Source organism: Sarcophilus harrisii, chromosome 1, assembly GCF_902635505.1.
Source record: "Sarcophilus harrisii chromosome 1, mSarHar1.11, whole genome shotgun sequence".
Taxonomy (NCBI): domain Eukaryota; kingdom Metazoa; phylum Chordata; class Mammalia; order Dasyuromorphia; family Dasyuridae; genus Sarcophilus; species Sarcophilus harrisii.
Window position 1 is genome coordinate 255287483 of NC_045426.1, and position 144179 is coordinate 255431661.

A 144179-nucleotide genomic window follows, 5' to 3' on the forward strand; every position below is an offset into this window, starting at 1 on the left:
CTTCAGAAATAGTAATGATGGTATCAAGGGAGCTATGCTGCCCTTGTGTATCTAGTTTAGAAATCCAGTTTTTCCTATTACTATTTCCATATTTTTCATGGGAACTTGTCTTTGTAGGAGACCTTGCTATGGTACTTGGGAATATTAAAAATAAGAACAAATGGCTTAGGATGGATACAACTATTTCTTCTGGGTGAATATATTTCTAGGTAAGAAGACATAACCTGTTAACATTTAAAATCCTTTCCAAAATTCGACCTTTCCCATTATGACATTTCCTGGGATTTCAGGAGGAAATTTGAGACATTCAATTTCTTTATGGTTCAATAGATAGAAAAGAATAATCAGTGAGACTAGACACTTGGGTTCAAATTCTGGTTCTACTTGTTAGTTATGTAATGAAGAGTAATTTAATCTCAAAGAATACCATTGTCCTTACTTTAAAATGAGAAGGGAGGAAATCTGATTGATGATTTAGATCCACCTAAACCCTATAAGTCTGAGTGGCACAATGGTTTAATGGATAGTCCCTTAGAATTGTAATCTGAAGACTTGACTTTGACTCTTATTTCTGTTACTTAGCTTTATAGCCATGGCTAAGCCACTTAACCCGAGTCTGTTTCCTCATCTGTGAAGTAGAGAGAATACCTGTAGTATCTACCTCATGAGTTTGCTGTGAGGCTCAAATGAGATAGTCTAGTATATTTTGCAAAACTTATAACACTATAAAAATGTCAATTTTTTAAAAATGTCAACTACTATGAACTCTAGAGAACCTAGAACAAGCTGAATATCTTTACCAAAAAAAAAATCTCTTTCACAAATAGTTGGCATGGTTTCATCAAAAACTGGTCATGCCAGAATAACCTCATTTCCTTTTTTGATAGGGTTACTAGACTGGTATATCAGAAGAATTCTATAGATATAGCATTATCCCTAGATATTAGCCTCAGTTTTTGTAGTAGCAAAGAATGGAAACAAAGTAGATCCTCATGCAAAGGAGGAAAAACTAACCAACTATGGTACATGGATATAATGGAGTATTTACTTTGCTGTAAGAAGCAATATAAATGAGAGAAGCATAGGAAGATTTACATGAACGATTAAACACTGAAATAAACAGAACCAGGAAAACAACATATGACTACAGCTTGTAAGAGGAGAGAACATAAGCACAGAACTATATATTATGAAGTAGTAATGACCAAGCCTGTGCCCAAAGAGACATAAGAATATACCTTCTACTGTTCTTTGCATGAGTAGGGAACTATGCATGTGGAACATCTCAGCTTTTATTCAAGATGTTGGTTAGTTTTGTTGAACTAGTTGCCCTCCCTTCCATATTATTCTTTTTTTCCTCAAATTTATTTTATTTAAATAAACAAAATAAGCAAAAAGAAAAACAGAAAAGCAAAACAAAGCAAAGTGAAACAAAACAAAAGAGAACATTATCATGTGCCCAGCAGAACATCAGGGAGGATTCAAAATATATGACAACAAATACCAATTTAATAAAGTATATATGTATGTATATACATATATATTGGAAGAAATTATATTCATGAGTGTCCATCTGTACTTCCTTGTAAATTGTTCTTTTATTCTCTGCTCTGCACCTTATTTACTTTATTCTTTTTTTAAAATTCCCACCCCCAAGCAGGCTACAATTAAGAAAGCATCTATCTATATCTAGCTATATCTATATGTACATATGTATATGTATCTATATATATACATATAGATATAGCTAGATACAGATATAGATATGTAGATCTATATGGATTATAGAAATACACACATACATAGGCACACACATATCTCTCTTTTATCCCAACCTCAAGCAAACTACAGTTAAGAAAAGATATATTTATGTATACATATTTTGATATATACATACATACACACACATACCCCAGATACATACGTGTCTTTCCTATACCTGCTCTTTCATTAGATTCTGTTCAAAATTTGACTATTAATCATCCCCCACCTAGGGACCCCTCCCTTGTCTTCTTCCCTCACCCTTTGCTTCCCAACCACCCATCCCTCCCTGATTATTTCTTTATAGATTTTGGAGGGTGCTATCCCCTTCAAGGTATAGATGTAGTGTTGCTTATTGCACCCTACAGAATCTACACAAACTTGTAGATTTTCAGGATTTCTATCAACCAACCTCAAACTTAAGAGAAAATTTAACATATAAGAGCCAATTATCAAAAAGCAGTTTTAAGGAGCTCAACATGGATACATTTGTTTAAAAATGGACAAATTGTTGTTTTGTTTTTTTTTAACATGGGAAATGTATACTTTGTGTTTAAGATTTACATCAACATTTATAGATTAAATAAAAAAGATTTACATCAACATTTACAAGTAGGGCAAGCTCAAAAGAAAGACTGGCAGAGTAAAGGTAATAAAATAGTAATCATCTTATACAAATGAGGTGCATCAGAAGAATAGACACAGGCATTAAAAAGGGAGGAGAGCTTGTAGTTCTGAAAACCTACTCGCAATGGGAATGGGTTCAATAGGCAACCTCCCATATGGCTTCTGAGAAAAGGGGATGGTAGTAATGTATTGTGAAGCATAGGTGATAAATAATGTTATCAATTCAAATTTATTTGAAAACTTTTAAAAAAGAATGAATATGATGAATACATGGAGAAGACAAAATGATGAAAAGTAAAGGAAGCAGACAATAAGCACAATGATTGCGATTTAAATGCAAAGAACAAAAACAAATATTTGAAATAAAAATGCTCTGAAATTACAATGCTGAAACTCGGCATCAGTGAATGAATGAATGATAAAGCATTTATTTATTACTTGCTGAATACCAAGCAGAGGGCCTACAAAAATAGATATCAATATGGTTTTTGCTATCAAGGAGTTCACCCTCTGTTTGGAGGATAGTTGTTGAATGCATAATTCTTAATCATCTCCTGAATCACACAGCTGAACACAGAGTAGGTGCACCACAGTGACTTATTTATCCGGTGCTAGTTTCATCTTCTATTTGTCAAGCATCCCTAGGTACGGCAAATTGCACGTCTGAAGTTCTCAAAAGCCGATGGGAAATCCTTCTTCTCTGAATATTAGATGATAGACAAAAAGCAGGAAGCCGTGACTTTAGAGCGATGGAGAAAAGAAAAATTTAGATGAAATAGCGTCTGCCTCCAGGGAGTGTTTAGGCTAGTAGGGGGGTGAGACTCCAAAATTAATAACGGTGACTCAAACGCATCAGAAGGTATCCGTGTTGGGTGGGGGCAGGTGGTGCCTGAAATGGGATTTGGATGGTGTGGGATAGAGGAAAAGAGGAAGGAGAAGGAAAAAGGAAAAAGTAGTTAATCTACTTTTTTTTTTTTTAAACAACACGTTCTTCTTCCTTTCTCCTCCCTCCGCCATCATCCCAAAACCACGAGCGGGGACGGTGGGTGTGGAAAGGTATACACTGGGGTATCTTGCTTAAGTGCACGTGTCTCGAGAAGATTCAAACGGGAGTTGGGGGGGTGTCTAAAGTGAGACGGTCGCTAAGCGATGACGCACTTGTTAAGGGTCACACGACTATTGCGAGCTTAACGCTGGATTCGAACTCGGAACTTCCAGACTTTGACTCCACCTCGCACTATAGAAGAGAGCTATTGTTCTAGTCACCGCAGCTCTCTCTGGCATCCTTGCCGACCCCGCTACGAGGCCGCGGCTCCCAGACGGGCACTTCGCCCATTCGCGGTTACTCTGCCCACGTTCTAGGTGCAACCGGGAGCCCAACACGTGGGGCTGCAAAAATGGAGGAAGCCCCCACTCGCTGTTGCAGGGGAAGGGGCGAAGGCAACATGGCGGCGAACAAGACCGCTCCCGGACTCCGCCTTGGGGAGCGACGTCAGCGACGCCCTGTGCGTCTCCGCCTCACGTTCGGGCACGCAAGCTCGCACGCCCTGGCTGGGCGGGGGTGAAAAACGGAACGGTCGCGGGAGCGCGCCGTGGGGGAGGGAGAAAAAGACCGCCGCCGTGGGCGCGCGCGTCGAGGGGAGGAAGAAGGGAGGGAAGAAGGGGAGGAGGAGGAGAGGCGCGGCGGCGGCGGCGGTAGCAGCGGCGGCGGCGGCGGCGGGAGCGCGCGCGGCTCCGAGAGACGGCGGCGGCGGCGGCGAGGGCGGCGCTCGCTCGCTCGGCGGCTGGTCTCGGACTCCGAGGAGGCGGAGGCGGAGGCGGAGGAGGCGGTGGCTCTCGACTGGGGGGGGGGGGGGGGGGGGGGGGGGGGGGGAAATTCGCTCCTCTCCGGGCTTGATCGTGGGGCCCGCCCCCTTTCCCCCCACCCACCCTGCCCCGGCGTTTGGAGTTTGTGGCCCGGAGGCTCGGACCCGGGGATCGGCGACGAACCCTTAACCTTGAGGAGAAAGAGGAGGAAGAAGGCAGGGGCCGGGGCCGAGGCGGGGGGCGGACTCGGACGGGCTGTGGCGGATCCTCTCCCCCTCACCCGGTCGTAGGCAGGAGATGTCGAACCCCGGGACTCGGAGAAACGGCTCCAGCATCAAGATCCGGCTGACAGGTACCGAGGCGCGGGGGGTGGCAGAGAAGGAGGGAATTGGGGAGGGGGAGGCGAAGCGCCCCCGGTGCTGCTGAGCCCACGGGGCGAAGGTGGGCGGGGGGGGGGGGCATCACTCACCGGACCCCCAGCCCTAGGCCTCTGCGGCTCGTGCACTGCGTGCGCTCTCCTACCCCGGGGTACAGTTACTCGCTTCGCGCTCTGCCCCCCCCCCCGGACTCTTCCTTTGCATCCCCCTCCCCATATTCCTGCGCCCCGGGGTAGCCTGCTCTGTGGCTCCCCTTCCTTCTCCTCTCCCCTCCCCCAGCCTCGGGTCTGGCAGCTGCACAAGTCCCGGCTCCTCGATTCACTCTCATTTCTTCAATGAAATTTCCATGTTTCCCCGTCAGCTCCGTAGTGATCCCCATAGGGGTGAATGGGGAAGCCCTGGGGTGCGCATGCGCTATTGCGGGGAGGGGGCGGGGTGGTGCCGGCAGTGGGGTGGAAGGGGAGGGGGGGTGTGGTGTGGACGGTGTCTGCTGCTGGAAACTGTCTCTCCCTGGCAGGCTCCAGACATCCTGTGTCCAGTGTCCAGTCCCAGCATCCTTCTTCCCCCACCTCCACCGCCACCAACTCCTTCTCCCCCTTTCTCTCTGCCTTCCCTCCCCCGCACTCCCCTCTCCACACACTGCAGGCCCCGGGATTTGCGTGTTGAGATTTGTGCTTAACACGGAATCGTTACTCTGCAAATATATTTCTGCCAGGGGACTTTCCAAGCAAGAAAATTTCCAGCCAAAAGTTTTGTCCGATCCCTATCAGGAAAGAGTTTCCCTTCATTTTTCTTCTGCTCTTTGGCACTCGCAAGAGAAGTCCTCAAATCTGTATTTGTTCAATTCCTGTCAAAGGAGTTTGAAAGAGAAAGAGAGAGGGAGAGGAAATTGAGCCCTAAGGACAAACGCATAGCATGGTTAGGACATTTAAAAGCAGTTGTTTCCCCCCAAAAAAATCTGTAGGTGATTTTTTTTTTAAAAAACCATATGTTCTCTTTAAAAACCCACTGTTGCCTGTTGTAGGATCTGTTTCCTGTTTAAATAAAAGGACTTGTGAGTTCTGTTTACAAAGCTGACAGAATAATGAATTATTAATGATTCAGGCCCAGACTGGGGTTTTGTAAGGCAACAGGTGTATCCTTAAGGATCTTTGTTCTTGGAGGAGCCATTATGTTGTATTCGGGCTTAGATGTAAAGCATTTCTCACTATTTTTAAGTTGAGTTGTTTTTATGGGTGCATAAAATGCCATGTTTTTGACATTATAATACTTGTAAAGTGTAATTACAAGACAACCTTAATTTGCTTCCCAATTACAATGCAATCTATAATAGACATCAAATCAGTTACTCTTTTTACTGTTAACTGCATGTGTGTATTTTGTTAGAAATGCAGCATGGTCAGAATGTTTTGTTTCTGAAATATTTTACTTATTTTGCATTAGTTAGTTGTGTTTTTGTGAATTGTAGTTGATGGTCTTTGATCTGTACTTCTCTTCCCCACCCCCCAAGTAAAAGAGAACCAGGTTTGTCATTCTCTTCTCCTTTCCTCTCCTTCCCCCCCACCCCCATACTAGTCTGTTCAGGATTTTAAACGTGATAGCTGCAGAAATACTTTTAAGAGCTTATGGATGGCATTTGATATTAAAGGATTAAATGATCAGTATTCTTTCCAAAGTGCTTTCCCCCTCCTCCCTCCCAGCCCAAATTGCTGAATACCTAATGGATTTGAGTCAATCTGTGAATGTAATTGTTCTCGAAAAGGAATTGAGAGCTTAGTAATAGTTGTGTAACAGACATGATGGTAGTTGTTGAACATTAACTCTTGTGAAAAAATTGGAACTAAATAATTTGAAAATAAAATTGGTTTTAGGCTATTTTTAAAGTTGAGAAGTTTGAAGTTTTTTCACTTCTGGTTTATTGTGCATCTTCACATAGTAAATGTTTTTGATAAAGTTCGCTAAGTTACTGTGATATTAAAAAATTCAGACTTTTAGAGAGGTGTTTTGGTTAGTAATTAATATGCAGTATAATTAAATATAAAGATGAAGACATTAGGGTTGGGAAAGATATTCAGAACTTTTGGCTGCAGAATTTTATGTTCTAGTGGAAAGTATTTTGAACCAGAAGTGAATGAAAGCTAAATTCTAATCCCAGGTACCCCCTTTGTGACCTCTTTGGGCTTCATTTTCTTCAATTTTGAAATAAGGAGAAATTATAATAGAGTGGGACTTTTTAACTTTTTTTTTTCATTGACCCTTTATCAGTCTGGTGAAAACAAAATAAACTGCATATTATTTCAGATGAAAACAGTTATATTGAAATAGTTATCAAATTTTTTTTTTAAAAAAGTGTTTATGGACTGCACATTTAAAAAGCCCTAGATTTAATCTAATATTCAAGGTAGTTTTCTGGCCCTAATAGTCACATTGTTGCCTATTCTAAGTTACTGAGGTATATGCGGTTTTGATTATTAAATTCCATGCTCTGTAGTTAAGTTTTAAAGAGAAAACTACAAGATGACTTATGGGATACTATGTATTCAGAAATTTGGGCATAAAGTAAGATATTTTGAATTCGATTTAGGATTAAATGTAATTTAGTCTAGGACAATTTATACTCATTTTTGCCATGATGATGAAATTTCTCACTTGTATTTTTGAAAACAATTCTGTAAATCCATTTTGTGTTGAAGTTGCTTTCAAAGAAAAAATTTTAAATGTTTCCTGAATATTAGTAGACATCTTAATCCTTTATTATTTAAATAAAAATTTGAAATAAATGCTGCCATAATTATATTAATTTGAAATAGTTTATAATGGCTTCAACAGTTAATTGAATATAATGCAAAATACTTGAATAATTGTGTATTTTTACTTTTCTCCAATTAAATTATGATCTCCTTGTAGACAGGAATTGGTTTTTTTGCCCTTTTTTTGTATCCCCAAGCTTTGCACATATTAGGCACTTCATAAATGCTTGTGGAAATATTTTCCACAAAAGCAAACAAATGTTCCAGAAACAGTTTGATTTTTAAATAAAAGCAGTTTTTGAAAACTTTTGTTCTTATGTGGTATATAAATGAATACCAGAGATTTTGTTTTGTCCATTTTAGGTAAAAGTGAAATTTTTGTGAGTTTGAGTGCTGAGAAACCTTCCTTTGAAAGGACAGCTTTTTCTTATCGTTACCAGTCAGTCAAAATCCTGGATCTATTGTTTCTTTTGTTGTCTTTAAAATTCTGGTTCTAAACTTTCTATATTAGAGGTAGATAAGAAATTCGAGGTACAAGAAAGTGGATAGTATTCTGATTCGCCCTGACATTATAAAGTATGGAGAGTTAATTCTGTTTTAAATTTTTTTCATATTTGAAGTTATGGTGTTGTAGTTGTTGGTTTCCCATTAATGTGGCTTTTAGATATATGCTTGCAGTAATGACTACTGTTAAAGTTTTTTTGATCAATAGCAGATAACAGTAAACTGGATTTCTTAGATAGAGGTACATGACTACCACCATCTCACTTCTGTAGGAAAGATACATGAATTTGTTTTTAGCAAATTTAGTACATTAAATGATTAAACCTATTTCTTTGTGATATAGATAACAAAATTTACCACATTGTTTTTTGCTCAGTTAGGAATACACAAATTATGAAATTCAAATTGATTTCCCTGTTTCTAGTTCATCTTCTTTCTGTCTAGCTTTTAAATTGGTAACCATCTGGTCATGTTACCCCATTACTCAGATATCTTTGTTGGGCAAGTCTCTATGTCTCTAGGATAAAATAAATTAACATTTAAAGTACTGCACAGTATGACTCCCACTTGCTTCCTACCCATTATGTATGTACTCTGTCCTAATAAGACAGATAATGGCCTACCCCTAGGTGTTCCTGTTATAAGGCATCACATCCTATCTACAGTGCACCCTTGCCCCCATTGTGCTTCTTGAAGGACCCAGCATTCCTCAAGGCATATCTCTAGTGCCACGTCTTAGAGGTTGAGACCTCATCCCTTCACCTAGTTAGTATGCTCTCTTTGAAATGATTATATATTTACTTACTTTGAGGAAGTTCATGCTTGATCCCCATTCCAGGAGAAGGAAAGCTCCTTGAGGACAAAGTATCATTTCTTGTCTTTGTAGTGCCTAGCACACAAAACCTTCTGCTCTTAGGCCTTTAAATGTTTGTTGAATTGAATTGAAATTTTTTAGCAAATTCCCAAAGGCTGGAGTATAGATTGATCTTGGGACTGCTGTAAAACATTGTGCAGTGTTCTTGATTGTTCACATTTGGTAGACCTAGACCCCTCTGACAAACTCAAATATGGCTGTGGTCCAGAATTGCATGGGATGTTTTAGTATGAATAAAGGATTTTACTGGGTGAAAACATCCATATCAATGAGATCACACATCCTTCTGAGGAATTTAGTATTATATCAGTAATTCTATCAGTTTTATTGATTCCTCTTGTTTTCTTAAAGTTGGCTAAGCCAGTTTTTCCCATTGAATCCTCATGGAATGAAAATGGGATGATTTCCAAGTGTTTGTAAATGGTTTTGCTATTAGCTGATTTAGAAATTCAAAACCCGTCCATTTTTAATAATCTTAAACCATCATTTTTCATATTAACTTTGGCTTATGTCCTTAAAACTTTTCTTCAGGTCTATTTATATCTCAAACACCACAACTCCCAATTCTGAAACATCTCAATTTTATTTTGCTTTTCTATCCTGGGTTGCTTTTTTCCTGCAAATCTTCATATTTTGAATATTCTCCCTCTTCTAGTCAAAAGTTTTGAAACAACCTGGTAGAAACAGTGGATTAGATGGTGATAAATGAGTCTTAGTTATTTATAAAAGTAACATTTCCTTTTGCAGAAAAAAAGGTCGGTGCCATAAGATTTCAACTCAGCTCATTCAATTTGGATTAATTATTATTCTTGTTGTTCAGTTGTGTCTTGACTCTTCAAGACTCCATGGACCATAACACATTAGGCCCTTTTATCCTCCATTATCTTTCAAAATCTGTCCAAGTTCATGTTCGTTGTTTCCATGAGGCTATCTATCCATCTCAATCTCTGTTGTTTCCCCCCCCCCCTTTTTTTTCTTTTTTTTTTTGCCTTCAATCTTTTCCGAACAAGGTCCCATTTTGCCAGGCTGTTTGAATGAAGGGTATTTGTTAAAATTAAAATGGCTGTTTCACTCTTACTTGTGGGAAAGAAAAAAAAGTTTTCCCTTAATCTAAAAAATAACATTTTGATTCATTTGTGATTCCATTTTTACCTTTTCAAATTTCTACATGAAAAAAACTTAAATGAATTTCAGGATATTCTAGTTGAATACAATAGTTATAATACTAAAGCTAGATTAGTTTAAGAAAAAATATTTTAAAATTCACACTGATGAATAAATCAATTATTTTTCACCAGAAAGTTTAAAAAATTTGTTTGTTGTTTTTTAGTGATTTTTTTTTTCCCCCCCCAAACAAAAGCCTCCAATTTAAATTGACTTATTGGTCTGGATTCTGTGGCTCCTGTACGCAGAAATACTTAGGCTGCCATTTACTTAGAAGTGTAAAAATATTTCATATCAGCAGAATAAGATTTTAAAACCGATGAGCAAAAATGTTCAAACATTCCTGCACAGGCAGGAATTTCTTACTGTGCCTGCACATGCAGTGTATATAATGCCATTGATGTGTTTAGACTTAAGTGGAATGTTGGTTCCATATTTGTGGATAAGACAGCCCTTTTTATTGTTTCAGAATAAGACTAAAATCATGTACAGCCAGTGAGTATGGTGATGCATATCACTCTTATCAATTCCAGCTGTGTTCATGTCTATCACAGTTGAAAGGAATTCTAATTGGCTAAGGAATGTCTGTAACATCATGGATCATTGAATCAACCTTGTAGTTTGCTTTCAAGAGAATTTGGAAATAATATTGTAAAGCTGGATATTCAGAGTAGTAATGCACTTTTTTCTTATATATCAGAAACCGAATGAGTAATCTAAAGAAGAAAATGCTTAATGGTGACTTCAGCACTGTACTTTGAAATTCAGAAGTCTGAATTTTATTTCTTGTTCTATTTTACAGAAAATATTTGAGCAAATTTTGATCTTTTAAGCCCCAGTTTTCCTATGTTAATGCAATAATAATACTTCTTACTTAATCTTATAAGGTTTTCTAAGGGGAATAATTAGAAATTATTTAAAACTAGTCAAAATTGGTCTTCTCATCTCACTCCCCATCCCCCTTCCTTCAACTGAAAACACAAGTAAAACAAAACCCATTAGAAACACATATCAATCAAAACAAATTTCTATGCAAAAATTTTTTTTATCTCATTATGAATCCTTATCTTTCAAGAGCGGGTATAGCATATTTCATCATTAGATCCCTGGAATATACTGGTCATTATGCTGATAAGAGTTTAGAACAATAGTATTCCATTGCATTTATATACTATAACTTGGTATATTCCCAATTTATGGGCACTCCCTCAGAGTCCCATCTTTTGCCACCTCAAAAAGAGTTATAAATATTTATTTTATTGAGGACTAATCTTTGATCTGACCTCCCTCTAATTCCCCCTCCCGGATTCTCCCATTTTTGTTTATTTCTTTGTTAAGTAAAAGTATTTTTGTGCCTAACTCTATGTGTATGTACTCTTCCTTTTGACCACATGGTATCTACTTGGGTACCCTAATTATGTGAGATAATTTCCATAATCCCCTTTACCTTCCTCTCCCCCCTGCCCTGCATCCCCATTCCCAATTCCTCTTTTCCTCTCAGTTCTTTTCTTTAGATCATCAAGAGATGAAACACTTCCTGGCCTTGTCTAATTGAACTTCTATGAATCTTGATGATGATAAGATTGAAAAGGGGACACATGTATCATCTCTTCATATTTGAATGTAAGCAGTTTTTCCTTGTTTCATTGTTCATTCATGTTTACCTTTTTATGTTTCAATTAACTCCCATATTTGAACTTCAAAGTTTCTCCTGAGCTCTGGTCTTTTCATCAGGAATGCTTGGAAATTAACTTATTAAAGGTCCCTTTTTTTTAATCCTATAGCGTTATATTCTGTTTTGCTGGGTAAGTTATCTTTGGCCTTTTGCCTTCCAGAATATCATATTCCAAATTCTCTGTTTCTTTGTAGTGATGACTGCTAAATTGTATATGATGGTCTTTACTTGAATTCTTTCCTAGTGGTTGCTTATAGTATTTTTTCTTTAACCTAGAACTTCTGAATTTTGACTGTGATGTTCCTGGAAGTTTCAGTTGGGAGTTTCTTTCAGGAAGTGACCAGTGGATTCTTTCTATCTCTGTTTTGGCCTCTGGTTCTAAGAGATTTGGGCAATTTTTAAAGATTTATTGAAATATAGTATCTGGACTCTTTGGGTCATGGAGTTCAGATAGAAGAGTGAGTCTTAATTTTTTTTTTTTTCTCCTGGATCTGTTTGCTATGAGATCCCCCTAGATTTTCTTATTTTTTTCCTCCTAGATTTTAAATTTTATTTCAATATTTCTCATGAAATTATTAGCTTGTTTTTGATCTATTCTAATTTTCAGGAAGTTTGATGCTTGGATGAGATTTTGACTTTTTGTGCCAAGCTGTTCATTCCTCTTCAAATTCTTTCTTTAGTACTACTCATCTGTTTCCCAGTTTTTTCCTCAGGCACTCTTATTCCATTTATAAAAACATTGTAAAACTTTTAAAACTCTTGTTTTATCTCTTTTAGGAATTTTAGTTCAATTAAAATAAGCTTTGTTTATCTCTAAGGCACTGCTAGTAAATGTTTTGATATCTATCTTTATAAAAGTTCATTATGGTGGGAACTTGGTGTTAGGACTGCACTCTCAAATTTCTGGGGATAAGGGTTGGCTGGTATTGTTTGTTGAGATAGAGTGGAAATCTGCAAGCTTTCAATGTTCCCAAAGTTAGTTCGATTGCTTTCTCCCTGGTCTGAACTCTGCAAGTTCTAGACCTCGGTTTGGATCTGTGCAAAAAATAGTCTGCTGCTGAACTTAGCCTGTATCAGTTACCTGCAGAGTTTTGTTGGTTCATAGTGGCTGAATTCTGTACTCCCTTTTGGTCTGGGATGCCTAATTTGGTTATTCATTCCTTTGCAAGTTGGATTAACTACTTTTGCTTTCTACTTGGAATCATAGCCATACTAATGCTGTTGTTTCACTATATACTATGAGTCTTTTTAGACAAGAACTCCACTTCACCAAATAGGTCCTCTCTGAATTGATAACCAGGAATTGGGTGTTGGGTGACAAAGCTGCCAGTTTGTACCTTTTGTACCTGTTCTCATCTCATTTAATGACGTGATATAAATCTTGAGTTCTTTTCTCACTTTGGTGCACAGCCTCTCCCTGGACACTGAAGTGCTTCCCACAGTTTTCCTGCTTGGTCCCATTCACATCTTCCTATATTAAGCTCTGCTGGACAAATGACTCACTGTGACTTTTGCTGGTCTGGTGCATTTACTCTTCTTTTTAAAAAGATTTTATTGATAACTTCTATTTCCTTCATTGTCATAGTTATCCCATGCAAGTCATTTGTCCCACTCTCCCTCCCAGAGAGCCATTGTATACCCAGTGTTTCTTTTAGAGGAGAAAATAATTGGCCTAAATGATTAATACATCAAAAAAAGTCCAAAATGACATGATAAGCACACTTTTGATCTCTTCCCTCCACAAATAGGTAGACTGGGAGTATCCTCTTGCATCTTCTCACTTGAGCCCTATTTGAACCTTTCTTAGCTCTCTACCCATGTCATTCTGCATTAGTTTTATAAAGATCTCTCCATGCTTCTCTGTATTTTTCATACATATTTCTTATAGCACAGTAATACTCCATCCCATTCATGTGTAATAATGCTTTCAAGTATTTCCCATTTGAATGGACATCTACTCTTATTTCCAGTTCTTAGCTATCATGAAAAGAATTTGCCAAAAATATTTTGATATATGTACGTATTTTTCACCCATTTCCTTGGAATATAAGCTCAATGATAGAATCTGTGGACCAAAGGATATGGACATTTCAGACACATAATTTGTATAATTCCAAATTGCTTTCCAAAAAGATTTATGCCATTTCATACTCTACCAACAGTACATTAATGTGCCCATGATTCCACAATTACTCCCACCCTTCACCACCATTCACCCTTCACATACACACACATACACACAAACTTTTCTCTTTTATCGTTTTTTTGCTAGTCTTCAGGCTATGAGGCAAAACTTCATTTTAGTGATCTGGAACCCTGGAATACTCCTTCATGTGGTTGTGAATATTCTGCACTTCTTCCTTGAGAACTGTTAATTCATATCCTTTCACCATTTGTTTATTGGGGAATGGTTGTTAACCATATATGTGTATGTGTATACACACAGAGACAGATATAAATTTATTTATATAATCTTGGTTCTCAAACCCTTATCATAAATTTGATAGATTTTTTCACCCATTCAAACATTTCTCTTTTTATCCTAGATCTATGATTTGTCTCTGCAGAAGTTTTTCCATTTTAAGTAATCAAAGTTATCTATATTATCTTTTCTAATTGCCTCCATCTCTTGTCCTTATAGGTGTGAGACATGTATATGATCTGTTATCCTTCTAATTTTTAAATATTGTAATCTTTAATATTAAGATCTTATATCCATTTAAAATATGTTGTGCATTATGGCATAAAATATTCTTCTAAGCTCTATTTCTTCCAGACTGCTATCCAGCTTTCCCAGCAGTTACCACCAATAAGGAATTTCTTCCTGGCCAATTCAAGTGTAAAAGACAGATTATTGAATTTCATTGTCTCTTATTCTCCCTTGTTCACTGTGTTCCATTGATCTCTCTCCATTTTTCAGTCAATATCAGATGGTTTTGATGACTATTGTTCTGCAATATAGTTTTAGTCTGGAAGTGCTATTCCATACTCTTTGTCTCTACCTCTTCTCATCATTTCCCTTGATATATTCTAGATCACTTGTTTTTTCAATTGAATTTTGCTATTATTTTATCAAGTTCTATAAAATATCCCCTTGGCAGTTTGATTAGTATATATTAAAAGTATAAATGAATTTTGCTAATGTCATTTTTATTATATTGGCACAGCCTAGATATGAACATTGAATATTCACTCCAGCTATTTAAATTATTCCCCTTTCTGGTGCATTTTCTAGATCTCTTTGAAGGAGTTTATGGAATAGAACTCACTGCACTGCTTTTAATCATTCCCCCTTCTTTGTTCTGCTTCCTGATTAGTTTTTTCTTTTTTATTATTATTAAAGCTTTTTATTTACAAAACATATGCATGGGAATTTTTCAACATTCAAAACCTTCTGTTCCAAATTTTCCTCTCCTAGATGGCAGGTAGTCCAATACTTGTTAGATATGTTAAAATATATGTTAAATCCAACATATGTATACATATTTATACAGTTATCTTGCTGTAAAAGAAAAATCGGATCAAGAAGGGGAAAAAAAAAAAACCTGAGAAAGAAAACAAAATGCAAGCAAACAACAGAGTGAAAATGCTATGTTGTGGTCCACACTCAGTTCCCATAGGCCTATCACTCTGAGTGTAGATGGCTCTCTTCATCACTGAATAATTGGAACTGTTTGAATCATCTCATTGTTAAAGAGAGCCCCGTCCATTCTGATTAGTTTTTTTTAAAGTATGTTGAGCTTTTGGGGGAAAGATACGTTGCAAATAGCTATTTTATTTATCTTATTTTCTGTTACTAATTCTATCATTAAAAAATAAACATAAAAAATATTATATTTAGTTCAAGAGTAAAATAGATTAGTTCTAGACTATTATTATGATAAATATTTTCTGTTCAGTTGTATTTACTCTGTATATAGAAAGTTATAAAAATACCGTATTGGGCATCTTATTAAGTTAGTTCTTATATTGATAAATGAGGCTTTTAGATGTTTAAGGGAAGGGGCAAAATATAGTAAAAAAATTTTTTTAATTTTACAAACAATTTTGGATTTAATTGCTTTGGTTTTGGTTTTTCCCACCAGGAAGCATATGTATCCTCCGAAAGAAGTAAGATACCTGTTGATGTAATGAAACATTAATGCACTATAACAAACAATATGATGAATTCACAGAACCAGGTGAAGATTTATATGAATTAATCCAAAGTTGAGTATGCAGAACCAAGAAAAATAATAGGCTAAAACAGTGTAAATAGAAAGAACAAAGCAATAGAAATGGACTCTTATGAAATGGTAATGTCCAGGATGGGCAAGCTAGCTTGTACAGTGAATATAGAATATTGGATTTGAGGTAAGAAAGACCTGCCTCTGACATATACTAGTTTTGTGACTGGGCAAATCATTTAAATGGTCACATCCTCAGTTCCCTTGTCTGTTTAATGGGAATAATAATAGCACCTGCCCACCTGGATTGTTGGGAGGCTCAAATGAGATACCTAAAACATTTGCAAACTTTAAATGTTAGTTATTATTATTTATTATTAGCCCAGAGGAAATATATTATATCTCCTGCCTTTTGTGGAAATGAAGAGACTGTGAGTATAGAATACTGCACTTTAAATATTAGACTTTTTGATATCTTGGTTAGTTTTACTAGATTATTGCCTTTTTCCCCCCTTTTTAGTCTTCATTGAAAGAGATGGCTTTCTGGAGTGGGAGAAGGATATATTGGAAAATGTAGGTGATATAAAAACAACAAAAAAGGCAAATTAATTATTTTAAAAAATCATCCTGCTTCTTTCTAGTTTCAAAACTTGTCTGCCCTAGATTGAATTTATTTAATAAACTAGGCACAGGATTTGGATTAGGAAATTTTTAGTTAAAGTTCTGGTTTGTATGATTTATTTGGAATTTACTTTGGGGGACATCTCAGAACTTTGTGCAAATTTCCTCATTTCTAATTAAAATTCTAAGAAAAACTGTTGCTTTTTTAAAAAGTTATTGAGTAGCACCAGCCCTGAACTCAGGAGGACCTGATTTCAAATCTGGCCTCAGACACTTAACACTTCCTAGCTGTGTGACCCTGGGTAAGTTACTTAACCCCAATTGCCTTAGCAAAGAAAAAGTTATTGAGTATTTCTCATTTATTCAAAGAGATTGTTTTATCTGCCTCTCAATATGATTTAAAGCTTGATCAATTTTAGTGGAATATTTGCATGTTTTTTGATACTGCAGCTTCCTGAAGAAGTGCTTTTTATTTTGCATTACATTTTTTCTCTTTCCTATTTTGGAGTCTAATTCCAAAGTCATACTGGGTTATGTTTCCAAATCTAAGATGTGCAGTCTCATATTTGGTCTCCTTTTAAGTAAAAATCAGTATCTCACAGAAAGACTTTTCTCTGGTCTATTTTTAGATAATAAAACTTGTTGGTCTATTTTATTCTTAACACAAAGTACCAAAAAGTGGTGATTAGTATTTTAGGAGGTTGGGGGGATGGGAGGGATGAAAGAAGGGCTTATAACTATTGGTCTAAATGAATTAAAGTTTCCTATGCATAGTCACAAAAGTATTGAGGCTTATGTAATTCAGTTATAATACTTTCCTATCTCAGAAGGGTTTTAGTCCTAAGAAACCTTAGAGTTATTTAATTAATTTTCATTTTACACATAAGGAAAATGAATCTCAGGGGAGGAAAGTGACTTGTCCAAAGTCATAAAGTGAGTAATTAGTAGGATTTGGACCCAACCAAGTTCTCTGACCCCAGACTCTGGTTTTTTTGGGTTTTTTTTTGGGGGGGGGGGAGGGAAAGGGGAGGGCAATTGTGATTAAGGAACTTGCTGAGGGTCACCCAGCTAGGTGTAATGTTAAGGATCTGAGGTCGGATTTGAACTCAGGACCCTCCTGACTCCACGGTCAGTGCTTTATATACTGTACCTAAGCTTCCCCTTTTAATTGTTATTTATTTGTTTCAATGGCCCCAGACTCCATAATCATTCCAAAGCTCCATGTTGCTTCCAGTTATTTCAAAGAATCTTTGATTTCATTAATTATGTGGGCATGCCCTTAAACTGAAGTCGATTTCAATATTATTCATCCTAGTTGTTGATTTTATGAGTTGTGACAGAAAAATTCATTACCTAGTTGCCAAACTCAAATTATGCTGTGTTTCTGCAAAATGAACCAAATTCTCTGTTGGTTAACAAGTCTAAGGCCATGCCCATAAGCAGAAAATTTCATGTCAGAGATACTTGATTACTCTTAGATATCAGAATAGGACTTTAAGGAAAGAATGCATTTATATATGCTTAGAATAAGCAAGATTTTTAAGTGACTAAGTTTTGCTTAAAGTGCATTTATTTTACTGTTGTCAGTTTGTGACTAGAGTTTCTTTGATTCCCAAATTAGAGAAATTGCTATTTTTTGTATGTGTGTGGTACATTTTACTATGATTTGATTTTTAGTGTTACCCTAATAGTAGTTTTAATTTGAATTATTTAATTCAACAAAAGTTTGATAAAACCTACTCTGTGCAATGCTAGTTTGGAAACCTAAAATTCTTTTTCCTGCCACCTTGGATTAAACTAATAATTGTCAAGAGTTTCTGTTGTATTCCAATCTATTGTGCTAGACTTTATATTTACTAAGATGATAAATAACAGGTTCATTACCCTGAAAGAGTTTACGGTAAAATAAAGGATATAAAACATTTGCATAAATAAATATGATGTGAGGTAGAATTATGTAAGAGGAAAGGCACAAATCATACAAAATACTATAAGAAAATTTGAGGAAGGACTATTTTCTTTGGTGAAATCAGGTGAAGGCTTCATTCAGGAGGTTGCATCATAACTAAGCTTTGAAAGGACAGAAGATTTCAATTCATAGAAGTAAAGGAAAGATGTAGATGGAATGTGTTCCAGGCTTAGGGAGTGTTTTCCACAAAGAGAAGAGAAGAAGGTAAGGAGAAAATCAAGGAATTGCTTAATTATGACTCTGGTTTGCTTTGACCCTAAAGTTGATGAAGGAGAGCAATTTGAAATGAAGTTGGAAAGGTAGTTTGAAACCAGATTGTGGAAGGCTGTGTGGGACTTAGAAGTTTGTGTTTTATCTTTGTGAATGTTCCTTAAGAGAGTAATTTGGTCAGAATTCTACACGTAGAAGACTGTTTTGGCAACTGAATACAGAATAGATTGTTAAATTGTTATGGGCATCTAGGCAAAGAGGTGTTGAAGTGGTATCAGTGTGAGGATGGGAGTTGTTGAGGGGAAAGTTGTAGAAGTTCTGTCATCAACAGGAATAAAGAAATTCTGAAGCAAATTAGGTATTGGAGGAAATGATGGTATTTCTTTTTTATTGTATTTTTGCCATTGTTTTGCATGTTTAATTTGTTATTCTCTCATTACCATCTATACATGAGACACTGTCATTGGCAGGGATACCCAGCACTTGAAACAACGTTTCCATCTGTCAGAGCCCTTTCTGTTAAGTGTCACCCTTTAGAAAAAATAATGTACCTGGAATATCTTGCTTAATCTTTGATATTTTACCTCCAAAAAGAAAAGTACATATTAAAAAAATTTAGGAAGAGGGGGGGAAATGTAAAAAAATTACTTGGAATAAAATAAATCTTCTAAGCTGTGGCCCTCTGGTACCATTTTATAATCTGTGGCATGTCAGTAGGTAAAAAAAGAACAAATAGAATAAATTCATAACAAAATTAATCAAAAAATAATTTCTCCATTTATATCCCTGTGAAGGCAAAACCATTATGATTATTGTATTTAACCCTCTCAAGCAGTGGTTTTTTTCATTTGCTCTCTCTGGATAAATAGCTTGTTTTATATACCTAGTTATTTGCAATCTTCCCCCCATCAGAATGTGAACTCCATGAAATGGACCATTTTTGCTTTTCTTTGTATATCTAGTATTTGGCACAGCAGCCTTTTCTGGATCATAATAAGTCCTTAAGAAATATTTTTTGAGCGTTTTGAAGTCTGTTTCTTAGTGGCTCTTGTTTATAGACTAGTTTTCCCAAGCATCAGTGGAATTGCCATCAATTGAGGTATTTAAAATAATCAGTGCTTTTTTTACTCATAGTAGTGAGCATGTAAGTGGACAGACCTTTTTTTTGTTTGTTTGTTTGTTCCTAGTTAAAATATAGAGGGGAGCAGCTAGAATTTTTTAAAAATTGATTTCTTTAATGTATCTGAGATTATTTGTGTTGTTGATGTTAAAAAAAAAAAAAAAGCTGACATTTTTATCTTTAAAAATTCCAATACAAGCTTTAAGTTTGAAGTCTCTGGATATAAAATAATGGTACTTTATAATAAAATATTGTTGAAGAACACGTCCAGTACAGTTATTTGATGTATAGCTTTCCTTTCAACAATGTAAAGCCAAAATACACTTTTTAAAAGAGGTTATGAATTTGAGAGCAGCAGTAGGAATATTAACACTATATGGAATCTTCCTGATATGTTTCATAGTTGACTTGTGTTATAAAACGTTTCTGAATTTTTATGCAGTACAATAAGAAAACTGACATTTTTAATACTTTTAAAAGAGAAAAGAGTGTGCCTATCCAATAGTAGGATACTATGCATTAACGTCTGTAGCATAGAATGTCATCTCTGTAACCTCTCTCTACCTAGCAAATTCTACAGAGAATTCAGTTAGCCAAGCTGGAATTTGAACCTGTGCTTTTTAGGAATAGTGAGTTATCCAAAAGCCCTAAGTTATTCCTTTCTGGCTGCCCCTGGATAGAAAGTCATAGAAGCTGTTTTAGGCCCCCAAACTAATGCCATCTGTCTTTGGTTTCAATATAACATACTGTTTCTAAAGTTCTTTTTCATGCTTGTATTTTGTTCAGTCGCTGATCTTGTTCTGTGTAGGAGACTGCTTTGTTTTATTAACAGATTTTTGGAGTTTTAGGATAGGCCTGCCAGTTCTGTCTCATTTGTTGTCAGTGATTTTGAACATTAGGAAATTTTCCCCAAAGCATTAGTAATGATCAAATGAAACTCTTTTGGAGAAAACACTTAGCATTGTTTTGCCAGGATCGTAAGATCTATGGAAGAAAACAGACTTGCAAAAATGGTTTACTATAACAACAAATTCAGTTTGGAAAGCATATTAATTCCTAGAAGAAATTCATGCTAGTTGGTTTTCCACTAAAATTCAAATGTACCAAGTATGTTATAGTAGTGTAGTGCTTGAGATAGTCACAGGCCTTCAAGTGCTAACTTGATTTAGAAAAAAATAGCTATCATTTATTGATCCTGAAACCAGTGGCAAAATCCTAATGGCCACAATCCAGTCTTAAGAAAGAATGCATTTTTTTTAGGAGCGTGATATTTCCACCCACTTGTTTACTCATAAAAAACTTAAAGGTTGTGAGTAATTTGGGCCTGTTTTGTAATGTTAATCTTATATTGAATGAATATAGTTCTTAGTGTTGGATGTTTTGTTTTGTTTTTTTGCATTATTTATGTGTTGCCTCCCTAGCTAAAATATCAGCAAAATCCTGCTGTCTGTTTAAAATTACCACATTAGAGGAGTGCGAGTACTTTTTGAGGTAGATTATTGAACTTTTAAGAATAGTTGGGTGAAATTGAATGCTGGGACTCTTGGTTGCTTTGATAATATTAAATAATGTACTAGTGTTACATGATCTGATAGCTTCTCCCCTTCCCCAAGTATGTTATAAAATGAATGTACTGAGAAAAGTATTGATAGGATATTATTGTACAGGTTATTTTATAGACTTTAATATTATCCAATAAGTGTGTGGAAGTTACAAATATTGATAGTGATAATAAGGAGCTGTGTTCTAGTCTTATTGCATATTTTAATATTCTATAAAAGGAGCTTTTTTACATACGTAGTGAGACTTTGTTTACTATATTTTCTTCTGGAATGTATAGGTCAAATCAAGCTACAAATTTTTTTTCTATTCCAGAAAAAACCTGAGGAGTGATTCCTAAGTTATAACAACAACAACAACAACAAAAAAAAATCCCCAAAAGAAAGGAGAGAATGTCTAATATATAATCTCTAACATTTTGTTCTTTCTAATCAGCAGGATTAAGGATCTAGTTTTCCTAATAATTCATTGGAGCATAAATTGGGAGCAAGAAGGGGCTTTTGAAGTCATCTTGTCCAGCCTCTGCATTTTCTAAGTGTGGAAATTAAAATGAGATGGAGTCTCTTGTTGTTGGAAGGTCACTTCAGCAGTCTGTGGCCTAGTTGGGAATCAAACCCTGCTCCTTCTTTCTATAACTAATATTCTTTCCACTGAAGTTGGGACATTTTACAACAAAATTTCACTAAATTGAAATGTCTGTGGCTTTGAATGAATTTAGTTGACAGTACTTGATATTTTGTTAAAGAATTAGAGGGTATATCCAATTGACTTAGGAATAGTATTTGTTTTGAATTTTTGCTCAACAAGATTTTAATTTAGCTTATTTGATAAAGAGTTGTAAGTAATGTTTTGAAAGAATATGCCCATTGAAAATTTAAAAGAAAAATGAAAATCTCATAATTTAATGAGATCTGTTTGTTTAATGTTTATACCAGTATTTCCGCTGGAATTTGAATGATTTTTACCTAATAAGTAAGTTTTAAGGAACATGAAATCAAGCTAAACCTTTTTTTTTTTTTAATGAGTTCTAACCTGTTATAAGTTAAAGAGATTCCAGATTTAAAACAAACAAACAAACAAACCTTTATGCCATCTTGAATATTTTTTTAATTTCTCTGATTTATTGCCACTAATCTAATTGCGGATGCTTTCAAAAGACACAAAGTATTTGGTGTAGTCCAAATAACTGCCATTTTGCCCTTCACGCTGATTCTTGTTTGCCCCAGAACCCACACTTTGAGGTTTCCTTTACATAGTGAGAGTGTGTGTGTGTGTGTGTGTGTGCGTGCGTGCACTTGCATGCCACATGCAAACATGCAGGCTAACTAGATTTGGGAATTGAAAAGTACAGCAGGAAGTTGTGGCCTTGAGGGAAAGAATGGGAGAAAAAGAGAAGTAAAGATTGTGGGAGTTTCTGTCTATCCTTTCAGTCTCTCCCTTTCACCATTCCTATTCTGTCCTAAAGCTATATAAGAGAGTTCTGGCATGGAATCTTGGCCACATTTTGGTACTAGAAGAGTAATTAGGCTATAGGCAAACAAAAATGTAAAGTAATCTTTCTTTTGCTCTTGCTGTAGAAAGTAGTCTACAATACAATTTTTTGAACTGTTCTCCCAGAAGCAAAATCTCTTGTCTTGGAATTAGAATGTCATTGTCCTTACAATGGATCTTTTTAAAATGGGAGTAATGATAACCATGTATATGCAGTATATTATGGTTCACATTACACTTTCCTTGCAACAATGTAGTGAGACACATCCAAGTATTATTATCTCCATTGTATACCTGAGAAAATTGAAGTTTGGAGAGCTTAAAATTTATGTTAAGAGCTCAGGACTTGAATTAACATGTTCTCTAAGTCCAGTGTTCTTTGTAGTACATGAAACCTAATCATTTTTGCATTCTCTGTCCCACAGGATTAGTGTGAGGATCAAATAATATTTTTGAAAATACTGTATAACTATAAGCTGCTATTGCAATTTTGCAAATAAAATTATAGGCATATTTGTGATTTTTTTCATCTATATTAAATTTTCTGTGATAGTAATCTTTTTGAGGCAAGTTCTTTTCTTATCTCCTAGTTATCCTCTTATTTTCATTTTGTACATTTCTTAAGGGCATTCAAGGATAATTAGAAAGTGAAAGTGAACTATTTGAAAGTGAACAAATTTAAATTTGAAAGTGAACAAGAGACTCCATCTCACTTTAATTTCCACACTTAGGAAAAGAGAATATTTGTGGATATAACTCAATGCTCTCCATCCTAGAATCAGGACCCTTTTATTTACTTATTTTGGTTATTCACTTTCACCTAGCAAGAGTCACTGACTTTATTATTTGCCTTAGATAAAGGATTAAAATTTCACCTTTTTGATCAAGGTTTCCCAAATACATAAAACATACATAAACTTCAAAACTTCCATGTTTTTGTGATTTTATTAGTGTTGATCCTTCCGCTGTTGCACATTAGTACCTTCTTATTCTTCTTGATTCTTGTTCATGTCTTTCTATAAATTCTCAAGAGAGGAGCCACAGAACACAGCAGAAACCTTTCTCAGGATACAAATATATTACTTAGTCTTTTATCCCTGACTATATTTGACTGACCCATCTTCATTTTCATTAATATATATCCATTCTTTTTTTTCTGTTTCCCTTTGATTTACATCAGGTAAAAAAAAATATATATATATATATGTATTTTTATATAGATATAGATATGTCTGTTAGAGAGGCATCATGACATGGTGGATAACAAGGTGTCCTCTTAGGAAGGATTTGGATTAAATTTTTATCTGAAATACATATTGACTGGGAGATTCTTCCCTACTACCTTAACTTCTCAGTGCCCCAGGCAGCCAAGTCTCCAAAATTTCAGTTGATTAGAACTTACTGACTTAAATGGGTAGTGTTGAGTTCCCTACAAAACTAATGATGTCAAAAGTCTAGACTTAAAAAAAAAAAGAATGTAAATGTGTACTTTCATAAAGATTTACAGATTTTTTTTAAGATTCAGAATAATTCTGCTCAGTTATAATTTCATCATCAGAATTAACTACTAGTTAATCATTTTAGAAGAACTTTGTCTTTGGAATTTGCTTCTTCTAGTTTCAAAAGTTTATTAAGTTTTGGAGAAAGACTGTCATGTGCTTCTGCTCAAACTTTTGACTACTACATATTTTATCTATTTGGGAAGTGATTTTTAAATGCATATTGTATTTTAATGATGGTGGTTGCCTTGTAGAGGGGGCACAGTGGGTAGGATGCTAGAAGTCCAAAAAAACTTATTGTGAAAATGATTTGAAATTATGAATTACTAATTAGAATTCTGTTGGTGCTAATCAAGTGACACCTTTTATGGCTAAAACTGTTTCACAAATAAAACTAGCATCTCCTAATTATTTGGAGAATGTGGTATAGTGAAAAGAGCCACCAGACTAGAAATGTGACAACCAACCTGAGTTAAGATATCTGGCTCTTTAACTAGCTATGTACTTACTTAATCCACTTGAACCCGAGTTTCCCATTTGCAAAGTGAAGATACCTGATAATCCTTCTACTACATACCTCAGAGCATTGTTCTGAGAATCAAATGAAATAAAATCTATAAAATGTTTTATATACCATATAAGCTTATAATAGTATTGTTGCTCTTATTATTTTAGTTGTATTAAATGTAATATGTTGTCAGCAGGATTAAGTCATCCAAATGACTAGATAATCCCCAATAAGGGATAACTCCCACCAACTGTTGGTTTTCCATGAAAATGGTGTTAACTGAGCCTGATACAGATTTATTCTGAGTTCTCACCTTCTGCACACAAACCTTTTATTCATTTCTTACTGACTTAATAACACTTAATAACACCTGTTTCAAACCTTTCCTTTAGTCCCCAACTCTTTTAACGTTTTCTTTTCAGCAAATTCCTTATCCCCATCGAGTTTTTTTTTGGTTTTTTTTTTTACTCAGAGGATATTTCATTTTTATATACTACTTTAAACTTCATACTTATGGCATTGTGTGAAGAAGGTAGTGGAGGATGCCATTATTCCAATTTTACAAATAAAGAAACAGTTGAGATAAGTTCACCAACTTTGCCATAGTTAGAGAAATAAAGAAAGCATGGCATAATGGATGGAATTTGGAGTCTGGAAGACTTGGGCTAAAATCCTGTCTCAGTTGCTCTTACAAGTGACTTCACCTCTCCTGTACCTCAGTTTCCTTCTTATTAAAAAAAAAAAAAGTATTCGACTCAGTGGACTTGTAAGGATCCCTTCAGTTCTGAATTTGTAATCACTGGATTCTAAGTGACGAAGCCAGGATTGGAACCTAAGTTCTCTGGTTTTTAGCTGACCACTCTTTCCCATTCCTCTAAATAAATCTGTTTCTTTATCCATCTCCTCCTTAGATTGTAGTAGTCTTTTTGCCAAGATTGACTCTTCCATTTAGTTTTTTGCTCTCATCCTCTTCTGTCTTCTCTTGCCTTCACCCATATCTTTGATCGCTTCCTATCTATAATCTTAAACTATCAGTCATCCCTTCATATGCATTTCTGATCTTTCCCCTTAGTTTATATACATTCTCAGGACATTGTTATTCTAAAAAACATTTTATTTCTTGACACTATATTAGTAAGGTCAGATTGTTGTCCTATCCTTTTGTCCTTTATTGCCAAATTTATGAATAAAGTAATCTGCACTCTCCACTGCTATTTTTCTAGATGTGTTACTTTGGGGTCAAGGAATTTAGCTCCTCTTTGATTTACTTCATCTATAAAACAAATGGGTTGAGCTAGGTGCAAGTCCCTTGCACTCTAAATTTTATCTTACAATTTGGCTGCATTCTATGTTTCCAGCTTTATCTCACATTATTTCTCTTTATATAGTAGACATTCTAGCCAAATGGAGTTCAATTCCCCCTTTTCATTTTGTCTGCTTTCTTCTCTTGTCCTGTACTCATGCTATTTTTGTGCTTAGATTGGAACTCAACATTTCTGTCTTTCTTTCCCCTCATGTTCTTTTTAACTTTGTTAAACTTTTCCTTCAAGAGAGAAGCTTCCAATTCAACTCAGGTGCCACCTCCTCTATGATTCCCTCTCCCCCAAGTGATTTTTCCATACTTTAAGCTTCCATAGTATTCCATACTTCCAAGCATTTTCCATAGTATTTTATTTTATCCTTTTCTTTTTATTTGCCACATTCTGCTATGTGTCAAATATTTTTGTACAAGTCTTACACTCACATCAAATGCTCTGCCTGCTGCCCAACACAGTAGTCTTTGTGGGGTTTTTTTAAAGTGAATTTTGTAATATCACAATCTAGCTAAACTATTCTTATTATTCACACCACTCCCTACATTCCTGGAGGTATCCCTAGGGTTGCCTTAAAAATGAAACATTCTCAGAGAGTGTTGATTTTGTTTAACTGCATTGTTGGACCTTTTGTAAGGTAATGTCCTCTCAGAGTTTGATTAGCTTTTCCTTGGTTGTGTCACTTTACCAACTAATTTTGTTTTGAATCTGTGATTTGATCTATCATTAGTGTTTTAAGAAATTTCAGTAAAAAATTTTAAACTACCAAAATGCCCATGGAATTGAACTTACAAAAGAAAAAACAACAACCTCTTGGGAAAGGATAAACCAAATATTCTAAGTAGTCTGCGATCTCAAGCATTTCCTGTGTCGAGTGTTTATCAAGTCTGAACCTCACTTCCAAACTAAGCTTGAGAAAATCTGGGAATTATTCCCAGCTGATTGGGGGTGGGGAGAAGAGGCACATTACAGGCATTTAAAATAAGAGACCATATTACTTTTTTTTTCCCTACAAGTAACTATCCAAAATCTATAAGTGTTAATTGCAGAAATAGAGATCTTTGAAATTTAGAATTGATGTGAGAGGGCCAAGGATGACATTAGAATAAGTCAGCATTACTATCACAGTAAATAATAAGTGCATAGAAAAAATAGCATTGTTTCCTTGCTATTCATCAGTGACCTCAAGCCCCACTGTTTTCTACCATGATTTTATTATTTTAAAGTGCTGGGGCTGAGCCTAGATAATCTGGAAAAGGCCCAGGTGCAACAGGAAATAGCTTTGGTGAATAAGTAGATAGTTGTCTACTACCGTATGACTCAGAATTCCAGTTTCATAGAGTGTTTATTTCATAGAGGTTGTTTTATGCCATCTGGTACATATAGGGCAAATCTTTTACTATTTTATTAATAAAGAGGAAAAAAGTCTCATTAATATTATTATTATTTATAATTATATTTATTAATATTAATAAAACCAAAAAAGTTTTCCTTTTAGGGGGAGGGGGTCACTTAATGCCATTTTATCCAGATTCAAGATGTTTATGCTTGTGCCAGAAGAAAAAATATCTTGATATGTTTATATTAACAGAAGTTTTACTTCTATCAAACCTGACACATTTATGTAAGAATCTAGTTTGGTACTGAGCTACTGTGCATGCATGTGATTTCCTTAGTTGAGGTGGCTGGCATTGATGGTGAAAGACTTTATACCTAAATTTAGACTTTGGAGAATTCATGGTACATTTTTTAAAGAAAGACTACAAGAGCTATGCTTGTAAGCTTCCTAGTATACTATTCATTGTTGGTTCAGAAAGAGAAAAAGGACTAGGCTTTCTTAACGCACTTAGCTCTTCCTTTAGCCAGAACCATTGCTGTTATAAGGAAATACCAACTTCTTTAAGAAAGAGTGCTGTAGGTTGGACATGAGGCCCTATGTTTATAATCCCTGTTACCTGAAGAGACTGAGCTTTGGAAGTTCTGTGCTGCTATAGAGTGAAAGCCATTTGGTTGTCTGCATGAAACTTGATGCCTGTGGTGAACCCCAGGAGGGAATGAGGAAACTCAGCTGCCTATGAAGGGATGAGCTGGTCCAGGAACAAGAGGTCAAAATTTTGGTGTGGACCAGCAGTGGGATCAGGCCAATTAGTTGTCTTTTCATTTCCAGCCTGCTCTAGATAGGAAGACCCGGTTACTGCCTCTACCACTTTATCACTCCCGAAAAAAGAAAGAAAATAACTTTTAAGAAACTAAAATGTTGTGGAGTTGGGAAGAGGGTAATATAAGAGTATTAGCTTTTCCTTTTTTAAAAAAAAGATAGTCTGAGTAGAGTGTATATAATAGAGAAAAAGTGGTTTATTTTTAGGTCTAGTGTTTGCCTCTTATATAATGGCATTTTCTCTAGGTTCATGAACCTAGAGGCTAAATCACTAATATTGCAGCCAATAATTTTAATTTGTAAGAAAGGGATTCTCCACCAAGAGAATGGATTAACTTGTGTTTGCTAAACTATAACTAGGATGGCAGAGATTTCCTTTAGGCTGTCAGCTGGTTTTCCTTAAAAACTTTGCTATAGATATACATATCTGTGTTGTGGGTTTTTTAATAGTTTCATAGGGTTTAAAATTAGAAAAAATGTTGGAGACCCATCAAATCCAATACTTTAATTTTGCCTATGAGGAAACTGAAGCTCATAGAAGTGTTTTATCCAAGGTTACATATGTAGGAAGTTGTAGAGCTAGGATTTAAACTCAGAACCTCTGATTTTAATTATTGTATTCTTGCCACTATAGCTTTGGATTTCCCCACATACACACATTTATTATGCCATGTGGCTTTTTGTGACCTTGGACTTAAGCTCTCTGAACCTCAGTTTTTATAATCTATAAAATGAAGGGCCTGGCCTCTACCTCTTCTAGTCTATTGATGGAGTGGAAAGAGTCCTGCATCTGGAGTCATCAGCCAAGGGTTTATATCATGCTTTCTGTGATCTGCCAACTAATTTAACCTCCCTGGGACTCGAGTTTCCTTATCTGTAAAATGAGGGTGGGACCAGATGGCCTTTGAGGTCTCTTCTACTTGTAGATCTATGGTTTTATGATACTGAATTGATTGATCTCTGAGCCTCAGCTTCCTCATTTACAAATTGAAGATAATATTTTTACCATTTAACTGACAGGATTGTTGTGACAGGATTCAGTGTACATTGTGAAGTGCAACTTAAATGTAAGTATTCTTATTATTCTAGAAAATTAGGTGCTTCAGATGCTATATATTACTTTCCAAAATAGGTGTGTACGCACCTCTCAGATTGACTAAGATGACAGGAAAAGATAATGATAAATGTTGGAGCGGATGTGGGAAAACTGGGACACTAATACATTGTTGGTAGAACTGTGAATGGATCCAACCATTCTGGAGAGCAGTTTGGAACTATGCTCAAAAAGTTATCAAACTGCATACCCTTTAACCCAGCAGTGTTATTGCTGGGCTTATAACCCAAAGAGATCTTAAAGAAGAGAAAGGGACCCACATGTGCAAAAATGTATGTGGCAGCCCTTTTTATAGTGGCAAGAAACTGGAAACTGAGTGGATGTCCACCAGTTGGAGAATGGCTAAAGAAGTTATGGTATCTGAATGTTACAGAATATTATCATTCTGTAAGAAATGACCAGCAGGATGATTTGAGAGAGAGAGAGACTTACATGAACTGATGCTAAATGAAATGAGCAGAACGAGGAGATCATGGTACACAGCAACAAGAAGACTATACGATGATCAGTTCTGATACACATGGCTCCTTTCAAAAATGAAGTGATTCAAACCAGTTCCCAATTGTTCAGTGATACCGAGAGAAGCCTGTGGGAACTGAGTGTGAACTACAACATAGCATTTTCACTCTTTTTTGTTGTTGTTTGCTTGCATTTTATTTTGTTTCTTTTTTTGTTTGTTTGTTTTTTTGTTAACTAGTTTGATTTGATTTTTCTTGTGTGGCAGGGCAATTGTATAAATTTGTATGTATATATTAGATTTAACATAATTCTACCATGTTTAACATATATTGGACTACTTGTCATCTAAGGGAGGGTGTGGAAGAAGGGAAGTGGGAAATTGGAACACAAGATTTTGAAAGGGTTAGTGTTAGAAGAATTGTCTACACGTATGTTTTGAAAAATAAAAAGTTTTAATAATTTTTTAAAAGTGTATACTGTTAGTTCCCCTAACAGTGCACAGTATAATTATCTTCCTATTACATCTCTAACATTGACTTATCATTTTTGCCATATTGAAAGAGGTGAGGTAAAAGGATTTGTTTTAATTTATGTTTCTCTTATTATTAGTGATTTGGATTCCATATATGATCTTTACAAGCTTCTCTATATTTGTCACATACATAATTTCTTACAGCACAGTAATAATAGTCTGTTATATCCACCTGTTAAAGTTTGTTTAGCCATTCTAGTTTGTTTCCAATTAATTATTTGCTATCATAGAGTGTACAATTATAAATATGTTAGCATATATGGGCATTTTCTTCTCATTAATGGCTTTCTTGGGGTATAAAACCAGTAATGGAATCTAGAAGTCAAGAGGGTATGGCTATTTCAGACGTTGAGTTTACATAATTACAAATTGCTTTCCAAAATGATTGTACTAATTCATAGTTTGCCACCATTGTATTTGCCTTTTATCCCACTACTCCTCCAGCATGAATTATTGGCATTTTTGGTCCTCTTCACTAATCTGCAAGGTATGTGGTGGTGTTTTGATGTGCATTTCTCTAATTAGTGATCCCGAGTATTTCATGTAATCTGGAGTATTCTTTCATGTAGTTGTGAATACTGTGCAATTTTTCATTTGGGAAGTTTAATCATGACCTTTGACCACATAATTATTGGGTCTTGTATATATTTAGCAATTGTATATTTTAAATAACAAATACTTACCAGAGAAGTCAGAGAGAGTGTTATTTTTTCCCATTTAATGTCTTTCCTTCTTAGCCTAGGTTCATTAATAGGTTCATTTGTCTTTGCAGAAGCTTTTTATTTTTATGTATTCAAAGATAGCTATTTTATCTTTTGTAATTGCTTTATATCTTTTGGTTAAGAGTATATCTCCTACCTAGAGCTGTGAAAAGTAATATGATCTACACAGCTAATTTTTAGTCTAATTTTTAAATTAAGGCCACACATGCATTTAAAATACATTGTAGAATATGGTACAATGAGTTATGGGTCGAATAGAAAATGCTAGTCCATTTTTCTTTTCTAATTTTTTGGGGGGTTAGATTTGTCATATATATAGTTATCATCTTAAACCTATTAATTTACTAGTTGACCTATTTTAAAACTTGACTATATTTTTACCATTCTTCTTCCTAATTCCCCTGTTAATTAAATAGTTGCCAAATAGTATTAGTAGCTCAGTGAGAATAAGCATGGTTCATAGGACATCAAGTTGTTGCCAAATTACATTTCTAATTTTTGGCTTCCACGGTTCAGTTCTATAGTTCTTGGAATTGGGAAGATTTCTGAGTAGTTGCTATTAAATCTATATTTCTGACTCCAAAACCCTTTTCAGTAGTACTGTTCTACTTCAGAAAGTTGTCTGAAGTTCTTAGAAATTTGTCTGTCTTGCCTAGAATAGTCACTATACAAAAGAACCAGACACATTTATGGGGTGAATGAAAGTGGTTGGAGTTAGAATTAGTTGAGAAAGGGATATGTGATTGAAAAGCTTTAAAAAAAAATACTCATCTAAAAAGACTTTCTTAGATGTCATTGTAACATTCAATGAAATAGCATTGTGCTTTTTAAAAAGTGAAGCCCTAATTCTATTTTAAATGGAATGCCTTTAGTGTAAGGGTGTAACAGGGAATGCCTGGCATGAATCAGTGAGTCAACATTTGTTGAGCTTAGGTTTCTTCACAACAAACAATGGCTGCGTGTTCTTTATGTTATGAATAGTAGCATGAGTTTCATTGCAGTTGGTCTTGATTTTCTCCCCATGAACTTGATATTTTGTTTCCTAAGGTTGATTTTTAGACACATCACTATATTTTTAATGAATTTGGGAATATTTGATCGGTATTGCATGTATATTGAATCTCCAAGAAAAATGAGTTGTTCTTCTTAGCAGACAAATTTGGGGTTGACAAAACTCAGAATTCCAGTCAAATTTAAGATGTTTGTTACACATTTCTGTGATAAATGTAAGTGAATGCAAGTACTTTTACTGTTACATAATTTAAGTAGCAAACTTAGTTTTGCCAGCTTAATGGTTCTAAAAGATATTGCCAATATTCATAAGAACAATTGTGAGTTTGCTTTTAGTAATACTCCTTTTCCCTGAAAGTGCTATCTACTGTAATTGGAAATCAGCACCTAGGAGATAATGTAGGATGAGACTATGGTTTCATTATTTCCCAAGAGCAAGAACTTACAGAGCTTTCCCAAATGTCACCATTTACCCCCCTAGGTCTGAGAGACCATCTGATAGGAGGCAAGTTTTTGATTGTTAGACAACTTTTTATTTACCTTGAAAACAAAACAAAACAAAAAACAAGAAGAGTTTATATTTAGATAATGATTTTAGTTTTGCAAAGTGTTTTACGTAAATTGTTATTTTATCCTCAATATAGTGCTGGTTAATTTATTATCTTTATTTTACAGATTAGGAAACTGAGTAAAAGAGTTTAAGTGATTTGCCCAGGATCATGAAGCTAGTCTTTTTTTTTTTTTTTTTTTTAATCGTATTTTATTTTTCCAAATACATGTGAAGGTAGTTTTTAACACTAATTTCAGTACAATTTTGAGTTCCAAATTTTTTTTCCTTCCCTCCAACCCCCTTTCCTTTACAAAACTGCAAACAATCCAATATAGGTTAAGCATGTACAATCCTTATAAATATATTTCCATATTTGCCATGTTGTGCAAGAAGCAATCAGAATAAAAGGACAAAAAAACAAAAGAAAGAAGAGGCAAAAAACCCAAAATAAGGTGAAAATGCTATGTTTCAATCCATGTTTAGTCTCCAAAATTCTCTCTCTGGATACAGATGACATTTTCCATCCCAAGTTTATTGGAATTGTCTTAGATCACTTTATTGCTAAGAAGAACTAAGTCTGTCATAATTGATCATTATATAATTTTACCATTCTCCTCGTTCTACTAGTTTTGCTCACTTCACTCAGCATCAGTTCATGGAAATCTTTCTAGACTTTTCAGAAATCAGCTTTCAACATTTCTTATAGAACAATAATATTGTATTACCTTCATATACCGTAACTTATTCAACCATTCTCAGGTGAGGGGCATCCACTCAGTTTCTAATTCCTTGGCAGTACAAAAAGAGCAGCTACAAACATTTTTGCACATGTGGGTCTTTTTCCCTCTTTTCTGATCTCTTTGGGATACAGGCCCAATAGTGACACTGCTGGATCAAACAGTATGCATAGTCCTTTGGGGCATAGTTCCAAATTACTGTCTAGAATGGTTAAATCATTTCACAACTCTACCAACAATACACTAGTATCCCAGTCTTCTCACATCCATTCCAACATTTATCATTGTTTTTTCCTGTCATTTTAGTCATTCTGAGAGGTATGAAGTGTCACTTTAGTATTGTCTTAATGAGGCTAAGACCAGCACTCTCATTATACTGAAGAGGTTGTGCATCATAACTTTGTGCAGACATGGGTGGGATTAAATGGTCTCTTAAGTCCCTTCCAACTTTAAGATTCTTTGATTAGATTGGGAGTTTTGGGGGAGATTGCTGTGAAGTCTGATGTGTAATAAAAATAAATCTCATTGACCTTTTGGTCATTCATGACCTTTTTTTAACCTTTGAATTCTTCTCAGCTTCTCAGAATACTTCCTTCTCCTTTAGGTTTTTGTGACATTGCTTTCTACTGGTCCTCTCATTTGTCTTACCCATATTTTTTCTCAGCCTTTGCTGGAGGACCTTTTTCTTCTAGGTTTTGACTCCTATCTCTAGGTGAACACTGAGATTGTCCTTAGCCCTCTTCCCTTTTTCCTCTCTACTTGGTGATCTCATTAGCTTCCATGGAATCATTTATTTCAATATAAATAATTCTCATATCTATATATACATATTCAGCCCTTGTCACTCCCCTGATCTGTGATTTTTCTTCTGAGCATTACTGTTCACTTTCTGCACTTCTCACACTATAGATGTCCCCATAGGTACTGCAAAACTCGGCATGTCCAAAACAGAACCCATATTCTCTTCCCTCTTCCCAATTTTCCTGTTACTGATGAGGGTACCACAATTCTCTTTGTCAGCCAGGCTTGAAATCCTATTGTCCTTAACTCTTCAAGTCTCACTCATACCACATATCCAATCTGTTGTCAATTCTTTTCATTTCTACTTTCAAAATACGCCATCCATCTCCTCTCCACTTTCAGCACCACCCTCCTGCAGGGTTCATCACTTTGGGCCTGAACTATTGCAATAGCCTTCTAATAGACCTCCCCACCTCATTCAAAGTGCTTTTTTCCATGCCCATAGGTATGACCATGTCATTTCCTCTTCTCCCCTCTGCTTAGTAAACTCTAATAGTGCCCCACATAAATCTGTTTATGACCTATCCCCTCCTTGCCTTTGCATTTTTGTACATGTTAGTTCCCTCCCTCCAAATGATCTACTATCCAGCTACACTTCTACTTGCTCTTCCTTCCATATGATACTCCATCTTCCATCTCTGCCTTTGCCTGTTTTGGGGTCACTGAATCTGCCAAGATATCTTGGGGTTTACTGGTTAGATTTCTTTAAGGACCTTATCTTAAATCCAAACCACTATGACTGATTGATTGGCCTACAGTAGATAGGCCAAGCCAACTCCTCCTTAGTCATTATTTGAGCCCTAATCAGCTCTGAGTGAATGTGAATAACAGTTGTCTATATTTTGGCCAGAAACCCTGTTGGGTTTCTACCTATCCTACTATCCAAAGTTATTTATTTATTTAGATAATGGTTGTTGGTTTTTGACTAAATGAAAGAGGCCTTTCTCTGCCTCATTTCTCACCTACCCTTAATCACTGAATGGGTGGTTGCCTTAGCTGATACTGAGACCTGTTGAAGACCTTCTCTTAAAAAGGCCAAGATCTCCTGTTGTATTCAGGGCCATCTCCAGTCCTGATTTCTATCTGGCCACTGGATCCAGATGACCCTGGAGGGGAAAGTGAAGCAGGGGACCTTGCCCCACCCTCCCTCACTTAAATTCAGTTCTCTTGCTTGTCTTGACATCACCTCCCTAATATCATGGTCCTCTCAGAAACTCAACTACAAAAACCCTATGCCTAGAATTCTCTTTTTCACTCTGCCTTCTGGCATCCCTGGTCTTCAGACTCAACTCAAATCCCACTTTTGGCAAGAGGCCTTTCTCAGTTCCTCCTGCTGTTTATAATGCCTTCCCTATAATGATAGCTTCCATTTACCTTTATATCTCTTGTATGTACATTCTTGTTTGCATATTAATTGTGCCATTTGAATGTGAGGCCCTCTCGGAGGCAGGGACTGTATTTTTGCCTTTTTTTGTATCCCCAATGTTTAGCCCAGAATCCGATATGTATCCTCAAGCACTTGATGAATACTTGTGAAATGTCTGAAACATTTTAATGTGTCCTCCTAGAAGAGCTCATATAAAGGTACAAAGATGGGTTTTTATACATTTTTCCTTCTTGGTAGCTGAAAGTGTTGATGTAGCCTAGGTTTGATCAGCAGACAGTTTGGTCAGGAAATTGTTTCCTTTAAATCTTCTTGCAGTGGTACAGAAATATGCTTCTAAATAGAAATTGACTACCACATGGTATTCTCATGTAATATGCTTATATTCAGTTTGTAATTGGAATCATTTGGATTTCTCTCTATTTCCCAGTATCTCTCCAACCTTACTTTGACTTGAAAGGAGGGAGACAAAACAAATTCTACTTTTTCAGTTCAGTGATGTTGCTGATAAATGCAATCAAGAATAGCTAACTTATCAAAACAAAGAATCCTTTGATTTTTATTTAATTCATGAGCTTTGTAAGGCTAGAGGCAAGGAAACTGATTTAGGAGAATAGAACTCCCAGAAGACATTTGGATTTTTTGCAGATCACATCCTATGATAGGCTGCCACCTGTCTAATTTGCATAGATGCATTAATCAATTTTCCTACTGTAGTGGCAGCTAGATTCCAGATTCATCCGTCCTTGTGATTCATGTGACCTCATGAACATTGTTTACCAAATTTTAAATAATTTATTACATTTCCTTATTCTTTTCCTACAAGGGATTTTGTGATACAGCATTCTGTACAATTGACTCTCACAAAAGGATCCATTGACAAAAGTGTTTAAATCTCTATAAATTCAGGGTTTTAATAATGTATGTTTCATTTGAAACTACTTAAAATTTACTTTTAAATTATTGCATGTTAGTAGTGAGATTGTCATAGCACACTGATATCTTTGACATTTTTGAATATCAGAGATGTAGTATACTATAACTTGTCATTTGGATCAAAATTTGACACGACTTGAATAGATTTTAACACATGAATAAAATTAGAAGATATTTGGTCATAAGAGGAAAGTCATAATTTCCTTATCCTACTTTGATATAGAACGATATTTGAATTTTTTCCTTTGGGAAAGAATAAATTAAACCCACCTCAGTAATTTCTATTGCCTTTATATTCTACATATTTTTGCACTCATGAAATTGTAGAAACCCAAGATCTTAAATACCGGATGGCTGTCATAGTAGTTATTTTCAGTAGGTTTGGATTATAATGAGGAAATCCATCTTTCTAAGAGCCTCTGTGCTCTGCATTGCAGCTGTCTAGTTTTACTAGCTACCTCCTGCGAGATAGCAAGCCCTATAGGTTGTGAGGTTTGTTTAATCTTTTTCTTTTCCTTCAATATGGAATTTTCAGTGAGACAATGTTGAATTAATGTGAGTGGAATATTATAGAAGGAAATGCTATCTAAAAAGACGCATTCATTTTTATTAAGTTAAATCTATCAAGAGCTATGGCACTATATATGTTAAGATTCCACTTGAAATACTGTATTATGTTTACTGAAATAGACAGTTATGTTAAGAAATGGACAGAATGTTAAGTTTTACTTTATTTTGGCTTGAAAGAATGACAGGAGTAGAGCTACCTTCTGCAAATGTCTTCCTTTTTCATGTGAAATAAAAAAATCCCAATAGTAGTTCACATGAATTTCCTTCTGGAAAACCTCTGTGTATCTCATTAGGTACCTACTGTGTGCCAGATACTATGCTAGTCATTGCTGATAGAAAGAAAAGTAAAAAACTGTGCCTGTTCTTAAAGAGCCCACAGTCTAATGGGGAAGACAGCATTAAAATAATATACAGGATAAATTGTCAGTAATGAACAGAGACAATTAGAATTAAAGAGGATCAGGAAAAGCTCATAAAAAAATAGAATTTTAGCTGGGTGGCTGAGAAGGTAAGCCAGAAAATGAAAAGACAACATTATAGGCATATGGCTGCCAGTGAAAATGTTCTGATTATCTTGTTTGAAGAACAGCAAGGAGAACAATGTCACTAGATGGGAGAGTATGTACAGAGAAGTATGTAAAATGTAAGAAGACTGGTAATATGGAAGAGGAAGACAGGTTATGATAACAGATATTTGAATGGCAAATAGAATATTTTCTATTTGATTCTGGAAGTGCTAGGCTGCTACTGGAATTTATTGAGTAGGTGGATAGGCACAGTTAGATTCGCACTTAATTGAAGATGGACTGTGATAAAGGAAGAGATAGTTGGAACAGTGAGGATCATATGATTTTTTAAATTAAGCATTAGAATTATCAACTTGTTACTTATGTGTTTTCTAGATTAAAAAGATGTATTCTTCCATTTTGAGAGATGTGCACATTTTCAAAATGTAAAATGTTATTTGTGAAGGCTAATTTTTTTTTTATTATAATAACTTTTTATTGACAGAACCCATGCCAGGGTAAATTTTTACATTATCCCTTGCACTCACTTCTGTTCCCGATTTTTCCCCTCTCTCCCTCCACTCCCTCCCCTAGATGGCAAGCAGTCCTGTATATGTTAAATATGTTGCAGTATATCCTAGATACAATATATGTGTGCAGAACCGAACAGTTCTCTTGTTGCACAGGGAGAATTGGATTCAGAAGGTAGAAATAACCCAGGAAGAAAAACAAAAATGCAAACAGTTTACATTCATTTCCCAGTGTTCTTTCTTTGGGTGTAGCTGCTTCTGTCCATCACTGATCAATTGAAACTGAATTAGGTCTCTTTGTCAAAGAAATCCACTTCCATCAGAATACATCTTCATACAGTATCGTTGTTGATGTATATAATGATCTCCTGGTTCTGCTCATTTCACTTAGCATCAGTTCATGTAATTCTCTCCAAGCCTCTCTGTATTCATCCTGCTGGTCATTTCTTACAGAACAATAATATTCCATAACATTCATATACCACAATTTACCCAGCCATTCTCCAATTGATGGGCATCCATTCATTTTCCAGTTTCTAGCCACTGCAAACAGGGCTGCCACAAACATTTTGGCACCTACAGGTTCCTTTCCCTTCTTTGGTATCTCTTTGGGGTATAAGCCCAATAGTAGCACTGCTGGATCAAAGGGTATGCACAGTATGCTAACTTTTGGGGCATAATTCCAGATTGCTCTCCAGGATGGTTGGATTCGTTCAGAACTCCACCAACAATGCATCAGTGTCCCAGTTTTCCCGCATCCCCTCCAACAATCATCATTATTTTTTCCTGTCATTTTAGCCAGTCTGACAGGTGTGTAGTGGTATCTCAGAGTTGTCTTAATTTGCATTTCTCTGATTAATAGTGATTTGGAACACTTTCATATGAGTGGTAATAGTTTCAATTTCATCATCTGAAAATTGTCTGTTCATATCCTTTGACCATTTATCATTGGAGAATGGCTTGATTTCTTATAAATTAGAGTCAATTCTCCATATATTTTGGAAATGAGGCCTTTATCAGAACCTTTAACTGTGAAGATGTTTTCCCATTTTGTTGCTTCCCTTCTAATCTTGTTTGCATTAGTTTTGTTTGTACAAAGGCTTTTTAATTTGATATAATCAGAATTTTCTATTTTGTGATCAGTAATGGTCTCTAGTTCATCTTTGGTCACAAATTTCTTCCTCCTCTACAAGTCTGAGAGATAAACTATCCTATCTATGTTCCTCTAATTTATTTATAATCTCATTCTTTATGCCTAAATCATGGACCCATTTTGATTTTATCTTAGTATACAGTGTTAAGTGTGGGTCCATGCCTAATTTCTGCCATACTAATTTCCAGTTATCCCAGCAGTTTTTGTCAAATAATGAATTCTTATCCCAAAAGTTAGGATCTTTGGGTTAGTCAAACATTAGATTGATTGCTATAGTTGGAAGGCCAATTTTTGAAAAGCTCCACATGTATGTTTTTATTTAAAACACCTCAAGTCACTGGTGAGAACAAGCAATTAACATTTTTTTAGCCATATTCGTTTACTTTGTCTTATCTTAATATTTTGGAGAATGAATTAAAATTAATGTTTACAATAACAATTTAATTTGCAAAATATTATTAATCATTTGCTGTTTCTCCTCCCCTCTCCCCTCCAGATCCCACTTATTAATTGCTTAGTTTTCTGAGATTCTTGCATTGGTTTCAGGAATACAGATACTATATAAGGATGCTGGAAAGTTGGAAGCAGAATCTTGAAACAGTTCTTAGTATAACATTAGACAGCATAGCTAATTGAGAGATACTGACATGATATGGATAAGGTAAGCCTTTTATTGATGGAGAGTTTGAATTTACATTTTTCAGAATTCTCAATGAAGATGAATTTGTTGCTTTAAAGATTTGCTTGTTTGCATTGACTTTGATGAAAAGTTGTTTGAAATCTATAATTTTTAGATTGGTGTTTTTTCCTCCTTATATAAAATCAATCCAAGCTCTATGCTTCAAAATCTTTGTCATCCCTAGTACTATTACCAAATTGTGATTAATCCTGTGATTAAAGAGAGAAGTTGGATCAGTTCACAACTCCACCAACAATGCATTAGTATCCCAGTTTTCCCACATTCCTCCAATATTTATCATTATTTTTTCCTATCTTCTTAGCCAATCTGAGATTGTGGTGAGAACAAGCAATTAACAATTTTTTATCCCTTTTCATTTACTTTGTCTTGTCTTAACATTTTGGAGAATGAATCAAAATTAATGTTTACAATAACAACTTAATTTGCAAAAATACTATTAACCTTTTGCTGTTTCTCCCCCCTTCTAGATCCCACTTATTTAATTGCTTAGTTTGAAGTACTGTGAAATACCACAATCACAATCTTGTGTTGTGGTATTTCAGAGTTGTCCTAATTTATCAATTGGAGAATGGCTTGTATTCTTATAAATTATAGTCAATTCTCTATTTTAGGAATGACACCTTTATCAGAACTTTTGGATATAAAAAATTTTCCCCCAGTTTTCTGCTTCCTTTCTAATCTTGTCTGCATTGGTTTTGTTTGTACAAAACCTTTTTCATTTAATATAATCAAAATTATCCATTTTGCATCTCACAACTTTCTCTAGTTCTTCTTTAGCCATAAATTCCTTCCTCCTCCACAGATCTGAAAAGGAAGACTATCCCTTGTTCTCCTAGTTTGCTTATAGTATCACTCTTTATGTCTAAATCACGAACCCATTTTGACCTTATCTTGGTATATGCTATTATCTGGTAAATTTCGATGGGCAAATTTAAACTCTGTTCTCCCTGATTCCAAGTTTAGTTAGTGTTATAGTTTCTTCCATTTATCTCTAATGGTATGTTTTGTTTTGTTTTGTTTTTCAAGTTGATTCCCCTCCACCTCCATTTCTGCTGCGAACAGAGGACTGTTTCTTCAATTACTTTGCCAGTGGTTCTCCTTCCCTTACCCATAATATATCCTCCTCATCTTTCACAACTCTTCTATTTGTGGTTTTGCTTATTAATTCTTTTTTCTCTCTGGTTATATAATTCTTCCTCCCTTCCCTTTTCCTCTCAATTAAGTAGAGTCCTCCTTCTCTTCTCCTTTTCAGCTAGTCCTGTTCATTAGTTTTTAAAATTACATCTTTTTGTTTCTCCTTTACAAAAAGGATTTTTCTCATTCTCTTCATTATCTATTATTTCTTTTTGTCTATTCTAGACAATATTCTATTCTCTGATTCATTACCATTATATGGTCTCTTTCCTTTCTCTATATTCCTTATGCAATCAAAATTCCCAAGGTAATCCATTCTAGACTCTTCCCATTTGGTGCTTTTTGCTTCTGCCTTACAGAATTTGCCTTGTGAATTCCATTAATGCCTCATTCTCAGAATAATGCTAATGAGAGCAGCAGGACATTTCCCCATTGAAGAGCACCTCTTTATATCTATAACACCCCCCCCCACCTTCCTTCCCCTTCCTCCATTTGCCTCACAATATCCCCAAGTCCATACATTTCCCTTCACTGTCCCCCTCCCCCATTCTAGTTGTCCTCAAGAGCTCCAGTTCCCTTCTCTTGAGGAAAAAAGCCTAGATTTTTCCAGCAGTAAATCCTCCCGGTCACACCTTGCTCAAAATCTCCCTCTTTTTTCAAGACCATCTCCCTTTATTCATAGGGGTATTCATCAGTGGAACCCCATTTTATCATCACACTATGGCCTCCTTCTTTTCCTCCCTCTTCACTCACTCCCATGTAGGCTCTACTATTTCTGAGACACCACATCTTTTCATTGGCAACTGATTTGATCCTGGTGCACCACATACTCCTTTCTGATCCCCTGCACCTCTGGCCCCTTTTATGGACATTCCCTTGTCATGTAGTCCCCCAAAACAAAAACAAAACAAAAAAATTAATGCACCTGTAGGCAGACTGTCACCAGATTCAGTCCATCAGTCCATTATGCCCAGGGACTGAGCTCTTCACTGTTAACTTCCTTCTGCCTTTATGCCTGTCTCCTTGTGGATGTTTAGAAAGAAGTTTTTTACTATTTTCCTTGCTGTCATGCTTTTCTTCTTGCTGTCCTTGGTTGCTATGTAGATTTTTCAAACACTTCTTTATTGTTTTTAATCCATCATTTTTCATTTTTGTTTAAGCTCACGTTTGCAGAGTAGGTCAACCTGGGCTTTATGCTGAGCTGTTATTCTTTGGAGTGTATTATTACATTTCCTCCTATGTTTTCTACTTTATTCTGAATAGTCTTGCATTATTCTCATTTCCTTTACTTAGGTGTTTTTTGTTTTGTTTTGTTTTGTGTTTTTGGCTGAGGCAATTGGGGTTAAGTGACTTGTCTGGGGTCATACAGCTAGGAAGTGTTAAGTGTCTGAGGTCAAATTTGAACTTGGGTCCTCCTGACTTCAGAACTGGTGCTTTATTCACTGCACCATCTTCTGCCCCTGTATGACTTTCTTGAAATATAATCCCAATAATCGAATCTTGGAGCCAAAAAGTATGGATGTTTTAGTCACTTTATTTGCATAATTCTACATTGATTTCCAAAATGGTGGTACCATTTCTCAGTTCCACCAGTAGTGAATTTGTGTGCCTATTATTCCACAACTCCTCTAATTTTGATTTTTGTAAAATTTTTTTGCCATCTTTGCCAATCTGCAGGGGGTGCCGTGAAACCTCAGAGTTGTTTTGATTTATATTTCTTTTCCTTTTCTTTTTTTTAATTTGGAGCATTCTTTCCTGTGGTTGTGAATACTTTGCAGTTTTTCTTTTGAAAACTGTTTGATCATCTCCATTGACCACTTAACTATTGGAAGATGGCTACTGATCATATATGCCACATCTTGGATATCAAACAGTACCAGAAAAATTTGATACAAAGATTTTTTTTCCCATTCAACTACTAACCTTTTTGTCCTAGATGCATTTATTTTGTTTGTGGAGAAACTTTTCAGTTTCATGTAATCAAAGTTAATCTATTTTATCTTTTGTAATTGCCTCTGTTCTTTTATTTGGTTAAGAATATCTCTTACCCACAGCTGGGGGAGAGAGATATAGGCTCTACTTCTCTTTTAATATTTTTATAGCCAGATCTCTAGTATTAAGGTCATTTAGAATATATTGTAGATCATGATATAAGGTGTTACTCTATCTCTGATTTCTGCCAGATTGCTTTCTAGTTTTCCCAGGAGTTTGTAATTAAGTAAAGAGTTTTTTTCCCAGGCATTTGTGTTTTTTTTCCATTTTATCAAACATTGGATTATTGAATTCCATTTTTTCCACATTTCCCCTTGTCTATTCTATTGATCTATTTTTTGTTTAAACCAATACCAGACGGTTTTGATATAATACTACTAATATAGCTTGAGATCTGGAAATCCCATTCCCACCCTTACTCTACTTCATAAATCATTCCCTTTGATAGGTCAGATCTCGTTTCCCCAAATGAACTTTGTTATTATGCTATCAAGTCCTATAAAATATTTCTAAACTATTTGATCAGTATATATCGTTAAAAGTAATCTTGGTAATATCAGTTTTTTTTTTTTATTCTATTGACAAAACTTAGCCATGAGTACTAAATATTCTTCCAACTATTTAAGTTCTTTATTTCTTTAAAGAGCTTTTGTTTTGGTACATTTATTATAAATTTCATAGACCACACCCTTTTGACATGGATTTTCTTCATTACTGAGCTTTGCATGTTATGAATCTAGGCAAAAATTCTGTGTATACACCCAGAAGCAATGTAAAAGGAAAATGAATCAATAAGGGATGAGACTGGAGATATTTGAAAATACCACTTTGTTATTTTTTAACAATGTCTTTTATGTACCCATCTGTCAACCTCAATTTTTTCAAATGAGTTTGTTATCAAGAATTTCTCTTGAATAAGTGTATAATTTCAGGTTTGGGGTAGAAGTATATTATTTGCTTTATTCTTGTAGTAAAGTTAGCTCTTTTCATTACCTTATTTTAAAAAATAACATAGGTTGGATTTTTCTCCCCTTTGAAAAAGTATGGTGGCAATTTTTTGTGTTTATGATAAAAAGCAAAAACAAGTTTGAAGTTGTATTGTAGAAAATCAGTTTCTCCTTTTTTAAGAAAGTAGGCAAGTGGAAAGAAATTTAAAATGCTTCCTTGACTTTTAATTGGGATATTTGAAGCAGTGTTGACAAGAAATAGCAATTGATCATTTAATTATTTTCTTATAAGAAGGCATGTAATTGGCATTTTATTTCTCTTTCTTTCTTCTCTCCCTTTCACTGTCTCTGTCTGTCTTGTCTTGTTTGCTTCTTTCTCCCATTCTCTTTGTTCTTTCTCTTTTCTTTCTTACTGTTTGTGTGTGTGCGCGTGTGCGCATGTGTATTATTCTCATAAATATCTTATATAGATGAAAAAGTAAGCACATAGGCCAATAATTATTAATATATTGTTGGTTGAATTTTTTTTTTTAATAACAAGGTCTGGAATTTTACATACCTTTGGTATCAGTTCCTCTTTTAATTGTCATGAAAACTGATCTCCAATCTCAAAATTGTGTCAGTTCTAGCAGACTTTCTTTTGTATTCTTGCTCTATTTCATTTGTTTTATCCATCTGAATTTTCTGTTTCTACTTCCTCTATAAGACCATCCAAAACTGTGATATTAGAGACTCCACTGTTCTTGATGGTGAAAAAATTTTGCTAAACTAATTCCACATTGTTTGTCCTCTGTTATATAGTGTCGTTTTTAAGTACCTTCAAATATCTTAGCTTGATTGAATCTTTTGCCAAGTCTTTAAACAAACTTTCTCCTTAGTGATTGTTTTATGAATTGATACAGATCCTGCTCTTCTTCCATCCTTCAAAAGAAGTTGTTACTGGCTGCCATATCTCTTCTACTTTGAAAGTGTTTAATAACTAAGGCAATTTTAGGCCCTTCTGGTCTTCCTATTTGTGATTTACTTAGATTGAGCTTCTGTATTAAAATTCTATAGCCTACATTGATGTCATTTTCTCCACCCATATCCTCTCTTTCAGTGTTTGTTTAAATAGGTCAGATTGTGTTTTGATTGCTCACCATATTTTTCTTATTTCCATTATAGCTTTTCATTCCTTTTTTCCTATATAAGCAGTTGATTCCGGAATGACTTGTGTTGTGCATGTGCATGTGCGTGTGCATAGGTGTGTGTTTTGGTATCTGGTACTCTTAAAAATGTTAAGCCACCTCTCGATTCTTTTCTCAAAGAAAACCTTCATGCTGGGGGGAATGTGAGGAATTCCCTGTAATCTACAAATCTTGAATTTCTTTATTTCTGATCCCAACCTATATTTTTCAACATTTTTCACAATTCTTCTCTGTTTCTATATTTGTGTTGAAGTCACCAAGTTGCAAAGTATGTGTTAATTTGGAAGGTCTTGTTGAGCTGTTCATAGAATTTCTCTAGACTTTTTCTTTTGCTATAGATGTAGGTTTCATAGTTTTGAGCTGGAAGGCCATCTTGATCATCTTTCTCTATACAATCCTGCTTCTTATGTATTCTAGTAAAATTCTAGCCCTTTTTTATTTTTCTGTTGCTTCTTGTTCTTCAATCACTATGAATCTAGATTCCAACTTCAAGATGAGGTCATGGGATCAGTCTGAAGTCAAATCTTCACTTATAAACTTTTCTTAATTCAATTTTTAAAAAATGTATTGAATACCCTCGAAGTTCAGGACTTTGTAGGAGGTTCCCCTTTCTGAGTGAAATCTTTCTTAACATCCTTCCCAACTGCTAGAGCTCTTTATTCCTGCTAACTACCTTGTATTTATTTATTCTATATATCTTTATTATACTTTTGTTTATATGTATATATTTGTGCTGTCCTATTCATTTCCTCTCCCCTTATAAACTACTGAAAAAGTCAGAGGACTTTGTTATTTTTAATAGCTTCAGCATCTAGCACTGCTATGTACTGTTATAAGTAGATACTTAGTTAATGTGATTTGATTGATTGATATAAAGAAGCTATCTTCCTCTACCTTCATAGTTTCATTTTTTATCTATAAGCTTGAATATCACTATATTTTACAAATAACTTTTGATTAGTACAGTAAAATTAATCTGCATAGGAGTGAGGGAGGGCAGAGTTCCTTCACTTTTATTTTTTGCTTCTGAATAAGAGAATTTAGTTTTCTGCTTAGATGTTTATGATTTTTCATTTTTGATGAGTAAAATAATTTTATTTACTAAACATTGTAATAATAATAGCCAGCATTTTTATAGTAATTTAAGATTTACAAAACATTTTACAAGTATTACTATCTCATTTTATCCTCACAAAATCCCTGTAAGGAAGGTGCTATTATTATCCTCATTTTACATATGAGGAAACTGAGGCAGACAGAAGTTAAATAACAACCCTTCCAAACTTCAGGCTCAACCTATTATTCATTGTACCACTTAGAGAAATTTGTTTCATTTGTATAGTTCAGACATACTTTGTATTGAATTTTTGATGAAACTCAAAACTTAACCTTTGTGCCTAGACTCTGTTATTTTTAAAACATGAATTCTAAACTATAAAGTACCTTGGTACATTTACTAAATCAATATTTAGTTATTATATTTTAGCTGATCTAATTTTAATCAGTTCATAATTAAGGAATTAAGAGTACATTTGAGTTTTAAGTTAAAAATCATTTCTAAAAGACTGATAAAACTAAGGAAAAATAAATCATAAACGCAACTTGGCTTTGACATAAGATGTTGTTTGCATAAACATTTCAGGAATGATACCACAAAAATTGTTTAGAATTTGGATTAAATTTTTGTAGGGCTCTGATTATTTGGCAGCAATTTAATGTTATTGTTGATTAGTTGCCTTGTTATATTTTAATGAATGCTTCAGATAGATTTTAGAAGACCCTTATAGTATTAACAAAACATAGAAAATCTATTTGCATATAATGCATAGCTTTTCTTTCCCTTTACTCTTGCTTTTCTGCCATTGAGTCTGGAAAATGGAATATCAAAGCCATAGGTACCTTTATTTCAAATGAAGAAAAATAATAAAAGGAAACTGATAGTTTAAACAAAATGTCAGAGTGAAGACATTAACCAACTTCACTGCTAACTAACCTGTTTTCCACAATGTTGCTTAAATTTAAGCAGCTTCTGACAACAGATTTTTGAAGTGGTCATAGAATGGGGGAACAATAAGTAATTTTTATATTTCTTTTGGTTGCATCTTATTTTTTCACTTTTTAATAGATGCAGCTTTTTCACTAGAATCCCTTCCACTTTGTTTTGCTATTATTCATCTTGTCTATTCAAGCTTGTTGGGGGAATATAAAGTTTAAAGTTCTTCTTGTAATTTATATTAAATGACTGCTTTATATGTTAAAATCTAAAGCATTTTATTTGAGTAAATTAGTTGTTGGAAGGGCTGAGAAAAGATTACTTAGGTGCAGTAATAGACACTCTTGGTGGAAATATAAATTGATTCAGTCATTTTGGAGAGCAATTTGGAATTATGCTAAGAAAGTGATTAAAAAGTCCATTCACTTTTGAACTAGATATCCCACTTCGAGGCATATATTACCAGTAAGTCAGAGACAGAAAGCTTCCATTGATATGAGAATAACAAAAAATTAATAGAAGCACTTTTTTTTCCCCTGAAGAATTGGCTGATTGATTGCAGATCATAAGACCAAAATTAGAAAGGTCCTGAGAGTCTAAGCCAGCCCCTTCTTTTATTTTATTCATTCATTTGCTCAATTATATGTTTTTGCAAGATATCTTTCCTTCCTACTCCACTGCCCTCCTCCAAACAGTAAAAACAAAAATTCTGACAAAATCTCAATAGTCTAACAAGACAGATTCCTACATTGGTTATGTCCAAAAATATGTCTTATTCAGGATTTAAAATTTTTTTTTTCAGTTAACAGGCATTTTTTTCTTATTCACTCTCTGAAAAAAATCAAAACTTTTATAACATATGCTTAGTCAAGCAGAACAAATTCTCATATATCCATGTCCAAAAATGTGGATCATTCTGCATATATAGTATGTCTGTCAAGAAATGGATACCATTTATCTTGGTTGATCAGAGCTGTTCATTTTTACAAGATAAGTTCCATTTACATAATATAGAAAAAGAGGATTATAAATGAAACTGCAAATTTCTGTATGTACAGCTTGTTTTTCTTTTTAAGTATATAACAAGTTGATTCTGTAGTTTTCAAATCTGGTCGACTTGTGTGTTACTTTCTGACCTTCCATTCTGTTCTCTGCATTTTAAAGAAAAAAAAAGGGATGCTTCAACAATTCTATTTTTTCCTTTTCCTTTTCTGGTCTCCTATATCAATTGTCTTTTCTTACCTAAATTTCTTGTCCTCTACCCTTCAGTGGAAAAAAAAAGAAAGCCCTTATAACAAGTAGGTATAATCAACCAAGTAAATTGCCACTATATCTGAAAATATGTCTAATTCTGTTATCTTGAGTCCATAATCTCTGTCAGGAGCTGGGTAGCAAACTTCATCATTAGTCATTGATTGTTTGTCTTTCTAGTGATCACAGTTCTTGAATCTGTCAAACCTAGCCATAGACAGGTTAGCAAATTGACTAGCCGAAGGCCACAAAGGTGATAGTGACCGCAGCAAGATTTGAACTCATAACTTAATAACTGGCACTTTCTTTCTGCTACATTGAGTCAGAGGAATATGTATCCAAATTGTGGCACATAAGTATACTGGAATATTATTATTATTTCATAAAAAAGTATTGAAGAATGAAGAATTTGGAAGAGCTTGGGAACAACTATATGAACTCATACAATCTGAAATAAGCTGAACAAAGACAACAACATATACAATAACTACATTGTGAGTGGAATGAACAAAAACAAAATGTGTTGTTATATAATAATTAAACTTGGACCCTGGAGAAAAGTTGAAAAAATGTACTTCCCCTCCCCTCTTTGCCAAAGTATATATAACATATAGTGTGACATTTTGTACATGCTGTTGGACATAGTAAATTTGTTGGTTGGGTTTTTTGATGAACTTTTCTCCTTAAGACTGTGTTACATGACTATTTGGGTAGAAGAAGAATTTCAGAAATTAATATGATGTCAACAGATATCAATAAAAATAAGATTTTTTTTAAAAAAAGATTCAGTTGCTAATGGGTTAATAACTGTGCCAACAAGAGTCTTTCTGCAGACTGGAATGCTCAGAAAAAGAATGATTCCTCTGAGAGGAAAATAGGATACACTTACTCCTGAGAGGAACAGCAGAGCTAGCTTACAAGTATAGCTCAGTTTGACTCAAGATTTTTAGGATTATAGATATAAAGTTGCGAAAGATCTTAGAAGTCATCTAACCTGCTCATTTTATAAATGAGGAAGTGGAGACAGAGAACTTAAATAATATGCTCAGAGGAGGTTGTCTTTTCTGAGCCCTTTCAACAACCACTCTTAATTACTCTAGTCTTAACATAGTCATTTATTAAAGAGTTGTCAAGCAAGTAAGTGTCTGAGGAGGGATTTGAACCAAGGTCTTTTTGATTGATTCCAAATCCCCCAGTCCCTCATTCTATTTACCGGATCAAGCTGCCATCCCATCTAGTCTTCTAGAGGATCAAGTAGCAAGGTGACCAGAGTGTTGGGGAGAGGGTAAGCTCAACTTAGAATAGACTTCTACTAAAAGAGAAGAACTTTGATTTAAGGAGAAGGGACTGGTGTATTTTTATGTGTGTATGGTTAAGTGGTTATCTTACAAAGCTTTGTATTTATAACTCAAGATGATTGGCCTAAAGATGAGATTACTTTTTGAACATTTAGAATTAAGAAGGGAGCCTCCTAAAATCTGCTTATGCCAAAGAGAGAACTAAGATTTAGTTAGCTAGTGCTTTTTAAAACATGGAATTCTTTTCCCCCTTACCTCAACAGTAGTACAGAATATTTCTGAAAGAGATCATTTTAGGAAGACTGATCCAAATGTTTAAAACCTAAGCCTTCAAGATAGGAAAGTGAGAAGAGAAAATAACTCCTTGGCCTTGGTGTGCAAATGAAATTTCTATCTTTATCTACTTGGTGTTCTGTAAATATTTTTAAACTAAATATAAACACAGTAATTTAAAGAGAATGTTTCAGTGTTCGTGTATAGTTCTTTTCTTATTTGTTATAACTAGACAGAATTCAATGGATGTGCTACATGAACTTCCATCAAATCATTTTTGTTTAGAGTTGATTTGGGAGATTCCCCCGCACCCCAGTCTTTGTCCTCAGTGTTTGTCGTTTGCTTTAGAAAAGCTTACTAGTTTTTCTCTCCATTCAGATTTACTGAAAATTCACTTTCTTATAATTTTGGGGTCTGAAATAAGGCTTTTACTTTGAGAAGTATAAAAATAATTTGCTGTTTAAAACTTGTTAGGTGGCTGTAGAATTTGGGGAAGAGGTTTTGTATATTCTTTTAATAATCATCTTTATAATCATGGCACTCTGATAGGAACATTGGAAAAATTATTAGCTAGCATAGTCTCTTCCCTTTAAGAAAAGAATTTGCATATAATAAAAATATTTATATAAAATATTACATGGAAATAAGCACAGGAATTCTTTAATAATATAAAGTTTGTTGAGTTTAAGGAAACAATGGTAGACAGTAATAAAAAGGGATGAGGATTTAGATCTGGATTTGAATCCTCCCTCTACTACCACTTATTTATTGGCTGTGAGCCCTCTGGAAGACCTTTTATTTCTCTCAGCTTAGTTTCCTCTTCTATAAAAGGAGAGGATGGTACTAAATTACTTCTAGGTCTCTAAGTCCTTTAAATCTATAAATGCTGATAACTTGACTTTTTGTATTACAAATTAAATGTCTAAATTGACTACATCCTATTTCTTGTAGGTAATCTGAAAATAGGATTTCTACCTATAGCCTTTTCCAGTAAAGTATCAATTTTGCACTAGTTCTGGGAGGGTAGGGGCAGGTATAAGGAAGGATTGGTATTTTAAGAGATCATTTTATAGAGGAAGTATTGCTGGCCAGCACCTTCTTGAGACTAAAACCATTTTCACCAGAAAAGGATGGATGGAGAGATCTTGCTTATTTCTTATGCCTTTCTTTGCTTGAGTGACCACCTTTTGTCTCTTTCATATAATTTCTTAATGATATTCTTCACTACTGTTCTTTGGAGTTCCTCATTGGTTATATATGTTGCATCCTATTCATATCCACCACACACCTTTGCTGTTGCTTTACTTTAGTCCTTTAGAGACAATAATGTTCTAGGACTCATTGTCAAACTAAATATTTGTATTGAAAAGATGGACCTTTGCTAAGCTTGGGATCAATAAAAATACTTTGTAATTATAAAAAAGCAATTCAGGCTACTCTCTCCTTCCTTTTCAACTCTGGGACATGTTCATTGTCTATCTGTATCATCTGTTATATGCATACGTTTGAACAAACTCTACAGGGTATCCATTCAAATGCTTGTTGAAATCCAGGGTCTAGACATTTTTCATTCATTTGGTTTTTCTGGTGTGGACGAATAGTTCATATTTCTTTGAGCTGTTACAGATTTCTTTCAGAAAATGTCTGCTATAATGTTCAGGTTAGCTTTCTGGGGGACCTCGAGATCAGCCCGAGTCCTTGGTCTTAGTGGAGAAGTGATGAAGGCAAGAGAGCCACCACAAGACTGGTCAAAATGTAATGTCTCATTTCCAGTCCTTCTCAGCCCTTAAATACCCTATTACAATTACATCATTACAGCATACTGATTATGTGTGAACTAGAGAAACATTATACCACCATGCTAAATACTAAGTATATGATACTAGAGAACCATCATCTCATCAATTCCATTGAATTTAACACCTTATTGTTAGTATCCTTGTTTTAAGTATACTTCTCCAAAGTTCTGGGCCTTTACAGTCTGAAGTGTCTTTGGGATTAATGCCGTCTGCAGAATACCTTCTACAAACAGGAGAACCTAAAGTGAAGACCTCCTTGACCTTGATTTTGCTGTATCATCTTCATGGCGACAGATGCTTTTGGGGGAGCAAATTACCTCTCTGTTTTATGTTTCATCTATGCTTATTATCAGAAGGTCATTGGACAGATTTATTTCTGTTGTTACATCTTCTAGGAAATCTTGAATGATCTTGTTATAAATATGAAAGATACCTTATTTATAAAAGAGCCTGCGAGGCAATAGTTAATCAACAAACATTAAGCACAATAACATCTTATATTCTCTACATCTTTCAGTCATTTATGGAATTGTAAAGAGCTAGTATATCATTGACTGTTTTCTGCAGAAGCCTGTTTATACTAATATCTTCACAAGTGCCCTCCATTTGTGTATAGATAAACGTCATAAAGATTTTTTTATAGATAGATAGAAGAGTTAGTTTCTAGGTTGGTAGTAGTTGTTATTTTTCTGGGTCACCTTTTTTTGGAATTAGTAACGTCTGAGATTTTTTTCCCACACCATTGGGATCCACAAGCATCCTATTTTAGTGCTCCTCGTTGTGGAGTCAACATGACTGGATTCTCAGTGTCTTTGTATGTCAGTAGAATGCAAACTCCATCAGGTTTACCATAATGGTAAGTCTTCAAGGAAAACATCCAAACATGAATGAGAAATTAAGGTCTGATACCATCCATAGTAAGTGGTTATTATTTGTTCTTTATTCTCAAAAAGGACCATGATATCTGGGAGGTGATTTGCATAATTAGGGAATTAGATTTAAGTGAGGAAGGCTGTGGAAAGTCACCAGCCTCATTTTCTCCTCCAGAGCCATCTGGGTTCAGTGGCAAGATATAGCTGTATAGCTCAGGATGATTGGAAATGTCTCTGGATGCTGTGGGAGACTTTGGCTTTTTAAAACTAAGTTAGTCTTTAACAAGTCTATGTTCAACTGAGGCAATACCCACATAATCAGTAATGAAGACTAGGTGAGAAAAGAGGCAGAAAAAGGCTTCTTGTACCTATCTAGTCCCAAAAAATATCTATCTGGGAGGAGAAAACCCTTAGGGATTTCTAGCTAAAACAGAAACAGTTGCTATTTACATTTACTCTAAATCATTCAGTGCCCAACTATAATTAATTTATATTGAAACATTGTTGCAGAGTTAAAATCGGGCACTTTACTTTTCCTTGTTTTTCCATTGGATACAGTATATATCTACATAGAAGCATGACATCTGAAAAATCATTGATTTCTCTGTTCCTTAGGACATGCAAAAGGATCTTTCATAAATGATAAAATGTATTCAGTCGTGTGTGTGTGTGTGTGTGTGTGTGTGTGTGTCTGTCTGTCTGTCTACACACGGACACACCCCCTTTCCTCCAAGGGTAGCTCAATATTCACAGACTAAATAACTCCCTGGGGAGTCTAGGTTCTTCATGTAGTTAAAATAGGAACAGAGTCTGTCTTTGGCTCTGTTCTAATAGTTAGAAGAAGCTGTAAGTTTTGGTGTAACTATAAGTAATACATTTACACCACTAAATCACCAACTAGTAATTCCTACGTTGACAAGTATACTTTTAAATTAATAATACTTAGAAGAAACTCTTAAATTTCTCTAGAAACTTCATCTTTGTAGAAAATGCAAACTACTGATCTTGTATATTGTAAATCTATATTGTATATTTGTTGTTGTTAAGTCATTTCAGTCATGTCTGATTCTTTATGACCCCATTTGGGATTATCTTAGCAGAGATGTTAGAGTGGTTTACCATTTTCTTTTGCTTATTTTACAGATGAGAAAACTAAGGCAAAGAGGGTGAAATGACTTGTCCGAGATCATACAGCTAGAATTGAATTTAAGATGATGACGAGTTTTCCTAACTCCGGGCCAGGAAGCTTTATCCAACTACACCTCTAACATGTCATATTATATATATATATATATATATATATTATCTGTATGCATATACATATATATGTGTATGTATGTGTGTGTATATATATATATATAAATATATACACATATATATGTGAATACTATAAGATAAATGGCTGTAGTAGTGAATATAGTATTATAAATACTTGGCTTATATGCATAAAAATGCCTTTTGATGTAGCAATTAAAACATAACATGAACAACATAAGACATCAGTAATACATTGAAATACTTTGAGATAATAGTTTATACCAATTATCTAAATGTACTGATTTTAGGGAAAAGAAAGTATCATTAATTAGTAGTAAATATTTTGTTTTCAGCAATTATAATTCTAGTTACTCTTTTTTTCCCATTACTAGTTTTGTTGTCTCATGAAAGTTTTCCTTTAATAATTTTTATGAAGTATTTAGTCTGATTGTGGTGCTTTTCTTAAGCATAAAACAAAGAATATCCTAACTAAAACTTGAAAACTGCTAACCGTAGTAGAAAGGAACTTTGCCATTTTTAAGAACAATAGGTACAAATTTCAGTCTTCATGACAGTGGAATCAGCATCATTTAGGTTTCCATTTGTAAACATTCTTGCTTTGCCATGTCATTGGCAGTATAGATCTTTACTATTAAAAGGAGACTACTGGTTGGGAACTTGATGTATATTTAGAGATGGAGAAAAATATCGTGGAAGGTTCAGTAATTACCAGCCTGCTTGCAAACTATACTTTTTTGTCCATAATTCTGAAATTTCTCACCTTTTTAGTTGCAAATTTTTCTCATCTTTCATTTTTGTAGATTTTAATTTTTCATGGTTTATCTGATGCTTTTATTAATATGAAGATTTATCACGCTGCACAAGAGAAATCAGATCAAAAGGGGAAAAAATGAGAAAGGAAACAAAAAGCAAATAAACAACAACAAAAAAGGTGAAAATACAAAATTGTGGTCCATATTCAGTCACCACAGTACTCTTTGTGGATGCAGATGGGTCTCTCTATAACAGATGTATTGGAATTGGCCTGAATCACCTCATTGTTGAAAAGACACATGTCCATCAGAGTTGATCATCACATAATCTTGTTGCTATGTACAATGATCTCCTGGTTTTCTAAGTTCACTTCACTCAGCATCAGTTCATATAAGTCTCTCCAAGCCTCTTTTGAAATCATCAGTCTGCTGGTCGTTTCTTAGAGAACAATAATATTCCATAATATTCATACACCACAATTTATTCAGCCATTCTCCAACTGATGGGCATCCACTCAGTTTCCAGTTTCTGGCCACTACAAACAGGGCCGCCACAAACATTTTTGCACATACAGGTCCCTTTCCCTTCTTTAGTATCTCTTTGGGATATAATCTCAATAGTAACACTGCTAGATCAAAGGGTATGCAGTTTGATAACTTTTTGAACATAATTTCAAACTGCTGTCCAGAATAGTTGGATCCATTCACAGTTCCACCAACAATGCATCGGTGTCTCAGTTTTCCCACATCCCCCTCCAACATTTGTCATTATCTTTTCCTACCATCCTAGCCATTCTGAGAGGTGTGTAGTGTGGTATCTCAAAGTTGTCTTAATTTGCATTTCTTTAATCAATAGTGATTTAGAGTACCTTCTCATATGACTACAAATACTGATCACTTCTTCATCTGAAAATTGTCTGGTCATATCTTTTGACTCTTTATTAGTCCAATTTCTTTATTTTACAGATGAGGGAACTGAGACCAGGTGAGTTGCCAATGTTGTAAATGATAGAGCAAGACTTGAACTCATATGCAAAATTCAGTGCCCTTTCCATTGTCTAAGACTCGAAGGAAGTCTGGAGGAAGAGATAAGGGAGAACATTCCTGGCTTGGAAGGTGGCCATTGAAAATACTTTAGAATTGAAAATTTAAGTGTCCTATTCCGGAAACAGTGAGGCTACCATCATTGGATTAAAGAGTATGAGGTGGGGTTTAGGGTACAAGAAAACTGGAGTGAGGGAGAATATGGGCTTTGGGAGACCAGAGAGAAGATTTAAGTTTGATCCTGTAGGTAACAGGGAGCCAGTGGAGTTTATTGAGAAGGGGAGTGAGAGTGGCATGGTAAAAGCTGCTCTTGAGAAGCATTTCTGACCACTGAGGGGAGGATTGATCAGAGTGGGGAAAGACTTGTGGCAGGAAAACCACACCACCAGTCTGTGGCAATGGTCTAGGTATAAGGTGATGAGGGAAAACCTACCTCAGGGCAGCTGAAGTGTCAGAGGAAAGAGAGATGTACAAGTGATGTAAAACCAAAAACCCTGGCATCATGTTTAAGTATAGGATGAAAGAGAAGTCAGGGAATACAGCTGTATGACTAGGAAAAGGGTTATGCACTGGACCAATGGCCTCAAACTTGAATAGAAATGGATCACTGTAGCTGCAGACTGACTTGGAAAACTACAAATTAACATTATCTATGTTATATTATGTTTTTATTTATTTTTATAAGAGTTTGACACCTCTGCCCTGGACATTTATAGGGAAGTTTGGAAGGACAGAGTATTTGGTGGGGGTGGGGTGGGGGGAAGGATAGAGAGATAATGAGTTCAGTTTTAAACATGTTGAATTTTGGATGTATATGGACATTCAGTTTGAGATATCCAGCAGACAGGTGGCGATCCAAGACAAGGTCCTCTAGAAAATAGGTCTGGATGTGTGGATTTAAACATCTTCAGCATAGAGATGATCATTGAATTCATGGGAACTGATGAGATTACCAAGTAAAACATTATAGAGGAAGAAAAGAAAATGTGGGGATATATTTCTAGTAATTACTTCATTTGATGATTCTGATCTTTTTTGGTGATTCAAACCTCCTTTTCAACAGAGTATTGTGTCTTTATTTGTATTGTTATATATGTATTAATTAATATGTAATAGTTTATGTTGTGATTTAAGTCCCCATTATATTGTAAATTTCCCAAAGAACAAGACTGTTAGGAATTTTTTGTCTCTCTGATTGGTCCTATACCAAAATTAAATACTTGATGTTTGTGGGATAAATAAGCCTCACTGGAATGTCATTCAGTAAACCTCTGTTAACTGTTAAAGTGCCAAGCCATGGGAATACAAAAAGAAGACAGTCCCTGTCCTCAAGAAATTCATGGTCTAATGTTAGAGAAAAGTAAATCTTGTACAAACAAGCAATATATACAGGACAAATAAGAAATAATATAAGTCATTGAAATTAATAAGGATTGAGAAAGGATCCTATAAAAGATGGGACTTGTTTGTTTTAGTTGAAATTTGAAGCCAGTGAAGCTGGGAGATAGATATCAAAAGGAAGAACATTTCAGGTACTGGGAAAAGCCAGAAAAAATGCTTAGAGCTGTACCTTGTTCTTGAAATAGCCTGGAGGCCAGGGTGACTGGATGGACGATTATGTGGCCAGGTTGTGAGGGTTGGGCTAGCAGGACTCGTAGTTTGGGGAGTAAAAAGTAATAGAAATGAAGGATGACTGGGCCAACTCCCAAAATGGTATTCCCATTGGTGAGGCCACAGGAACTTATTAATCAGAAAATGGGACAGGCATGCAAAGGATATTCAGGTTTAGAAGGCAAATGAGGCATGGTGTCAAAATCATGATTTTTTTTGAGTAAGAAAATGACATGATGAAAGCTAAAAAGTAATAGAAACCCAACAGTAATGTATAGAATAGATTGAAATAAGGGACAAACCAGAAGCTGGGAAATCAGGTTTGAAGCAATTTCAAATACTTTTGAGTTTTTTGTAAAATTACATGTATTCAGGAGTATTTGTTAAATTATCTTAGACATTCCTTGTTTTTGTATCTGAGATACATTAATCAGTGCTCTCTGCAATAATTTACGAAAATACACAGTTAACTTTGTTTTGTTCTTTGAAGTTTTTTCCTTTTGATAGTTTTATGTAACTTCTATCTTCATTATGCCAGGCTTAATTTTATTTTAGGCTAATTTAACTGGTGGTGGAGTTTTCAAGTAGTTTATGTGGTTTGATTTACAATAATGTCTTTTTGAAATTGCCTCAGAAAAATAGAACCTCTTTCCTACAGAGACAATGTTTGTACTTTGTTTCATTCCTTAATGCTGACTGACTCTTTTTGTTCCATAGGTCTAAAAAGAAAAAATGCAAAATACTGTGAAATGCTAATTACTTAGTCATCTTCAATAGGATTCTTTCTGATATTTTGTACTTGGAGACTTTGGGAAATAGTAGTGATATAGTTGGAAAAAGAATATTTAATGAGATAGTTGGAAAAAGAATATTTAATCACCTCCAGATCCAGAATATTCTTTCAGTGGTACAAACTTAAAGTGTTCTCAAGAATTTTTTGTAAAATCTGACTTTAAATTTTTGTTCATGAAATGTTTTCTTTGCTTTTTTGATATTGATGCTACTATAAAAAATACCAACTATCTAGAGACAAAGTGAGGCAGGATACTATGGACAAAGTGCTGGGCCTAGACTATGGAGAAACTAGTTCACATCTTCAATAGGAGGAATGGGGGGAGAGGGATAGACAAAATGATCTCCAAGGTGACTTTGTCCTAAGCTAGGATTTTTCCAGTTCTAAATCTTTAAAGCTATTGATTATTAAATTGGGTAGGGGGGGAGAGGGGAAAACAGACTATTTGACTTTGACTATGTCCATAATAAAAAAATCTGTCAACTCTCTCCAAATCCTAGGGATTTTAATTGTCTTTTTTTTTTTTTTAATTTTAATTGTCTTTTTCTATCACTTTTTTTTTTTTTTTTTTTTTTTTTGGTATTTTATACTTTTAAAAAGAATGAAATCCTTAAGCAAAACAAAGTTTTATATCAGATAACAAAATAGAGGAAAACTGAACCCTGTCCTAACAGTTTAATTTCCTTCGATTTCTGAATAAAATGAGTGTTTTTTTCCATCTTCTGGATAGTATTAAGAATATTATATTTTTATACACTTAATGCCTTCAGCAACATAGATTTTTTTATGGACTAATTTTTTTTTTTACCTAGAACATAAATAACCCCCAACTTGGAATAATATCATTTTGGAACCATCATGAGTTGCCCAGCGGTGGAAATCCTAAATGGGACATTTACTGGCCAGCTCAGAGGATAGAAAGAAGCAGCAGAATTGATTTCAGTGACTGCACTAAGAAATGAGTTAGGAGTACTTGCTTCAGGCATTAAAATATCCTTCACAAAAGCTATTAAACCATTTGGATGTGATGTGATTTTTTAAAAAAATAAAACAATCTTCTAAGTTCGTTGTTAGCTGCTTTATTTTGTAGACTTTAACACAACAAAACATTGCTTTATCTTTCCTGCCCGATTGTCTTCCCCTCCCCCTTTTGTAGAGTTTAACTCATTAAAATTTTTAGTAAATCCAACTAGTGTAAACATGTATAGATGGGAGGGGATATTTAAATATAAAAACAAGATCAACAAATAGCCAAACAAATTTTATCTAGAAATACCAAGAGTGCATCTTTGTCTTTTAGGGACCAAGACTGCTGAGAAACTGTCTGGGTAGGTATGGATGGGTAGCTGAGATAAATGGAAAATGTAATCCTTATATCTTTTTTAATTTTTTTCTGTTTTCTACCAATAAGTCATGTATTAGCAATAGACACTGTAGAGTTATCTTGGAAGTGTGTGGTTGTATTTTTATTTCAACACTATACAAATTTAGAGACTAATAGCCTTGAAATACTTATGTTTGTATAGATAGCTGATCACTCTGTCCAGTTGTCTTGATGAAGGAGCATAAAAATGAATAGTTGTTTTGATTCATTAAATTGGCTCCTCATCTTGATCTCACTTGCTTAGTAGCCTTAAACTAGTCTTACTTTTTTTCTTTCTGTCCAGTTTTAAACTGTAGAATTTTTTAATAATTTTTAAATCATGCAACCATACAATCATATAACCAAATCCAGCACCTAAGACTTTTATTTTAAGTGCATGATATTTAGTCTGCTTTCCTTCAAAACTCACTCTAATCAGTATTCAATTAGAAAGAATAGCCAGAAATCAGAGATAAGACTTGAAAACTATATGGTATGGACATGCTAGCATAGTCTTATCACACATTTTGGCTAAACTGTACAAACCATACATATGCGTAATATATATAGACCATGTACATAAATTATATAGACCAACCAACCAATTTGGTAATTCTGGAAGCAAACTTAGCTCCCAATGGTTTGGGGAAACTGAAGTCACAAATTGTTTATTAGTTCCCATTGGAAAGTCACCATGAGCTTGTCAGGTAACAAGTCTTAGAAATTGTTTGAGAACACAGTGGCTTTGGAGTTAAGCAGTGCCATATAATGTCACTATGTGGATGAGGGATATATAAGGAGTTATATATAAAAGAAAAATGCAATCCAATTAAAAACACTGTCAGGGGCTGGAATCAAATAATTAAGTAGATACTGATTTTTAAAGAATTTTAATTGCAAAGTGCTCCGAAGTAAAAAGCCCCTTCAAAAAATTTAATTTTTCATACAAAAACATTGGGAAGGAAAATATTCCTGTTGATAAAATTGTATAAAAATGAACTATTGATACCACTGTTCTTTTCTAATTAAAAAAAAATTCTGTTTAATTAAAGATCCATGAACTGTTGATAGAGATTGTCCTGAAGAGATACTTTAAAAGTATTGCATTCTTTATTTTACTCGTGGAGAAACTGGTTTCAGAGAGGGGCAAGGGTGATTGTTGCTTAGAGATGGAATAGCACAGTCATCTACAATCACAGAGAAGTGTATTTTTATGCTTAGCCCTGTATTGATTCATCCATCAAAGGTTAATTTAGCTCCCCAGATAAATAGAATACTAATGGGGCTTTTAAAAGATGTCTTAGTAGTTCTAGAGGCAGATAATATATAGGAGAGGGCATTAGACTTCCTTGGAATCAGAAAGACTTGGATTTAAGGTCTGCCTCTGGCACTTTCTACCTGTGTGACTGGGCAGGTTCCTTTACCTCTTTGTGGTCTAGGCCAGGCATGTCACCCTCAACTAGAAATGAGGCCATTGACCTATGCTGAAAGAGCCCTGAAGGGCACAGAGTGACTTAACTTTGAAATAAAATGTCATGTATTTATATTTATATATTTTCATATATTTCATTAAATATTACCTACTTACATTGGGCCACTTCAGGTGCTTAGGTGTTGGACACCTCTAGTCTTCATGGCGAAAACTATAAGTTCAGAGAAAGTACTGAGCTCTTTGGGAGAAGGAATTTCCTTATGTGGGACTTCCCTGTAGTCCTGATTTCCTATCCTTGAGATTTTCACACATTTCAGCAGAGAGGCCATAAAATTTAGTCATTGAATTTCTCAACTGACACAATACATTGCAAATAAAATGATTGTACTTTGGTAGAAAGAGTTCTACACTTGAAATTCATTTATATCATTTACACTGATGAAATCACATATCCTGACCCTTAAAAAAAATTTAAAGAGGTTAAAGACTCCTCTCTCCAAAGTGGAAATAATTTTGCCTTTTTTTATTGTCAGAAATGTGTTTGGGACATGTAGGTAATATGTGTGAAATCCAAATCCAGTGACTTTTTTTCTCAGTCCTCATTATCCTTATCTTTCAGCAATCTTTGATACTGTTGATCAGTCGTTCCTTCTTGATACTCTCTTCTCTCTAAATCTCTGATTTTTCTCCTAGCTATGTCACTGCTCCTCTGTCTCCTTTGCTGGGAGACAGCAATATATCCAGCCCTGGTACCTTTCCTCTTCTCGCTCCATATTGCTTGGTGGTTTCACAAACTCTCATGGATCTAATTACCATTTCTTTATGACAATTCTCAAATCTTTCTTGCTCCAGTTTCTTCACTAACACCTAATCTCACAACTCCAACTGCTTTCACGTAGATATCTTAAACTAAACATGTCTAAAATTGAACTCATCTTTACCCTTAAACCATTACTCCACCCCACCCCACCCCCAATACCTTTCCTGTCCCTTGTAGAAAACAACACCTTACTTACTCAACCCTGTGGAGGGCAAGTCCTTCAGACTTGCATCCTAGGAGTCATCCTTGAAAAGTTATATTTTCTCTCCTACCTACCCCCCCCCCCCCCCCCAATATTGTCAAGGCCTGTCAATTTCACCTTTGCAACATTTCTCAGATATACTCCCTTCTCTGACTACCTCCACTCTAATGAAGGTCTCATCACTTCCTGCCAATAGCTTGCTTGTAGGTTTGCCCATCTCAAGTCTTTCCTTAAGTCCATTCTCCCTTCAGCCACCAAAATGATTTTTGTTAAGTGCAGATATGACCGTGTTACCTCATCCCCACCATTCTCCCCTCTATACCTCACCTCTACTCATTACTTAGTGGGTCCCTATTTCCTCTAAGAACAAATACAAAATGCTTTGATTGGCATTCAAAGCTCTTCATAAACCTATCTTATCTTTCCAGTCTTCTTAGACCTTACTCCCTTTTTTTTGTTTGTTGTTCAGTCAAGTCTGACTCTTTGTGACCCTGTGGACAATACTGTCCATAGGGTTTTCTTGACGAAAAACTTACTCTCAAGCATTGACACTGGCTTTTTGGGACTTGATCTCTCCACACTGAGCATTTTCACTGACTGTCCCTCATGCCTGGAATACTCTCCCTTCCTAACTCTGCTTATTGACTGGCTTCCTTTGAATACATCTTTCACTGAAAGCTTTTCCAACCCTTTCTAGTCTATTATATCCTATTTTTTTCCTGTATATAACTTAAATATATTTATGTGCCTATTGTTTCCTCCATTAGATTAAAAACATTGGGGCAGCTAATTGGTACAGTGGATAGAGCACCAGCCTTAAGTCAGGAGGACCTGAGTTCAAATCTGTTCCCAGACACTTAAACTTACTGGCTGTGTAACCCTGGACAAGTCACTCAATTGCCAATTGCCTCAGCCCCCCCCCCCCCCAAAAAAAAAAAATGATCACAAACTTATTGAAGATAGGGACTCTCTTTGCTTCTTTCTGTATACTTAGGGCTTTCTTAGCACAGTGCCTAGAAAAAAAAAGTAGATACTTAAATGTTTATTGATTGGTATTTAAATTTTTTTTTTTTGCTTCATATAATTTAGTAAGCAAATAATAAAATGGAACTTTGGGCATAGTTTAGGTCTTCTGATTTCAGATTACCTCGTAGAATGTGTCTGTGTGTATGTTTCTATTTGCAGTTTTTTTTAATGTTACTAGAAAGTATTCTGCTCACTGATATAATCAAAAAATTGATCTTCAACTTTGCCTCTTCTAAATTGTCAGATGGATAACTACTACAGCAAGTTAGAATCCAGTATAATGTGACCATTAACAAACTTAAAAATAAAACCTTCATTCTGAGTTGGCAAATTAGGGGAAATTTTTGTTCCGGGACAAAACAAAGGGAGTTACTGGACATGGATTAAGTACTTTCTGATAAAGAATTATCTTCATTTTTATAATTAATGGAAATTTTGTTTAAGCATTTTAAATTATTGGGGAGGACAGATGATTCAGATTGAATTTTATTTCGTTGTGCTCTTAAATGTTGTTGTTTTTTACCTTTATAAATTTTCAACAAAATTGCTTGTGGTAGCATATTAAACTAACTAGCCTCTAGTAGGTAATGATTCTACGCTTCTGGGAACTTATAAAACAGAAATAGTAATACCAGTCACACCTACTTTGCAGAATTGTTGATTTATGTAAGATTTATATATATATATATCTTTGCAAACTTTAGGCTGCTATACAAATTATCACTTCTGATAATGGTAGAAATGCAGGAAAAAGATACTCTGTTCTCAAGGAACTTGCAAAATTACTATCCATAAACAATTTGAAAACAAGTAAACTGTTATCTCTTGTAAATGCAGTACTTAAGAAAAAGAGAAAAGGATGACTATAGATTAATCAGAAAGCTTACATAAGTTCTCTTTGAAAGATAAGCTTTTAGATAAGTGTGGGAGGGAGAACATTTCAGATCATGGGGTTTTGACTTAGATTCAAACTTAACATTGGTGGAGGGGCCCTATAGGTATAGGCTGTCTTGCAGGTCCCTAATTTTATAGATAAGGAAACTCAAGGGAGAGGAGGGGTTTTAAGTAGTTTGTCTGAGATCCTTCAGCAAGTGACAAAGGCAAGGGCTGAATTCTTATCTCTAAAGCCAATGTATTTTCCATTGAGCCATACTGCTTCTGGGACTAGTATGAGCAAGATGTGAAGAAAAAGTAAACCTGGGATGTATGGGATCAGTGAGTGGACTGGAGTGGGGAGCCACCTGTTCAGGAGTGTGGAAAAACTGGATATAGCATAAGGCCAAATCAGAGAGGACATTGTAAGTCAAATGGATGTTTGAATTTAAAGCTGTGACCATTATAGGAAGCCATAGATAGGATAATGACATGCAAAAAAGCAGTAGTTGAGGGAGATTTAACCTTGCAACATTGTGCAAAATTGATATAAGGAAAAGGGAAGCCAAAGATCAATATTAGGAATATTTCCTGGGATGAAAGTATTCTGAAAATATATCAGGTGGCCATGCATATAGGACTATAAGTGACATTTTTGTAGCCCCTGGGTCTCCATTGAGGGAGCAGCTGATAAAGGTCTATTTTACTACTTGAATGTGCCTTTTACATATAAATCATTTTCCATAGACCTTACATATCAGCAAGCATGATCTTATTCAATCTTATATCTCTGCCATTAGAAAATTGTGGGAATGTGATTAGGAATCTATGGAGCTATAGCAGTAAAGAGATTCACACAATTTCACATAGCAAATGCAGAGTTGGACTGATGCAGATTAAGTAAGTGTTCTTTCTTGTAGTTTTCAGTCTTATGTCAATAACTGCTCTCTATTTGTGTGAATCATTGGAGAGTTTTTAGTTTTTAGATCTGCATATGGATGGACTTGATGCCACTTAATTTACTTTGCTAATGACGCTGCCATATAGCAATTTGTTTTGGTTTTGTCATCTTACCTACCAGAATGGGTGAAGATAATTTTTATTTCAGTATTTTAAAAAGGTTTTTAAAATAGGCGGCTATATATCATAAACTAAACTGGATTCAAATATGACCCTAATTAATCTTAATATATAAGCAGATCCTAAGAGTCCAATCATATAACACAAGGGTGGCCTCTCTTTTATGATGTAATCAGATTCCACTATAATGAGCCTTAAGTTGAGTGGTAAATGTGAAAGATGGCTACATTCTAAATTTGAGCAAACAATTCATTTGAAACCTATGTTCAGAATTAACTTAGAATTATAGATTTTTAAGTCATCCTGTATTGCTATTGTCCCTGGTTTTCTTTTACAAATGGAGAAAATGAGGCCCAGAAAGTTCAAGAAACCTGTCCCCTAAGCAGGAGCAGAACTAAAAAGCTCCAACTCCCTTCTGTTCATTTCTATTCCATTATGCTGTTTTGTTCTCTTCACAGTATGGAAGTGAATTTCTAAAATCTAAAAATTACTCCCCCAGAAATATAGAACTTAAAGTTATCATTTCTTTCAGGAGAATTTATACTTTAATAATATACATATATTTAATTTTATAAAAAACTTTTTATCATTTTTGCAAAAGCATTACCAACCTATCCTAAATTTAATGGCATCATGTCCATTTTAGGCTATCTGACAACAGTGAATATGTTAATGCCTCAGATTATAGTTTTATTTTTTTATTAAAATAAAAGTAACTTATAGCATGACTTCTTTTTTTAAAAGGCTGGCTTCTTATTTTTTGTTTTTTAGGTTGTAGATTTGAGGGTTCCATGCTAACTTTACATAAACACAATATCTAATTATAGTTTTGGAAAAAATATAAATTTTCTAACTTGAAGCTTCATAATAGAATGTTGGTAACAAAACTTGAAATTCCAAAAGATCTAAATGGTGATTAAATTTTTGGTATATGTATTCAGTAAATTTTGCCTTTATTTAATATTTTATATTAATTAGAGTATTGTTCTCTTTTTGGTCTCAGGACTCCTTTGCACTCTTAAAAATTGAGAGCCTATTCCTCCCCCAAGAGCTTTTGTATATATATGTTATAACTATTGATGTTTACCATATTAGAAATTTAAAAATCTTAGTATTATTCTAAAAATAGTTTTAACCTCACAAACCTCCTTATGCAGTCTCTGGATCCTCCAGGACACCTGATCCACACTTTGAGAATTGGCTACATTTGAGGGTAAAGCTGAGAGGAAGAGAAAAAGGAAATCTGAAAGAAAACAAATTACATACATGTCCATGGCAATTGTGAAGTGTGAGTCACAGATCAAGGGTGAGATTATACTCAGAAATTTTGATTCTTTTAAGTTTCTCTCAGATTAGCACAATAGAATTTAACAACTTAACTTTTAAATTAGATAATGTTATTTGTGTCCATTTGTTTACTGAGTAGTAAGAATCTTATGTGCTGGGCACTGATAATACAAACATAGGGAAGTAGTAGTCCCTGTTTTCAATCATCTTGTATTCTATTGAGTGGGAAATAAAATGTTTACACATAGACTATATGTGTGTATGCGCATTATAGATTATAATATACATATATATGATATGATGTCTATAATATTATATAGATTAGTGTATGCAAAGTAATTTGGGGGAGAGGCAAACATTAAAAACTGAAGGAATTGAAAAAGTTCTCATGTAGATGATAGAACTTGAGCTGTTCTTGAAGATTAGATGAGGAATGAGTACATTACAGGCACAGGGATCCAATCCAGAGTGTTGGGTATGAGGAACCAGGGAATAAGCCTGTTTGGGTGAATCATAGTGTGTGTGTATAATGGTGGTTGGTGGTGCTTGAGGAAATAGAAAACCACTGGAAGTAAAACAAACAAGTGATGTGGTCAGACTTGTGCTTTAGTAATACAGTTTGGTCATTATGTATTTGCTAATTTTTCCTCTGCTAAATCAGATTATGAGGAGCTTGGGAAAAGAGTCCTTTGACAAAGACATGTTTTACAAGAGATAGGGGGTAGTGGTCACTCACATTCAAACACACACTCAAACACACACACACACACACACAAACTGGTTAGTAACTGTCTCTGTGGATGAGGTGACTCTTTTTGCTTACCAAACCAAATTAACCTTTTTCATATACTCTCGATTGCATCTTCTCACATCTCCAGCAGATTACTTCCATCATTATCTCAATTTTTTTCTTTAATTTTCAGTTTCTCCTTTTCTTCCCTACTCTCTCTCTTACTGCCTAGAAACATACCTGTGTTTCCTCCATCCTTTAAGAACATAGACCTCACTAAATCTATTGTTCTCTTTCCAATTTTTAGCTAAACTCTTGGGAAAAAGTAGTCTAATTAGTGCCTCTGTTTCTTCTCTCATTCTTTAATAAATCCTCTGAAGTTCTGGCTAACAGCCTAATCATTCAATTGAAACTTTTCTCTCTATGTTTATCACTTATGAGTTGTTGGGTTTTTTTGCTTTGTTTTTTGAGCTTCCAGTTAGTATGCATTTATTAGGCACTATGCTAAGCACTGGTGATACAAGAAAGGCAAAAATTGTTCTACTTTCAAAAACTGTGCATTCTAAAGGGAAAGATAATTTTAAATTGGCATATATGAGATACTGCACATATGGTATGGAAGGTCACATTATAGGGAAAATTGTAGCAGTTGACAACCAGGAAACGAGATATAGTTTACAATTCTGTAAGTTTCTTGAGTACTGTTAACTTTCTAGAAAGTATTACTTTCTCTCTTGACTATTACAGGAGATTGCAGATTGGTCTCTTGCCTCAAGTCTATCGTCTGATCTTTTCTCCACACACCTGCCAAAGTATTTTCCATAAGAACTGATCTACTTTTCTTAGTCAATTTCGGTCTCTCCTTGTCATGCCTTTGATCAAATTTAAACTCTTCTTTGGCATTTAAATCTCTGTATATTCTGATTGTAACTGACCTTTACAGTTTCATTTTACATTACTCCTCCTTGTGAACTCTGTTCTAGATAAACTTCTTCCTGTGGCTCATACATTATGCTTCATCAGTCACCTCCATGTCTTTTTGTTGGTGAGAATACATTCTCAGCTTACCTCTTTAAGAGTCTCCTGAACTCATATCAAATACTTGAATGTCCTGATCTCCCTAACTGCTAGTGCCCTTCCTCTCTAACCTACCTTGAATTAATTTTGTATCACATATAAAAATATTTAAATAGTACATGTTACTATTACATCTGGCATTCTTCATGTAAATATTTAACTGCATGACTCTGTTATTCTTGTTTTTCTTACCCTATCATCCAGCACAGTCCCTGCCTGACATGTAGCAGACACTCAATACATGCTTGGTCATAGACTCAAAATTTTATAATTGGAAGAATTCACTTAGTGCAATTCTTTCATCTTATAAATAAAGAAATTGAGACCCAAAGAAACTTGAGTTACTTTAGGTCGTGCAACTTGTTCATGAGAAAATCAGGATTCAGAAGAACTCTAGCTTTTTGGTTTTTTGAGCTATTATCATTCATGTTCTCTTCCTCCTTTCTTGCTTTCCTAGGCAGACACCTTGACATTCAGATCCAATTAATCAACACATATTTATTGAAGTACCTAGAAAGTATCAAGCACTGTGCTGCACTTAATTGTCTAAGGGGTAGAGTATAGATTGAGAGTTCTTAGAGCCAGTGAGTAGTATTACCCACATATAAACTGTCATATAATGAGCTGTTGACTGAATGATTTGAGGGCAAGTTGGATCAGTTTGCCATCTTGAATAGTAAATCAGAGGGGAAAAAATTTTAAGTAAAGGTGATATAATTAGATCTGTGTGACTTTTCTGTATCAAGAACTATAACAATTGGCACTTCTTTATAAAGACATTGAACTTGAATTTCAAAGGTCCAATTATTAATCACAGTGCCAGAAATGTATAGTGTCTATTTCCTTTTTTCTGTTAGTTTAGTTATAAAAGTAAAGGCAGAAAAAAAAAAAGTAAAGGCAGCAGGGAATAATTCTAACTTTTTTTTTTTTTAAACACAGGTCTGTTTTGATATTAATAAAATTGTAGGTTTGTAAAAGAGCATAATGAAATTTAAACTGTATGTTTCATTATCTTGAATAGTTCATATCAGAAGTCAAGAAAAAAAATTGAATTCTTCATCATTGTATTGCTTAATATATCATATTTGCAAAGAAAATAACAAGAAGAAATGTTTCTTTTTATTTTTTTTCTCTTACAGAAAAGTAGAATAAAAGTCTTAATGAAATCTCTTTCACAAGTGCTAACTCTTTTTTTTTCTTATTCTTTTCAGTACTTTGTGCCAAGAACCTTGCAAAGAAAGACTTCTTCAGTAAGTAAACGCCCATTACTTCTGACCTACAAAATTCTTTACATGTATATGTTTTTGAACTTTTAAACCTTTTAAATAAATGCCTAAAACAAGTCATTGGGTGTGTTCAGTAATATTGTCCTCTAGTAAGTGGACTAACATAGCCTGGCCTAAACAAGAACCCATGACTTCATTCTCATGTAATCACAGATTAGAGATTACTAACCTAAGAGGAAGAAAACCTTTTCTATTCCACACACAGAGAACTTTGGTTAGGGCACTAGACTTGGAATCAGGAAGAACTGTATTCAAATCTTGCTGCAAATACTGTGTAAATATTGTACTATATTCCTGGGGCAAGGAGAAGTGAAATAAGCATTTGTATGTCCCCACTATGTGCCAGGAATTGTGCTAAGTACTTTTGCAAATATTTTTTCACTTGATTCTCATAACAAGTCTGAGAGTTAAGTGCTCTTATTACTCCAATTTTAGAATTGAGGAAATTGAGACTAACATTAAGTGACACAGTATGTGTCACACAAATAGTACATGACTGAAGCTAGATTTGAACTCGTGTTCTTGACTCATGTACTTGTCCAGTTGTCTGCGTACCATGAGCCGCATAGCTGAATAGTAAATCATAGCTGGCCTTCTTAGGTTACTTCTAGCTCTAAATCTGTGGATATTATTCATCTGCAAAGCTTGATGGTTAAAGAGATCTCACTATGAATCTTTTTTTTATAAAGTAGAAAATTACTTTCCAAATAGTCACCAACTGTTGTTATTAAGTTTAGATTTTCTTATATACTAATCTTAAGAACTTCATTGGACTTTTTTACTTAATAGTCATTTTCTTCACAGATAGACAACCTAATATTGTAAACAAGCTATTCTGATAATAAATAAAGTTAGTAATCTGACCTGAGCTTTAAGAAAAATCACTTTGGTGGCTGATTGGAGAGGGGAAAGACTTGAGGCAAAACCACCTGCAGGCTATTGCAGTAGTCTAGGTATGAGGTAATGAGTGTCTGCGCTACACAATAGGAACAGTGTTAGAAGAGAAGAGGACATATTCAAAAGATATTCCAAAAGAAATTATCAGGTCTTTTTTTTTTTTTTTTTTTTTTTAATAGTAACTTTTTATTGACAGAATCCATGCCAGGGTAATTTTTTTACAACATTATCCCTTGCACTCACTTCTGTTTCGATTTTTCCCTCCCACCCTCCACTCCCTCCCCTAGATGGCAAGCAGTCCTATATATGTTGAATATGTCGTAGTATATCCTAGATACAATGTATGTGTGCAGATCCAAACAGTTTTCTTGTTGCACAGGGAGAATTGGATTCAGAAGGTAAAAATAATTCAGGAAGAAAAACAAAAATGCAAACACTTTACATTCATTTCCCAGTGTTTTTTTTCTTTGGGTGTAGCTGCTTCTGTCCATCACTGATCAATTGAAACTGAATTAGGTCTCTTTGTCAAAGAAATGCACTTCCATCAGATTACATCTTCATACAGTATCATTGTTAACATATATAATGATCTCTTGGTTCTGCTCATTTCACTTAGCATCAGTTCATGTAATTCTCTCCAAGCCTCTCTGTATTCATCCTGCTGGTCATTTCTTACAGAACAATAATATTCCATAACATTCATATACTACAATTTACCCAGCCATTCTCCAATTGATGGCATCCATTCAATTTCCAGTTTCTTGCCACTACAAACAGGGCTGCCACAAACATTTTAGCACATACAGGTCCCTTTCCCTTCTTTAGTATCTCTTTGAGGTGTAAGCCCAGTAGTAGCACTGCTGGGTCAAAGGGTATGCACAGTTTGATAACTTTTGGGGCATAATTCCAGATTGCTCTCCAGAATGGTTGGATTCGTTCAGAACTCCACCAACAATGTATCAGTGTCCCAGTTTTCCCGCATCCTCTCCAACAATCATCATTATTTTTTCCTGTCATCTTAGCCAATCTGACAGGTGTGTAGTGGTATTTCAGAGTTGTCTTAATTTGCATTTCTCTGATTAATAATGATTTGGAACACTCATATGAGTGGTAATAATTTCAGTTTCATCATCTGAAAATTGTCTGTTCATATCCTTTGATCATTTGTCAATTGGAGAATGGCTTGGTTTCTTATAAATTAGAGTCAGTTCTCTATATATTTTGGAAATGAGGCCTTTATCAGATCCTTTAACTGTGAAGATGTTTTCCCAGTTTGTTGCTTCCCTTCTAATCTTGTTTGCATTAGTTTTGTTTGTACAGAAGCTTTTTAATTTGATGTAATCAAAATTTTCTATTTTGTGATCAATAATGGTCTCTAGTTTGTCTTTAGTCACAAATTTCTTCTTCCTCCACAAGTCTGAGAGATAAACTATTCTATGTTCCTGCAATTTATTTATAATCTCCTTCTTTATGTCTAAATCATGGACCCATTTTGATCTTATCTTCGTATACGGTGTTAAGTGTGGGTCCATGCCTAATTTCTGCCATACTAGAAATTATCAGGTCTTGATAAAAGCTTGAATGTGGGGAGAGGGGACAGATAATGAGGATTCAGACATTTGAACTTGATCCACTGGGAAGATAATGTTGCTTTCTATAGTAATGGGGAGGGTATAAGGAGAAAAATAATAAATTTCATTTTGAACATGTTACTTTAAGTTGAATACTGGACATCCAGTTATCTGAAAAATAGTTGGAGATGCAGGATTGGAGGCTAGTTAAAAAGACAAAACCCTAAGGGATAATTACAGTCTGAAAGTATGATTTGGATAAGTATCCAGCAAAGGAGATTGAGAAGTGAGCAGATAGATATCAAGGAAAACCAGAAGAGACTAGTATCTATAAAACCTAAAGAATCTCCAGGAAAAGGTATAATGTCAAAGGTACCAGAAAGGTCAAGAAGAATGAGGATTGAAAAAGGCCATTGGAATTGGCCATATAGAAATCATTAATAATTTTGGAAAGAGTTGTTTCAGTGAAATGATAAGATCAGAAGAAACTGGTTTATTAAAGGGTTAAGAAAGAGTTGAGGAGAAAAAGTGGAGGCATTTATTACAGATGTCCTTTTTAAAGAGTTTAGTCATGAAGAAAGAAGAAATTTAAGGTGATAGCATAGATTTATTATTGGTTATTCCAAATTAACCTTCATGTTGAAGAGAGATTAGAATTGTTTTGTTTGGTTCCAAAGAGCAAATATGTAGAATTTACAGGGAAGTAGATTTCAGCAAAATGTAAAGGAAAACTTCCTGGGAAATGAGTGTAAATGTAGAATGGAATGTGTTATCAGGGAAATGAATACTTTTCCCCCAGAGATCTTCTAGCAGAAACTGGGGGTGGACCACTGGACATGTACTGGGGATAAGGGAGTAGAGGGTGGGGATGGTTGTGAGATGTTTTGATGGATAAATGTTGGACTTTGTGGTCTCTAAGATCCAAAGATCCTATGATTATGAAATTTTATTCCCTTAACATTTGCTTTCTTATCTATAAAATTGCCCTATGACATGTTTTTAAGACTCCACTTTAGGTGCCCAAGAATTTATAACAAATACAAATGTATTTAGAATTCTTAGTTAAGTATTAGATCAATTAGATCTCTTTCTCTTAGAATTTCTTAGAAAAAGCTTATTTTACAATTTCTTCTTTCTTAACTTTGAATGGAATTTGTAAATATACAGTGTTCTTTCCTGGATTAGATGCTTTAGTATCCCTTCTAGCCCTAGTGTTGGATCTTTGGTAATAGATTTCTTTAAATATAGATGTTATCTTTTTACTCTTGTCTAGGACTTCCTGATCCCTTTGCAAAAATAGTGGTTGATGGGTCTGGTCAATGCCATTCAACTGATACCGTGAAAAACACATTGGATCCTAAGTGGAATCAGCATTATGATCTGTAAGTTTGTGTTTTGTGAAATCACATTTAGAAAAGTAAAGGGAGATGTGCTTATATATAAAGGGGAAAGAAAAAAAAACAAAAACCTTAAGGGATGAACTAGCCATTTTTCCATTTATTTATGACAAAATTGGTAGCTAAATTCCAAAATCTTGGGGGGAGTAGGAAAAGGGAACATGAGAGAGGGTTCTGACCTCCTGGATTTTCTCAGTGTACAGAATGTTTCATATAGAAACTTTTTTTTCCGAGAGTTGCCTGGAATACTGAGAAGTTGAGGAACTTTCCCATGGTTACCACACTCATATTTTTTAAAGGTGGACTTAAAAAGCCAGCCTCCTATCCTCTGTGCTACACTGCTTCTCAAATTAGCCTTGTTCATTTAAAAATACATACCTAAAGTTCCAAAATCTTTGTTTATGAAGTTTTCATCACTTTTAGTCTCTAACCATCATGTTGGGACAGAAGACTTTATGACCCATTTCAGAACTGGGTCTAAATTCTGACTCTCCTTATTCTTTTGAAGATTATAAGCTCCCTGAGGGTAACAATTTTTGTCTTTTATTTTTCTATCCCTAGCACATAATATAGAGTTCCTTCAACACAGGAGTTATTTAAATCAATATTCATTTAATTATTTGTATTTGAGTATACTATTGCCCAAACATCCCCATATAAATACAGTTTATAAGTCCACTATTAAGTCTGCTAACAGTTCACATATATTAAGTTCAATATTTCATTATTCTAAAGAATCTTTTGCATAGTTTTAATCAGATGGCATAGTGTAGAACCAAAACTTAATTGAATTTTCCATTTGTACAATCTTTTCAGATATGTTGGAAAAACTGATTCGATAACCATTAGTGTGTGGAACCACAAGAAAATCCACAAGAAACAGGGAGCTGGCTTCCTGGGGTGTGTGCGTCTCCTCTCCAATGCCATCAGCAGATTAAAAGATACTGGATGTAAGAACCAACGGCTTGTGTTCTGCTTTTTAATGTAGTTTAAATAGACACTATTTATTTGAATACTGAAAACAAATTTTCTACCTTACTCCCCGGTTAACATTTCCTTGGGTTAAATTTTGAATTGTTTGTTTACAGATCAGCGTTTGGATCTATGCAAACTAAACCCCACAGATACTGATGCAGTTCGTGGCCAAATAGTGGGTAAGTATTTTGTCATCTCTGTAAAATCATAGTGTGATATATTCCCTTCTTTATATCTGGAAAACATGTCATCCTTGGCAATTGTTGAAAGAACCTTCCTACAACATCACAAACACTTTAAAAAACAAAACAGTCACCAGGATTATCTCCTGTGATTAATTGTCTTTCATAGTGTTTATTATTGTTATCTGTTTCTTTTCTCCCTTGTGCCATCATTTTAAGATGAATATAAAATAACAATTATGCTAAAAGATCTTATAGATTATTCCAAGTACAGATTTCATATTTATTAGAATTTAATTTAAATTTTTTTAGCATTTTAAAATGTAATTATTGATTATAAGAATGATGCCGTCTTGTGAAGAATTAGGGAAATTATGTTTTTCTCCACAAAGTTCATCATATTTCATGAATGGCAAAGAATGTTTCTAAGGAATTCATTTTCAGCATAAACTATAGCAATTCAAAGTTTTAGTAACCAAAAAATTTTAAAACAGTGAAGGAGCTTTGGAAAACCATACATAATACACATATTAGATATATGCTAGTTCATTTTTAATTATTACTTCGTGAAATAGCTTAGTACTGCTGTTGTTCAGGGTCCTTGGGTAGATATAACAAAGGCCATACCCATATTATTCAAGATAAATTCCTTGGAATGAAAATTGATGATCATCACCCAGACAATCTTATAAAAATGCAGGTCAAACATTATTATATGACTCTGCCTTGAGAGATTGCCATGGTAAATTTGGTCATGGGTGAGTAAATTAGAAAAGCTACTTTAAATTTAAAAAGTACTCAAGCACTGAAGATGTACACATCACATGCTTTTGTTTTGCTCTTGGTTTCTTTGTTGGATGTTTTAGAAAATGATACTGGAAAGTTGGGGGTGGGGGGATAGAGGAGGTAAATGGGATACTGAGCCTGAGGTCTTATCAGTTCCCTTGATGGTGACATCTAGTGGTAGTGAATTTCCAAAGTTATGCTTTGCTGTATTTTTGGCCTTTGTTAACAATGCCATCTTTTTATCTCTTTAACCAAAGTGAATTATTAACTTTAAAAATTTCAGAACTTGCAAAGATTGAGGAGCTAACTTTTAGGAAATAAAGTATATTTTTCTGACCTGAAGTAACAAGTGTCAGAATAGATATTCTTTTACTGTGGTGCTATTTTCTGGTAGGAGAAATTGCTTCCTACTTGGGGTTATATATTTGCTGCTTCATACTTTTAAAGTTAGAAATCCACTATGACTCACAAGTTACCATAGAATGAGATGGGTTTTAATACATGATTTCCTTTGCTTTTTTAGTCAGTTTACAGACACGAGACAGAATAGGCACTGGAGGCTCTGTTGTGGACTGCAGAGGACTCTTAGAAAATGAAGGGTATGTATAACTGAAGAGAACACTTCAAAATTCCGTCCTTCTGTTGTGTCTGAGGCCAAATTTGAACTCAAGTCCTCCTGACTTCAGGGCTGGTGCTCTATCTACTATGCTACCTAGCTTCCCCAACTTATTTAATTTTTAAAGTTCCAAATTTATTAACCTGCACATTTTGACCCCTTTTACATTGTGACTTTTCCTGTTTCAGAACGGTTTATGAAGATTCAGGTCCTGGAAGGCCACTTAGCTGCTTTATGGAGGAACCAGCCCCATATACAGATAGTACTGGTGCTGCAGGTGGAGGAAATTGCAGATTTGTGGAATCTCCAAGTCAGGATCAAAGACTTCAGGCACAGAGACTTCGAAATCCTGAGGTCCGAGGTCATATCCAGACCCCTCAAAATCGACCACATGGCCACCAATCCCCTGATCTACCTGAAGGCTATGGTAAATTTACTCATAATATTAGCCAAAGTGTTCCACATTGCTTATTTAAAAAACTGTTTTGATTCTGTGTTCATAATTTATATGCTTGCGCTTTATGCTAGTTTTGTTAGGGTAAAAGCAGACACCTTAGAAATGAAAACAAGCTTCAAGAGCTGTAGGTGTTATCCCTGCATAAATGGGATAAGAAGTAAATACTTGTAAAAATTACTTGTAAATTTAGTTTCTGCCATCATGGTTAAATTGTGAGAACACGAGGAGAAGAAATAGTAAATAGAACTTAGAATAGGCAGTAAAGAAAGATTTATCAAGTTCCATAATTCCATTATAGAAAGGATGGTATTGAGGTTGAAATGAAGAAGTGACCATTTCTAGAAAACAACAAAAGCAAAAATCTTCACTGAGTAACGAAAGTAACGAAAGATGGTAATTTAGATATGGGAAATGAAAGCAAAAGTAATAGTCATCTGAGGATAAAGAAAAAGAAAGCTAAGGTCAGAATTACATAATCACTAATAAACAGTTAAGTTCAGGAATATAGCTAACCTAAGGTGGTGGTGATGGTGCACCATACCTGAGCAAGTTGGATAAGCACCTTAAAATAAATCGTGATCTATGATAGTTTGTCAGAAGCTAGCTAGCATTGTTTTCAGATTGTATTCTCCTGTGAGATGTAAAAATGAACAGTGAAAATGTCCAGACACTTAAGAGAAGAACTGATGGGATTGCTTGAAATTTTTCCTAGATTTTAAGTAATTGTAGTTGCTCTGTTGTGTTTTCATTGCAGAACAAAGAACGACAGTCCAAGGACAAGTTTACTTTTTGCACACACAGACTGGCGTGAGCACATGGCATGACCCTAGAATACCAAGGTATGTCTCTACAACTACACATGATCAAAGCTGCTTTCCTAGTTGATCATTGCCTGGATCCCCAAGTAGAGCTGATATGACCCATTATGTTTGAAACTGAACTTTGAAGAAGCAGCAGCAAAATGACTCCTCTTATTACAGCAGTCTTACATTTCCTTAATGACTTTAATACAGGCACAGCCCTGCTGCTCTCTTCCAGACTTTCAGCATATTATAACTTGACAGCTGCTGAAACAGAAGTGAATCATTTAAAAACTGATCAGCATATGTATATCTTGAAAAGAGATCTCCCTTCTTGCTCTAGATTAAATCAAATGCACTCTAGAAAGTTGGTCTTATTTGAAACTCAGATACAATTTTCAGGGTGCATGTTCTTATTTAAAACTAAAGTAGCTTCATCTTTGAAGAGAGTCTCACTCTCTGTCTTATCTTATTCTCTTCCCAAAATTCTTCTTTTGAACTGTGTTTCAAAGAAATTCCCATTTGCCAAAATCTCTTATCATCTCTTTTTGTAGTGGCAAAGAATTAAAAACTGAGAGAATGTCTATCAGTTGGGGAATGCCTGAACAAGTTGTGGTAATATAAATGTCATGGAATACATTGTGCTATAAGAAACAATAATAAGAAAAACCTGGAAAGACTTAGATTAGTTGATATAAAATGAAGTGAACAAAAGCGGGAGAACATTGTATACAATAATAATAGCATTTGTGATGATCAACTATGACAGCTGTAGCCCTTCTCATTATATTGCTGAGAATGATCCAAGACAATTCCAAAAGACTCATGATAGAAAATGTATCTGTATCCAGAGAAAGAGCTATGGAATCTGAATGTGGATTGAAGCATACTATTTTCATTTTATTTTTTCATGTTTGTTTTTATTTCTCCTTTTGCAAATTGTACATTTTTTACTGTTTCTTCTTTCACAATTTTTTTTTTGAAAAATTGAAACTATATTCTAAGAAGCAAGTGTATAAAAGGAATAATGTCAAAGTTGTGAGAATGGTTAAGAGTCAAAATTTGAGTTCTTGAATGAGATTAAAATGGAAATAAATTTTACATGATTAAATATCAGATTGCTTACCCTTTTAGGAAAGGAGGAAAAATTGACTCAAAATTTTATAAAAAATGAGTGTTAAAAGTTTTCATGTAATTGGGAAAAAAAATACTATATAAAAACAAAACAAATATTAATAAAAAGATTTTGGATGACTCCAAAAAAAGTTTCCCAAATATGAATCAATACTTATGAAATCAGATCAAGTGGATACTACGTTTTGCTCTCTGAAATGTCTCTTGGATTTTTTCCTTTTTCAGTCTAAAGAGAGCATTACTTTATAATAACTACTGAGTTGTTAAAAATGTATTTAAAATTGCTCCCTGTCTTTTTTTATCCAGAATTTGTTTCATCTGGGCTTAGCTTGCTTCCATTTAGGATGAGTGTAGAGTGAACTTACACTTATGATCTGTAATTAGAATTTAAATACCTCGGGGCAGCTAGGTGGTGAAGTAATTTTAGAGCATCAGCCCTGAAGTCAGGAGGACCTGAGTTCAAATGTGGCCTAAGATACTTAACACTTCCTAGATGTGTGATCTTGGGCAAGTCACTTAACTTCAATTGCCTCGGCAAAAAAAAAAAAAAAAAAGAATTTAAATACCTGAAAACAAAAAATATGGCCTCTTTAAGGCCTGCTGTAAGAAAGTTAAGGTTATTTGGTCTTGTTAAAAGACTATAACAGAATAGCATAGTAAATTTTAAACTGGAAGGGATCTTTAGAAGGCATCTAGTCTAATTCTTTGATTTTAAAGAAGAGGAAACTAAGGCCCAGATGACTTGAATGACTTGACTACTGTTACATAGGCAGCAGTTGAAGCCAGATCCTCCAACTCCAGAGATTCTGCTTTTGCCACTGACATTCTTCTCTGAATAATTAATCAAATGATTACTTGAGAAATACTTGCTTAAAAGAATGCAAATTTTGGGGTAACAATCCTTGGGCTATCTCTTTATGAGGTAGGTTGAATTTTTTTTTTTTAACATTTTAAAAAGTTTGTATTGATATCTTCCGTTTTTACATTATGTTTCCAGATATCTCCTTCCCTTCCTTTCCTCCCCAAATAACCATCCCATGTAACAAGAATTTAAAAAGAGGGGGGGAAAGACTGCTCAGCAAAACTTAGGGATATGTTAGTTGAGCCTGACAGTATGCGTTACTTCACTCTTGTAGGCCTATGCATAAATGCTCATTTCTTGGGGAGTGGCCCTGATCACAACAGTTATGTGGTGTTCAATTTCAGGTTTTTATATTTCCATTTACAGGATCATAGGCATTGCATGTATTATCTTACTGCCTCTATTTCTTTCACTTTGTACCTGTGAGTGTCTATCTTCATGTGTTTCTCTGAATTTTTTATGTTCATTATATTCCATGACACAGGAATGTTAGGTGACATACATCATTGTTTTTCAAACACTGTTTAATATAGACTTGTCACCTTTGAAAAATTTGGTGTTGGCTAGAAATATGTGGAGTAAGTCAAAGAAATTTAATATTTAATTTTGTGAATTCAGAAATGTTTTAAGTCATATGATGCTGCAATATCCTCCCTTTCTCTTTTGTAAGCAAATTCCTTTTACATCAAATAGTTTCAAGTCCTGAATGTTTAATTTTGATTTGTCAAATTTTCCTGCTGCATTGTGGCTTGGCTGTTCGGCAGTTATTGTTCTCAATATAACTTGGATGTTTAACCCTGTGGCCAAATGACCACACCATTTAGTAGAATTGCAGTGCTGTGGTTTTGATAAACATATTCATTTACTTTATCTTTCTAAGATGGACTAATCTTTTTTTTTTTTTTGGTAGAGACCTTAACAGTGTGAATTGTGATGAACTTGGGCCCTTACCACCAGGCTGGGAAGTTAGAAGTACAGTTTCTGGGAGAATATATTTTGTAGATCATAATAACCGAACAACCCAGTTTACGGATCCCAGATTGCATCATATTATGAAGTAAGTTTTTGTTATTTAATTTGTGATTTAGCTTCAGACTCTGAAAAAGCTGCTTTTTTATTTTATTTTATTTTATTTTTTTTGGTAACATAACTTACTCTATAATGTTAGTAAGAAATAGGTGTAGTAAACTCTTCCAAGTGTTTTCTTGGGCATTTACGTAGTTTAAAATCTTTAATTACCTATTAGTACTACAACCATATGCTGTTGCCACCTTTTTCTTTTTTCTACATATCCTAAATAAAATTCATTGAAACTATTATTAAGCAGCTCCGTTAATAAAGCTCTTATGTAAGCAGCACTCTAATGAAATGTCATAGCCCTTAATGTGTTCTTCATGCTGGAGAAGTAAAATGAGATTTTTTTCTTTTTTTTTTAATTTAATAGCCTTTTATTTACAGGTTATATGCATGGGTAACTTTACAGCATTAACCATTGCCAAATCTCTTGTTCCAATTTTTCACCTCTTATCCCCCCACCCCCTCCCCCAGATGGCAAGATGACCAGTAGATGTTAAATATATTAAAATATAAATTAGATACACAATAAGTATACATGACCAAACCATTATTTTGCTGTACAAAAAAGAATCAGATTCTGAAATATTGTACAATTAGCTTGTGAAGGAAATCAAAAATGCAGGTGGGCATAAATATAGGGATTGGGAATTCAATGTAATGGTTTTTAGTCATCACCCAGAGCTCTTTCTCTGGGCGTAGCTGGTTTAGTTCATTACTGCTCCATTGGAAATGATTTGGTTGATCTCGTTGCTGAGGATGGCCAGGTCCATCAGAACTGGTCATCATATAGTATTGTTGTTGAAGTATATAATGATCTCCTGGCCCTGCTCATTTCACTCAGCATCAGTTTGTGTAAGTCAAATGAGATTTTTTTCATCAGTGCCCACTCAGCACTCACTGTAAATGCTACCTGTAGTCATTATGCATCTATCTATCTTATCTATCAAAGCTTACTTAACTGCCTTCATCACAGAAAGATTTTGAATTGAGAATTGTTGTAGATGCTCTAACAGCATACATTTTTTTGTTTGTTTGTTTGTTTTAGGTAAAAATGATATGTAGTTATGTTTCCTGGGATGTTTGCTTAATAAATGTCCCAGTCTGTGTAATGAATTACTTTGTAAGAATACTACATATGTATTACAATCAGACTTTTAAATAATTTGCAGTTCTCAGGCCTTTGTTTTTGGAGTAAATTTTACTTGTATTTCCTTTTTAGTCACCAATGCCAACTAAAGGAACCCAGCCAGCCTTTGTCAGTGCCGAATGAAGGGTCGTTAGAAGACGAAGAGCTTCCTGCCCAGAGATATGAGAGAGATTTAGTACAGAAATTAAAAGTCCTTAGACATGAACTTTCTCTTCAGCAACCCCAAGCTGGGCATTGTCGCATAGAAGTATCCAGAGAAGAAATATTTGAGGTATTGAACACTACAACTCCGAGTAAGACATAGATTATAGATCTATAAGGTAGCCCAAATTATTAATAAAACCATTCTGTAAATAATTTTTTTTTTGTTTAAGACCTACTTTTATTTTTTGTTTTGTATTGAGGCATTTGTTTCATTTCCAAATGAGGCAGGAAGAGCTTGGTGTAGATTTATTGTTGGATGTTTTTAGAATCATATTTCCTCTTAAGTGATGTGGTACAACATAGGGGCTAGAGAACTGGTTTTGGAATCAGGAAAAACTGGGTTCATGTCCCATTTCTGATACAGTCCCAGTGCAAGATACAAGTCCAATGTTAATAAATGTAAATAACTTCGTAGGTCACTGCCTCAGCCTAGATAGCTCTCATAGATTACACATTACTGCAGGGGTTATGATTTGCATTGGTAGAGAGGATACCATTAACTAATAGAATCATAAACATACTTATCACCTTCCCCCCAAAAAATGATTCCCCCCAGAGAGAAGTTTAAACCTAGACCTCTGAATAAGCCAAAGCCTGTGATTTGTATTGAGACTGGTATCATACAAGCATAATGAATCATTCTGTGCCTGGCTACACTTGATGTGCCTGCAGTTTATACCTGTACATTCCTTGTACGACAACAGGACAACAGGCATGTGAAGCAATTTTCATGATTAAGACTTTTTCAATTCTTGATTCCTCTTTCCTATGTAATTTGTTTCTTGTGAAATTTATTCTTAAGATCAGACAGGTCCTATGCAAGATGCCAATGAATACTTAGACTTTATCAGTATAAAACTTTTCTAAAATAATAAGTATCCCTCCTAGTAAGTTCCTCTTCAGGTGGTCCCTTAAAGTCATGTCTTAAAACAGACATCCCTGTAAGGCAAAACCTTTAGTCATCCCATTGCATCTTGATCATCTTTGGGCATCAGCAAATACTGTAGGGATAAAAGCGGGAAGGAAATGTATTATCAGTCTATCCAAGGAATGTCAAATGAGCAGAGGCAAAATCCGAAGTGGCAGATAGCGAGGTTTAAATGCTCCTTACTTTTAGAGATGTTGTGTGAGCTAATGAGATGAAGTCAGTACTAAAGAGAGTTGTGATCTTCCCCTTGAGAAATCTCTTTTGGCTTCAAATGAGGAAAATTCATAATCTTAGAATTATGGGGGAATTTTATGGGGCATCTGTTCCAAACTTTTCATCCTTCTCCCCAGTTTTTATGTATCAGGAAACTGAGTTGTAAAGAATACAATTGCTACCAAGCTGGAACTAGAATTGGTCTCCTGAAACCTATTCCGGTGTTGTTTTTATATATTTATGACACTGATTTTTCTTAATGCTTAGAATAATTTTCATTATTATTGCTGATATTAAGGTATATACATAATCTCATAGTTAATTATTAATTTTTCTAAATTTAGATATACCTCATTGTTAGTATTTTTTTCTCTTTCTTCTCCCCCCTCCCTGCTTACAAGAGTAAAACAAAATTTGAAATTCATTTCATTCCCTGGCAGCTATTTCTACTACTGATTTGGATCTTAGGTTGGGACAAGGCAAAGTCTCTCTAATAAGTTCTCTGTATACAAAGTATACAAGGTATATAAAGACCTGGAAAAGACTTAATTGTTTATTTTAGAAAAGGGTTCTAATTTGTTCTCATACTGTTGAATTTCATGTGATTTTTAGAACCTTTTTGAAGAAAACTCAACTGAGTTTTGGTTGCCAGGGAATCTTTTTCTTTCTCTCTTGGAAAGGAAAAGAAACTAATAATTATTCCATTAAAATCCTAGTTCTACAAATGAGTCTTCATTTTGGTTCAATTCTATTGAGTTGTATTGAAAGTAATCTTTAACTTTAGAGTTTATTATCATATCCTGAAGTAATCAAAAATTTCATTTACAATTAAATTCCAGTTTTCCCTTCACTATAGCATTTAACTTAATGTTTATTGACTGACCTGTATTTTAACACATGTGAACAAGGTGTTAAAAAGAATGAAGAGTCAAGCTGAGTCCCTAACAAAAGAAATGCTTACTCAAAGGCTTTCTACATCAATGTAGAAAATCTCTGTTTTTGATGCTTTTATGAATTTTAAGAAAAAAGGAAAAAACCACCTCTCTCTGAGAACTGTTGTTTTCATATGTAGGAATCTTACCGTCAGATAATGAAGATGAGACCAAAAGACTTAAAAAAGAGGTTAATGGTGAAATTCCGTGGCGAAGAAGGCCTGGATTATGGTGGAGTGGCCCGGTGAGATTTGAATTATTCTACCTTTCTACTACTTATATTTTAGCCTGGCTCTAATAAGTTATTTTAAAAAGCAAATGTATTCACATCTTAAGGTATACAGTCACATCAATGATGTTAATTTAATCTTTCTGGAGTGGTAGAGACATCAAATGGTTGCTGCCCTGACTGCATAGACACTCCCTTTGTAAGAAAAAACTTAGTGTCATGTAGTTAAAGAAGGCTATCAGAAAGTACAAGTCCTTGTCTATTTACTTTTAAAAATTGGACCTTTAAACCTATGCACATGATTCTTTTGCAGTTATACTTAAAACTTGAATAACTTGCTACTGACTTCAACTTATGCTATAGATACAGATATTCCTTAAAAATGAATGTTCAAAAAAAATTGGATCCTTTTTTACATCATCTTCATTCCCACATACATTGCTCCCTTCTCTCCTAACCAGTGAACCCACTGTAATAACCTATAATAACAAAAGATATAAAAGAAAGAGAAGGGGGGAAAAGCAATTCAGTAAAATTAACCAACATATGAAGGTCATATGAAAATATATGGATACCCAAACCTCTGTGAAGAAGTTAGAGGAGGGTATATAATTTTTTTAATCTTTTTTGGGGGAGGGCATGCTTTAATTACAATATTCATTTTTGTTCAAATAAATTGCTTTTAGAAGTGTTAGAAAAACCCTGAATTGAATAATCTCATATTTCGATGTGTTTGAATTTTCATGCTCTAGTTTTCTTTGAAATAGTTTATGCTGCAATTTAGATGGCTTTAAAGGTTTTTTTTTTTTTTCTCTAAATTTCCAAATAGTCCTTTTCCTTATAACAGAGTTATTGCTGTTATTTCTTCAAATTTATTAGGACTTCTAAATTCTCTCCCACAATTGCTCTGAAACTTAAACTGAACTTGATTTTCTTTTTCTTAACTAATAGACTTGAATTGTTTTTCCAAGTCTCATTATTATTATAACTGCCTGTTCATTGTCCTAGAGTAACTGCCTTCTTTTGGACCAAGTTTTACTTGCACTGATCCTCAGTAACTGAATTCCTGGCAAGAGGCCAATACTTTTTGCCTCCTTCTCCTTCTCCCTCCCTTCCCCCCCATTCTTGATATGAATCTTCTATACATATTTCCACAGTTATCATGCTGCTCAAGAAAAATCAGATCAAAAATGGGGGGAAAAACTGAGAAAGTAAACAAAAGCAAGCAAACAAACCAAAAAAAAGGTGAAAATACTATGTTGTGATCAATACTCAATCCCCACAGTCTGGATGCAAATGACTCTCTCCATCACAAATCTATTGGAATTGGCCTGAATCATCTCGTTGAATTACCCTGTCCAGCCCTTTTTGTAGTGGTAAGAAACTGGAAACTGAGTGGATGCCTATCAGTTGGAGAATTGCTGAATAAGTCATGGTATATGAATATAAGGGAATATTATTGTTCTGGAAGAAATGACCAGCAGGATGATTTCAGAAAGGCCTGGAGAGATTTACATGAACTGATGCTAAGTGAAGTGAGCAGAACCAGGAGATCATTATACATGGCAACAACAAGACTATATGAAAAGCAATTCTGAGGGACATGACTGTTTCCAACAATAAGATGATTGAGGCCAATTCCAGTGATCTTGTGATGAAGAGAACCATCTGCATCTAGAGAGAGGACTGTGGGAACTGAGTGTGGATCATAACATAACATACTCTTTTTACACATGTGGGTCCTTTCACCTTTTTTAAGATCTCTTTGGGATGCAGATAACTCTTGGGTATAGTTACATTTTGTTCTCCAGAATGGTTAACTCATTTCACAACTCCACCAACAATGTATTAATATCCCAGTTTTCCCACATCCCCTCCATTCATCATTATCTTTTCCTGTCATCTTAGCCAATCTGAGAGATATATAGTAGTACTTCAGAGTTGTCTTAATTTGCATTTCTCTGATCAATAGTGATTTAGAGCATTTTTTCATACGACTAGAAATGGTTTCACTTTCTTCATCTGAAAATTGTCTGTTCATATTCTTTTATCAATTGGAAAATGGCTTGTATTCGTACAAATTTGAGTCAATTTTTTGTGTTTTAGAAATGAGGCCTTTGTCAGACCCCTTGGAGATAAAAATTTTTTCTCAGTTTTTTGCTGCCTTTCTAATCTTGTCTGCATTGGTTTTGTTTGTACAAAACCTTTTTAACTTAATATAATCAAAATTATCTCTCTTACATTTCATAATGTACTCTAAGTCTTCTTTGTCCACAAATTCCTTCCTTCAAATGGCAAATCACTCTAGTATTTTTGCCAACAAGACCCCAAATGGGGCCCTAATGTGTTGGACATGCCTGAAATGACTCAACAAAAATAACCATCACCACATCAACAAACTGAAATATAGAAGGATGAGGTGACAGGTTGGACTTACACAGATTGGTTGCAGAGTTGGTATTTGAACCCAAGCTCTTTGGCTTAAAATTCAGTGCTCTTTCCTTTTAATCATGGACCCTGTGCCAATAAAAATAATATATTAGGGACATCTAGGTGGCTCAATGGATAGAGCACCAATCCGGAAGTCAGGAGACCTGAATTCAAATCTGGCCTTAAACACTTAACACCTCCTAGCTGTGTGACCTTGAGCAAGTCACTTAACTCCAATTGCCTCAGTCAAAAAAAAAAAAAAAAAGAATAAATTAAGTGAATCAAAAAAAAAAAAAATTCCTTCCTTCTCCACAGATCTTAGAGGTGGACTATCCTTTATTCTTCTAATTTGTTTATGATATCATCCTTTATGTCTGAATCATGAACCTGTTTCAATCTTATCTTGATATAGGGTGTTAGGTATGGGTCCACTGCCTAGTTTCTGCTATACTGTTTTCCAATTTTCCCAGCAGTTTTTGTCAATGAGTTCTTATCAGTATCTGGGGTCTTTGGGTTTGTCAAACACTAGATTACTGTAGTCATTGATTACTGTGTCTTGCGAACCTAATCTATTTCACTAAACTACTCTATTTGGCCAGTACCTAATGGTTTTGATGACTGCTGCTTTATAATACAGATTTAGGTCTGGTACAGCTATCTGCCTTCTTTCTTAACTATTTTTGTCCCTATTCACTAATTGGGTAGAAATTGGGTAGAAACTTTTGACCTTGGAAGTTTTTCCTTCCAAGGTCCTTCCCACCCTGAAACTCTTTCTTACTTATCATCTTAGTCTCTACAGCATAATTGATGTTCATCTTTACCTTGTCTGTGCCTCTGCTGAATCCTTCTTTATGCCTTAATCACTTCCTGTCTAGACAATTGCAGTTCTTTGGCCTTTTGGGAAACAGTTTTCTTAAATCCTCAAACTTTGGGGGCAATTCAGACATTTCTATTCAGCTCATTTTTTTTTTTCTTTCTCATAAGGAATATTATCAGAATGCTTTCTGATGAGAAGAGTGATTCTGTCCCTTTTTTTTTTTTTTATTCTGTCCCTTTTAGAATTAATTATATTCACATATCATTCTGAGTGTTCTTTCTGTTTCCTAAAGTTGAGCACAGACTTATTTTTTATGGTGTTTATGATCTTGGACCTATCTTTTTATTGGTATAATAGAAAGTTCCAATTACCTTTGCCCATTTTTTATTGCCATTGTTGTGACTTCGCAGGATCATGGGTTTTAAAGATAGAAGGGACCTTAGAAATCTTGTTACAGCCAATTCTGTCAACTTATAGATGAGGAAACTGGGGTTTCAAGAGCTGAAGTTACCAAGATTACATAGCTATGCCCAAGGTTAGGTAGGTAATAAGAAGAACAATCACATTTTGTATTCTCACCTCTGCCTCCAAAACCAGTCTTACCATACCGTGTCTTATTTTATTTGTTTGTTTTATAACACAAATTGGTGAGAAGTCCTCTAATACAATATATTGCTGCTTTTTTGGTCAAGTGTATCTTTCTTCAAGTGTATATTTGTTAGAAAAATACATGACATAGTAGTTGTAGAAAATGACCCATCTTTGCGTCTGTTAGAATATTATGTAGGGATTGATTTGGGACACAAGAAAAGCACTTTTTCCTCATCTGAACTTGTATACTGCAGTTACAGTTTTTGAGCAAAGCTTTTTAAACCTGCCTATGCCTGCTCTCACTTACATTGCACATGACTGCCAAATTAATCTTGCTGGTGTAGAGAACTCATTCTAATTCTCCAATTCAGAATTCTCCTATGTCTCCCTATTGTTGGTAGTGTCCAGTTAATATTTACTGAGTGCCTCCAATGGCCCTTGGACACAATGACAAAACAATGTCCCACTTTTCAAGGAAATTACATTCTTCCATGAAAATACAATATATATTCACCTATATTTGTGTATATGTATGTTCATTTTTCCCATGCGTGATTTTAAGGAGTGAGTATTGAGAGAATACTGACACAAATTGGGGAATCAGAAAGTGACACTTGACACAAACTAAGAATTGTAGAGACAGAGGGGAGAAGCATATACCTTCTAGGAATGGGGACAGACTCTGCGAAGACACAAAATTGGGAGATGGAATATTGTGCACATTAAACATTAATGAGGCTGATATTTCAGCTGTTATTATGAAGGGGGTTTATACACCTAGTATAAAGTGAGATTGTACAAGATTTTGAATCTAAGCTGAGTAGGCTGCATTTTTTTCCTGCAGGCAATAGGAAGTCACCAAAAGTACTTAAATAGAAGGGTGACATGGTGTTAACGTTAGGAAGATTATTTGAACAGCTCTGTGGAGAAATAGAGATGAAAGAGACTAGAATCATCTGAGTCCAATTGGGAGATTTTTGGAATTGTACAGATAAAAGATGATTGCAGAAACCTGAACTAAAACAATTTTAGTATGAAAAAAGTACTTATGGGAGACATTATGGGCATAGAATCTGCCTGACTTGGCACCTGAGGATCTATGGAGTATAGGAATGGCATTGATCACAGAGACAAAGATTCATTCATTAATCAGGTATTTATGTAGTGTCTGCACTTGTGACTAGGGAAAAGACAAGAAATGTCTTCCACCTTTAAGGAGCAAAGGAAAAACAATAGAGAGAAAATTTAATACAAAAAACGTACAAGGGAAGTTCTGCTTGGATTGAAACTCCTCAAAGCAAGGTGCCTCTCCCAGCACAAGCTGATCACCTGAAATTTCCTTATTGTACTGTTTAACTCAACCCTAGAAACTCAACACCTTCCCAGCTCTTGGCCTTTTTCCTGCTAATTGCAGGGTTAGAGGATGGAATTCTTAACTTCTCCCAAAATTTTCCTTTATAGAGGGCAAGCCCTGGACTTTCTGGCTAATTCTCCATTTTCTATCTCTAACCTTGCTTGATTGAGCTTTGTGGAATAAGGTGCCCACATCCTGGATTCCACCTGTTATTTCCCTCTTTTTCCAGCTTCCTTTTGTTTGTTGTTTTTCCCCCTATTAGATTATAAGTTTCTTGAGCATAGAGATTGGTTTTCTTTTCTTTTTTTTTCTTCTTTTTTTTGTATCCCTAGCAGTTGAATCTCAAATTGTTTAATTGAGGGGAGGGCTCTCTAGTGAATGATGAGGTCTCTTGTAATAAGCAATGAACATTGAAAAAGTTGGTAGGGAAGCTTTAAATGATAAACAGAAAAACTTCTATTTTATCATAATGGTAAGGGAGAGTAACAATACCTTGTTACCTGACAAGGAGAGTGATATAATGAAACTTGGGCTTTAGAAATGCCAGTTTGGTAGCTGAGTAGTTGATATATTGAAGAAGAGAGCAGAGAATGAAATCAAGAAGATTAAGAGACTATTTCAATAACTTAGATTTGAGGAGATTAGGGTCTGAATGAACTAGTATGATTGATGTATAAAAGGCAAGCAGGAGACATTAGATGACTCTTAAGTAGGGGCCTGGACAACTGAAAAAATAATGGTACCTCAATAGACATAGGGAAGTTTGAAAAAAGGAGTGGGTTTAGATAAAAAAGATTGAATTCAGTTTCTAGGCATATTGAGTTAAATTTGCCCATGGGATATCTAGTTGTTATTGCAGGACTGGAGCTAAGCACAGCAGTTAGGCTGAAAATAAATGTCTAGAAGTTATTTACATAAAAATAATTAAAACTATAAGAAATATAAACAATGACCAAAAAAAAGAGGATGCCAGACAATGTGGAGGACACCTATAGTTAAGAGGATAGAACATAAGTGCTGATCCACCAAAGGAAACTAAGGAATGTTCTGATCAGAGCAGTAAGTAGAATAATAATTGCTAATAATAATAGAACAACAATAGAACTACATAACAATTATAGATAATATAGTTATAGAATAATAATAGCTGACACTAATATAGAATCATTGTGCTAAATGATCTTCACGAGAAACATAGGAGGTAGATGCTATTATTATCCCTATTTAACACTTGAGAAAAATGAGGCCCAAGGTATATCTTTCTCTCTCCTCCTTTCCTCCTTTTCCCTCTTCCCCTTCTCCTTTCCCCTCCAGGGACTATATTTGAATTCAAGTCTTCTTGACTCTAGGCCTAGCATCTCTCTTTCATATTACCTAACTCCCTCTCTACTAGAGTATAGAAAATTTACAGGGTGCTAATTGCATGTACTCTTTCAGCAGCACATGTTTCTTAGTATCTACTTAGCCCTTTTTCCTCTTTTCACCCTAAACTACCACCTGCACTTGCATTTCGGATCACTTCCTTCTGGATTCTGTTCTGCTCATTGACAGCCTCTTAGAATATTCCCAGAAATTCTGCTATCAGACCCTTTTGTCCTGGGATCAGGGATCTTCATTACTATTACAAAGTTGAATTGGTCTTTAAAAATAGATTTAAGTATACTTTTGTCACTATTTGCTGTAGGCTTCATTTTGTGGCACTTGGTCTGAGACTGCAGTTGCTAAATGCTCAAATTCCAGCCAAACCTTTCATTTGTTGAAGAAAAATATATTAATATTATACTATTCATGTTAAGCAGAAATCTTCCATGAATAATTTTATTATTAATTTAACATTCTAAATCCAAGCATTTCTAATTGAGACAAAGAAATGTCCAAACTGACTAAAAATCTGCCCCATAATGCCCGTGTCTAACACTCTAATTAAAGCCCAAGAGATGAAGCAATATTTATAGGAACTTTGATTGAAGAAAAGGCCATGTTTTTTTTTAAGGTTTGAGTTAGTATTTTATTCCATAGTAAGCTTGCTTATTAACTTTAATCCATTTTCCTGGAGTTTTAATTTTTGTTCTTGATCTTGTTACACACTTTTCCTGAAGGGCAAAGTCTATAAAGGATTTTCGGCTAGACAAATATTTCATTATATTTTCAATTGAATTGTAAAGCAGGTTTTTTATATGTTCCTACACATTAAGTAAATGTTTATTAAGCTATTATGTGCTAGGTCCAAAACAAAACAAAAAAAATCCCCAAACCCAAAATAGCCTGTAACTTTAAGTATACTACATTCTATTGGAGGAAAAAAACATGTACACAGAAAATGAAATTAAAAATAAATAACATGTAATTTCTGATGTGTTGATAATAGCAAGTGGTAAAATCCAGATAAGTTTCCTACAGGAGGTAAGAGAAGAGTTGAAGGAAGCTAGGGATCCCATGGAATAATGGTGAAGAAGAGACGTTCATTCCAGTCTTGAGGAACAGCCTATATAAAAATAGTCAAGAAATGGAATGTCAGATACAGGGAATTACAAATTGATCAGTTTAGCTCAAAAGTAGACTATATGAGAGAAAGTAACACTAAGCATGGAAAGGTAGATTAGAAACAGATTGTGGAAAGCTTTAAAGCCAATAGATGAGTTCTATCCTAGAAGCAATATAGTCACTGAGTTTCTTGAGCACAGGGAATAACATGATTCTATATGTGATATAGGAATATGATCAGTTTAAACATATTTCCATATTTGCATTGTTGTATAGGAAAAAATTAGACCAAAGGGGATGGGGGGAGGGGAACATGAGAAAGAATAAATAAACAAAAAGATAAAAATGCCATGCTTTTTTTTTTTATTTGCTTTTTTTTTTTTTTTTTTTTTTCTGAGGCATTTGGGGTTAAGTGACTTGCCCAGGGTCACATAGTTAGGAAGTGTTAAGTATTTGAGGCCACATTTGAACCCAGGTCCTCCTGACTTAAGGGCTGGTGCTCTATCTACTACACCAACTAAGCTACCCTCATGCTTTGATCCACATTTAATTTCCATAGTTTTTTCTCTGGATGTGATTGGAATTTTCTATATCAAGTCTATTGTAAATGCCTTGAATCACTGCATTGCTGAGAAGAGCCAAGTCTTTCACAGTTATCATTAGATAACTTCTTGATAGTAAAATATCTTGTGTATTTTTTGTTTCTGCTGATCACAACCTGATTTAGGTGTTATAAGCCATTTATTTCAGCTGTTTCTTCCATTTCTTGTGGTCCCTAGGCATTAGTACTTCTAGGTTTCTTTTTGTTATTGTTTTTGTCTTTTTGAGGTGGAGGGAATGGATGAGGAAAGTTGAATAGCTTGTCAAAATGGACAGAATCGTAAATCTGGAATAAGAAATATACAAGTTCAAATCCTGCTTCAAAATTTAGTTTTGTATTCCCAGACAAGTTGAAAAAGATCAGTTTAGCTGCTGTGTAAAAGTTGGTTTGTTGAGGAAGAAAGACCAACTATGTGATTATTATGACAGCCAGGCAAGAAGTATTAACAACCTGAACCAGGCTTTGAGTGTATAAAGAAAGAAAAAGAGATTAGAAAAAAGGGAATAGATTCATGATTCATGTTGTGTAGGGAGACTTATAAGACTTAGCAAATGATTGGATATGAGAAATGGAGATACTGAGATGTGAACCTGAGTGATTGATATGATGATATTCTGGTATCCCTTCAGTATTAGGATTTCAGATTAGGTATACAGCATAAACATGAATTGATATAGAATGAAGCTGAACCAGGAGAATAATTTGGATAATAATAGCATTCAATTTTAAAGAAAAGCAAGTTTAAAAAGGACCCTGATTAATGCAATCTGTTACAGGAGTTTTGGGTTTTGTTTGGTTTTTTCCCCCCAATGGGAAACAAGTGAGATGAGGTATGGAGGATGAGGTATTTCAGAAAAAAGAAAAGAAAAAGAGTTATTGAAGCATTTTTTAAGTTCAGAAAAGTAGGACAAACTAGTAGGATAGCTTTGAAAGATGCACATTGAATTTATTATGCATTTCAGAAGAAAGGCAACATGTAATAGAAACTTGTCATTTCCCTCTTTTATTTCTGGTGTGTGCTTGCTTGTGGCACACATATGCTCATTTGGTGTTAACCTCATTTAAAAAAGAGTAAAGATTTGTGTTTTGAATACATTGAGTTAGAGATGCTTGCATGTTTTCCATCTAGAAATGTCCAGCAGGCAACTAGCTATCCTTAGTATTATTTTTTTTCCCAATCCCATTTTGCTTCTTGTCCTCTCAAACCAAATGCATTTATATGACTTATCACTCATACCTAGAACAAATTCCTTTTTTCTTTTTCCCCTTTAAAAAAAAAGTATTATTATTTAAAGACCTATTGTGTATCAGACAGTGTGCTAATCTTCACAACAACCTTGGCAGGTAGGTTTTTTTTTTTAGCAGAACCATTTTAAATTAAGGAAGCCTGAGGTAGGCTATATTATGTGATTTGCCTAGTAAGCAGTGGTTCTCAAAGTCTGGTCCAGAGCATCCTGGGAATCTTTGAAATCCTTTGAGAGTCTACAAATTCATAATTAGTTTTTATTTTTAATGTGATCAATATCTGTAACTATAAACCACATAAACAAAAACTCTTTGGACAGATCCTCAATCATTTTTAATAGGATAAAGATATTGAGAACAAAAGTTTGAAGACCATTGGCCTAGAGTTAGTCAGTAAAAGTGTGAGGCTAAATTTGAATTCAAGTCTTCTTGACTTTGGGCCCAGCATTCTGTCTACTGGTTCTCTAACTATCAAGGGGTCAGTCAGTAAACATTTATTAAATGCCTTTTATGTGCTAGTCACTGTACTAAGAGCTAGCAATATAGAAAGAGGCATCCCCTTAAGATAGTACTTGATCTTAAGTAGAGAGCTAATAAGCAAAGAAATACATACAGACAAGCTATCTATAGGATAAATAGGAAATAATTAACAAAGAGGAGGCAATAGAATTTAAATGAGGTTTAGGAAGGTTTCCTTTAGAAAATGGAATTTTAGATGGGGAGCCAATAGATGGAAGTGAGGAAGGAGAGCATTCCTGGCCTGAGGAACAGCCAGAGAAAATTTCTGGAGCTGAGAGTTCGAGTGTTTTGTTCTTAGAACAGCCCGGAGGTTAGGATCACAGAATAGAAAAGTACAAGCCGGGAGTAAAGTATTAGAGGACTAGAGGGGGCTAGATCATGATGGGCTCTGAGCAAGAAGCAGAGCATTTGGTATTTCATATTTGAGGCAATGAGGAGCCATTGGAATTTATTGAGGGGTGGGGTGGACTTGGGGAGGGAGTAGAGTGATAATAGTCAGACCTTTTTTTTTTTACGAAAATCCCTTTGGTAGCTGAATGGAAAATGGATTGGAGTTGGGAAAAGCTTGAGACAGGCAGGTCCATGAGTAGATTATGCAATAGTCCAGATGTAGGATGATGGGGGTCTACATTAGAGTGGTGGTAATATCTGAGAAGCCTGAGGAACTGGTAGTGTTCCCTTTGGTAATAGAGAAGATGGGAATGGGGAAGAAAGATGATGTATTGTGTTTTGGACATGTTAACTTTAAGATGTCTACTAGGCATCCAGTTTAAGATGCTTAAAAGGTGGAAATGTAATTGAAGATCAGCACAGAGGATAGGTAGATTTAAGAATTCGTCAGGATAAAGAGGATAATTATATCCACGGGAACTGATGAGATCACCAAGTAATTTAAAGAAAGAAGAGCAGAGAGCCTAGCACAGAACCCTGTGGGATACCTACTGTGAAAGGGCATGATTTGGATGAAGAATCGGCCAAGGACATTGAGGAGTGATTGGGTGGGGAGCAAGAGAACTAGGAGAGAGTACCGGTAACCTGAAAACCTTGGAGAGAGGAGGGTGATCAGCAGTCAAAAAGGCTGCAGAGAGGGTAGAGTGTGAGGATTAAGAAAAGATCATTGGATTCAGTGATTGGGATCATTGGTAACTTTGGAGAGAGTGGTTTCAGTGGAATGATGAAGTTAAAAGCCATATTGTAAGGAGTTAAGAAAAGGAAAGGAGGGAAAGTGGAGGCACTTATTGTAAATGGGCTTTTCAGTTAGTTTAGCCCCAAAGGGCAAAAGAGATACAACATGATAGTGGGAATGGAAGGTCAAGTGAGGACTTTATGAGGCTCAGAAAGATAAGAACGTATTTGTAGGCAGTAGGAAAAAAAGCCCATTGTTGGGGGGATGGGAGGAGAGGAGGAAGAGGAAGTTGAAAAGTATTAGAATGCAGATGCCAGGAGGAGGCAATTTGTTGGAGAGTCAGAATAAGATGAAATCATTTGTTCAGTTAAGAAGATTTGCTTTAAGAAGTATTATAAGGCGACCTCTTCCAATGAGATAAGGATTAAGAGAGTGGCTGAAGGCATATGAATGATAGGAGATGAGACTGAGGCTTGACAGAGTAGTCATTGGAAATCATAAGAAAGTTTGGGACTTAGGAAGAGGACAGTATAGAGTTAAACTTGGTCCATCAGAGGATCAAGATGGGGGAAAGATGAGAGAGTAGCTACATGTGATGCAGATAAAAAGTTGGCTTTTGTCAGCGAAGGCAGTGGGATAGATTTAAAAGCCAGTAGTTTATGGTCAGGTAAGGGGATTTCAGAATTCTTGAATATGGAGGTGGTATGTTGTAGGTGGTGACAAGATTAAAGATAAGACCATTTTTGTGTGAGACCTAGGCAGGTGAAGGAGTAGGTCATGGGAATTAAGTAGGTAGTGTTGAAGGTATTTTAACAACTGACTTTAAGTACTCTTGTTTGAGGTAGAGTCGATATGTATGTTGAAGTCCCCAGGGAGTTGGAGAAGAGAGAATTAATTGTGAGCCAGGAGAAAGAGACTTACCTGAGCATCTTAAGACAACAGCTACCAAGAGTTTGACTGAGTGATAGAGATGAATAGCATGAATCTTAAATGAGAAGTTACTGAATGATGGAGGTAGGAAAAGAAACTGTAAGTGGCAGTAGAAATAGAGTTCCAACTTCCCTGCCTTGACCAGTGAACTAAAGGGAATGAGTGAAGGTGTAGTCAGTAATGGAGAGAGTAGCCCAAAAGGCTGTCATCAAGCAGAGAGTCAAATTTCAGTGATAGCTAGTAGATAGGAGTTGGGGAGAAAGTTTGATGCATATGGAATAGGCATTCTAAAAGACATGGTAGGAGTGGGCGATGTTTGTTTGAACTTCGGTGTGGAAGGGGAGGGGGGGATAAGAAATCAGTTGGTGAGAGATGGGAAATAGACATTGGATGATAACTTACAGGAATTCAGTGTCACTGGGACATGTCATATATCACCATGTGTGAAAATATTTATTATTATTGAGTAGAAGGTTCTACTCTTTTACCAGAGAATGCTGGAGATCAGACTGGAAAGAAGTGCAGCATGAGATGGGAGGCCCTGTTTCAATATTTCTCTTCCCTCTGAAATGGCACAGCAGAAGAAGTCCCACCTTCCATTCTGAAACTATCCTCTTTTTTTTTTTTTTTTAATACTTATAAATAGTATTTTTTTCCAATTACATGTAAAGATTGTTTTCAACATTTGTTTTATGTAAGATTTTGAGTTCCAAATTTTTCTCTCCTCAAAACAGCAAGCAATCTGATATAGGTTATACATGTGCAGTCATGTTAAATATATTAACATGTTAGTCATATTGTGAAAGAAGAATCAAAACAAAAGGGAGAAACTATAAGAGAAAAAAAAAAGCAAAAAAGTGAAAATAGCGTGCTTCTTCCATTTCCATTCAGACTTCATAGTTTTTTCTCTGAATGTGGATAGCATTTTTTACCATAAGCCTTTTGGAATTGTCTTAGATCATTATAATATTGAGAAGAAATAACTCTCTAGTAGTTGATCTTTGCAGAGTGTTGCTGTTACTATTTATAATGTTCTCCTAATTCTCCTCATTTCACTCATCATCAGTTCATGTAGAAGCTTTCGTCTTTATCCTCAAGGGACAGATAGAGCAAGGAATGAAAAAATCTGAGGTCAAGGGGAGGGTTGCTTTGGGACAGATGAAAATTCTCTTGCTGCAAAACCTGTTTTCATGGCACATACAGCAAGAAAGGGAGCTATGTGTTCTCCCTTCTCTTCTTAACCTGAGACTAGAGTAGTAGCTGTCTCTACTTATTGAAATCCTTTTATTTTTCCAGGTTCTAATTGGATGCCAGCTTTTCCACCTCAGTCATAAATGATCTTTCTCTGTATTGTGTAGCACTTAATTTATTACTTATCCAACACTTGTCTTTACTGACTTTTGATTTAGTGGGGGAGATAAGGAGTTTGGATTAGCAGTTTCATTAAAATAGGGAACAACCTCCACTGAATAGAACTCTGGGAAGTTAAGCGACATGCTCATGATCACATAACCAGTTTGAACTTTAGCCATCTTCCTAGCCATCCTTTTATCCACTACACCATTTTGTAGTATAATGTTTCATGTTGATTCTGTAGCTCCAAAGTAGATTGCTAGTTCTTATGAAGGCAGAGCCTCTTATTTATCCTCCTATCTCCCCTACCACATAACATGGTGCTTTGATCACTAAATAAATATATAAAGTAGCAGTCATGTAGATTAAAAACTCAGGCACTTGCAACTATTTTAAAAATGAATTGTAGATTGAAATACTATTTTATCCCTAGGGAGTGGCTCTATTTACTGTGCCATGAAATGCTGAATCCATATTATGGACTTTTCCAGTATTCTACAGATAATATTTACATGCTGCAAATCAATCCAGACTCTTCAATCAACCCTGTAAGTATTAATGAATATAATGCTGATTAGTTTAATTAGCAGAATTTTTGAGAGCTGACTCTAACTATCCAATTAAATTTTGAATTTAGTCAATAAATAACTTGCTCAAAGGTCATGTTAAATAAAAGAGCATTGAAAATTTAAGTAAAGAAATTTTAAAGGCTCAGAAATTTGGATCATTTTGTACTCCTGAGGTTCTTATGTAAATGGAATCTGCAGGTGTTTTTTTATATAGAACAGTAAATACAACTGACTTATTCCATGTGACATTTTCTATAATTATTTGAGAGAATTCAGGCTAATGATTATTATTTTCATCAAAGATGTTATATTTTCTAAGTTCATATATCATAGACGTTCTTTCCCTCCTCCCCCCCCCCAAAAAAAAGGACAATGTATCTATATTCCTGCACTTATTATTATAAATACTAGTGATTTCTGGATATGGTAAATGTAGAGCAGTACCTATTATCACTTTAAGTCAAGGTTTTATTTACATTTTACCTGAAGGATTCCCCTGACAGAACTCAAAAGTGATCATAATAAACTGGCTGAAGTATACAAAATCTAAACCAAAATGTAGAATTTGTTGAAAGTTTTAGGTCATTTTAAGGTTATTGTTTCAAGCATCTTCTTGGGTTTACTAAATTAGGTTTGGTATTTTTATTCCTTTGATTGATTTTCTCACTTCTCTCCCCCATAAAAACATCTGGAGAATAGGGAAAGAGTAATTTGTGTTAAACATAATCTTATAATTAATAATACAATTTGATATAATTTTAAAATATATGCTTTATTATGCTCCATAATTTCATTATATTTGCATATAAAAGGACAAATGAGGAATATCAATTTTTTTTTTTGATTATACGCAGCCCTATCTTCTTCCCAGCCTGGAGACAACAAACCACAAGATGTCAGCATTTAGCTAGTCATTCTTCTTATCAATTCTTGCTCTTTGGTGTCCCCTACAGGATCATTTGTCTTATTTTCACTTTGTTGGTCGGATAATGGGTCTGGCTGTGTTCCATGGACACTACATCAATGGAGGTTTCACAGTTCCTTTCTACAAACAGCTGCTGGGGAAACCCATTCAGCTATCGGATTTGGAATCAGTTGACCCAGAGCTACATAAAAGCTTAGTTTGGATTTTGTAAGTACTGTGTATTTGCAGAGGGTTAATGTTTTAGAGCTATGTATTATGAAGAAAATAAGTACGTTTCATAAAATTGGAGAGTCCCTAGCTTCAGTGCTAGTGAATGCCTATTTGTATAACTAGAATGAATAGCAAATTATAATTAGACAACAAAATCTATATTAGAGCTTGTCTCATTTCATAGTTTTCTATTTGAACTTTAGTTGTAATTGGATAGTATAAGGAAATAGGAAGGAAAGCCTCTTATTAGAAGTATTTCATTCTTTCTGAAGTTTATGTTTAATTTAACATATTATCCTTGAAATGGTAAATGGAAAAACAAGTTCTAACTGTATAGTTAAAGACTTTTCAGTTTAGCCTGGCAAATCTGGATGATTTGTTGCTTAAAAATATATTTATTTGACTGGAGAGAAAATGTTTTTATTTGCTTTCACAGTGTAGCTTAATTCCCACACTATCCTCTTAGCACTTAAGCACTTAGGTTGTACTAGGTTAATTTTCACTTGGTGAAAAATGGTTTTGTAAATATTTTATCACATAGATTTTCAGAGCTAAAATGGGCATTAAAGATGATCTACCTAACCTTTTATCAATGACAATTGGAGCCCAACAAAATTGTAACCTCCTCATTCACACAACTGATTAATATTGGATCTGTGATTAAAATTCAAACCTCCTGATCCCCCATGTCTATTGTTCTTTCCATAATACCTACCTTGTGAGATTCCATGAAAAATAAGTACCAACTTGTTTCCTATTATAATATTTCATAGTATTCTGCACACATGCTCACTGAGGAGGTTGTTTTCTCCTTTTCCCCCTGATTCTGTCATTTACAATTAAGTTTTATAGCAGTAAAGACTCTAACATGTACTTTTGGCTTTGACAGAGAGAATGACATCACTCCTGTGTTGGATCACACTTTCTGCGTAGAACATAATGCTTTTGGACGGATTCTTCAACATGAGCTCAAACCAAATGGTAGAAATGTTCCTGTTACAGAGGAGAACAAGAAAGAATATGTCCGGTAATACCCACAGGATCCTCAGTAGCAGCCTCGCAGCCTCAGATATATGTTGGGCACCTAATGGGTGCACAGAATTGTATGAATCCTTGTTTACAAAGTTTAAATTAGGTTTGGTTCCTATCCTCAAGAAGCTTACAATATCATGGAACAAACCCAGACTCTAGCTGAGGTCTGACTGCCCCTCATACTCCTGTTTCCATAGAATCATGTTTACCAGAACAGACCTCAAGAGGTCTTGGGATCTGGCGCCCTGTGGTTGCTGACTATGATAGCCATGCCTAATAAGGCTCTAAAGTGAATAAACATACTAAATCCCAGGGAAACAAGTGATGACCCTATGCTAAAGTGGGAAAAAGCTTTACTAGTGGCTGTTTAGTTGTTATGTACAGGCAAGGAGGATGGGACAGATTTTTGTCCTAGCAATGTCTTACTGGAAGGCAGACTTTCCAGGGGTAATCTTACTCACCACAATCACACTACAGTTTCCAGTGTGACTGTGAACCCCTCAGTCACAGGCAGGTTATTAGAGAATAACCCAAGACAAAGAACCACATGCTCTACTGGACCCCAATCTTTATAGCAGCCTGTTTTTCTGCCTCTTACTCAAGGTAAATCATTATATATAAGCATCTATCATTTTAGAGGGATTTAGGGAGATTTTTTTTTTGAAGATTATTTCTCTTTCCTTAAACTGTAGACTGAATGCATATTTTTATCTTGATTCTGAGTTTTATTTTTATATAAATGAACTTGGAAGTATGAGAGCAAAGCGTGGCAATCATTAAAATCAGGTTAGTTTTCTGGTAGTCCAGTTCTGTTTAAGCAAGTGGAAGTGTGTAGGTTGTGAGTTGGTGTACTTGAAATTTGAAAGTTTAGTTAGTTATTACCAAGCTTTTTTGGTGGATGGGGGGAGATTGGAAAGGCTTACGGTAATGTATGTACCTATAGTGCTTGTTTTTATCAATTCAGACATGACATGTCAAGATTTCTTTAACTGTCAATAGAGGGGGGTGGAAATAATTCCTTCCTATACTGTTATGTACTGCTTCTATTTCAGGTTGTATGTAAATTGGAGGTTTATGAGAGGAATCGAAGCTCAGTTCCTAGCACTTCAAAAAGGATTTAATGAACTCATCCCTCAACACTTACTAAAACCTTTTGATCAGAAGGAGCTTGAGGTATGTACATTATCTCTAGTCAGAGTGATGAGCCAAGTCTTGACATTAAAGAGCCCATTGAACTAGGTTGGCGTTTCATTATCTTCTTTGTGCTTTGTTTTTGGTTTTGTTTTGTTTTCTAGTGAATGTATTTGTTTTTCATATACATTGCTTTATGTGAATTATGTTGGGAGAGAAAAATCAGAGCAAATAGGGAAAACCATGGGAGAGAGAGAGAAAAAAGAAGTGAACGTGGCATGTGTTGATTTGCATTCAGTCTTCTTAGTTCTTTTTCTGGGTATGGATGGCGTTTTCTGTCCAAAGTCTATTGGGATTGTTTTGGATCACTGAACTCCTGAGAAGAACCAAATCTTTCATCGCACATTCTTGTTATTTTTGTGTACAGTGTATTCCTGGTTCTTCTTGTTTCAATCGTTCACATGAACATCAGTTCATATAAATCTTGCCAGGCCTTTCTAAAATCAGCTTGTTCATCATTTTTTATAGAACAATAATAATATTCCATTATCGTCATATAACACAGTTTGTTTAGCCACTCTCCAATTGATGGGCATCCATTCAGTTTCCAGTTTCTTGCCACTACAAACAGGGCTGCCACAAACATTTTTGTACATTTGGGTTCCTTTCCCTCCTTTAAGATCTCTTTGGGATATAAGCCCAGTAGAGACACTGCTGGGTCAAAGGTTATGCACAGTGTAATAGCCCTCTGGGCATAGTTCCAAATGGCTCTCCAGAATGGTTGTATATTTCACTACTCCACCAATGATGCATTAGTGTCCCAGTTTTCCCACATCCCCTCCAATATTTTTTTTCCTGTCATCTTAGCCAGTCTGAGCGATGTGAGGTGGTACCTCAGAGTTGTTATCTTCTTTGTTTTGATTGAGTCAGATAAATATAACAACTATGCTCCTTTTGGGTTTTCCTTTTAAAATTGTGACAGTGATGTCATATACCACTGCTACAGGAACCCAAAGGAGGGTATGGATGGTGAAATCTATGCAGATGATACAAGATCAGCCATGAATGAAGGCAGTGAATTTAGGCCAACAATCTGTCCAAATAATTTTAAGTAATTCATTTGTTTTAATTATAAAGACCTCTAGCATTGAAAAATCTTAAGATCTTTTCTCTTTGTAGGCTTACGATTGATTATTCTCATAGTCAAAAAAAATTTTCTTCCTTACCAAATTCTTTCACTGCACTTTAAACCATACAATGTGAAAATGGAGTAGTGGCTTTTACATCAGAAATATTTGGGTGGGGGCAGCCAGGTGGTGCAGTGGATAGCGCACCAGCCCAAAGTCAGGAGGACCTGAGTTCAAATGTGGCCTCAGACACATAACACTTCTTAGCTGTGTGACCCTGGGCAAGTCACGTAACCCCAATTGCCTCAGAAAAAAAGAAAAGAAAAGAAATATTTGGGTGGCATTAAAAAGTTACCCTTCAGTCTTTTTTGCTTCAAGAAAATGAGGCATTTTGTAATATCTTGAGCCATAACTATGGTGAAATAATAATAAATGAGCAAACTTTTCTATATATGTTAAGGAGTAAGATTTAATTTTCTTGAACCCCACCTCATTCTTTCAACAGCTTTTTTTTTCCCCAATATCCCAATTGCATCATGTAGGCCACATTTACTATTTCACTATAATTGCTACATAAACACAGTAAGTTTTCTTTTCCTTATATATATGTTATTTCCCACTAAGTCTTTGTGTCTCCAGTGCACTACTACATTATTTCTTGGTAAAACTGTCTGATATCCCATGGGTATGGATAGAGGCAAGTTATTGAGAAGGAAGAAACTTCAAAGCAGCAAGTTAGTAGGTGGCATTCTCTCTTCCCTCCAAAAACTGTTTCCTTCTACTATGGCCAGTAGACGCTCTTTAAGTACACCCTGCTATCTGGTATTCCCAAGTTCCTCTTGCAGCATTTGGAGTGCTAATTTTTGTTTATTGTTTCACTTTATTCTTTCAGAAGCTCCAACTCCCCCACCTTACGGTCTCTTCAGAAAAACATTTCCTATGATAAAAATACAGAATATATGCAAGCATGCCTCTCTTTGGTTTCTCACTGGGAATAGTTCAGCATCCACAAGCCCTTGCTAATTATTAATAATGAATATAATTTCCAACTCATGTAATGCAATGAATTTTGCTGATTTGTAGTAATAATACTTTTTAATAATAACATTTCTATTGAGAAGACTTTAAAGTGGGAAAGTCAGTAACTTGTTCCCTTTCCTCATTTGTGATAATAATTTCCATGTCTTTTCCATTTTCCTTTACTTCTTCCTTGAAGTCCGTCTGTATTTTTCTTTTCACTCCTTATCCTCTGTTATGCTAAGCTCCTCTTCCCATTCTTCAGTATTTTGACCATTTCTACCTTGATGTTCCATAAGCATTTCAAACTCATTCTATTTTCCTTTTCCCAATGCCATATTTAGCTATATGGTGATCTCAGGTCATTTGTGCTCATACTGGGCCTAGAGCATATTTCCATTTCACTAAGATTAACCTTTGAAAAACAGGTGGATTATGGTGATGTGTGATAGGCACAGAATTTATTTGTAGCCTTTTTGCTGCTTAAATCAGTTCATTTTGTATTTATTTTGACTATTTACTTTCAGTTACACATTTTAAAAAACATTTCTTTTATAAATTTGAGTCCAAATCCAGTTTTAGTCACTTACTAACTTTATAACCCTGGTCAAATCATTTCACCCTATTTGCTTCAGTTTCCTCATGGCAAACCACTCTGGTAACTTTGCCAAGAAAATCACAAATGGGATTATGAAGAGTTGGACATGACTGAAAACAACTAAACAACAATAGAATCAGGCAAACTGATTTTTTGCCTGAAAATGTACATCTCATTGTGTACGTACAGAAACCTACTTTATCATCAGTCTTCCAGAGTCATGATTGGTCATTATAATTCTGCATTTGCTAAGTCTTTATGGCATGCAAGCTCTGAGTTGGTACAAGGTATAGATCAGACATAATTGCTGTCTTACAAAGCTTATAGTCCTTATATAGATAATTGCATGGTATTAAAAAGGCACAGAACAAAATGATGTGATATGAGATCTGGGCAGCAGTGAGAGTCAGGGGATGTTTCATGGAGGAACTGGCATTTGGGAGCAAAATTCTTGGCTAAAGCATTTCATTTGGGGATAAAGTTCATTTCTTTAGGTATCTCTTAGCTACAACACATCAGTTTACTTTTGGTCTTTAAAGTAATTCTCCTTTTAATACCTTTACAGCTCATAATAGGAGGCCTGGATAAAATAGATCTGAATGATTGGAAGTCAAATACCCGTCTCAAGCACTGCATGGCAGATAGCAATATCGTAAAGTGGTTCTGGCAGGCAGTAGAGACTTTTGATGAAGAAAGAAGAGCCAGATTGTTGCAGTTTGTGACTGGTTCAACACGAGTTCCTCTCCAAGGCTTCAAGGCTTTGCAAGGTGACTGATGTGTGGGCTGGGGTCAGATGAGTCATTTATCAGTTCAGTCACTTTTTCTTTAAGTCAATGACCTGAAGGGCTGGAATCTGTATTTATTTTATGAACTATCTTTTTTCAACTTAACATATGTTTTGCTGTTAATAAATGGCTAATACTATTGTATGTATGTACTAGACTGTTACCTGCTGTCTAGTAAGTGCTTGGTGTGTATGAAGCACTCAGCTGTCAAATCAGAATTGTGACCAAATGGAGGAATATTCCCATCAAATCAAGAAGTGAGACTATTCCTGGTGATAGAACTACAAAGTCATGTAGACTGTGAAAGTTTCAGAGGTGAAGTCCATCCCTTGGTTTCCATATAGATTTCTATAACATTAGAGGTAGAAGGGACCTTAGAAATCATTTAGTCCAACATTTTTGCACAAGGCAACAGAGATGTTATGCCTCAAAGTTGTTTCACAGCAATGAGAACTTGTATCTACTGATTCCTATTCTGGTGTTCTATTCATTATGCCATTCGGCACATGGTTATACTGTTTTCAAAGCTCTTGAGGGAGGAAGAGTCTGCAGCTGTATTTTATAATCAAGTTGTTGTTACTCAATAATTCATGGTGAGAGGGATCAAAAATCCTTTCTTTTAAAAAAAAAAAAGATCCTTTCTTACTGGCTTACTGGACTTGTTCTTTAAGTCTATATAAACTTTAAGTGCAATTGAATTAATCAGAAAAGGTTTCAAAATTGTAAGCGACACTTTTGGAATACATTTTCTTAATGTTTAAGATACAAGTGAAAATGTCATTAGTAGTAAAGGAGGGGAAATTAATGAATAAACTAGCATATAAATTGTACCTTTATCAGTAGTCATCACAGCATGTAATTATTGATTTATTATTACCTACCTACCTACACATTAATGTACTACAGAGCCTCATCTTAGGCAACTAGTAGAACCTTCTCAAAAAGCAAATCAATCATCTTAATCAAGCTCCAACATTGATCGAAGATGCCTCAGTTAACTGTACTACAACTTCTTTATGGAAAACTCCCAAATTTAAATATCCCACCTTCATTTTTTTCCTGATTCAATCCTGTATTTCCAACTTCCCAGTAGACATCTCTCCCTGAATATCCTATAAACATCTAATATAACCAAAATGGAATTTCCCCCAAAACTTTCCTGTTTTTTCTATTGATGACATTATCATATTCCATCTATGCTTTTAACCAGAGAATCATCTTTGTTCTTTCTGTCTTCCTTAATCCTCATATCTAGATGGTCATGTGTATTTGATATACATGTACCAAGAGCTAGAGAAAGACAAGACCAATTTCCTAGATGATTTGTTTGCATATGATTGTGGCAAAGAAGACAGATTTAATCTCATTTTGTATATTCACCCTTTTTTCTTTAAAAAAAAAAAAAGCTTTTCCCATGATAACAGTTCTTTATGCCAACCTCACATACTAGCAGTCCAGGCCATGTTAAATCTGCCAAAATTGATGGTAATGTTTATCAACTTGAGGAAGAACATGTCAAGAAACCAAAACCACTTGATCCAAGTATAAAGTAATTCACTGGAAAAAAACTTGCTTCTTTGAACAAAGCCAGCACATGCAGAAATGAACAGGGAACTTTTTAGAGAACTGATTTTAGTAGACTTTAAGTTCATCAGTGGCCTGCAGATGACCAACAAAATGGTCTCCCAGGGACACTTTGGAACACATGCTGACCAGAAGAGAAAGAGAAGAAATGTATAACAGTAATGTGTTATAGCTTTTACCAGTGATGAGCAAAAATGATTATTTAGAAAGAAAACATAATGTTTAAATTACCCTATTGCCTGTTTTTGCATCCTTTGAGAGCATGCTTGTACTTACAGTCCCATGTCTCCTGCTACTAAGTTCCCAGAAGGCTCTGACATTTTGAGAAGAAACACCAAGTTAGGAATCAGGAGGCCTGAATTGTAGTCTCCCTAACTATATGACTTCGGGCAAGAGATTTACCCTCTCTGGGACTTAGATTTCTCCTATATTAAACAAAAGTGATGGACTAAATGATCAGTAAGTTTCCTTCCATCCCTAAAATGCATTAGTTTTATGTTCCAACGCATTCTCATAACAAGAGCTTTAATATTCCTGAAAAATTAATGGAATTTGATCCATTCTGAACACTACAATCATAAAAGCTGGTGGAGAAGGGAGGTAGTTGGGGAGTTTTCTCAACATGTTTTCTTATCCTTTGGATTCTCAGTTTTATTTTTTAAAAAGGTAATGGGGAAGAATGAATTTTGAAGGAAATCATAACTTTGGTACTCAATGAGATTTTAGTCTGAGTACTTCAAGTTTCATTCTGAACCTTTGAATAGGTATTCAATTGGCTCACCCCTCATAGGATAGTTTTCTAAAATTTCTATCCCTTCAAATATTATTTGTGTTTGCTCCAAGTCTAAAGTGACCGGATAACCATATTATTTGTATAATATGTATAACTTTTATGTCAGACTGTTTATTTTTGAAGGAACACACATAGAGTTGTCTGTAGTGTTCCCTAGGGTCTAGGCTTTTAATAGCCATGGGGTTGAGAAATGTCATAAATTTGTCTCTAAAGTACATTAACTAGAATGTTGGTGTGTAAGGTTCTACAGGCGCTGCAGGACCCAGGCTATTTACCATCCACTTGATAGATGCAAATACAGACAACCTTCCTAAGGCCCACACCTGGTAAGAGCAAAGATGTACATGTAAGAAAAATAGATTTGTAGAGTCTTAAGTATCTCCTGAAAATTAGTAAGCATTCACTCTTAAAGAATAGTAGAGTGAAAATAACAATTCTTCTTTCTGTAATAGTTGGTGTTTGTTTAGTAACAAGTCTCATCTTCATAATCAACTATGTCTTCTTTGAAACTGGGAAATAACATGTTAAATATGTATAAAAGAATTGGAGGGGGCAACTAGGTGGCACAGTGGATAGAGCAGCAGCCCTGAAGTCAGGAGGACCTGAGTTTATATCTAATCTCAGACACTTAACACTTCCTAGATGTGTGACCCTAGACAAGTCACTTAAACCCAGTTGACTCAGCAAAAACAAACAAACAAAAAAAAAAATTGGAAGATAAGTCCAATAATGGCAGTATGTCCACTGTAAAAAGGTTTTTGAAAAATTAAGATTATCGGGGCAGCTAGGTGATACAGAGGAATGAACACAAGCCCCTGAAGTCAGGAAGACCTGAGTTCAAATCTGATCTCAGACATTTAACACTTCTAAGTGTTAAGTCACATCTAACTTTGACTCTGGGCAAGTCACTTAACCCCAATTACCTCAGCAAAAAAAAAAAAAAAAAAGAAAAAAGAAAGAAAGAAAAGAAAAGAAAAATTAAGATTATCCTGTGTTTTTAAGACACTGAACAAAAACTTTCACTTGACTTAGCATCCCTGGTGCTCTCTGTTTCCAAAACTTTGCCTACATTTTGATAGGTTTTGTTGATTTAACTATTCATAAACTTTACATCGGCATTGAGTTTCTGCAATGCAAATATTCTTTTTGCATCCAAAAATTAGATCATAGCAAAAACTTTGTTGGAAGATTTTCATTTATAGGAGAGCAATTATCTTTAACCAAATTATAGATTGCTCACTTCGTTTTGCTGCCACTTACATTGAGCAAAATATTGTATTTTGATATTACGATTTTATTCGGATTTTTTGGGGGGGGGGGGAGCAGAGGAGGTTCTGTGTCTGAGGCCAGATTTTAACTCAGGTCCTCCTGACTTCAGGGCTGGTACTCTAACCACTGTATCACCTAGCTGCCCCTATTATTCAGTTTTCAATGAACTTTGTAAATTTACTTTTTGAAAAAACATAATAGCAAGTTTTTTTAATATTTTAGTATTTAAAATGAGTTCCAAGACATAATTGGGATCCATTGTACCATTTATCTTATCTTTTTTCTTAATATTTGTTGACCACTAAAAACTAAATAAAATAGCATGTATCATTTAGGTCACAGTTTTCTATATCCTTGTAAGTCTTTTTTTTTTTTTTTTTTTTTTTTAAGTGAAAATGGGAGAGGTCCACATAGACCATCTTATCAAAGATTTGTGTTCTTTTTTTTTTCCTCCCTTCACGCAAATTAATTTCTATTTTGGCAGTAAATTTCTCTTCCTTTCTCTTTATGATCCCATACCCAAGTTTCTGGAGTAGTGGAGTCATGTAGTCATGTAGTGATGTGGTAATGACATGTTTTGCCAGTCAAACTGGAATAAGAACATGAACAGTGTCCTGAGTTTTTGTTGTTGCTGTTGGGTTTTTTTTAAATTACTACTAAAGAAACACAAGGTTGAGAGGTTTGTCATAACAGTATAATTGATTATAGTTCAATTGTATTCCATTTTGAAGGCCTTGCATTTATTTATTTGTTTGTTTATTGCTGTGTGGTAGTCAGAAAATTCTCACACTGGAAACAGTCTGACTTTTTGGGGGAGTTGAAAACACTCCTTGACTCCTTTCCCATTCTCATGGAGAAACATGATTATTATTCTTTGTTTCACTCCCACAATTAGGTAGGCAATGAGAGAAGGTCCTCTCTGTTCTTTTAATATATCCTCAACACCTCGTATCTACCTGTGCTAATCCAATATCCTTCTCTTTGGTTGGCCTAGCTTTAATCGGATTGACATTCCGCCTTATGAGTCTTATGAGAAGCTTTATGAGAAGCTGCTGACGGCTGTGGAAGAGACATGTGGGTTTGCAGTGGAATGAAGAGGAGACCAAAGGAAATGGATATGAGCTCATGGACCCGTGATGAAAAGCTTAGAAGCTTTCTGTGGGCCTCCTGCTAGGCTGGCTGAGGCATTGGAATACTAGACAGCCCTGGGGAAAGGGTTGTCTTCCCTCCTTTTTGGGGGGGAGGGACTTTTGTCGGTGGCTCCTACCCATATTTTCCTCCTTTATTACAATACCTTCTCCCCCCTTCCATCACCCATCCAATAAAATACAGCCAAGTTCAACATTTGGCTTTGGTTACACAGGATATTCTGCTAGACATGTAACACATATTGTGATAGGGTCAGTGACCTGTGGTCTTTTATAGGAGCATCAACCTACAGTTAGGTAATGGAGCTTGGTTTAACTGAGGACTTGCAGCTGGTGGACATAATCAGCTGTTCTGTCTCAAAGTCTCCTTGAGGTTCCCTTTGAGTTCAGTAGCTGCAGGATATCTTAGCAGAGCTGAAATTCCAAATTGCACACCCTAGCAGGCCGTTATGAAAGGATAACCAATTAATTTCTAACAGAAAATAAACTGCATAATATATGCATATTGAATGACAGAAACATCTGAAACTCTGCCGTAGCCAGAAGCTCTAGGTAAGAAGAGTGGTTCAACTTGGGAAGGACAAAGGATTCCAGGCAGCTTTTTCTGAAGGCTCGGGGGAGTTCCTTTGGGGGTACTTATTAAAACTTTTTGCACATGGGAACAATTTTTTTTCTTCTAAAGAGGGCCTTGTCCCTTCTGTCTGTCCAGTTTCAAATGTTTTCCAGTAAAAACACCACCTAGTGGAGCCTGTATGAGGAACAGACCACGTATCCAACCTAACCAATCAATCCCCAATCTGTGATTTCCATGCCACCATTTTACCTGAAAGAGCAACCATTGTATGACTTGAAATTGTAACAGATTTTTTTTTTTTTTTTTTTTTTTTTTTTGAGGAAATTGCTAAAAGTTAAACTGTGGGACAAAATTCTGTTCTTAAAAGTCATTGGCCTTTTGAAAGGCAGCTTGGAAGGGAGTGGGAAAAGGAGATAACCACAGTGACTATGCCAAATATGATATAAAAATTATAGCAAAGATTCAAAGCTGTCATCAGTAGAGGGGAGGTGATTTCACAATGCTATATCTGTCTGTTCCCCCAGGGTTTTAAGCTTATATGTTAAAGGTTGATACTCAGTTCACTTGCCAAAATGACTTCCCAAAAAGAGGAGGAACAGTGCAAGTTCAGGCTGTAAGTCATTAGCAGTTTTTCCAATTTGCACAAAAGATCAAATAGTATTTTAACCAAAATGGCATGATTTCAGAAAGTTAAAATTTCAGTTAAAAACAACAAATTTGATTGTTTAGGGCATTTTTATTTTAGTTTATTTTGGCAAGTCCAGTTTAATTCATTAGCAAGACATTTAGCAGCTGTTCAGCATATGGATTAAAGCTTTGTGATTCAAATGTAGCTCTAATATGAATTAGAAAACACCTTTTGGGATATTTTATTTTATCCTTTTTTTTTTCTTTAAAAATAAAATGGCATTGATATTACCAGTAGCTTTAAACTGCTATGCAACAGTTCTTAAACTGTGATAAGCAGTTACCTATTCTTCCAAATCCTGATATATTTTTTCTGTTGTCTTTCTCTTTGAGCATATTGTGAATTAATGTAGAATGGAAAGAACTGTGATATGAAAGCATACCCTCTTTTGCAAATTTAGCGTGTACAATTTGACAAGAATTTCTTCAGCAGGATTTGGATAGTTGCTTCCTTCTGACAGATTCTAGGACTTTAGTGTCACTTTTGGACCATCAAGATTCTTCAGAATTAGAAAAGATACTGCTTCAAATTACTGTAATAAGATGATTTGATAAACTATTCCAAATTTCTGGCCTTTGGAATTCTCTTAGGTTCTCAAATTTTTAAAAATCTTGTTTTTCGGAATTGTAGTCTAATTGGTCTTGGCTTTTGGTCCCATTAAGCATGACTTCTTCTGGTTGCCTCCTGGAAGTTCTGTCCAAATAATCACATGAAAGTTTTTGTTATGATTCTTATTTTTTGAAAATTGAAGTTAAAAGATTTTATCCAAGGGATTTGTGGCAACCACAAAAATTATATGATCCATTTTCCATTATTTCCCAACCATTACCCAGGATCTGTATTAGTTCAGAAACTAAAGGCAGATGTTTTGAAAGGCTTTTAAACTTGTTGTTTGATTTGACAGCCTTTAAAACTACCTCCTCTGTGTCAGCAACAATGAGTAGAGAGAACCACCCTATTAAAATTCTGTAACCAGTCTAATGACTTTTAAAGAATGTTCAGGAAGGCTTGAGTAGTCAGCATGTACAAGTTAAATCAGAAAGCTTCCAAAATATATGTGGAAGGGTGTTCTCTCTTTTCTTTTGTTTCTGCATCAAGATATTGACTACACAATCAGATTGGCCAGCCCCAGCCTTGGGAGACTTGTGTCCAAGTTTATTGGAGTGTCATATTGCCTGAAATGAGCAGATTTTTCAAAGCTCCAGTTGTCTCTTTCCAGACAATCCCGTCATCACAAATAACATTGTACTCCAAAAACCTTGAACATGGAAAATGGCTCAGTCCTTGCTGAACCTTCCCAAAGAATAAAATGTGGCAAGTAAACTGTAAGCACTCTTTTATGTCTTTCCCATGGATCCACTTAGAAGAGAGAGGGGCACTTGTGAAATCATCTTGAAGCATGATCTTGTTCGCCTTTCCCCTCTATGATGCAGGACAAACTCTACCCACTCCCTCACCCAATGTCCTTTTACTCCAGGGGTACAACTTTCCAGGCTTGCCTTCACAAACTGTCATCAGCCTACACTATACACTCAGGGATGTAGGAAAACTACCATTCTGCTTCTGTTTAAAATAGGGAAGAGTAAAGGGGGCTGACTCTTCATGTTTGGGTTAAAAGTGAACCAATACCCGTTGATTTCTGAAAAGCAGAAATTATCAGTTCTGATGGTGAAAGTGTAAGCTTGCTTATTTAGCAGTATGGTCTGAATTCAGGTTGAGGTGGTCATGAAATCCATGAGATTTCAAGTAAAGTCCTTTCTGTAGAGAAACCACCATCACCCTCACCTTTTGGAGCCAGTGCCCAAGTCCCTGCTGCTCCACACAGCCTCCCAGAGACACAGTATACATTTTTTTAATTTGTTTATTTTTGTTCCTCAACCACTTTATAATGTATTTTTTTAATTTATTTTGTAATGTCTTGTTTTTAAGTATTGCTGCTATCCTTGTTATTCTTCCCACTGTTTTTATTGCTGATTTATTTTGTGAAAGTTGTACACTAATGTTTCGTTTTATGTCTAAATCAAAAGTATTTAAAGAAATACTAGTTCTATTTAATGTGGTTATGGAACCAGCTGGAAAATAAACAGTGATTGTATAGTAGGCTGGACCCAGGAGGTCATGTTCATTTTTGTTACATATGCAATAAACTCACAACTTTACATTTTTTGGCAATTGTTGTTTTTGGCGTGTAAATTAAAAATGTGTTTCTTTAAACACTAGCAGGGAAGGAAGCCAGTCAGTACCAAAGAGGGAATAATGTGGTACAGTGGAAGATAACCACTGGACTGGGTGATAAGAGAGCATTCTGGGCTCAGCTCTGTCACTAACTTATGCAACTTTGGATAAGTCACTTAATTTATCTGGCTCTCAGTTTCCTATCAATAAAAGGAGTGGCATCTGGCAGCTCAGCAGATAGAGCATTGGGCCTGGAGTCTCGAAGATCTGAGTTTAGATCCAGCCTCAGACATATCTTAGCTGTGTGATTTTCATCAGGTCATTTAACTTCTGTTCACCTCAGTTCCCTCAACTATGACATGATGCCTCCCGGGATCATTGTAACAGTGCATAGCGTGTTGCTAGCATTGCGGGTGCTATATAAATAAATGTTTATTCCCTTCAATCCCTCTCTAAAGTGTTTTCCTAGCTCAGAAAGTATTTGATTCTGTGAAAATTGTCACAATCTAAGGAAAGCAAACATAAATCTGAAGGTGGAATAAAAGATGATACTGAAAGAAACATGGTAATCTACTAAAACAGTCCTCTCGAGTTAATATTGACATTTAAGTGCTTTCCTTCCCTTCAATCTCCTGTGGATAAAGGGACTTTGAAACTTAAGTATACATATATCCTATAACATGTATTATTTTGTATGTAGACTTAATTGTGATATATAAGAAGATAGTACTAGTAGAACTAAGCTTTGAGTGGGGATCTATTGAAATCGTCACTACCCTCAAATTAAAAGACCTAAACATTAGTTTAGGATCTCTTACTAACTAGTTGTGAAACTTCTCCACCTGTTTTCTTATTTGTAAAATGAAGGATATACCTACTATGCCTACTTCAAGGGCTCATAGTCATATAAAGAGTTTGGAGGGAAAATGCATGACCCCCTCTTTTGCTTTGAGCTGCCTATATTCCCTTACTTGGTTCCTCTTTGTGCTACCCACTGAATCCTGTCCCCAGTCAAGGTGTGTGTGACATGGAGTTTGCCAGTGCTAAGTAGTATAGTTCCCTGGGACCTTTGGAACCTTTTTCTTCTCTTCCTGTATCTTAATCACCATTGGGCTACTAAACAAGTAATGACTACTAATGACCACTATGCAGATGATATTCCCCCAACCTTTTATTAGAGAACTAATCAGCTGTAGTTGATTCAGTTCCTCGATCACTTTTCTGAAAGCTTTGCCTATTTTAGATTAAGAGCTTTTACTTTGCTGTTATAGTTAAGGGAATTCACCAAACATGTAAGTACTCACTTTGTTCATGGCCCTTTGCTAGATCCTGGGAATATAAAATTAACAACTTCAAATTCCTTGCCCTTGGGAAGCTTCCATTGTAGTAGGAAGACTGAGACAAAACAAATGAGTAAATGCATGGAAATCAAAATATGAGAGATTCTGGGAGGGGAAGAATCACACCTGGAGGGAGGGTTCCTTTTTTAAAAACATTCTAAAATACATAGGCTTCACAGACTGCTAAATGGGACAATGATACAAACGAGCTTTAGAACTTTTCTTGTGTTAAAGTCAGGTAGGCCTTGACAAACAAGATTTTTGGAGACCAAGGATAAATCCATTACAGGATTGGGGAAAGACATCCAAATGCATAGACAGAGATCAGATAAGGGGGCAGCAAATGTTCAGTTTCCAAGTGCTGCAAAGTGAGGCTTTCTAGCACCTCAATGTTAAGTCAAGAGGACCGTTTTAGTAGATTACCATGTTTCTTTCAGTGTCATCTTCTATTCTAGCACTTCTTTTCTAGGAAGGTTGGAGTGGTGAAGCAGGGGTCCTCAAACTACAGCCTGTGGGCCAGATGCAGCAGCTGAGGACGTTTATCCCCCTCATCCAGGTCTATGAAGTTTCTTTATTTAAAGGCCCACAAAACAAAGTTTTTGTTTTTACTATAGTCCGGCCCTCCAACAGTCTGAGGGACAGTGAACTGGACCCCTATTTAAAAAGTTTGAGGCCCCCTGGACTCTAGAATATCAGGTTAAGGGTAGTATTTTATTTGAAAAACAAGGAAATCTTAAGATCTTAAACTATAATCAGACCTCAGTATTAGGAGGATAAATCTGTCAAGTATGCAGGTGTGTGAAAGATGAATTAAAGAAAAATCTTGTAGCAAGGAACACAACAGGGCGACTGTTAAAAGTATTCTATTCAGCTTCCTCTAAAACCATTTAAAGAACAGTAAATTACAACATAGGAAACAGAAGATCAACAAAGAAGAGATGAATGAAAATCTACTATAAGGAATTCCTCATGAAAAAACCACATACACACATGAGATCCTTGCCCTGCACAAGTGCCAAGGAGAAGAAAGACAGTAGTTAGAATCTGTAGCTAAGTGCCTACCCTGGGGAAAGAAGGAAGAAATAGTATATGATCTTAAGACATAATTGAAATGAATAGAAGGGAAGAAGAGAAAGCTTATGTCAAATGGCCTCAATCCTTGTTAAAGAGACGTCTTCAGCTGAAAAAAGAGAAAAGCAAGAGGTGTGAGTAGAGAATGAAAGATTAGGAAGAACTTTAGCAGGAATGAGATTGGCTGTAAAAGAGATAAAAGGATTGCCTTGCTGCAGTGAGTGAATGCCCAGCATATGAGTGGGAAAACACGAGCAACGAACAAACATGGTGGCTGGGACTTGGCAAGAAATGAAAGGCAATCTACCAAGGTGAGCGACTCAAAAGGAGATGGCAGCATAAAGTTTAATCGGTTAACTATAATGAAGGGAACAAAGTTAAGTACAGAGGAGGTACAGATGTTATGATAAAATCAAAAACTTTTTAAAGAGATGTGAGACAGAAAATGATAGGTCAGGGTCAGAAAGAGTTGATATTGTTTGGGGGTGTTTTGGGTTTTGTCTTTTAAGGACAGGAACATGTGTGGATAATAGTGATTTGATATATGATGTGCTCATCTTCTGTGGGGCCAAAGTGGAATGAAGAAGTAAGTCATGAGATTTGGGAATGGTTAAGGTTTGGGAGGTTTGGGAATTTGAGAAAAGCATTAACAAGGAGCTGGAAGAGTCCTAATGTAAGGACAAGAAGTTTGGGAGGAGATAAAGATGATGATGAACTAGGTACTGAACACTTTGAGAAAGTAAGGAACAAGTATTTGTCTACTAAATGCCAGGCTCTGTGGTGAGCACTTGACAAATATTTAATTTGATAATTGTAGGAGAATGACCTGGGGGTCAGTATCCAAATGCTACCATTATTTCTATAGGTTGGAATATTTTACAAGAAAATTCAAAGGAGGGTAGATTGTTGAGTGATGGTGGCAAAGAGAAAGATGGGAAGGGATACTGTAGAGCAAAGAGCCTTCCAGTTCTCCCTACAAGACCCACCACAGGTGGAAATGGTTCATGGGTAAACATATAGCCAGTGCTAGAGAGAGTGGCTAGGTTTGCAGTATCATAGAATGTAATGAAAACAAACAAAATGGAAGGAGTGTGGGATAAAGAGATCCAGAAGGGAAAAAAAAAAGCTTGCTCAGCAGGAATTCCAGACAACACAATAGGAAATTGAGAGGGACATGGGTGTGGAGTAAGGTGGAACAGGATGTGGATGAGACAACAAGAAGTGAGGTTGGGAATACTTTGCTCTTGTGTGTCTGGTGTTTGAGTAATTCAAGGAAAGGGAAAGAAACAGGTGGTAACAGTTTACTAGTTGGCTAATCTAAGGTTAATCATTATGGCAATATGAATTATAACATTTGTAGTCTTGAAGAGATGTAACCAGTTAAGAACCAAGGTCATACTTCTTTCATTCTCACCTGCTTTTCTCTTCTGTCTAGATGATGGAATAGTGGCTACTCCTCCATCTGCAGAAAGCCATCGGCACAAACTGGCCAATAAAAGAAAGAGAATCAAGGGGAAAATGGGGAGGGGAGAAAAAGGTAGAAATGAAGAGTTTCCAGCATTGTAAGATCTGAGACTAAATTTTAAGTAGTAGTCATCAAATCTTTGTGCTGGTTTAAAAACTAAAAGGTTAATTCATGAAATAAATTGTGACCAAAATCCATAAGCAAACACAATATCTTAGTGTTTAGTAAATCCAAGAATACAAACCACTAGATTAAAGAATAAAATTTCTATTTAACAGAAATTTATAACAAAATTGATAAATGTTTAGGCAAAATCAAGTTTCGACTAACAACTTACAACATGTCACAAGAAGTTTGGAATTGATTTAAAACCTAAATATGAAATGTATATGTTTTATAAGTAACCAAAATGGGGCAGGGGCTAAAAAAATTGATCGCAGGAGATAAAGATGTTGGTTACATAAAATTAAAAAGGTTTTGCACAAACAAAATTATTGTAGTTAAAATAAATATGATAAATGGGGAGTGGGGGGAAATACTGCCAACAAATATCACCAATAAAGCTCCAGTTGATAACCAAAACTATAGGAAAGTCAGCATGGCAAAGATATAAAAAACTGGCCACAGAGTCAAGAAAACCTATAATCCAGAATCATTGTCTGACAGTCTTACTAGCAAAATGATAAATTGTCACTTAATTTTTAAATGTCTCCAAGCAATTCTTTCAAACTATAAATTGCAAAACAGTTGCTGATCTTCATTGGCAAAGAGAATTTCTTTCCCCAGAATCCACTATGCTGATGAAATCACAGGTCCAGTCCAATATCCTAGATACAAATACACTATAAAGAAATAGTCCAAGGATATAAAAGATTGCTTTAAAAGAAGAAATACTAATCATCAATAATCACATGAAAGAATGTTCCTAATAAGAGAAACAAATTAAAACAGCCTCAAGGTTTTATTTCTCATCCTTCTGATTTAAAAAATAATGAAAGACAAAAATTGTAATTTGTAAATGTTAGCATTTTGGCACAGTGAGTGGGAATGAGGAGATAGGAACACTAATATATTATTTGTGGAACTGGGAATCATTCTAAAGCACTTGGATTTATATCATAAGAGTCTCTACACTATAGGGACTCTTTGATTTGATGATAATCAGTACTAAATATCTAACCCCAGCATTCAAGATAGAAAGAAATACCATATATAAAAATATATTTGTTAGCATTTTTTGTTGTAGCAAAGGATCAGAAATTAAATGGGTGCCTTAACTGAGGAACTGGCTGAACATAGTATGACAACTAAATGTAATCGAATGTTATTGGTCCATAAGAAACTATGAATATATAGGAATTCATAGAGACTTTAGACTAAATATATGATTGTGATTACTACTATGCAATAAGAAATGATGAACTTGATAATGTTAGAAAAACTTGGATAGACTTGCATAAAAATAGAATGAAATTAACAGAATCAAGGGAATATTTATCCGATAACAGTGTGAATAAGCCATTCTGACTATTATAAATGCCCAAATTACCTACAAAGGACATGTGAAGGAAGATGCTATCAGCATCCAGAGAAAGAACTGATAAATAGAAGTATGTATAGAATGATTCTACATATTTGTGTCTCATGCTAGCCCCCTCAATGGCAGGGGGAGGACAAGATAACAAAAAGGAAAAAAAAATTTACATGTTAACTTTATTATAATTTTTAAAAGAATAGCAAATAATACATAATATATTTGTAGTTTCATATACAATTATCTCTTAAACTATATTATGTTATGGAAATGCTTGTTTTATTTCATAAATTTAAAATTTTAAAAAAATAAAACTTTTAGGCTGAGGCAGTTTGTGTCATAGAAATCGAACTGAAACATAGCAAAGGAAGATCAAGATATACAGTAATTTTTAAAAACTGCAATGCTGAAAGATATCAGAACTGATCGCTATGATTAATCATGACTTCGGGGGGACGCCTTTCAGTGTCCTGTGTGGGTACAGAAAAAGGAATGGCTAGCGTCTTATCAAGGCTTCTATATTGAGGGGAAGAATTAATAAGGACATCATGTCAGCATAAAAGAAAGGAAATAGACATTTTTAAAGTATCTAGTAGCACCAGAGGGTGTGTGGGGTGTTCAGGGAAGACTAGTACCTCTGATATGGGCTGCTGAGCTCTTTTCAGGGCTGCTCACCTACCTTTGGTGTTCACCCTTCACCCAAACCTCACCTATCACTCCAAGAAATTGTAGCACGCACGGTGGGCACCCCCTAGTAAAGCCATCTCAGCAGATAGACTGAACCAACAGGTTTAGAGTGGAGGGTGACCACGAGGGCTCAAACCCACTGGTGAGTTAAGGGGATATCTCTCCTAATCACGTGAAAACTTTCCTCAACGGAAGGGGCAAATGAGAACAATTTGTTCCACTGCCATGGAAGAGCAGTACTGTGGAGTGCTCAAGTTTTGGCCAGACATTGAAGATGTCCATGTCGTTCGGTGTATCCTGGGCCATCACCAAACATTTTGACTTTTATCTTCCTGCTGAACTTCAGTGACTCTGGAAGAGAGAACAGTCAAGCTGACCCTGGGCACCTCTGCATTACTTAAATCCAATTCCAATTCATATACAAGTCAGGACATCAGCCCTTGATATCAATGGTCCTCTTCAAAACAAAGAAGGAGCATCTGGATGGCACAGTGGATAGAGCATGTGATTTAGCTGTGTGACCCTGAGCAAGTCACTTACCCCCAATTAGCTCACCCAGGAAAAATAAGGGAAGACCACAACAGCTATGCACTAAGCCTTGTGCTATGCTTACTAACTCTGATCCTGGGCAAATCACTTAATCCTATTTTCCTCACTTTCTTTATCTGTAAAACAAGCTGGAGAAGAAAATGGCAAACCATTCCAGTATCTTTGTCAAGAAAAAGAAGTCATGATTAGTTGTATGGGGCTAAGAATGACTAAATAACAGTGATGAAAAATGACTCATACATAGTCAAGAAGTGGTTGGCTGCAGGTGCAAAATAAAGCATGTAGTCAAATACAATCAATGTGTCAGATTTTTTTATTGTTTTTGTTCTTGCCTAAATATAATTTGTTTGATAATATATAAGTAACCTATATCAAACTGCTTTCTGTCTAGGGGAGGGAGAAAAAAGGAAGGGGGGGGGAAATGTGGAGCTCAAAATCTTACAAAAACGAATGTTGAAAACTATACTTGCAATTGGAAAAATAAAATACTATTAAAATGGGAGAGGAAGAAAGAAAGTAATGGAGAAAATTTTTTAAATGTACTTTTACAGGAGAAAATTCTAATTGGGAGACTATTCTTGGGAAAGAAAATGTATATGTAATTTTTTAAAGGATCAGCCCTCCCTTACTTAAATCCAATTCACTTGCACATCATGGCATCACCTCCCTGATGTCATGGCCTTCTTTGAAAATGAAGGACAAACAACAACTCTCTTTCTGATATATTGCAGTCCTCTAGACCTTAGAAACATAGGATCATACATATATTTAGAGCTGAAGGAAACCTGGAAAATCATCTTATCTAGAGTCACACAAATAATAAGTGACAAGGCCAGAATTAAAACAGATCTTCTGATGCTGTCCATCACTTTTCATTGTTATCATAGGTACTAAATTGATGCACAGCAAAGGAAACTAAATTATCTTCCAAGTCAATATTTATTTTCCTGAATGGCACACCTGGAACAATTTTATGATATGCTAATTCCCTCAAGAGGCTGCTAAGTGGCTCAGTGGATAGAGCACTAAGACCAGGAGTCAGAAAAACCTAAGCTCAAATCCAATCTCAGACACATAGCTTTGTTACCCTAGGCAAATTACTTTACCTCTGTTTGCCTTAATCCACTGGAGAAAGAAATGGCAAGTTACTTCAATAACTTTCCTAAAAAAACCCAAGTATGGTTCACAAAGTCATAAAGAAACCAAACAACAACAATGCCCTCGCGGTTGTCATGGGTAAACATTAATTTGGCAAGTCAAAAGTTTGGCTTTTATTAGATGACTATTACATTTGCAGTCTGGAAGGAAAGTGCAACATCAAGTTTTTCTTGTGGGCTAGTAACTTATAGTACTTATCTGCTAGGCTAAATTAATGCTTTACCAGATGTCTTTATGAAGGTGGCTTGTGTTTTAGTTGCTTCTGGGGAATGTAGTAATGGTTACCTGCACCAACCCCAAAAGACAGGATGTTTGTCAATATTACTGCAATTCTACATGGCCTGTTAGCAACAGAAAAAAACTAGACATGGGGACCATATTCAGGAGCTTTTCACAAGAGAGAACTTGATATTTCTAGTTTTCACGTAGGAACATAGATGCAGGCAGTAGTAATTAAAATGAACACAGTAACTAATTACTATAATGATGAAAATCACTAACCATATGCTGTTTGTACTGTGATCGTACCTCCAAATTAAGCACTCGAAAAATAGGATATCTTAGTAATAGGGACTGAACACGGGGCTTATGATGATTAAAAGTGAGAAAAATAAAGGACTAGAATTGTCCTTAAGCATTTTTTGTGTCCAAAGGAAGAGAATTGATTAAACTTAACCATTAGCCCAATGGTAACTCTAATTCCAAGAGGATCAGAATTTGTATTTTTATTTCTATAGTTTTGGAGATAAATTACATTTTATAAAGCACTTCAAGATTTATAAAGTGATTTTCTCACAACCCAATGTGTCCAAAACATTTCTCACTCCTATCTTCTAAAAGTTTCTCTCCCACTCCAGCACTTATTTCTATAAGGGCAACACCATCCTTCTGGTCCCTCAAACTCACAACCTAGGAGTCATCCTTGACTTCTTACTATCTCTCGTCCCCATATCTAATCTGTTGCCAAAGGCCTCTCTCAAATATATCTCTCAAATATACCCCCTTTTCACTTTTGGCATTACCCTCAATCTAGTGTAAACCCTCCTCACCTCATCTTCTCTTATTCCAATCCATTTCCAATTCACTCACTAAAGTGATTTTCCTAAAACACAGGTTTGAAATTAGGTATGTTGGATCTTTGGAGAAAATTGAATGGAGATAGAAGGGAATATACTTACTTCTCAGCAGTTCATGGAACCTATTCAAAAATTGACCATATATTAGGACATAAAGACCTCAAAATTAAATGCAAGAAAGCAGAAATAGTAAATGCTTTCTTTTCAGATCATGATGCAATAAAAACTACATTCAACAAAAAGTTAGGGGGAAATAGACCAAAAAGTAATTGGAAACTAAACAATCTCATCTTAAAGAATGATTGGGTGAAGCAGCAAATTATAGATACAATTAATAATTTCACTCAAGATAATGACAATGATGAGACATCATACCAAAATTTGTGGGATGCAGCCAAAGCGGTAATAAGAGGGAATTTTATATCCTTAGAGGCTTACTTGAATAAAACAGAGAAAGAAAAGATTAATGAATTGGGCTTGCAACTAAAAAAACTAAAAAAAGACCAAATTAAAAACCCCCAATCAAATACTAAATTGGAAATTCTAAAATTAAAAGGAGAAATTAAAAATATTGAAAGTAAAAAAACTATTGAACTAATTAATAAAACTAAGAGTTGGTTCTATGAAAAAGCCAATAAAATAGATAAGCCTTTGGTAAATCTGATTAGAAAAAGGAGGGAGGAAAATGAAATTAGTAGTCTTAAAAATGAAAAGGGAGAACTTTCCACCAATGAAGAGGAAATTAGAGAAATAATAAGGAGTTATTTTGCTCAACTTTATGCCAATAAATTTGATAACCTAAGTGAAATGGATGACTACCTCCAAAAATATAGACTTCCCAGACTAACAGAGGAGGAAGTAAATTGCTTGAATAGTCACATTTCAGAAAAAGAAATAGAACAGGCAATTAAACAACTCCCTAAGAAAAAATCCCCAGGACCAGATGGATTTACATGTGAATTTTACCAAACATTTAAAGAACAATTGGCCCCAATGCTATATAAATTATTTGATAAAATAGGGAATGAAGGAGTCCTACCAAATTCCTTCTATGACACAGACATGGTACTGATACCTAAACCAGGTAGGCTGAAAACAGAGAAAGAAAATTATAGACCAATCTCCCTAATGAATATTGATGCTAAAATCTTAAATAAGATATTAGCAAAAAGACTACAGAAAATCATCTCCAAGATAATACACTATGATCAAGTAGGATTTATACCAGGAATGCAGGGCTGGTTCAATATTAGGAAAACTATCAATATAATTGGCCATGTTAATAACCAAATTAACAAAAACCATATGATCATCTCAATAGATGCAGAAAAAGCATTTGATAAAATCCAACATCCATTCCTATTAAAAACACTTGAGAGTATAGGAATAAATGGACTTTTCCTTAAAATAATCAGCAGCATCTATTTAAAACCATCAGTAAGCATCATATGTAATGGAGACAAACTGCAACCATTCCCAATAAGATCTGGAGTGAAACAAGGTTGCCCACTATCACCGTTACTATTTAATATTGTATTAGAAACGCTAGCTATAGCAATAAGAGCTGAGAAAGAGATTAAAGGAATAAGAATAGGCAATGAGGAAGCCAAATTATCACTCTTTGCCGATGACATGATGGTATACTTAGAGAACCCCAGAGATTCTGCTAAAAAGTTATTAGAAATAATCCACAACTTTAGCAAAGTTGCTGGTTATAAAATAAACCCACATAAGTCATCAGCATTCTTATATATCACTAACAAAATCCAACAGTCAGAGTTACAAAGAGAAATTCCATTTAAAGTAACTACTGATAATATAAAATATTTAGGAATCTATCTGCCAAGGGAAAATCAGAAACTTTATGAGCAAAATTACAGACCACTTTTCACACAAATTAAGTCTGATCTAACCAATTGGAAAAATATTAAATGCTCTTGGATAGGGCGAGCAAATATAATAAAGATGACAATATTACCTAAACTAATCTATTTATTTAGCGCTATACCAATCAGACTCCCAAAAAACTATTTTAATGACCTAGAAAAAATAACAACAAAGTTCATATGGAAAAACAAAAGGTCAAGAATTTCAAGGGAATTAATGAAAAAAAAATCAAATGATGGTGGCTTAGCTGTACCAGATCTAAAATTATATTATAGAGCAGCAGTTACCAAAACTATTTGGTATTGGCTAAGGAATAGATTAGTTGATCAGTGGAATAGATTAGGTTCAAGGGATAAAACAGTCAACAAATATAGCAACCTAGTCTTTGACAAACCCAAAGATCCCAGCTTTTGGGATAAGAACTTACTGTTTGATAAAAATTGCTGGGAAAATTGGAAACTAATATGGCAGAAACTAGGCATTGATCCATACTTAACGCCGTACACCAAGATAAGGTCAAAATGGGTTCATGACCTAGGCATAAAGAATGAAATTATTAATAAATTAGAGGAACATAGGATAGTTTACCTCTCAGACCTGTGGAAGGGGAAGGTCTTTATGACCAAAGCAGAACTAGAGATCATTACTGATCACAAAATAGAAAATTTCGATTATACCAAACTGAAAAGTTTTTGTACAAACAAAACTAATGCAGACAAGATTAGAAGGGAAGCAATAAACTGGGAAAATATTTTTACAGTCAAAGGTTCTGATAAAGGCCTCATTTCCAAAATATATAGAGAATTAACTCTAATTTATAAAAAATCAAGCCATTCTCCAATTGAAAAATGGTCAAAGGATATGAACAGACAATTCTCAGATGAAGAAATTGAAACTATTTCTAGTCATATGAAAAGATGCTCCAAGTCATTATTAATCAGAGAAATGCAAATTAAGACAACTCTAAGATACCACTACACACCTGTCAGATTGGCTAAGATGACAGGAAAAAATAATGATGATTGTTGGAGGGGATGTGGGAAAACTGGGACATTGATTCATTGTTGGTGGAGTTGTGAACGAATCCAACCATTTTGGAGAGTAGTTTGGAACTATGCTCAAAAAGTTATCAAACTGTGCATACCCTTTGATCCAGCAGTGTTACTACTGGGATTATATCCCAAAGAGATTATAAAGAAGGGAAAGGGACCTGTATGTGCACGAATGTTTGTGGCAGCCCTTTTTGTAGTGGCTAGAAACTGGAAACTGAATGGATGTCCATCAGTTGGAGAATGGCTGAATAAATTGTGGTATATGAATATTATGGAATATTACTGTTCTGTAAGAAATGACCAACAGGATGATTTCAGAAAGGCCTGGAGAGACTTACACGAACTGATGCTGAGTGAAATGAGCAGGACCAGGAGATCATTATATACTTCAACAACAATACTATATGATGACCAGTTCTGATGGACCAGGCCATCCTCAGCAACGAGATCAACCAAATCATTTCTAATGGAGCAGTAATGAACTGAACTAGCTATGCCCAGAAAAAGAACTCTGGGAGATGACTAAAAACCATTACATTGAATTCCCAATCCCTATATTTATGCACACCTGCATTTTTGATTTCCTTCACAAGCTAATTGTACAATATTTCAGAGTCTGATTCTTTTTGTACAGCAAAATAACGTTTTGGTCATGTATACTTATTGTGTATCTAATTTATATTTTAATATATTTAACATCTACTGGTCATCCTGCCATCTAGGGGAGGGGGTGGGGGGGTAAGAGGTGAAAAATTGGAACAAGAGGTTTGGCAATTGTTAATGCTGTAAAGTTACCCATGTATATATCCTGTAAATAAAAGGCTATTAAATAAAAAAAAAAATAAAAAAAAAATAAAACACAGGTTTGATCATGTCACACACACACATCCAGTTAGTAAATTCCTAACTCTAATTTATAAAAAATCAAGCCATTCTCCAATTGAAAAATGGTCAAAGGATATGAACAGACAATTCTCAGATGAAGAAGTTGAAACTATTTCTAGTCATATGAAAAGATGCTCCAAGTCATTATTAATCAGAGAAATGCAAATTAAGACAACTCTAAGATACCACTACACACCTGTCAGATTGGCTAAGATGACAGGAAAAAATAATGATGATTGTTGGAGGGGATGCGGGAAAACTGGGACATTGATGCATTGTTGGTGGAGTTGTGAACGAATCCAACCATTTTGGAGAGTAGTTTGGAACTATGCTCAAAAAGTTATCAAACTGTGCATACCCTTTGATCCAGCAGTGTTACTACTGGGATTATATCCCAAAGAGATTATAAAGAAGGGAAAGGGACCTGTATGTGCACGAATGTTTGTGGCAGCCCTTTTTGTAGTGGCTAGAAACTGGAAACTGAATGGATGTCCATCAGTTGGAGAATGGCTGAATAAATTGTGGTATATGAATATTATGGAATATTACTGTTCTGTAAGAAATGACCAACAGGATGATTTCAGAAAGGCCTGGAGAGACTTACACGAACTGATGCTGAGTGAAATGAGCAGGACCAGGAGATCATTACATACTTCAACAACAATACTATATGATGACCAGTTCTGATGGACCAGGCCATCCTCAGCAACGAGATCAACCAAATCATTTCTAATGGAGCAGTAATGAACTGAACTAGCTATGCCCAGAAAAAGAACTCTGGGAGATCACTAAAAACCATTACATTGAATTCCCAATCCCTATATTTATGCCCACCTGCATTTTTGATTTCCTTCACAAGCTAATTGTACAATATTTCAGAGTCTGATTCTTTTTGTACAGCAAAATAACGATTTGGTCATGTATACTTATTGTGTATCTAATTTATATTTTAATATATTTAACATCTACTGGTCATCTTGCCATCTGGGGGAGTGGGGTAGGGGATAAGAGGGGAAAAATTGGAACAAGAGGTTTGGCAATTGTTAATGTTGTAAAGTTACCCATACATATAACCTGTAAATAAAAGGCTATTAAATTAAAAAAAAAAAAAAGAGTAAATGTTGAAAAAATCTTTGCATGTGTTTTGAAAAATAAAAAGATATGTAAAACACACACACACATACACACACACACAGGCTTAATGATGTACCTGCATTCCAGGTAACTTATACTTTAGTTGGGGAGACAAGATGTATGTGTGTATGTGCATGAGAAAGACACATAAAGACTATTCCAAGCCCCAAGTGATTTTCAGTTCTAAGTTTCTAAGTTCTAAAGAAATTCAGAGTGAAAGAGTACTGAACACAAGGCCAGTGGGAGGTGACTTCATGAAAGGAGATAAAAGTTGAATACCTTGAGCAAAGAAGAGGGAGAAGATGCCACAAAGAGAGAAAATACAATTAAAGGAGCTAGGAGGTAGAAATTCATGATGGGATATATTGTGAAAGGCTGTATAAATACCCTGCTTAAAAAGAATGGCCTTTTCATGGAAGTAATTGGGAACCACTGAACCTTTTAAGCAGGGAGATGACATTGGAAAAGTATGAATCCTAATAGAAGTTTATAGAATAAATTGAAGGGAGAAGGGAGTGGAGGTGGAACAACCAGTCAAGGAGATTCTTAAGTTATGGACATAAGGTATTAAGGGTCTATATTTAAAATAGTGACAATGGGAATGGAAGGCGTGCAAAAGGCAAAGAAAAGGAAGAATCAGTAGTAATTTGTTACTACTGTATACACATGGAGAGAGGGTCAAGGATGTTTCTTATTATTGAGATAACAGTTTTAGATGTTTTTCATATTTTTGTTTTGATTGTTATGCTAATATTTAATCATTCTTGCCTCCCTGGTATAAATTAAATTTGTTCATAACAAGTGATTTCTTTGATAAGTTGCTTATTTGATAGGTCTTTATTTAAAATTTATAATTGACATTAACAATATTGATCTATAGTTCCCTTTTTATGTCCTGCCTTCCCTAATTTAAGTATTAGAGCTATATTTATCACATAATAGGAATTTGGTAGTGTTTTCTCATTTTTTAAGAATAATATGAGTAGTTTAATGCTAATTCTTTTAAAAATTTTGACAGAACCACTTCACACCTCCCAGATTAGCTAAAATGACAGAAAAAGATAATGATAAATGTTGGAGGAAATGTGGGAAAACTGGGACACTAATGTATTGTTTGTGGACTGGTAAAATGATCCAACCATTCCAGAGAGCAATTTAGAATTATGCCCAAAGAGTTGTTAAACTGAGTGTATCCTTTTATCCAACAGTGTCTCTACTCTGTCTGTATCCCACAAAGGTTATAAAAGAGGGAAAAGGACTCACATGTATAAAAATGTTTGTAGCATTCCCTTTTGTAGAAAGATATTGTAAATTGAGTGGATGCCCATCAATTGGGGAATGGCTGAATAAGTTATGGTAAAAGAATATTATAGAATATTATTGTTCTATGAGAAATGATGAGCAGGCTGATTTCAGAAAAGCCTGGAAAGACTTATATGAACTGATGCTGAGTAAAGTAAACAGAACTAAAAGAATGTTGTACATAGTAACAAGATTATGTGATGATCAATTGTGATGGACTTAACTCTTTTCAATAATGAGGTGAATCAAGGCAGTACCAAGAGGCTTGTGATGAATAGAGCCATTCACATCCAGAGAGAGAACTATGGAGACTGAATGGGGATCAAAAAATAGTATTTTCACCTTTATTGTTGTTGTTTGCTTGTTTTTTTTTTCTTTCTCATGTTTTTTTCCCTTTTGATCTGATTTTTCTTGTACAGCATGATTAATATGGAAATACATTTAGAAGAATTGTACATGTTTAACCTATATCAGACTGTATTGAGTAGAGGAAGGTGGGAGAAGAGGGATAAAAATTTGAAACACAAGGATTTGCAAAGATGAATGTTGAAAACTTATTTTGCACATATTTGGAAAAATTAAATACTATTTTAAAAGGAAATAAATAAAAATAATAAAGTGAAATGAAATAAAAAGTTTGACAGAATTCTCCTGTGAATCCATCAGTCCCAGGTTTCTCTCCTCTCCTCTTTTCATGTTCCTTTACAGATAGTCCTATTTTTTTTTTTCTGATGTTAACTTATTGTATGGTTTCTGGTCTTCTATTAATTTAGATATTTTATATTTTTGAAGTTATACTTTTTTCTTTTACCTTCTCAGTCTTATTAGCAAATACCATTTAATCCTTCTTTTTGTTTCTTCTGGTTTTAGTGTGATTTTATTTTGGTCACTGGCTGTTTTGATTTGCTTTTCTTCTCTCTTCTTTTTACTCAGATTGCTTAAAGTTTTATCAATTTTGTTAGTCTTTTTAAAGGAACAACTTTTAGCTTTTTTGTAGTTTCTATAAATGAGCAATCAGGTCAGCCTACCTGAAGTAGTATGCACCCTGAAGGAAAGACAGGAGGCAGCATGTGCCAGGCAAGTCTTATTACCACCAACACCTTGACTATGATTTCCCCTCAGATCCTGATGGAGAGAACCCAAGAGCCTTGGGAATAGTAGTGGCCTTCAAATCATCAGACTTGCTTTTAGCCCAACCCCTACAGACATTATTGAGGAGAAATCATGGAAAGATGGTCCACCTTCCACATTACCAACAGCAACAACTGCTGCACAACTACCACCAACAATCAGAAGAATACAGGAGCCTTGGGAGTGATAATACTGTTAAGATTGGAAGAGACCCCAAAATATTACTGTTCTGTAAGAAATGACCAACAGGATGATTTCAGAAAGGCCTGGAGAGACTTACACGAACTGATGCTGAGTGAAATGAGCAGGACCAGGAGATCATTATATACTTCAACAACAATACTAGATGATGACCAGTTCTGATGGATCAGGCCATCCTCAGCAACGAGATCAACCAAATCATTTCTAATGGAGCAGTAATGAACTGAACTAGCTATGCCCAGAAAAAGAACTCTGGGAGATGACTAAAAACCATTACATTGAATTCCCAATCCCTATATTTATGCACACATGCATTTTTTATTTCCTTCACAAGCTAATTGTACAATAATTCAGAGTCTGATTCTTTTTGTACAGCAAAATAATGTTTTGGTCATGTATACTTATTGTGTATCTAAGTTATATTTTAATATATTTAACATCTACTGGTCATCCTGCCATCTAGGGGAGGGGGCGGGGGTAAGAGGTGAAAAATTGGAACAAGAGGTTTGGCAATTGTTAATGCTGTAAAGTTACCCATGTATATATCCTGTAAATAAAAGGCTATTAAATAAAAAATAAAAATAAAAATAAAAAAAAAAGGAAGAGACCCCAAAAGTTTGGGGGTCACACGCAGACCAGTGTCACGAGGTGTCTCAAAAGAATTTACAGGCTTGAGTTATCAAACTGTGCATACCCTTTGATCCAGCACTGTTTCTAAAGAGATTTTAAAGGAGAGAAAGGGACCCACATGTGCAAAAATGTTTGTGGCGGCCTTTTGTGTAGTGGCAAGAAACTGGAAACTGAGTTGTTGCCGATCAATTGGAGAATGGCTGAATAAATTGTGGTATATGAATGTTATGGAATATTATTGTTCTGTAAGAAACGACCAACAGGATGATTTCAGAGAGTACTATAGACTTATATGAACTGATGCTAAGTGAGGTGAGCAAAACCCAGGAGATCATTATGCACAACAACAGCAAGTTATATGATGATCAGTTCTGATGAACGTGGCTCCTTTCAACAATGAGAAGATTCAGGCCAGTTCCAATAATAAATAAATAAACAGTGAGCCTCGGAGACTTAGGTTGGGGTTTTTATTGGCCTTTCAGTGAAGGCCAGAGTGATTTGGGCTTGAAAGCTTAGTTAACTAGCTCCATTTAAAACACTTTGGACTTTTTAAAAGCCTGTTTTCAGATATATTTCAAGAAATCAAAAATGAAAAATGCACAGAACAAAAAGTAAATTGTCCCAGCATTTTGAAAAAAAAAAAAAAAAAAATAGGAGGAGGAAAAGGAAAAGAAGAAATAGCACCATTCCCCAACTTCTGCTCTAATTGGCATATTGAGTTGCCAGAGGGCAAATACTACCATTACTACTACTACTGTCAGATAACATGATAAAAACAGTTAATACAAAACTTTCTCCTAAGAACCTAGTTTATTCCATCTCATAAATATATGCAGAATCCATAGGAGAAGTAAGCTTAACTCATTAACACCAGATCTGGAAGTCCTCCTTGTGCAGAACCCTTGTTCTTTACCCTTTATTCTCAAAGAGGAGCAATGACATTTCAAGGATGATGTATTGACTTGCACCTTGTATTGGATTTAAGTGGGAATGTCACTGCTGAGAATCATCTAAGTCTTTCGACAAGACCATTTTATCAGTAGAAATGAATTAAAGAAAACACATTAAAATTTTTTTTAACTCTGCACTTTAAGGATCAGGGAACTTTTCCTTCTAATTGACAAATGAAATTTTCAATATATGTCTCTTTTAGAATGTAAGCTATCCAAAAAGGAGAACTATGTGACTTCTTTTTGTACCCCCAGTAGTTAGCAGTGCTGTATACATAGTAAGCACTTAGTAAATGCATATTCATTCAGGGTTATAGTATTTTTTTATTTAAAGTTTATCTATTTCTTATCTAATTTTTAAAATACTTCATCTTTGATGCTTATTTGAGGTTTAGTTGTTGGCTTGATCATTTTTAGATGTATATTCTATTCATTAATCCTCTCCTTTTCTATTTTGTACATTGTCAGGAATATAATTTCTCCCCTCTTTCTTTAGCTGGATCTCAGAATTTTGGTAAGTTGTCTCATTATTATTTTCTTTCTTTTCTTCTTTATATTTTTTTAATATAGGTTTTTATACACAAAACATATGCATGGGCAATTTTTCAACATTGACCCTTACAAAAACTTCTATTTCAACTTTTCCCCTCCTTTCCTCCACTCCCTCCCCTAGATGGCAGGTAGTCCCATTCATGTTAAATATATCATTTTCTTTCAAATATTTCCAGGATCTCTGATTCCTGTTTGTTGAGACAGAAGGAGGTTGTGCCAAATCCCTACAAATTAGTGCCATTGTAAATTCCCCATCTCCCATTATAGAATATTTCTCTCCACCAATAAGTGTCCTTTAATAAGACCCCCATCTTACCACTGAATTTAGAATTTCTCCTTTCTTTCCCCCCTTTTCAATTCCTCCCTTTGCTACTTCACCCATTCTCCCATAGGAGATTCTCTCTTTTCTTCTTGAGAGACTACAAGGATTAATTTCCTCCACTGTTAAACTTTAACTTATTTGAGTATATAAATGTTCCTCTCTTCTACCTCCCCTATCTCCTTTTGTGTGCCCTCTCATAGATTAAATGAGTCATGTGAACGCACAAAAATTATTCACTTGTGGAAGAGTTTTTGTAAGGTTTAGATCAGAGTGTTTCAAACCTGTTCCTCCATATTCACTTCTATTAAAGTTTCACTTTTATTCTTGTCTCCCTTTGCAGTTTTAAAAGAAAACTCTTATAATTTTGTTGTTGTTGTTGTTGTACCCTTTTCCTTTGCTAGTTCCCCTTCCCCTTTTTTTCCTGAGTTAATTTATTTAATTACTTGTGCTTTCCTTGGTTACTGAATTTGTTTATCTTTCTCATGTTTCTGTAGCCTAGAGTGTTTGCAAAGTAAATCATTTCCTCTAGGTTTGTTTATTGTTTTTGTTTTGTTGTTTCATTCAAATTGAATGTCCACCTTTTTTTCATTGATGATTAGGCTTAGGTTTTCAGAGTGTTATCTTAGGCTTAATTTTTAGCTCCATTATTGTTCAGAATATATTATTCCATTCTCTCTTACACTTTCCAGTGGGTGCAGAATAATTTTATGTTATTTGAATTTTCTTTCTATTGTATTTGAAGGTCTTTTCCTGGTTGCTTGCAGAATCTATTGTTTATTAAAATTTTAACTATCTCATATCTTGTTAAGTGTTGAATTTAATTAATGTTTCTATGAGCCTTTTCTTTTCCCATAAGTGACCTGTGGTTTTTTTTCAGTTGGTACTTTGTTTCCTGTATTCAGATGTTCTGGGAAGTTTTCTTGTATTATTTATTACATTATGGTGTTCAGATTTTATGAATTGTTATGTTCTTCTGGGAAATCTATAATCCTTAAATTGTCTCTGCCCATACTGTGTGCAAAATCAATATGTTTTCTTTGTGTTTTCTTTTAACATTGCTTTTTTGCTTCTTTTCTTCCAGATTGTTTTTAACTTATGTGTTTTTGTATTCTCAATCATTTTCTCTCTCTTTTTTGGGGGAGATATTTGTCACTCTGTATTCAATTTTTTTTTATTCTGCCAGTTATTTCTACTACGAAGATCATAAATTATGCTTTCACTATTTTTCTCTTGAACCATTCAGAAATATCCTATAAGTTTCCATGTTCTTTTGGAAATCTACAAGATCCCCTTCATTTGATGTTGATTCATTTTTCTTTGTCTTGAAATATTTATTCAGAGATAGGGCCTATTTAGATGTCCTGGAAGTTATCTTTCCTTCTTATTTATATCATCTCTATTGTTTTATCTGCTTGTATTTAAGGTTTTAAACTGAATTTTATTCTTACTAAAGTCTTTGGTATTTCAGTGGGTTTTTCCCCCCTTAAATGGATAAATCTCAAAACTATCTTAACTTCTTATTATACTAAGGAATTCACATTTCACCAGTCTTAGTCTCTATCACAGGTGTCTTCCAGTGGGTTAGAACTTTCTCTAGCCCTAGGAAGTCCCATACAAATGTTGGTACCCATTCACAGTTTCCTCTGTTCCTTAGTTCTATCACTGTGTACTCTTGAAATACTGTATGCTTCTACTTTAGGCAGAGACAGTGGGAGGAGATGGAGTGCCATGTGTGAGGAACTAAGTCATGGCATAGGGAGAATGAAGTACAAGGAAGGAAAGACAGAGAAAGGTTTCTATCAGGTTCTTAAAACCTCTTTCACTAAGAATGCCAACAAATCTAGGGTCTATGACAAATAGGAGATCAGAACAAAATCAATCATTTGCAAAGCTTTCAAGTAAGACTTCTTATTTCTGACCCACTCACTGGAGATGTCTATGGCAATAATAGTGGCGGTGAAGATGGTGATGATGATGATAACAATGACAAATAATGTCTATTACATTTCTCTAGCATTTTACAGTTCTTAGGCTAGACTGAAGCTTAGAGATCATTTAGTCTAGATGTCTCATGTTGTATTCGGGAAACTGAGGCACAGTCTTGCCCCAAATCACTCGTAATAAGTAAGGTTTGGGGCCAGGATTTGAGGGGAGAGTGAAAGAGGAATAGTCTGACTATTATAAGCCCAAAGGTAAAGCAAGGATAAAGCCAAGCAGCCTTGGTACCTTTGGCTAAATACCCCTCACAATCTATGGGCTTTTTCTTCAGTTCACTGAAAAGTTATAAAAGTGTGTGTGTGTATGTGTGTGTGTGTGTGTGTGTGTGTGTGTGTCTTGCTGTTTGTCTCTGTTTTTGTCTCTTTTCCTATCTCTCTCTCTATCTCTGTCTTTCTGTCTCTGTCTCTGTGTGTTTCTGTCAGTTTCTGTCTCTGTCTCTGTCTTTGTTTCCCTCCCTCCCTCTATTTCTGTTTCTTTCTCTCTCTTTCTCTCTCTCTCTCTCCCTTCCTCTCTCTCTGCCTCTTTCTCTCTCTCTCTCTCCCTCCTTCTCTCTTGCCCTCTCTCCCCCTCTCTCTCCCTCTCTTTATTTCTGTCTCTGCCTCTGTCTCTCTGTCTCTCTGTCTTTCTTCCTCTCTCTCTCCCTCCTTCTCTCTCTCCTTCCCTCTTTTTCTCTTGCCCTCTCTCCCTCTCTCTCTCTTCCTTTCTCTCTCTCCCTCTCTCTGTTTCTGTCTCTGCCTCTGTCTCTGTCTCTCTGTCTCTCTCTCTCACCTCCTCCTCAATTCCACCCCCATCTTTTAATGAGAAGTCTCATTTACCTTCCTTCATAAATTCCAGTACAAAGCCCCACAAATAACTTTGGTTTATTTGTGACATAAACTAGCCTTTAAAAGAACAAATTCCAAGAGGTGAAAAATTGGAACAAGAGGTTTGGCAATTGTTAATGCTGTAAAGTTACCTATGTATATATCCTGTAAATATAAGGCTATTAAATAAAAAAAAATTAAAAAAAAAAAAAAAAAAAAAGAACAAATTCCCAACTGTAGACTAAATAACATCATAGCTGTGACAGTGATAGGATCCCTATTGGTATGGTAGAATAAAGAAATTATATGGTGATGTCCAGACAACTATTTATTTAGCAATGCATGTGATTGCAGAAACTGATTCCAAGGCTTTTGGTAGCCAGGAATCTTAATCATTAGTTTTTATACAGTTAATATATTTGGATTTTTGGAGGAAATGAAAAACAGAAAAAAAATGGATTATGGAAATGGAGACATCTGGTTTCTTATTAATGGAGATTATTCGGAGACTCAGAGACATTAAGGTGAGAGGGAGAGAGTTTTGTGGCATTGTGACCTTTGGGAGGTGGAATATTTGTGAGTTCTCCAAAATCAGGTCAATTAGAATCAACTAAAACTTGGCTTCACAAAATGGTTAAGGCAAAGTGAAGTCACATACTATTTTAATGTAACACTCTTTCCTTCCTTCTCCCCTTTTCCTTCCTCTATCTCAATAAAGCAAAACATGGGAAGGAAGTAGGTGAATAGGTATTGTTGCATATGGTACAAAGGATGTATATGCCATACATCCTTTTAATTTGGCTTCCCACTTTTGACCCATAACTGTTAAAAAAAAAAAAAACCACATTATTATGATTACATCTCTTCCAAGAGTTTCATTTCTTTTGGTCAAGAGAATTCCTTGATATAGATTATGTGGGTTCCCATGAATCTCTCCAGATTGGATTGCATGAAGCATGAATAGATATCTTCTCCATCTCCTCTTCTCCAAGGGATACTTTGATTCCTTCCAGGAGGAGAGCAGGAGATTGGGACTATACCTTGTCATTCTGCTCTCCTCAAAGAATGGTATCAGCTTAGAATTATATCTGTCTCTCCAATGTTATTAGAATAGGAGAAGCGATTTAACCTCCCCTGAATTTGAGCTTAACTTTAAATATAATCCCTTAATGAAGAAGGAAGGCACCAAACTACATATTCAGGACTTGATTCCCTTTCCACTAAATGTTCCTCCTATACTTCTATGTACTATACAGCAAATAGACCCTTTTATCCAAGCTGATAGCAAACAGAAATTAGAGAAGTAATATAAATGAAAATCCATAAGACTATATACAGAATGAATGAACTTTCCCATTGGAATCCACATATCTCAGTTCAGCCAAAAAGAGAGTCCCATTTCTTGTACAAGGTGAAATGACCTGACATCTTTAGTTGGTAAGGTGAAAAAAGGGACATGGCTTGTAGTCATTGTATACTGTATATTGTTCTCTTGACCCCGTTTACTTTGCATCAATTATTGTAAGTTTTTTCATATTTCTCTGTATTAATCATAGTCATTGTTTCTTGTAGCAAAGTAATATTCCATTATATTCGTGTACTACAGTTTGTTCATCCATTACCCAATGGCTGGATATCTACTTTGTTTCTAATTTCTTGCTACTATTAAAAAGTGATACTATAAATACTTTGGTGTATATGGAACATTTCTTTTTATCAGTAACCTCCATGGAGTACATGCCCAGCAGTATAATCTCTAGATTAAATGTATGAACATTTTAGCTACTTCATTTGCATAATTCCAAATTGCTTACCAGAATGATTGTACTAATTCACAGCTCAACCAACAGTGCATTAGTGTGCTTTCTAATGGTAATTATTCCTTCCTTTCCTCATCTTTTTATCATCCTGCCAATCCGCTGGGTATAAGATGAAACTTCAGCTTGTTTTTAACTTACATTTCTAGTATGAATGATTTTGAGTATTATTCTTGCATATTATTGTTAATAGTTTGCAATTCTTTTGAGAATTGTTCATATCCTTTGACAACATATTTAGAGAATGGCTTTCACTCATATATTTATGCTAGTTTTATAAATATGTATATGTACTTACAAACTCTATATATATATATATACACACACACACGTATATACAATTATATTATGTGTATGTATATACATATAGGTAAATATATACAACTGGGTGTATATGTGTGCATTAATAAGTAAGTAGATCCATATATAGATACGTGCTTCATGGTGGTGAATATAATATTCTTTATTCTTGAAGAGGTCAAAAATGACATCACTATTTTAGGGTCCCGTTACGGTGTGTCCTTCAAGTCTCAGCTAAAATTCTCACCTTTTTCTACAAGCCTTTCTTAATCTTGGTACCTCCCTCTAAGATTATCTCCACTTTATCTCATATGTATTTTGTTTGTAATAGTTGTTTTCATGTTGTCTACCCCAGTAGATAGTGAGGATCAGGGATTGCTTTTTTTGATTTATTTTGTTTTGACACACTAAAATGCTCAATAAATGTTTATTCCCGTGACTTGGCTTGTAATGGGAGAGACAACATACACATATATAGACATATATATATATATATATATATAAAATCACATCTGTTTACATATATGCTGTTATATGTATACACACATATATAAATATATATATGTACATATATATATATATATATATATATATATATACAATATACATATACAAACACATACATGGAGTAATCTGGAGAAGAGGGGAAGAGAAGGTCCCAGCTGAAGAGAACCAGGAAAGGTCTCATTCCGAAGGTGGTACTTGAACTGAAAAAAAAGAAAAAGTTAATGAAAAAAGCAGTTATTAAATTGTTACTATATACTAAGTATTGTTGTTACAAACAGACAAACTCCTTGTTCTCAAGGAGCTTACTCTTAAGTTGAGAGGACACAGCACATAAAATAAAGCACAGTTGTGGGGTAGATAGAAAGGCAAGGAATTCCCCAACATTTAGTGGACCCAAAAATGAAAAGCTAAACCTCAGGTTCCTTGAACATGTGAAGGTCAGATAACAGGTAAAGAAACAAGACAGAGGAAAGGCCTGGTGGTCCTCCATCTCACTGGAAGGAATAGAGTTGGGAACTTTCATCTCACTCAAGCCCTTTGAGCAGTTAAGCAGCTGAGGTGGAGGAGGGCCATTTCTTCTCCAGCTTCCTGGCCCCCACCATACCCTTGCCATCCCCAATGAAGTGTTACAGATATAAAGGGTAGCATGTGGACACTTCTTTTTGTTTTTGCCTGTACTGGTTATACGTGCTTCTTGGATCTGTCTAGGTATGGCTCTCAGGAAGGCAAGAATAGACAAGAATACATAATCCTAGTATCTCTCCTATACTTCTCTAAGGAGCTTTGGTTCCTGCCAGGAAAAGAAGCAAAAATTTGGGGTAGAGACTGGCCCTTCTGTTCTCCTCAGAGGGAGTGAGTTAGAATTATATCTATCTGGATCCTTAAGCATTGTCAGTCTGGGGGAAGAAATTCTGATCAATGTCTTTTAATGGGAAAGGAATATCCCAACCTATGTATCCAAAGCTTGATTTTCTCCCTGCCAGTTGCCAATTCCACAATGAATACACATAGGAAGTAGCAAATAATCCTATTTATCCAAGTCAACAACAAAACAGAAATCAGAGAAAGTATACATAAGGGAATATGTACCAGATAATACAGAGGAGAGGAGCTTTCCCTTTGGGATTGAGATAATGTGGTTCAACCAAGAGAGTATCTCTGCTTTTCGCCCAAGGGAAATTCCCCAGTCTCTAATGGGATAGGGATATAATGAAACTTGCCAACTTTTCCATATATCAGGTTCTTCCCAGAATCTTTCCCTGCCAGAGTTTTTAAGAAAGGTTGGAATGGATTGTATTCTCATTTGACACTGGAAGACTAAAGACTGAATCTCTTTTTCTCTTCACATCTCAAAGACTGCACCTTTATGCAGGCATAGAGAATTGAGTACCTGATATCCAACAATGAAGAGAGAATCCCATACAATTGACTCTTTGAGCCAAGGGAAACACAGGGATAAATAAATACACTTGGATTCAACAAATCAATTTTACAAGTTGAAGATGGTGAGCATATTGCTAGACAGCAGTTCATCTGAAAAAATCTGGGGATTTTAATGAACTGCAACCTCAACATGAGTTGACAGTTGTCAAATGCAGAAGTGGAGGGGGGAGAAATGGAAGAAGAGGGATGTGCTGTCTAATGTTTAGCAAACAGTTTTTCGGGGGGGGGGGAAGTACAAGTAGAAAAATTTAATTTAATCTGCATTATATAATATTTTCTCTATCTCTTTCAGTCATACAATGAATCAAGACTTGATTTGTAGCATTTACCAATTTCTAAGATGCAAAATCTCAGTAAAAAATTAACTATCAGTCAGATACTCTCAAACATTCCCACTAACACTGCAGATATAATAGGCACAGAAAAGCCTTTAATATCAGCCCCCAGAATGTGCAAAGACACATAAAGAACTCACTGTGATCCCTAAGCAATCACTGCAATTATCCTCGCTCTCTAGAGAGTTCCATTTTCTCCAGGGCTCACCAAAATCAGAGCACCTATCCTCAAAATGGCAATGATCTTGGGATTCCTGGTGAACTAGCCCTCCAATTGTCTAGTGAGTAAAGCTTTCCACAGGGATATATATAATCCCCTAGAATCAATTTTCTTATATGGTTTGCATTCCCCTCAGAGAAGTATATTTGCTATTAATGGCATTCATGTCATACTAGAAATCTATATAATTAAATGCTAGCTGTATAGACATTCAGCCTTATTTTACTATCCTAAGGGCATATAGCCTTGGAAAGGAAATAAATTCATTTGAGATTAATGAAAAGACAACACCAGAATCATCTGAATAACTTAATATATCAGAAAGCTTGGTAGTGAGGAGGAGACCACAGAGAAAGAATCAATGAGGGGGGGGGGGGGAGTGAGGAAAACCCTGGCCTGTGTTTCAGTTTCAATCTCCCGACTTACTCCCCCACACTTTGATTTTATGGATTTCAAACTTTTCATTTTACCTCTGCTGTCCTAAGTCATCTGTTTTGTCATTAGCTGATGGCATTACTTGAATCCAAGAACAGGCTGGTCAAGATTATTTCCTCTATCTAGCTGGCTTTCAATCTAGCAAACTAGCTGGCTATCTATCTAAATACCTGTATCTATCTATCTATCTGGCTGCCTATCTATTCATCTATCATTTATCCATCCATCTATCTATCTGGCTATATACCTACATGTCTATCTATCTTTCTAGCTAGTTGACAAGTTGGCTATCTATCTATCTGGCTGGCTCACTACCTACATATTTATCATCTGTTTATCTCTCTGGCTATCCATTTATCTGACTAGCTAGGTATCTACCTACATTCTCTATTTGTCCATCTATATATCAATAACTTAGCTATCTTCTTACTTACATACCTATCTGACTGTCTAGCTATCTGTCTGTCTGTCTATCTATCTGTACCTACCTACCTATTTATCTGGCTGTCTATCTGGCTGGCTGTCAGTCTGTATATCTATCTAACTGGCTATATATCTACATAGCTAGCTAGCTGACAAGCTGGCTATCTGTCCATTTGGCTGGCTTGCTACCTACATATCTATCATCTGTCTATCTCTCTCGCTGGCTATCTATTTATCTGATTGGCTGGCTATCTACCTATATTATCATCTATCTATCACCTATCTATCAATATAATCTACCTACCTATCTACCTATCCTATCTATCTCTGTCATCAGTCTATCTGTCCATCTAAACATGTAAAAGAAGGCAGTTGCATTAGAAGGTACCTAAAGTCTCTTTCAGCCTTAAATTCTGGGACTTGAAGCAATTAGCATGGGACCTCTCCAGTGACCAAGGAGCCCCTAAGGCTCCAACCTGCCCCTAGAGAGCGCTCTTATTCCAAAGTTGAGCTGAGAATTGTGGATACTATTTTGCTACTGAGAAGGAACTGCCAGGTATTAAGTCATTCTTGGAGCTTTGACAGTCGGAAGAGATTCAACCAATAAATCCAGACGGTGTTTGTGTTATCCTCTTTCCTTCCTGCTGTCCACACCCACTCAGAATGAGTGCTGTCTTTCTTCCCTACTCTTAAGCTCTCCTCCCTTTCACCCCAAAGTTTTGCTGGGGTGTTAAGGGAGTATAAATCACTCACTGGAAGTCACAGCCAGAGCTGTCTCAAGGGCACCACAAATTAATGTGATCATCTGAGATTTGTTACTCTCCCTTAACCTCTGCTGCCTCAAAGGCTGCCTCTTGCTGCCTCAAAGGCTAGGCAATGATTCATAATAACAGCTCTTATTTCTATGGTACTTCAAGGTTTACAGAGTATTTTTCTCCCAACAACACTATGAGGTTAGTATAATTCACACTCCCAGATGGTATGAAACAAGACCTGAGGCTCATATCATAATGTACAGAGCAGTGAACTGGGAGATGAAAATCAGAAGAACAATCTTTTGAATATACTTACTAATTGTGTAGCCATCAGTAAGTCCCTTAGTTTCTTAGAGGCTCAGTCTCCTCATCTAGATGGTAATTTTTCAGGAACTGACCCATGTTCTCCTGGAGAAGAACCAATAGAATCTTGGATTCATCATGCAACTAAAACTAGGTCCTGATTAGTGGGAATAATAAATCTCATAAAGAGATCATGTTAGTTGATATTCTCACTACATATTTTTCATTAGGCTAGAACTAATTATCCATATTTTAAATAATTATAATCTTGAGGAGTGTAAATTTGAATTCAAGCAACTATTTCATAGGATTCACTATTCACACTAAGTGGGAATTGTCTGTACAGTATTGTAAAGGAAATAATGTAGAAAAATGGGTCCTACAACTTGAAAAGCCTTAAAAGACCAGCTTTTGGATGGTGAGTTATTTAAGTATGAAAATTCTGAATCATATGGTAGAAATGATGTCTCAGACTACAGAAACAATTTGCTGGTGGCAAGGAAATCCACTTCTCAAAATTACCTTTCAATGTAAAAGGGAGAAATTCATCTTGTGATACATACTGGTAATCTCTTAAAGAAATTAATGGAGTAATACAGGAATCAAAGATGCTGATGAGATTAGACTAAAACAAGCAAATGAAGAATGTCCTTTAGGATAAGGAACTGAGTGAGTACCTAACTGATAATGAATTAGAATAGAAATCATTAGATTATACATGGTTATAACGAATTTGATGATATTATCTAACTTACGGTTAGAAAGCCATTTTAATTCTTAAGATTTATCACATTCCTGGCTGATAAAAAACCTCTGTAGGTCTCTATTTCCTCAAAGTGAAAAGAAATTGAAAAATCATTATGTTTAACCTCATCCCAGCAGCCCCTCTGTTCTATGCAAAATAGCTAATTTAGTACTGGCTAGAGAATTCTAAAAGACTTTTATGTAAATAGCAGCTTCTGTGATGGCTGCAGAATTATGAAGACATTACAACCTTTCTTATACTTTTTTCAGCAATATGTCACACTCCTATTTTCCTTTTCTGATCTGCATTCTACCCCCAGCCATCAGTAAAATAATAAAATAAAATAATTGCAACATTAAAAAAGTAAATGAGCATACAAACATTTGAAACATACACCATTAACATGAAAAACATTAAAATTAACATATGACTGTGTAAATAGTTATAATTTTTATATAGCAAACATGAACACCAATGATCATCTCCCAGGGAAGAAATCCCTGTCACTGTAGTCTAGGGTCTTCCCCATTAAAACTTCCCCATGATCACAGAGGTATATGCTGGACGGACAATTGAATTGAGAGATCCAAGGGAGATCATAGACGACAAGACAATTTATAGAAGAATCCAAAAAAAGAGGTTAAAGATCAGAGATCATGTCAGCGTCAGCCTCAGTATCTTCAAGGCTGAGAAAAAAACTCCATATCTAGTGATTGAGAGAGTTGATTAAAGATAGCTGTAGTTATTTCTGCAGGGGAAAAGCCTATTATACCTTCATTTGTTCATTCGTTCAGTCAGTCAATCAACAAGCATTTATCATAGCATTCCCTGCCATGTCCCAGGCACTAGGCTCATTCATGACCTATGGTTTGTAGAGGATTCTGTCCTACTGCTTTTTATTCAGGTACTTACCTTACAGAACTGCTAGACTCAAACAAGATAATACACATATAATGTTTTGCAAATTTTAAAGCCTCTATAAATGTCAATTATTATTATTATCATAAACTCCCTACTTTCCCCATCACCAAGGTAAAGAGGTCAGAACAGTGCCTCCCATCTTCCACCCCTCCCACATCTCCATCCCCACCCACTCTCACACACACACATACACCATAAAGCATAAAGCTGCCCCTTTATGATTTATTTTCCTTTTTTCAATTGCCCTGGATTGTCACAGTAAACAGATTTCATCTATATTAATGATGCCCCACCCTTACCCCCTAGAGTCTCTCCAAATTTCCTAGGCAGAGGACCCTGGCCATAACTACTAATCAAATACAATTTCTGTCTCCTGAAAGTAGAGGAAAGAATTAGTTTGGTTGCTATGCTTGCATCGTTATCTTATTTCCCCTAGCTCAGCCATAAGCTTCTGGGAAATATTGTATCTGTTCCCCATCCTGGATCTCCAGATGGAAGAATCTTTTGAGGCCATCTAGTACAGTCCTCTTGTTTCACAAGTGAAAAAACAGAAGCCCAAGGAGGTTCAATATCTTGATATCTTATAATCAGAGATTATAAGTATTCAAGATGGGAGATGAACTGGGCCCTCTGATTCCAGATTGAGTATCACCTATGTCCTCTGAGATATAGCTTTGAATTCATCTTTGAGTGTATCTCTTACTGTGCCACATCACCTCCTCAAAGATAAAGCTTTGAATTCCCCACTTCTTTCAGAAGCACCCAACATGTGTGCTAAGAACACATATGTGCTATGTTCCATACTACTTCCTTTTTTTCCCTACTTAAATCTGTCAAACACGGTCAGTGAAGGTGATCCAACCAACAATCCAGCAGAAATTTATTTTAAATCTGCAAAGTCTAAGTAAGACACTAAGCTAAGCTCAGGGATAGGGGAGCTGATGGTTTATTTTTTTTTCTCTTAAGGACCATACAGTCTAATGGAAAGATATGAACCGTATTTTTTTTTTTAAAGCATGATAACAAATCAGAAAGGTAGATTTGCAGTGCTTTAAGAAAATCTGAGGTGGGAGAAATCTTTTTAAACTGAGTGGAGAGATGGTTTAAGGAGTACATTTCAGAAGGCTTCAAGGAGAACGTTGGTACTTGAGCTGGGCGTAGAACACAGATAAAGATTTCAACAGGCATTGATCCAATCCGAACTGGGGAGTCACCCTCTACAAATATACAGAAGCAGAGCTGGCCATAGCAAATAAGATCAGCAACAGTTGTTTGTGGAAAGGGGTATGAAAAAGGGTTTAGAAAGAAAAAAAAAAAAAAAAAAAAAAAAAAAAAAAAAAAGAGTAGTTCCAGATTGTGAAAGATCAGTCAGTCAGTCAAGTAGCATTTATTGTCTTCTATGTGCTCGGCACTGTTGTAAGTTCTGGGAATACAAAGAAAGGCAAAAAGACAATTCATGTACTCAAAGAGCTCACAATATGATGGGATAGACAGCATGTATATAACTA

At 35.2% G+C, this 144179-nt stretch overlaps 2 protein-coding genes and 1 long non-coding RNA gene across 6 annotated transcripts in view; 2 read left to right on the forward strand and 1 right to left on the reverse strand.

Moving 5' to 3' along the window:
- Positions 1-4250: 4250 nt before the first annotated feature.
- Positions 4251-112729, forward strand: SMURF1 (SMAD specific E3 ubiquitin protein ligase 1). Of its 4 annotated transcripts, none has more exons than XM_031940635.1 (19): positions 4251-4546; positions 11365-11486; positions 69184-69222; positions 73000-73108; positions 73940-74073; positions 74212-74277; positions 75590-75665; positions 75871-76109; positions 76894-76978; positions 79846-79992; positions 81232-81430; positions 83577-83680; positions 97549-97663; positions 98638-98816; positions 99709-99846; positions 100904-101024; positions 104290-104491; positions 107128-107212; positions 109150-112729. In XM_031940635.1, exons 2-19 carry the CDS (start codon positions 11435-11437, stop codon positions 109247-109249), a joined length of 2190 nt encoding a protein of 729 aa, XP_031796495.1. In that variant the 5' UTR covers positions 4251-4546; positions 11365-11434; the 3' UTR covers positions 109250-112729. The 4 variants fall into 4 exon arrangements, with proteins under 4 accessions (XP_031796495.1, XP_031796508.1, XP_031796489.1 ...); XM_031940648.1 differs by lacking the exon at positions 11365-11486 and adding an exon at positions 66052-66184; XM_031940629.1 differs by lacking the exon at positions 11365-11486.
- LOC116419618 lies at positions 27441-59144 on the forward strand. Its single transcript, XR_004229874.1, has 2 exons — positions 27441-29220; positions 58895-59144. It is a non-coding gene; the product is annotated as an uncharacterized LOC116419618 (long non-coding RNA).
- A 24477-nt stretch (positions 112730-137206) lies between the features above and the next one.
- The window catches only part of UTS2R (urotensin 2 receptor), an 11180-nt gene continuing 4207 nt past the window's right edge, over positions 137207-144179 (reverse strand). Inside the window, exon 2 of the mRNA XM_003761572.2 lies at positions 137207-137291. The gene's annotated coding sequence lies outside the window, so the exon portion shown is untranslated. The remainder of the gene's footprint in view (positions 137292-144179) is intronic.

What these genes read in the sequence shown, in the direction of transcription:
- SMURF1 (XM_031940629.1), top strand. Translation starts at nt 4,492, where the DNA reads ATGTCGAACCCCGGGACTCGGAGAAACGGCTCCAGCATCAAGATCCGG. An exon ending in TGCAAAGAAAGACTTCTTCA is followed by an intron (nt 69,223 to 72,999) that starts GTAAGTAAACGC and finishes ACTCTTGTCTAG; the next exon opens with GACTTCCTGATCCCTTTGCA. An exon ending in TGGAATCAGCATTATGATCT is followed by an intron (nt 73,109 to 73,939) that starts GTAAGTTTGTGT and finishes CAATCTTTTCAG; the next exon opens with ATATGTTGGAAAAACTGATT.